Source organism: Amblyomma maculatum, chromosome 1 (genome assembly GCF_055883805.1).
Source record: "Amblyomma maculatum isolate TAMU_Amacu chromosome 1, ASM5588380v1, whole genome shotgun sequence".
NCBI lineage: Eukaryota > Metazoa > Arthropoda > Arachnida > Ixodida > Ixodidae > Amblyomma > Amblyomma maculatum.
In genome coordinates this window covers 218,457,114-218,601,292 of record NC_139344.1, presented here as the reverse complement: position 1 = coordinate 218,601,292, position 144,179 = coordinate 218,457,114, and the positions used below count along the sequence as shown (strand labels likewise).

At 46.9% G+C, this 144,179-nt stretch overlaps 1 protein-coding gene across 1 annotated transcript; it reads right to left on the bottom strand.

The window, feature by feature from the left end:
• Nucleotides 1–46,080: 46,080 nt before the first annotated feature.
• On the bottom strand, nucleotides 46,081–122,309 carry LOC146205632 (T-cell leukemia homeobox protein 3-like). The gene is made up of 4 exons (XM_084586938.1): nucleotides 121,943–122,309; nucleotides 85,045–85,297; nucleotides 58,097–58,141; nucleotides 46,081–48,751 (listed from the first exon to the last, which is right to left on the bottom strand). Exons 1-4 carry the CDS (start codon nucleotides 122,307–122,309, stop codon nucleotides 48,481–48,483), a joined length of 936 nt encoding a protein of 311 aa, XP_084443064.1. The 3' UTR covers nucleotides 46,081–48,480.
• Between the last annotated feature and the right edge of the window lie 21,870 nt (nucleotides 122,310–144,179).

The following is a 144,179-nucleotide window of genomic DNA, read 5'->3' as shown; positions in this document are numbered from 1 at the left end:
ACGCTGTTGCTTTTCGATGGAGACGAAAACCTGTAGGCGCCGTGCTGTGCGATGTCAGTGGGCGATAGCGCTCGTCTTCTGAGCGTTAAAGAACCCCAGGTGGTCGAGATTTCCAGATTTCCAGAGTCCTCCGCTACGGCGGTCTCTCATAGTCTGAGTCGCTTTGGGACGTTAAACCCCATAAACCAAAACAATACCTAGAACACTATATATACCACATCAATTTAATTAAGTGACAGTATCTTGTAGTTGCACCAGAAAAATCTACCCACTGCAGGACTTTTTTGACTCGATCCAGATAGCATAGTCCGTTATCACATATGTCAAGCACATGTCGCGAATAAAAAGGCAGCGTTAGCGTGCGCTAACCAAGACTATCTAGCTGGTACCTGCGATCTAGTTTCCTTGATTCTCTCTTTCTTTTTTTTTTCTCACAGCATTAAATATGCCAACATATCTCCTACATATATGCCAAGGGAGGCGATTTTTCAATTTTGCCTACACTTGTTTGCTGATGTGCTTCATATGGACCTTTTGCACATGAAACACTACTCTGAAAAAAAGCCTTCAGTTATTCTCAGTGAGCTTGGTCATATTTAGCAGGCCCATCCAGCAATTTACACCTAATAGGCATCCTTTCAATCATTAGTGATATGCATGATGAGTGATGACAAGATGGCTCTCTGTTGCATAATATCAGGCTGTGAGAAATGTTTCAAATGTGCATTCTTGTGAGAGAGTTTTGAGCCTTAGAGTAGGAACTGCGAATGTACTGTTTCTTAAATCATGAGTGTCATAGCTTGGTATAATTAGCAATTTATTTTGTATTAGTAGGTCATTTGGTAATTAGCGGCCCATTCTCTTTGAAACGATTTTGACAAATTCTTTTATGACTCTGACACAGTCTCTTATGATAGCTATTGCTAATACCATTTTGTGGTTCTTCATGAAGATTTAACATCTGTTTCATTTAATTGCCATGGAGTGGACAGTTGACCAGTTTTTATTGCGAAGCAATACTGCTTTAGCTACCACCTCAGCCCGTCAAAAGGCGCGGCGGTGGCAGCCACGCTTGACCTTTAGCATGACCTGGCTATGTGACGTCATACCATCTGTGTAAGAGTGGGGGGCTCAACTCGCGCCGTCGCCTTGCGCGATGGCAGTTACGGCCTGACTCCGTTCCTCTCACTAGTGGCGCTGCGCGCAGCGTGACGTCATACCATCTGTGTAACAGCGGGGCTCACCTCGCGCCGTCGCTTTGCGCGGTGGCAGTTACCGCCTGACTCCTGCTCCTCTCACCAGTGGCGCTGCGCGCTGCGTGACGTCATACCATCTGTGTAAGAGCGGGGGCTCACCGTCGCCTTGCGCGGTGGTAGTTACGGCCTGACTCCTCTCCTCTCGTCAAGCCATGAGATGCCGCCTACAGTCAAAGCGCTTAGGCAGGCTGCAAAGAGGAAGCAAAAGCGAGCCACAGAGACAGAAGAAGAGCGAGAAGAACGGCTTTCCAAGCGACGAGCGCAAGAAGCAGCTAGGCGGAAAAGGCGGTCAATGTCTTCGGTAGCATAATCGACGACAGAAGCAGGAGAGGAAGGTACGAATTTGTCCGATAGTTTGGAACGTGCATCTACTAGCAGCACTACCAGTTCGGAGCGATGGAACGCTAGCAGACGACAACGACGTGCCCAAGAAACACCGGAAGAGCGACAACAGCGACTAGAGAAGGAACGAGTGTATCAGGTGAAACGAGAAACATGTGTGCATTGTCATTCTGTCTGTGTGTGTTTAGCTATGTAAAACCATAGCTAAACATAGTACAGTCAAGCGTCACCATAGCCATAACAGCAAACATAACCGGAGCATCACCATGGTGAATATAGCACAGTCAAGCGTCACCATTAGCCATAACAGCAAACATAACCGCAGCATCACCATGGTGAATATATAGCACAGCCAAGCATCACCACAAGCGGTACAATAGTAGTACCACGTATTGCTTCGCAATCACCAGGCTTAACCAAGCTAAGCCACAGCCAATTTCTTTTAGCTATGACTCCGACAAGTATTTCATACTTATGTAGGATATTAATGGATAAAGAATGAGGAAAGAAAAGCTTCCTCATACCTGAGGCACCGCTATAGAGGTAGCCAAGACAGAAGGCTAGGCAGTGTATGAGCTGGTACTTCCATTTTTCTCTGCCAAAAACCTTCTTTTAGTTGTGATTTTCATTGCACATGTCTGGTTAAATTATTGCATGTAAAGCAACTTCCACACACATACGCTGATAGCTCTTGTATACTTCCTTTTATTAGTTGTCATCATTATTGCTACAAATGTTCAAATACATGCCTTCAATACCTAAACCTCCTGCAAAGGGCTGAAGTTAATCATACTCAACTCTGATGTACATACACTGTCTCATATGAATGTGTGATAACCAAACGGAACTAAAATACCTGCTCTTTTTTTTAGTATTTTTCTCGTCTTCAGTCAATTTCCTTTTCACCGCTTTTGATGCGGGCAATATTTTTTTATTTAGAAAGTTGAATGTGTCAATTGAAAAATGAGAAATAAAGTTGCATCTTCTTAGTCACACTTATGTTTAATTTGTTTCTTTGGAAGCCATGCAAGACCACCGCTTCACAGCGCTTCCATCTTGCGTAATCCAGCGTTCAAGTCATTGGTAATGCCGTACCAACAACAAAGAAGAGCAGTTTGCTGAATGTGTAGTATTTTTACTACAGGATGTTACTGTTACAGTCTTCTGGAGGTGGTGTGTGTTGCTAAAAGTAGTGGCTATACTACTCCCAGAGAGTAATTTTATATAGGTAGCTGTTATTACTACCTTCTGAGGTAGGGTATTTTGCTAAAGGTAGTTCCTCTAACTACCCGTGGTGGTAGAAATGTTAGTAGAGGTAGTTGTTCTTACTACCAACTATAGGTAGAAAATCTTGCTAAAGGTAGTATAGTTACTCTCGCTATCTGCAGTGGTAGTGAACATCAGTAAAGGTAGTTGCTCTTTCTACCTCCTATACATAGTAAATTTTGCTAAATGTAATTACTAGTGCTACATCTAGAGGTGGTTCTGGTTACTACCTTCTAGAGGTAATATACTGAAAGACTAGCAGCAAAAAAAAAAAAAAAAAAAGAGCTCTTATCGATCGAAGCGAAACGGTATAAGATGGACTCTAGCTGGTCCGCTGTATTATTAAAGGAATGACACAATCTATAATCAGTCTGCTTATTGCCGACGCACACGTGTCTGTGTTCCCTACTGTGTTAACTTCGATGTCACAGGAAAATTGTGAGGAAAAGTAAAAAAAAAATTATTTGTGATTTAACTCTGGTCACGCCTGTTGAATTTCGATACTGCGGCAACGGCGGAAGCTTCTTTTGCCCTCTACATTCTTTCCCTATCACGTCCTGTCAGCGTAAGGTGCCACATTATTGGGGACACTTAAGCTCATCTTTTAAGAGTATGACGCGAAAGCGTAAGCTACCAGCCCACATATAAATGATAGGAGTTCAAGGCTGCTGAACCGAATGTGGAGCAAAAGTATTAGCTTCTTCTTCTCCCTCGTTATAATAGCACATACCCACAGTGGGGAATGGGCCAGAATTCGTTGTAGGTGACATAATATAATTTTTAATGTCGATTTGACTGTATGATAGGTAACTTTATAATTAGGAGTTAGTGTTGCTGAAATAATTTTAAATTTTGAGGCGATAGTAATAGAAAACAAAAAAAGGATTAAAATTGTAAAATAATAAAAAGAAAAAAAAAGCGTACAATTCAGACAGATCAGCGCTAACATACAAATCTTCCAGTAGCAATATTATAATTATGAAGCAACTCACACATCGGTTGCACCAAAGGAGAGGAGAACAGGAACTGTGAATGGCAATTCTAGGCAGCAAGAGGCATTTCTAAATAATTTCTTCTTTGAGTAGCATATTTGCGGCAGGAGAGGATGTAATGTTCAATTGTTTCCACGTCCATCACATGACGCACAAAGATTCGACGGCGTGAATCGGGGGCGACATAAATAAAGATTGAGGGAAGGAATTCTACAACTCATGAGCGTCCTGCAGACCTCCCATTGCCTCGAGATACAACATCGGACATTCCAATGGAAATTTAAATGGTTAAAATCCGTAGTTGCAAGGCGTGACTCATGGCTTAAGGGGTTTAACGTTTGAAACTGTTCAAAATGGGATATATTTAGCAAAATAATATTGGGCACAACATCGGCAACAGGCCCATTGAGAGCTGAATTTGCTAAAAAATCCGTCATTCTATTAGAAGCGATGCCACAGTGTCCCGGAATCCACTGAAAACCTACTTCCTGTAAACGTAATGGAAGGAAAAACATCAGGGTTTGTTTCAAAAGACGCATTTTCGGGCTTTCTAATGCTGCTAAGACTGACCGGCAGTCAGAGAGTATGATTACGTGAGTAACCGGGAACGTTTTGAAGGGCCAAGCCAACTGCAAGCAATTCAGCAGTAAATATTGGTGTGTAATGAGGGATCCGTACAGAAAAACTAGAATCGAGTGCTTGGGAATAAATCCCTATTGTTGCTTTTTCATTCCGTTGCGAGGCATCTGTGAAGACCGCTACGTGTCGTGGATACTGCAATAGATGATTTTCAAGGTGCCCATTTATTACAGTGGTATTCAAGTGTTTTGCATTAGATGGCAACGACTGGTCAAAGCACAGTGCGGAAGTAGCTTGAACATTGCCAACACGTCTTACTGACATAAACGAAACTGCAATTTTGGACAGCAAGGACTGAGTAAATACAAATTGTGGTTGCTTACATTGCGGCCAATGATAATCTACAGAAACTGAGCTTGGTGTGTAATAAAAATGGAAGAAGCCACTTCAGACAGAGTATCCAATGCTCGTAAAAAGGTGACCGCATTAGCTGCAGGTGACCGAGTCTTCTTCTTCTTCTTCTTCTTCTTCTTCGTGCGGAGCATGACTGAAGCTGTTGCTAGGTAACAGCGCTCCACCTGCTCGGCTGATCGGTTCAACCGTGCCTACGGCCGGTGCTGCGAGACGAGGCAAAACTTGAAGTAGTATAGCTAACACAATAAACTTATCTGCAATGCCTTGATGCCGCTTGGCGAATGAATGGTTTTCATTCATGAAGACGACATTAAAGTCGCCAAGAAGAACGATTGGCGTAATGCGATTGAAACCGGCGACGTAGGAAGGCTAAGTTCAGAATGTTTTCCCGAGATTCCTTTGGTGGCGTCCTGAGACAAGCGCGCGCTATAACCGATGAAGCCGCGGTCATCAGGCGCGATGGCATGATCGCCACCAGCACGCCTAGGCGGTCGCGTAACTGGCGAGCCAGCCGAACCAGTGAACGTGCGCCGACTCTGACGACACTACATGAAACGTGGCAACTACGCTGTGGAACAACTCCGGGGCCCAGTAGTAAAAGCGTCGAGCGCAAGCTTCTAAAGAACTGTCGCAAGTTTTCCCCGAGAGATAGGCACACAAATTTAACGCTGTAAAACGAAAGAAACGAGTCATCCATAACGAAGACGGTGGATTGCAACGTGAAAGCTTTATTGATTTTTTTTTTTTTTTAAGGTACATAGCAAAGTATATGCAACATGCTTTAAGAGCTGTGAAGTCTTTCGTCCATGAACTTGGTGCTTACTTGCCACAAAAAAAGAACACCGCTGATGTCACCCCTCAGAAAGTGTTCCGCACACCACTCAAGGCGTCCAAGCTGTCTCACGAGACCGCTTTTACTCCGGCGCTTCGATCGAGCTTGCCTCTTGTGTCGTCTCCGATGCCACGGTTAGGTCCGCAGGACAGTCCGAGGCGACCGTCGGTGCAGCCCTTGATGGACCTTGTTCTGATGGAGGGGATACGTTTGTGTCCGTCAGAGGCGTTTCTTCGACATCCAAATCGGGATCCACGACCGGGAAAGGCTCGGTGCTCTCAAGTACGATATAACCTTCGATCACATGGCACAGGATGTCCTCCCGCCCTTGAAGGTGGGAACGAAGCAGGGGCGGAAGCACCATCGATGCAGGGTCTCTCTCTTCTTTAGACTTTGACACGCCATTGCGATTTCCTTGCCATGGTCCTCGCTGCTCATCTTTCGATCGAACACCGCACTACGAGAACACGACACGAATGCAACCACGCAAAGAAGCTGCTCAAGCGCGTGCCACCTTTTCTCTTGAGACAATGCGCACGCTTTCGAACAGCGCGTGAAGCTGACGCTAATGCTGATAAAGCTGCGCCATTTCGCGGGAGGTCGGCAAATGTAAGGAGGACAGGAATAACGCCCTACTGCACTCGCTTCATACTGTTTCAAAGCTCGGCATGCGAAATTTCCAACGAAAGCTCTAGAACTCGGGATGCGACTTAGGATTTCGCCTCGCTGGGACCAAACGACCTCAACAGGTGGTCGAAATCCCCGGGTGGTCAAAATTACTCCGCAGCCCTCCACTAAGGCACCTCTCTTTCTCTTTCCACTATCACTTCCACCTTCTTCCTTTCCTTTACGGAGCGCTTCAGGTATCCATGAAAAAGTGTGCCAGATACTTCGGCTTTGCGTTGCTGTAAACCTGTAAACCTGTAAACCCGCACATTTTTTTTTTTTTTTTTCAGAACACTCTTCCTAAGCTGCTGCTTCTATTTGGCATCGCGCAACTTCCGGCGCTGTTTCGCATTGCGCTTTGTCTTAAGCGAAGCATTTCGTTCACTCTAAAGCCTGTCACCTTAACCAAAATTGCATGTAGATGGGGTTTAACGTCCCAAAAACGACTCAGCCATAAGAGAGGGCTTAGTAGAGGGCTCCGAAAATTTCGACCAGTTGGGATTCTTCAGTGTTCGTAACCGAAACTGAGAAAGACGGTGTCCAAAGAAATGCGTGCGTAAATGCGTATCATGACTCGACGCAATCGTATTTTGTGCAGCGTTCAGGTGTGTGTCATACCATTTCGCTTCCTCTTTTGCACCAATTTTCCAGTGAAGTTGGAGGCTAGTTTGAGATAGGGATTCAAACCGACGACTTATGATAGATAGATGGATTTATTGAAAGGAAAAGGCAGAGAGGTTGGCCGGAATAATTCAAATCTGGCCAGCTACTCTGCACTGGGGAAGGGGAAGGAGAGAAGAAAGAAGATCGTGATGGGTAACGATGTGGGAGAAGGCATATGAAATACATATCTACAGGCACAATGGCTTACTTTACAAGCGCGAATCAAGTCCGCTGGCGCATAAAAAACGGCAAAGAGCACGCACTGCCTGGACACCCTTCCCCTTGTCCTGCCAAGCGCCCAACAGCAGTTCTTCCGACAGAGGCCTTTTGTCCAAACGCTTCAAGGAAGCGGCTAGCACACTTCTTTCGCACGCATATGCTGGGCACACCAATAATATATGGTCCACAGTCTCTGGGATGCCACAAGTTGAGCATTCCGGCGAGTTCACCTGTCCAATTAAATCTAAGTACTTGCGCGTGAAAGCCACATTTAAACGAAGTCTATGTAGCAAGCATGCCTGATGGCGCGGAGTATCACGCGGAACATAAAATTTCAATGTTCAATCTAGCCTTCTTAGACGAATGTGTCGGGCATCTGGCTGGGCCCAGTAAGCTGTTGTAGCATTCTTCATACAACTCGTGAGAAGGCAAGTTGTATCCGCTCTTGAAAAAGGCACGTCTGTTTGGAGGCCATTGATGAGTGCGGTTTTCGCTTCATCCTCGGCTTGTTCATTCCCATGGAGCACATGGGGTATGCAGAAAGGCGGAAAGTAGCCGGAATGTTGGGCTCACAGATCACTATCACAGGAAAGCGGTACTTCTGTACCCGCTGTCTGAAGTCACTCAGCCGACCACGCAGGCCTCGGGCATTCCATTGCATCACTACACTGCGGCGCAAGTGCATCGTCACAGAGCTGGCGGTACTTTGTTGCGCCATTGTGAATTATTGCAATGCCGCCAAGAGCGGCTCAAATGCGTCCAGAAACTGAACAGCAAACTTTGCTGTTTGCGTGTTGATGCTAGAGAGCAGCACCCGCATTGAACGAACAAGCTGTTTCAGCATTTCTTTCACCTGTTGGCTGTCGGGGGTTGTCGGAATTTTCAGCACGCGTGGCAACCAAACTGGGATGAGGCCTGGCGATGGCCTTTGATGGTAGAGCAGGCCACTTAGCATCAGAGGCGGCAGGTAATACAACAGCTTCTGTCTGATCCTTGGCCTGTGACATTGCCGGTGAAATTACAGCCAGAGTATTCTTGACGGGATTGGGCTCAGTCTGTTGTGGCACCTGAGCTGACGTTAACTGTAAATTTGTCTTATCCAGGCTAGGCTTGCCTTCCGATTCCTTGTGTCGGCGTCGGGAAGAGTGCTTGCGACGACGAATAGACGCAGCTGCTTCTTGATGAGTCGAATTGTCTCACACCATCTTCTTTAGTATACGTCTTTCGTTCCGAATTTTAGGACAGTCCTTGCCGTCGCTTCATGGGCACCCGAGCAGTTCGCACACTTGACAGTCTCGTCTGTCGTGTGTCATTAGAGAGATTTAGCTTACCGGAGACGTATGACGTCTCCCGGAGACGTACAGACGTAGACGTATGCGTGAAAACTGCCGATACTTGCAGGCGCTGGAGACGTACTCCGGAGACGTATGCCGCGTGACGTCCAGCTTGCCGTAATCTCGCGAGATATCACGAGATTTCAGCAGCCATGGAGCCAAGCCGCCAAGCTAAGCCAAGCGCCGATGGGATGGTGCTACGAGGGCTTGTAGAGTGCTGCTGTGCGCAACGGGCCACATAGTTCTCCCGTTTTCACATTGGCGTCATCAAATTCTGTGATACCCTTGCCCCGGCCGTGCCAAGAAAACATCATGCGCAAGCGTTTCAGTGCAGCGGACGACCAACAAGTAGCTCGAGATCGCCACCATCCTGTACATACACTGTACAGCGCAGGGAGAAGGCGCCGTCGAAAGAAGTTGCAACGATTTCTAGGGATCCGCCGACGGCGAGCGAGTGCTCGCTCCGCTGAGCAATGAAGGCGTTCGCAAAGGCCTTTGCAAGCCATCCAGCGTCAGAAAAAAAAATGATTCTGGTAAGTCACTACCCACTACCTTCTCTGTTCAGACGATCGGACTGGACAGCGGACTGTCCGAGCGGAACAATTAGTTATCATATGTGACGAAAACGGCACTTTCGAGTAGCTCGGAATGGCAGTGACTCGGTGCCTGCCGATCGCGTGCGCTCCGAGTAGGAGTGGGGGTAGATGATGCTTTCCCACGATACATACGGCCCGCCCGTCTGAACATCGCCTAGTCGATTGCTGGGGAATAGCAGCGCAAAGTAAAAGGCCACTTGCGTTGTGCGAATTAGATACATGATATTTTAGCATTTTTGCTAAGCATGGCTCAAGTTGCATAATATAATACACATCGTGTAGCTGCTTTTGTTTACATGTGCATGTAAATGTGCACAGCCACCAGGAGCCACAATAAATGAAAATTGTTTGCAAGATGATTTACTCTATCTTTTCAGACAATTGTCTGGCAACATTAGCTAACAGCACATGCTGAATGCAGTGCCAAAGCCATATATTGCAAGAGGTCATTTAATTTTTTTTTTGCTCCAAGCTTATGAACTTGTGTCCCTGTGTCAGTACGTGAAAGGAAGTGGGCCAATATTTTATGCTGTTGGACAAAACATTCAGGCACTGGAAGTCCTATTGGCATTTACAAGTCGCAGAGGTTGAACTGGTTTGCTCATTGTGTTATAAAAACACCTGAAAATTAAAAAAAAGATCCTTGTTAAGGACCATTGCATTGAATGAAGGCAACAGTGTCTGCGTCATGGCACTTTTCTAGTGTCCTGGCGAAACTTTCAGCTGCACAATTAGATCCTGCATTATGTTGGCAAGTTAATTACCAATCATCTGTGTCTCATATGGTTATTCCCTTTCAGATGAAAATGAGCCTGCAAGTGTCTGAATGACATGGTGCCCAGAGAGACTCACGATGAGGAAAGCAATCATGACAACTCCCGGAATAGTAAGCGACAACACTTCTTATATTACTTTCTTCAATGTTCTTGTTGAACATGTTACAGCTATTTACAAAGCACTGCAATGTTCAGTCTTGCTTCTCTTACTGCAGTGTACAAGGTGTAGCCAGAGTGCTAAAGTAAGCTCGTGCATGTTGTTATGCACCGGAAAACAGCCCAAGATCTCATGGCTGCAGAAATAATTATTTCTTTCATTTGTTTGCTTACTTCCATGGCACAGCCACAACTCTGCACAGTGTGGAGCCGCTGCCGTCAACACTAAGCCTGCAGTCAGTGCCCCTGAGGGGTGAGGACATATTTACGTTATTTTGAGCAGCACCAATTTGTGAAAAGTTTTATTTATCTCAATGTCTTAACAACTTACTATAGTTTAAAACTCAAGATTGCTTAGTACAACTGCACTAGAACCTAGTTGTTAGCTTTTGAATTCATGCCAAAACTATGCACGGACCAGCAGCAGCAACAGTGCATTATAGAAAATGCAATGGTCTATGAAAGCAGCGATAAATGAAATAAATAAGTAGGAAAACAAATTATTCACAAATTTTCATGTTCATGGTGCACACTCACGAGACCATCGCAATGCTTTGTGCATTGTTATGCTTGTCTCGGACTGTTTTGAACCTACACTCCATTTGGTGGCATGATTGAGTCTTCGGTTTGAGGGAAGAATGACGTTTCGAAGATGAGAGAACAAAAACAATGAAATTTGATTGCACTTCTGCACACTTATGTACATACTTCAAAGGTCTTAACAGCAAAAGGTCAAAAGCAAGTTCATAGCAATGATAGACTATTGAGCCTCTTGCCCAGGGCCAGTATTGTTTTTCTTACTCCACAAGAAACCTTTAAACAATCAATCCAGCCCTCTCACAGAACTTTGGCCTATAAAACACGGCACATCTCTCCGGGTCAATCAGCCAGTCAATCAAACAGTATTGGTAAGCAATGTTCCTGCAGTCATACCTTGGGAACAGGCGAGGAGATATAGAAACTTCCTTTTTCACTTCGATAGCGTTGCAATAGTCGAACAAGGAGTCTGTCTGCCAGAAAAACACAGGGCATGTCTGATGTCACATACAGCGGATCAAAACAGCATCTGTAGAGCTCAACTCCTAATGGATCACTGTAATGGTTTTATGGCCATGTCCCTTCTCCCAAACAGCCACCGTATCTTCCTGTGCGGTGTGCCCTCAGGCACCCCTCTCCAGAATGTATTCATCATCGGGCAAAGCGTGGGAAGTTCCCACGTGCATTTTCTTTTTGCGGCTTCACACTTTTGTGTGATGTTTGCCTGGACGCGTGATGCATTTCCAGCTCTTAGGTCATTGCAGCATGCTGCTGTGCATGTGCATAATCAACGCAAAAGCTCACAAGTAATATTTTATAGAGACATTTCTACCGCAATTACCCATTTGGTGAATTTTATTTATCCTCAAGAAAAGGATGGCAAAATTATATTATTGTTTACTCCACCCTCCACTGTGGTCTTAATGCATTGGTTGATGTGAAAAAATGATTCAATTTGTTTTCAATGTGCATCAGAAGGAGCGTTCACTGACATAAAATAACATCAAATACCATGGAAAATATTTTGCATATGCCAGCAACAGGCAAGTCCCAGTATAGATTGCTGTTGAACGTGACACTTAGTATTCTCTGCGAGCCTACAATTGTAATGTTCCTGCTCTCATTGCTGACAGCACGATTAAATTTTTTTTCTGGGAAAATAATTAGCGTCGTCTTTGAACAATTTATATTAAGTTTGTTTGATTGAAACCGCAACAATAATGTAAACAGGAAGGCTTTGCTTTGCTTTGTCAACGTGTCTGCATCTGTGCCGGTCATAATAGAACAGTCATCTGCATGTGGTGGTGGCAAAACTAATAAATAACCAACAGGCGCAAGATAGGTGTCAACTTATCTGCAAAGATGACGGCCTGGAGTCCTTGGACATGGGCGACGTCAGCTAGTCGGATTAGACCTAGCAGAGTTTCAGGGCGTGAGCTCGACAGTAGTTTCCCAAAATTATTTTTTGTCTCTCGATTTATATTTTAGATTTCTGGACACGCCCATATCATATGTACCAGATCCACCCTATATATGTACGACAAATTTAATGGATATGTCGATGTGGGCAATGTCTTTGCTGAACACTTTCAACAACAGTGGCCAAAGCAGGCTTCCTTGTGAAACACTGTTAGTGACTGTTAGATCGTTCAAATGGTGATTACTCAGGCATGCTATTTGTGTTTATTCTCCTCTCCTTCGGGGCAAGTGGCAAGGGATATACCCTACAACCTGTGTGCAATTCTGTTCACAACTATATAATCACACCAGGTAGATTGCTACAATGAGAATTCCCTGCCTTTTCTTTTCCTTTCTTTTTTTTTCATGAAATTCTAGTTTAAGATTCGTAATTATCAAAATACCCAATTGCTTGTCCATGAACCTTTTGTACTTGCTATATACCATGGCCTATTCCCCGCCGTGGGTATGTGCCATTACCACTAAAGACAGTCATCAATGGGTCTGATACATAGGTCAGGGGTGGAAGCAGGCTCAAGCATTTTGGAGCAGCTTTGGGAGCAGCGAGACAAGAGTTTTGGAGCAGCTTTGGAGCAATGAGACAAGAGTTTTGGAGCATTTGAATTATGTTTTGGAGCAGGTTCCTAAGGTCAAATGTCTCTGATAATTGTAGTAATTGTTTTTCTCTTTCTGACAGAAAAAGATGAGCTCTTCCTTTTTATGCAAGTTCAATGCCTCTCCAACTTCGCACTCATTTCTGACAAGACAACGGCCAACAACTTGGAACAGGCTAGCAGCAAACAAAATTCTTGCTGGTGTGCTTTATAACTGAACACCTAGTGTGACCTTGTGACCAAACGCATTTGTCTATTCTGACTTGACAGATTCAAATGTCGAGTTTACCACTTCAATGCACTCAAGCAATGTCACTAATTTGGAGCTCAGATTAATGGACATCACATTTCTGCTCTCTATCTTGTGCATATCCCTTTTTGATCCTATGCCTGTGCTGATAAATTCCTGAGCAGTGGTCAGTAGTGCCTTCAGGAAATGTAGATGGCACTGAAGGGTAGCCTTTTCATCCTTCAGCATTTTTACTTCACTACCTCCTTCCAATAGTTCTATCATTCTTTGCTTGAGCAATGCTGGGGCTCATTTTTAAATCTTGGCAATAGGCCCTGTATGGCTTTCCAACTCTTGAGACACTTCCTAATGAGTGACATCTTTGGAGTACCAACCCATAACAATTCAAGTATGATTTTGTCTGCCGTAGGCCTGGCAAGCTTGTTACTGAAAAAGAGGCTCGATAAGTGCCTGCTTGTTCTTAGACCACAACCATTAGAATAACTCATGTGGTCTTTCCAGTCGGACAAGTTTCCTTCCGAACGACTCACGGTAGTTTGCACCTATCTGCTTCGCTTGCTGCTCTTGCTTCTCTCTCCAACGGCGATTCAAAAGGCTGAGAGGAGGTGCTACGTCACATGCACAGTGCATTTTTTTGCAATTATCTCCAATCGCCAGTGACTCATTAAATTTACTTGCAAACAAATATTTATTATGCCACATGCTTTCTTCCCTTACAAAAATTTCGTTTGTATTAAGCCCAGTGCTAGATGCGTTATATCTTTGCCACTGGTGCAAAGACATTGCTTGCGTGTTGCACTAAATTTGATGGTAGAACATTAAAACAGCCAGTTTGGAGCAGTTTTGGAGCAATATTGCATTTTGGAGCAGGATAGAGCAGGAAAAGCAGTTTGGGAGAAGAATGGAGCAAATGGAGCGGCAATTCCACCCCCGATAGGTGCATTCACAAGAGGAGACTGCTGCACTTCTGTGCCATGTATAGGGGTATGCCATATGCCCAGACATTTCATGAATAATCATGTGCGTAGTTATTTGCTGCAATACCAGCTGGAGAGCAATATTAAAAAACCTCCAGCTTTCTCATAACAGCTTTTTTTACAGTAATTTCTGTGAACACTGCACCTTTTCATTCCAGGAAGGTAGAAAAATACAACACGGATGTTTTATGCAGCACATGGTGACGAACACTGCCCCGTGTGAAGATGGACATGTGAAGATCAGCTGGTGAAATCTTGGCAATCAGTTGACAAGATGCTGATTGCGCTGATGAAAAAATGAAAGTTATTTATGTTGGCACTATATCACATTGCAGAAAGCACCAGTTTATTTTCTCCAAAACTCTCTCGACCATGTTCACTTTGCCAAATAAATCCCAAATACATTTTTGCAACACAAATGCTGTCGGTGCGTTTCTGTTCTTGCATTTTATGGTGCATAAGTAGCTAAGGCTACAGTTTCGCAAATACAAGTCCAAAATTATCTGCAAAGGGCATTACACTAATTTTAAATTGCATATTTTAGGAAATATTTGCATTGTTAGAATTGTAAACATATGCAATGACTCGAAAAAAAAATATGTGCACAACCTCTCTCGAGTGAGCCTCAGCTACAATGTTAAAAACACTGTTAGTGGTCTGTGGTCACCACTTCACCAAAAGAAATTCAAAATGTCCCGTCACATAGTGGTAATTGCTAAAAGCATATCATAGGTCAGTGTTTCTCAAATAAGGGCTCACGAAGTGATTTTCAGGGTCCACGAAACCCACAGCTGCAAAAAAAAAAAAAAAAAAAAGAAAAGAAAGATGCGTGATAGCTTTGGCCTGACTGGACACAGTTTTGCAGGGTTAAAATCTAGGAGATTCGAAGGCGACTTTAGTTTATGAAAAAAAAAAAGAAAAAACAAGTGCGGAAACAGAGGGAGAGGGCATCTGCGGCATTCGTTGATGCCAGCGTTGGTAAAACTCGAGCTCTGGCTGCACTACTGGATGGGGCTACAATGCAAAGCGTCTCGGGCATGATGACAACATGGCAGCTCAATGAGAGTACAATTAATTCAGTAGTGTACAGAAAACTCTGAATAATGACTCTAGCAGCACATGCGATCAATGAATATATGAGCTGTGAATTAGCGTCATGAAGTGAAAAACCATAAAATGGCATCATTACTTTTTGCATCTGGTAGCACAGGTTCTCACTGAAACCGTCAGACGGCCTGACGAAGACAAGCTCTGTTGGTTCGCCGCCTCGTTCGCCAAAGCAGATGGCACTTCACACATACAGACACTTTTATAACTCAGATGCCACCTTTCCTTAATCTAGACAATACACAAATGCACACACAACCGTTCGAGTGAAACACTATAGAGACGGCCCACGCGGCATAACTCAAGTACAGCGTTCAGACTGGTGGTCTAGTGCATATTTGCTGTCACAAGCATCTCGTGCCACTAACAGTTCGAAGTCAGCGTTGGGAACAAGTGAAGCCGTTGGTCCGGAGCACAGCTGTCAGGTGTCCACCGGTAGACGGTCACGCAGTCAAAGGAGCATGGGAGACACCGCCGAACCAAAGTCATCGCGTCCTTTCAGTTCGCCAAGTAGCGAGATGGCGAACCGAAGCTGTCATATCGCAGCACACAACACTCAGGGAAAAAACCCTGCATTTGAACACGAACACTATCACACGCCACCCTAAACGCCACCACGCACACACCATGCCATGTTGAACACTGTGAGACGAGAACAACGAGAAAGTAGTCATGCACTGCTGCAATCAATCGAGATAAATATTGCTGCATCTCGCATAAAAAAAAATTCATAAAGCTGCATCTCGGTATAACAGCGTCAACAAATGAACAGCATAAATCTTTGGGTAGCATTGCTGCATGCAGTGATGCTCATCTTGGAAATGGAGTAACTGTTCTAGAAAGCACGGACAACAGAAACAGAAGTGGGAATGGACGTACACAGGCACACAACTGTATTTTACTAACCGAAAGAGGACATATATACAGCAAGCAAAAGTATAGCGTTGAGCATGCGGTTTTGTGCACTTTATATGTGTCATCTTTACTTAGTAAAATCCAATTGTGAGTCCGCAAGCCTCCTGTCCACTTGTTTCTGATGTCCAAGTTTCCTAGTGCACTTACCCTATTTACAAGATATGCACCACTGCATGCTGCAATTATTGCTGTCAGGAATACAGAGATGAATTCTGCGACTGTTGACAAATGCCTCAACTATGAAGGTCACTGCTTGCCATGCTTGTCCATATTTTACTGAGAAAGGCAGCCTAAAAAAAAATGTTCAAAATTTTTTGACCGCAGGACGTATAGGCCGACACTTATGTCTGAAAAGTCACAAGGTACTGACCAACTGATGCGGACACAAGACAAAGTAGATAGACACATGAAAGCTGTACAAAGATGTTCGGCAGTTCATTGCGCAACTTTATACATGCGTCCTACCTGTTACCATCTCAAAGTTTGGTTCTTGAAATAGTCAATAAAAGCAAAATCCTGTGCTACGCTGCCAAACCCCCCCTCTACAGCTTTCCTAACACTGCTCATTGCCTTGATGAAGGCAACATGATGAGGCTGCAGTACGGCACCTCCAAACAGCTTGTAGAGTAGAGGCCATCGGGGGTAGGCTGCATCACTATAGATCACATATTTATGACCCATGGTGATCTTCTGCAGGTTCTCAAAGTGCACCGTCTCCTTGAGGATCCCTAAAAGATAGCAAGAATTAAAAATATAACCAATGCGGGTCTACACAGGTGCCTCTATTCTTTTTGTATAATGAGATGTAATTACAGTTGCAAGTTTTTAGATACAATTTTTTCCTACAAATTTATAAAATGCCACATGCTAACACAATCTTGCATCACATACTTAAGTGCCACGTTTCTTTACAGATGAAATGCTGTTTTTCATGAGGTGGGTCATTGAGTACCCTTTCCCAAAACCCAACTAAAAAAATATAAAAGTACTTGTGGAATTTTCGCAGCAGAGATGTTAGGCTTTAATTTGGAAATGCACTCCCCTGAACATAAAAAAACATATTACAGCTAGTTACTGCAATGAAGCCATGACTGAACAGGCTTACCTGCATCGTGACGCCTACCTTTAAATGGCCCACTGGTAGACTATGGCATTGGTACACATTAATGCTTGATATTTCTGCACAGGCTCCACTAGTGCCCAGAGAAGTTCTCCTTCTGAGCCACAGACGGTCGACAAATTTGCCTTGCTGTGCCATGATGAAGTCCGAGCAGTTGAGCACGGGGGCCTTCCTTTGCATGCACCGCCTGAGGAGGAAAAATTAGCGGCTGCAAGCAACGATCTCTTATAGAGTCCCTATAAAGTGGTCAGGAGAAAATAATCTTTCAGTGTGCACCTTCTTTACTGTGCCGCAGCATAATACTGATTGCATTGCTTTTGGAAGAGTTCACTAGCGTTACCTCGTACAGGCCCATCAATTTTAAGGTGACAATCTTTAATGGCTCATACTGTCTGCATTCGTTTGTTTGGTCACACTATAGCTGTCAATCAAATGACGTCATGATGATGCCATCAGAAAAAATTAAAATCCTGTTTCCGCTGGGAGCCGAACCTCTATCCCTCGCATCCCCATCCGAGCGCTTTAGCCAACTGTGCGACGCCCGGGATTGTGAAACACACATCAAAATTCTCCTTGTCTACTGTAAGGATGATAATAGCGATGACAATGAAGTTGGAATTAGCAGTGATGACATTAGCAATGATAATGACGGTGCATTTAATTCATAATGATGTGAGCAAACGTGATGCGCCGTGTGCACCAGCGACGCTTAGATTTTCACATTTCTGCAGTGTAGATTCCGCAGTACTCCCGGGTTTTTTCAACACTATCATCGACACTTGACTTTTTTTTTCAAAGCAAGCAAAATTCAGAAACCTACACTAGGTTATTTTCTTTTTTTTTTGTAATTGAAAGATCATATATACATCTCACTTTTGCAAACGGTTTGAGGCAGTAAGGATGTGAATAAAGACCAGGAATTGCACAGAAATCATGTGCCAAATCAAAAATGAGCCAGATTCTGCTGATGTGCAGATGGAAATGAGCCAAATCAATTTTATTCTTGACAGCTTTCTTTCAGAGTTAGGGTGGACTACTGCGAGTGTAAATTCAATTATTGCTTCTCCATAGCTACTTCCTTATCACTGTCTAGGATACGAAAAGATCACAGGAAAATCTGAAGCCAGAAGATAAAAACACTGGGAACATAGGCCTGCAGCAGACGAAGCAGTTTGTGCATAAAGCTAGCAAAATAACTTATAAACGACTACATTCAGTTTAGCCTGTTGGCAGCGGCTTTCTGCATTTAGCAACATAAGCAAATAGCCGAAACTGGCAAGAAACGACAATATTTGCCGCTGTCTTGTCGCTTTGCAGCCTATGTGCATCTACCACTACCCTGCAATACAATGGTGCACTGAATTAAAATAGCTCTTCATTAAACACATTCCAACTAATTTCTACCAATAGAAACTAGCCTCACATCTTTGGGTGAAGCAGAAGCCCACTAAGCATTTATTTGCTCACTTTAGAGCAAATCAGTGCTGCTGATTGTGTGACAATGAATATTACAACTCTTCATCAGCTGTATTCACAGTATGATCATTTACAGTAATTATTTTCACAAAGAGACTAGAAACGACTCTGAAAAAAAATTTCATTCAGTCAAAGTAGGGTGAAATATAGATTTTCATATCGATAAGGGCCAAATCCAAAATTGCTTACATTGTTTAAATTATTGCATAAAATTTTATGAAATTTCTGTGTTGAGTATTTCTAATACATGAAGCAAATTAAAAAATAACTTGTGCTGATAACAACCTTTTGCGTATTTCTCAGTTTGTGTTTCGTGGACTTCCCTAATTTAATAAAAAAAAATATTGACTTGTAGGTGTGCTAGTGTTTATGTTGATGACCTCATGCTGTGCTAGTAGGCAAGATCGAAAAGCAGCATAGCACTGGTTGCATTCAGGACGTTAAACAGTTTCACTAAATTCGATGTCGACAAAAGAGCACCTTCCAAAAGCTCTACAACCGAGTTGGAGAACAGGGGTATATATATATATATATATATATATATATATATATATATATATATATATATATATATATATATATATATATATATAAGCAGATAAATGAAGGGGAAATGAGGGTGCTCGTTATAATACATGAAGGAAAAAAGCCAACAGTCGGCGATGCCAAGGAAAGCATTGGGGATTAAGTTTTATGTCTTTTTTTTTTAATTTTTACTTGGATACTCACAGAAATGAGTAATGTAATCTGCTTAGGGGAAAGATAATTAAACACAAAGTAGAAGAAAGAACAACGTGCCGATGGTGGGGACCGAACCCACGACCTCCGAATATCGCGTCCGGTGCTCTTCCAACTGAGCTACATCAGCCGCTGTCCCCCCTGCTACTTTCTCGGGTATTAATGTTGTCTGCATACAAACCTTGAGAGTTTTCACCAGCGCCACCCTCAACCATAGCGGCGGACTTGGAACGTCCTGTGTTACCGCCAGCGTCACGTAGAACGTGATCAAGAGCGAGGGCGAAAGCTGTGCTAGAACCCTCTTATGCTACCTATGGCTTCAAGACTGCCAGAACCGAGACCCCGTAAGCTACAAGCAGATAAATAAAGGGGAAATGAGGGTGCTCGTTATAATACATGAAGGAAAGAAGCCAACAGTCGACGATGCCAAGGAAAGCATTGGGGATTATGTTTTATGCCTTTTTTTTTAATTTTTGCTTGGATACTCACAGAAATGAGTAATGTAATCTGCTTAGGGGAAAGATGATTAAACACAAAGTAGAAGAAAAAACAACGTGCCGATGGTGGGGACCGAGCCCACGACCTCCGAATATCGCGTCCGGTGCTCTTCCAACTGAGCTACATCGGCCGCTGTCCCCCCTGCTACTTTCTCAGGTATTAATGTTGTCTGTATACAAACCTTGAGAGTTTTCACCAGCGCCACCCTCAACCATAGCGGCGGATTTGGAACGTCCTGTGTTACCGCCAGCGTCACGTAAAACGTGATCAAGAGCGAGGGCGAAAGCTGTGCTAGAACCCTCTTATGCTACCTATGGCTTCAAGACTGCCAGAACCGAGACCCCCGTAAGCTACAAGCAGATAAATAAAGGGGAAATGAGGGTGCTCGTTATAATACATGAAGGAAAGAAGCCAACAGTCGACGATGCCAAGGAAAGCATTGGGGATTATGTTTTATGCCTTTTTTTTAATTTTTGCTTGGATACTCACAGAAATGAGTAATGTAATCTGCTTAGGGGAAAGATGATTAAACACAAAGTAGAAGAAAAAACAACGTGCCGATGGTGGGGACCGAGCCCACGACCTCCGAATATCGCGTCCGGTGCTCTTCCAACTGAGCTACATCGGCCGCTGTCCCCCCTGCTATTTTCTCAGGTATTATTGTTGTCTATATATATATATATATATATATATATATATATATATATATATATATATATATATATATATATATATATATATATATATATATATATATATGCCTTTGCACAAGTGTGCCTAAGTTAATTGGCGCAAAAAAAAAAAAACAATGATTACAGCAACCGTTCGGTGACTGGCCACGAGTCAACTGCAATCGTTAATGTATATTATGTTTTACAGTAGCCAAAACTGCTCGCCTGCTAGAAACGACACAACGCCGTTACGCGCCAGAGAGCATTTTCCCCATGCCATCATCCCTAGGAGCATGAGTGCTGGTGCCTTTCGACTACAAAATGGTAGGGTTTTGACGTAGTTATATCGAGTAGAAGGCTCGGTAGCGTTTATGCACACATGGAAGCTGATGGGGATGATGTGCAATGAGTAGCGCGAGAATGCGTAGCAGTGTGCACGCGGGATGATAAGACATCCCGCCCCGCTTCTCACAAGGAATTTATCGCTTTAAATCCGCTCCGCCCTTTTTTTTTTTAAATTTGAAAGCGCTATAAGCGGTCGCACAAGTGTTAGACTGTTTTGATAAGCTCTGAACCTCAGGATTAGCGCTAATTAGCATTCAAAGATGACTACTGAAACGCCACAGCCAGTCAGCTTTGCTTTACATGTTTCGGCGGGCATATTTATTTGACACAGAAAGCACTGCTATCAATAATTTGGCTTGTAACCGTCAAGCCACCACAGCCACCATACCGTGCGCTACTTACCTCGGAGAATCGCTGAAGAGCTTGCAGATCAAGCCACTTGTCATATCGTAGAGTAGATGACCGAAGTAAAAATCGAGCTGTGCCAAGGTGCCTCGGAGCCGGAGACCCTGACACGCTGCGCACTGATGACCTCATTTGGAAATAGGAGGGCTAACTGCAGCTCTCCGAAATCCTCTTTCTGGAATCTGAAAATCCTGTTGAACACTGTGTTGTTGTTGGCGCCGATGTTGAAGGGTACCACGCTCACGTAAGTTCCTTCGAGGCTTTGGAATATCGCGCTCCCGTTGAAATCTATGCATGTCTTCAATTTCATCCCATGATATGGTGCTTAAAAGCTGCCTGTCGTGAGGGGTGAAAGATGCTGTCGGCAATGCTTAAAAGCTGCCTGTCGTGAGGGGTGAAAGATGCTGTCGGCATGATGTAACGTAACGTGGGCAGGTTGCACCGATAGCAAGAGCAAATTCTAGCACACGACCGAACACCAGCAAACACGAGAAGTTGTTTCCTTCCTCCATGCGAGCACCAAAACAAATGGATTTCAGGCAACTAGGCTTGGATTGTTCAGGCTTGCTGCAGGTGGCAAAGTGGATAAAAGTGAGCTCAAATTAATAATTATTCGAAACACAGCTAACACGTCAACATGATGACTTCAGGGGATCTGCATGTGATATTTTTGTGACATTATTTGAAGTATTTATTACAAATAGCTTGTATCTTTTTTTATTGGATAGCCATCATCATCTTCTGCATGTACGTCTAGCGATACGTCTTACGTATTGGCGATACGTACAGCTAAAACGTGTTTTGCCCGGTGTCAGCCGAATACGTCTACATCAATTTTCACGCATGCGCAGTAGACGTTCGATACGTCTACGTCTGTACGTCTCCGGGAGACGTCATACGTCTCGGGTAAGCTAAATCTCTCTATTAGGGTGCGTACCGCCGCATCGACGGCAGGGTACCTCGTTTCGACATACGGCACTCACATGTCCGATCCTGTTGCATTTGTGGCATTGAACAGGTCTTGCAACATACATTCGAACTGAATGTCTCACATAGCCAACTTTAACGTGGGATGGGAAGGATTCAGTTTCAAGTTTAACGCACTTTGAGCGGCCGAAACAATGAATATCCAAAATGCGCGCCGTAGATTTGATCAGCGTGCAGAGATCGCTTTCACTTGTCTCGGGGTCAACGTCACTGATTACACCTGCAGTAGTCTTTTTTCCATGTGCAAGAAAGGAAAGTACCGGCATGTTGCCAAGCACACCAATTCATTTCAGCTTGTCCACTGTAGCCTGGGACTTGACATCCACGGTGAGGACATTCTTCCAGGGATTAATTCTGACCTCGTCAACTTCACCGGGAACCAGCTGGTCGAAAAAGTGGGTCAAGCGCTGTCTGTTTATAACATTCAGATTTGCCGTCGCCGTTGTTGGTACGAACGCCACGGAAAAGATCCCTTGTTTTGCAGCATTCTTCATCGGTGTTTCACTCGTTATTGGTGTTCGGTGCAGCTTCCTTTTCAAGCGACGCGACTGTACAGGCGTGTAGCTGCTGTTAGAATCCATCTCAGTCACTGTGGAGTCATCTGCCGAGTCCGGAAGCTCCACGTCCGCAATGTTGAGATGACCCGTCGAGTACGCCGCAGCCTGTTCGACGGTGGCGGGTGGGCGCAGGGGTCGTGCGCCCGCCATCCCGAAGGATGACGAGATCACAAATAGCTCACAGCAATAAAAAATCCAGAAATGTGGAAGAGCGCTAGCTTCAGGCGTTCGGAAACCTCCACTTCTTCTTCCTTCTCCCGACGACTTATGAAACTATTGCAGGTGTCCACTGAGAAGTAAGATACCGCGCCTAGCTTTCCCCAAAAATCAAATTAAGCAAAAAGTATAGCCCAGCTGCGATGATGCAGTGGTTAAGATTCCCAACTACTGTGCCGTCGGAGTACCCGGATTTGATCTCGGCCGCCGGTGGCTATACTGTGCCGGAGTACCCGGGTTCGATCCCGACCGCCGGCGCGGCTAATATGCCGGAGTACCCGGGTTCGATCGCCAACGGCTGCGTTTCCATGGAGGCGAAACAGAGAGGCGTCCGTGTCTGTGCGATGTCAGAGCACGTTAAAGATCCCCAGGTGGTCGAAATTACTCCCTAGCCCTCCACCATGACACCTCTTCCTCTCTGTCCACTTTCACTCCCATCTTCCTCCCTGCCCTTACGGCGCAGGTCAGGTGTCCACATCAAGTTTGACAGATCTTACTGCGCCTTTCCCTTCCTGTGAAACAAATATTATTATTATAAAAAAAAAAAAAAGAAGTACTCGCGAAAAGAAATGGTAGTGTTAAATGCGCGATAACATATATATGTATATATAGGGGAGAGCGGGGCAAAACGCGACACAAATTGCAATTTTTTTTTTTTTGTCACAGGGGCAGAGAAACAAATATTACAGCAATATTTGGCACCCAGAAAATTTGAAAAGCTGAGTCTTGGCGGATGATTGCAAAATTCTGAGAAAATGTCGCATTATGTCCTATAGCTCTATGACAAAATGCGGCAGGGGGATGAGACGCCCTTAAAAAATTAGAAACTGACCCCTTATTTGCAATAAGTACACATTTGCTCCGTGGGCACCAACACAATCTTCGTGAGCCCATTGCCCGCATAAAAAACATTGGATCCAGACAGACCCCGAAGTTGCTTCCTTCCAGAGATCACCACACACTAAGCAACTCCAATCTTTCGCTTTGTATACGCAGCTTGTGTACGCGAGCCTTTAAATTCCCACCCTTCTTTGCTCCATAATTTGTTTTTGTGCCCCCCTATTGCTATTCTTACTCTTCACTGTTGCCTTTGCAGGAGTTGAAGTCTTTCTTCTCTTCGCTTCATTCGAGAATTGCAGTCTTTCTTTATGGGAGACAAAGTGAGAACTGTGCTTTCTTCGCCATTCCTTATTCGCTCTTTAGCAGCCGTATAAGCGTAGGCTTAGGTACAGGAGACAGACCTCGAAGCTCCAGTTTTGCCCCAGCGGCCTTCCCTTCACTGGTAGAGTTGAAATAAGAGTCGCCTGTAGAAAGATCTTCACTTTCTCTGACTTGTTGATCTTCAACATTAGTTGCTGCCTCTTTATCGTCAAATTGTGGATCGCCAGCTATCTCGCGGTTGAACGGCCAATTGCCGCATTTCCGGAATCCGGCAGTGATGTTCACAGGTCGTGCCGCCCTTTCGAAAGCTTTGTTCGCCCACTCCCCGATGTTTTCCATTGTAATCCGCACTCCTAGGTGACTAATAATACACTCGCGGCAATATTTTTTTTAAGTCGATATATACTGCCTCAGGGCATCAGTAGGGTATGAGATGAAGGATAAATAAATGATTAAATGATTGGAAAACGGTTGGCTGATTTTATGAAGTCCAGAAGTGAGCGATGATGAGGTCCCTGCATCCAAGTGACGTATGAGCCAGGATTGGTTGCTGAAAGGCCAGCTATGCTCAGGTGCCGGATTCGTGTTGGCTTGAGTGCTGGGCAGTCCCACAGCAAGTGGTGGATGTCGGCCTCGACATCTTCGTTGTTACAGATCGGGCATCCTGGGCGAGGATATAAGTGTTGGAAGTATGACCACGTCCTAGTTACAGCTGGTGTAAGGGCAACACCGACCCGGATCCTCCTAAGCGCAACCTCCTCTGCACGGGTGAGACCGCGGGGAAGGGATATCGCACACGGAGGGATAAGTGCACGTGTGCGGCGCCGGAGGTGCTCCTTTCTTGACAAAAGGAGGGTAGCGTCGTCGACTTCGAGAAGCCGTGGGATTGATGCGTCTTGGTTCACGAGGCGGGCTGCAAAATCAGCTTGACTTTGGGAAGGCAGCAGATCCTGTGGGAACCACTCAATGCGTATTGATTGTGGGATGCGCGCCGCAAGCTGGTGGATGTCCTGGCAAATTTTAGGGCAGCGGCTGACACGTCGGAGCAGACATACTGCCTGAAGTGCGTCAGTGCGGATGACAACGTGGGCTGTAGGGAGCATGGTTATAGAAGTCACGGAGCAGTGTGCCTCCTGAACTGCCACAAGCTCAGCGCAGAAAAATGTAAGTGGTTCCGAAGGCTGAAACGTAGTTGTCTGATTCATCCTAGGTTTTCGTGGACAGTAGATTGCCGTTTTGGCTTCACAGCCTTGCAGGCTTCCATCTACGTACACTAGTATGGAATCTTGAGGCAGGTGAGTATCTTGCTCTTCAAATTTCTGGTGTAGCAACGATGCCGAGTTTGCAGACGTCGGTCTGCGGATGTCAGTTGGCTTGTTGTCTCCTAACTGTATAAATTTCCAGGGAGGGAGAACTGGCGCAGGTGGCTCAAGAATAATGTGTGACGTTGCATACGCCCTCAGTGCTCGCGTGGAATGTGACAAAGTGGCTGTTACGACCAAGCATCCGCATTTGCGCGCTCTATTGTTCGCCTGTGGGCATGGAAAAGTTTTGTGAATATGTGGTGATGGTCCATTGGCTCTAAGTGAGCCTGTTTCCAGGAATCCTGTTTTGTAAGCATGTTTTGCTTTGTGGACAACCTGCAAATGCCAAATTGGCCCTGTCAAGAGAACGTCTGGAAAAACACAAAGAAACGTCCCCCTGCGGGAAATAGCAGGAAGTGCTTTCTTTTGTTCACCCTTCCAGTCGAGAAGTGCTATCCTCCAGTGATGAATGCCTCCTATCCAAAGGAGACGACAGAGTGACATGTCCGCTGACGTGCAGGACAAGAGAAGAGCATGACTCATACGGCCATTAAGTGATTTCCCGGGAATGCAGGAAAGATTTGCAATTGTCGAAAAGGGACCATGTTGGGAGCCCTATGCGGCGCCACGTGCACTCGGGTTTCTGAGAAGTAAAACCCCCAGAACCAGCCTGTGGTTTCTTTGCTGAAGAATAGAAATGTACCTCCTCTCCTCGCCGTTCCCAAGCTTTTCCCGCCAACAAGTGATCACGCCCAACGAATGAATGCCGGACCAGTCAGTGCTTCAGACCATCAGTGCAGTGATGTGTTCGATTGGATGCCGATACCTGAGGGGCGTGCCCTGGATTTGGTTGGTCAGCATCTTCAGAGAGGGGCTGGACATAGGGGGTTTTTAAGGACGCTGCAGAGCACGAAATGTCGCTCTGGGCCCTGGGTAAACGGCTCATCCAGTCGCTTCTCAATATGAACTCTTAACGCTTGTCATTTTGCCAATGTACCCTTCTTTTTCATGTAAATATTGTAAATACGTTTTCTCAAAGTGCCAGTAAACCTGCTTGTACATATTTTACCAACTTCGAAGATTCAGTCCTTCTTCAACCCGGAGTCTCTGCACGCTACCAAGTGAAGGCCGGGTCGCCATAGCCCCAGCGTCACGACAACTGGTGATCAGCGGTGGGATCTGAATCTGCAAGCACAACGACTGGTGCCCAGCGTTGGGATCTGAATCTACAAGCCACAACATCTGGTGATTGGAGGTGGATCTGAAGCTACAAGCCACAACACCTTGTGATCGGAGGTGGCATCTCAAGCAACAAGCAGGAGCAACAATCGGCCAACAAGAGGGCAGCTCGGAACATCGATCGCATGTGTGGGTGAGTGCTTGGCTTTTCTTCTGATGTGGACCAGGTTCTAGAACAGGGTTAGATTTTAGAACTGGTAAAGAGAGTGTGGAAACGCCTTTAGGTTTGGTAGTTTGCACTGTTGTTTTGGAAGTAGCCGACACTCGGAGCGATCATGGACCTACAAAAGCTGCAGAAACCGGAACTGTTGCAATTGTGTGAGGAATTGGGAATTGATACAAGTGGTTTGGCACGAAAACCTTTGATTATAAAGGCAATCACAGATTTGGGAGCCGATGATGAGGAGCTCAGTGAAGCATGGAACCTCATCGGTCAAAAAAAGGAACAGCTCAGACAGCAGAAGGAGCGGGAAAAAGAGCAGAAAGAGCGGGAAAAAGAGGAAAAGAGGCGTGAGCGTGAACTTGAGAGGGAAAAAGAGGAAAGGGAGCGCGAACGTGAGTGGGAAAAAGAGGAAAAGAAGCGTGAAAGAGAAGCAAAAAAGCTGGACCAAGAAATTGAGCTCCGGAAATTAGAACTAGAGTTGAGCAAGAGGTCGGGCAATTGTCCCCAGCTAGCGGTACCTCTTCTCAACAAGGAGGCAGATTTCAAGATGTCAAAGTACATGCAGCCATATGTGATATCAGGGGATATCGGTCTGTATCTGGCTAACTTTGAGCGAACCTGCGAAAAACTGTCCTTCCAGCGAGACACTTGGTCTCAGAGATTATTGACGGTTCTGCCCTGCGAGGCAGCGGAGGTTGTCGCGCGGCTAAGCAAGGAGGACGCGGACAACTACGAGAAGGTCAAAGCTTGCCTTCTGAGAAAGTATAGGCTTAGCGCCGAGGCGTTCAGACAACGTTTTCGGAAAGCTACTAAGTCCAGGGACGAGAGTTACCCTGAATTCCTGTACAATTTAAGAGTTAATTTGGGCGAGTGGCTAAAGAGCACAGATTCCTACAGTGATAGGGACGCTGTAGTCGAGCAAATTCTTTTGGAGCAGTTTTATAACTGCCTCCCAGAAAAAGAAAGAAATTGGTTACAGGACCGAGGCGAAATTAAGTCGGCAACTGAAGCTGCCGAACTTATTGAGGAGTATGCTTCGCGCCGACAATTCAGCAACCCAGCAGTGGATAGGCCCCGCAATCCCAAGTTCAGTATGAAAAACCGTCAGGAAAGGCACTTTGCTAGAGTTGGAAACGAAGAAATGAAGGTTTCTTCAGGCAAATTCCCTAGAAAGGACGGCAGTGAGAAAAGTGGGGAAGTGACCAACGTGCAGAACACAAAGAATAAGCTTGAGGCTAGGAAGCCGCTCACATGCTTTAGGTGTAATGAGCAGGGTCACATTGCCGTCAACTGCCGGAAAGAAAAGATTGCTTTCTCGTATGTCAGGGACTGCGATGAAAATATGCAGCTTTTAGAACCCTACCTGCATGACCTAGTAGTCAACGGGAAGCCTTGCAAGGTACTGCGCGATTCGGCCGCAACGATGGATGTTGTCCATCCGGCGTATGTATCGCCTTCCGACTATACAGGACAGTGTGCATGGATCCGACAGGTAGTTGAGGAACAGAGTGTGTGCTTGCCGATCGCGAACGTGGTCATCGAGGGCCCTTTCGGCGAATTAACAACCGAGGCTGCCGTTTCAGGAAAGCTTCCTAAGTGCTATCCGTATTTGTTCTCCAACAAATCGGACATGCTGCTGCGAAAGAGGGGCATCCTTTTCGGAGACAGAGTTGTGCAAGCCTTAACACGTTCAAAGGCGCGAGAACTAGCTACACTGCTCATTCCAGAAAAATCCACAGCGGAGGAAACGGCAGTTAAAACAGTGGTAAATGCGGAAGATAGCAGGTCAGAAAACTTTGAGAGCGAGGCATCTCAGATATGTCAACTTGAAAGTGAGCTTGATGAGACGCGGAATGAGGACGTTCTTGAGAGTAACCTCTTGCCGCCAGTGTCTAGTAATCTCACGAGACTTTTAAGTGGAACCCGAGAGGACTTAGCTATAGAGCAAGCCAATGATCCCAAGATACAGGAGATAAGGGAGCGCCACCGCGCCACTAAGACAGCAAACAATATTTCTTTCGAGATGAGAAAGGGAGTGCTGTATCGCTTATTCAAGGATAAGCGCGGAGTAGAGCGGGACCAATTAGTCGTTCCCCAAAAGTACCGCGGAGACTTACTGCGACTTTCCCATGGCAGCTCGTGGTCATGTCACCTTGGAATAAGGAAAACAAAGCAGAGGCTGTTGCAAGAATACTATTGGCCTGGATGTTTTAAGGACACGGAAAATTTTGTACGATCATGCGACACGTGCCAGCGGGTTGGAAAGGCACAAGATAAGTGGAAAGCTCCGATGGTGTTAGTACCAATCATTACCGAGCCGTTTCACCGGTTAGTAATAGATGTAGTGGGGCCACTTCCTGTGACAGAGTCAGGGTACCGTTATATCCTCACTATGTTATGCCCAGCCACGAAATTTCCAGAGGCTGTTCCGCTGCGCGAGGTGACGTCCGAGAGTGTAGTGGATTCGCTGCTGTCAGTGTTTGCACGAGTTGGATTCCCTTCCGAGGTCCAAAGTGATCAGGGTAGCGTTTTCACGAGTGTCCTCACCACCTCATTTCTCGAGCGATGCGGCATTAAGGTAGTGCATAGCTCGATCCATCATCCGCAGAGCAACAGCGTAGAAAGATGGCACTCTGTTCTCAAACGAGTCCTGAGGGGACTGTGCTATGAAAACAAGCGCGAATGGGATACCTGCCTGCCTGCAGCGCTTTTCGCTTTGCGGTCAGTGCCGCACGAATCCACTGGATTTAGCCCAGCCGAGTTGGTGTACGGAAGGTCACTGCGCTCACCTTTGCGAATGGTGCGCGAAGCCTGGGAGGGGCGCGGAGAAGACCCAACAGTAGTAGAATTCATTCTGAACCTCTTGAATCGCTTACATAACACTAAGGAACTCGTTGAGGCCAGCATGAAGTCAGCCCAGGCTCGTTCCAAGGTGTACTATGATAAGTCAGCCCGTCAAAGGACGTTTTGTATCGGGGACCAGGTGATGTTGCTGAGAAGTTCAAGGCAGAATAAGCTCGAAGTACAGTGGGAAGGACCGGCTGAAGTCGTTGCAAAGCTTTCTAACACTAACTACGCAGTGAAAATTCCCGGTAGGCGTAAAGAAGTGCGCATTTATCATTGCAATCTTATGAAGCCTTATGTGCAGAGGGAAGCCGTGGTAAATCTAACGTTAAACCTTCCCGAGGAGATGGGGGACAACTTGATTTGCCTCAGCGGAAAAGGAAGCAACGCTCAGGAGCTTCTCAAAAAGACGGAGCAGAGAGGAGAACTAAAGAAATCCCAGCTGTCCGATCTGGGCGAGATAATAACAGAGTTTGAGGCCTGCTTCGTGGACAGGCCAGGCAGAACTGATTTGACTGAGCACGATATTGAGCTGACTTCAGACGTGCCAGTGCGATCAAGGTGCTACCGATTTTCTCCAAGGCAAAGAGAAATTCTGGATAGGGAAGTAACTCGCATGCTGGAATTGGGAGTAATAAAACCCTCGGAAAGCGATTATGCTTCGCCTATGATCTTAGTAGAAGCTCCAGGTAAAGACCCTAGGCCTGTGGTAGACTACCGAAAGCTAAATTCTCTCACCAGGGATCAAGTGTATCCTATTCCGAATATTGAGGAGAGAGTAGAACAGGTCAGTAGAGCGGCATATGTGACTACGCTGGACCTTACTCGAGGATACTGGCAAGTACCGCTCACTGAACGCGCCAGCAGATACGCGGCTTTCGTCACTCCGACGGGCAGCTACCAGCCAACAATGATGAGTTTCGGGCTCAAAAATGCTCCATTTTGTTTTTCCCGACTCATGGATAGGGTTTTAAGGGGGTGTGAAACATTCGCGGTGCCTTATTTAGACGACATTGCGGTTTTTTCCGACTCATGGGCGGACCATATGGTACATCTAAGAGCTGTACTGAGCCTTTTGCGTCAAGCTGGACTAACCGTAAAGGCCGAGAAATGTTGCCTGGCAAGGGCGACCGTGGACTACTTGGGTCACAATGTAGGTCAAGGTTTCAGGAAACCCAGCGAGATTAAGATTTCTGCGGTAGCAGACTACCCGCGGCCGAGCACGAAGACGGAAATTCGAGCATTCCTGGGTCTGACTGAGTACTACAATCACTACATCCCTAACTATTCAGCTTTGGCTAGCCCTCTGACCGACGCTCTCCGCAAGACAGAACCGACAAATGTAGTCTGGGACGAACAAAAGGAAGCCTCCTTCGTAAACCTGAAGGCTGTGCTGATTAGCCGTCCGGTATTGCGAGCTCCAGACTATGGCCGAGAATTCACGGTCCAGTGTGATGCCAGTGATCGAGGGTTAGGTGCTGTTCTCTGCCAGAGAGATGACGACGGTAATGAGCACCCGGTGCTCTACCTGAGCAGAAAACTGAGTTCTAGAGAGAGGGCTTATTGCGCGTCAGAGAAAGAGTGCGCTTGCATTGTATGGGCCATACAAAAATTGCAGTGCTATCTTGGAGGGGCCAAATTCACCGTAGAGACGGACCATTGTCCCCTGGCTTGGCTGCAAACTGCGACATCGAAGAACAGTCGCCTTCTTAGGTGGAGCTTGATTTTACAGCAGTACAATTTTGAAATAAGATACAAAAAGGGGAAGTTAAATGGGAATGCGGACGCGCTTAGCCGCTGTTTCTAAGCAGTCCGAGGTGTTCCTCACCATGTATCCAAATTGATAATCAGGTTTTTATTTTTTTTTCTCGTGCGCTTGTATATGTGTGACTATGTAAAGCAGCACGTTTGGTTTTCGAGGCATACGTGGGTCCTGAACGTCTTGAGAGTGGGCTTTTCTCGAACAACAATGGCAGTTTTCTTTTAACCTGGTCTCTTCAGACGGGAGCCGAGTGCTTGTTTAGACATGTGGTTGAGTTTCAGACAGCTCGAGCAATTTGGCCTACAACAATCAAGACAACGCGACAAGCAACAGCGAGCTTCAAGCGTTCACGTGCAGGCCATTAAGTCGTCTCTTCATGCAGCAGCTGGGACTGCTGCCCTCCGAGTCTCTTCTGGCGGGGGAGGAGGCTGTTACGACCAAGCATCCGCATTTGCGCGCTCTATTGTTCGCCTGTGGGCATGGAAAAGTTTTGTGAATATGTGGTGATGGTCCATTGGCTCTAAGTGAGCCTGTTTCCAGGAATCCTGTTTTGTAAGCATGTTTTGCTTTGTGGACAACCTGCAAATGCCAAATTGGCCCTGTCAAGAGAACGTCTGGAAAAACACAAAGAAACGTCCCCCTGCGGGAAATAGCAGGAAGTGCTTTCTTTTGTTCACCCTTCCAGTCGAGAAGTGCTATCCTCCAGTGATGAATGCCTCCTATCCAAAGGAGACGACAGAGTGACATGTCCGCTGACGTGCAGGACAAGAGAAGAGCATGACTCATACGGCCATTAAGTGATTTCCCGGGAATGCAGGAAAGATTTGCAATTGTCGAAAAGGGACCATGTTGGGAGCCCTATGCGGCGCCACGTGCACTCGGGTTTCTGAGAAGTAAAACCCCCAGAACCAGCCTGTGGTTTCTTTGCTGAAGAATAGAAATGTACCTCCTCTCCTCGCCGTTCCCAAGCTTTTCCCGCCAACAAGTGATCACGCCCAACGAATGAATGCCGGACCAGTCAGTGCTTCAGACCATCAGTGCAGTGATGTGTTCGATTGGATGCCGATACCTGAGGGGCGTGCCCTGGATTTGGTTGGTCAGCATCTTCAGAGAGGGGCTGGACATAGGGGGTTTTTAAGGACGCTGCAGAGCACGAAATGTCGCTCTGGGCCCTGGGTAAACGGCTCATCCAGTCGCTTCTCAATATGAACTCTTAACGCTTGTCATTTTGCCAATGTACCCTTCTTTTTCATGTAAATATTGTAAATACGTTTTCTCAAAGTGCCAGTAAACCTGCTTGTACATATTTTACCAACTTCGAAGATTCAGTCCTTCTTCAACCCGGAGTCTCTGCACGCTACCAAGTGAAGGCCGGGTCGCCATAGCCCCAGCGTCACGACAGTGGCCTTGAGCCTGCGAGCATCACGGCACTGCTGCACCAGTTCATCAATGGTGTTGAGCTGCGCATTCTCTTGTAACGATACGACCGGTGTGAGTCATGGAAGGCATGTTGTGGTCCTCATAGCTTCTCGGTTTACGGCTTCAAGGCGATCCCATTGTGCCCTTGTAAGATCTGGAACTGGGCCTGATAAACAATATGTGGCTGCAGAACCGCCCTCACTAACTGGCTTGCAACAGACGAGCCAGCGCCACCCGTTTTAGGTGCAATTCTTCTTATTAAACTCACAGTTTGAAGTGCTTGCTTTTTTGCCTGAGAAAGCCAAGCAGTCGCTGATCCTGATTGGTGAATTGTTAAGCCCAGAATTTTCAGGCTCGAACTTTCTTGTATTGGGGTGCCTGATAGAGAGAGACGAATTGGATTTGAGATAAATTTACGGCGTCCCCAGCGATTGGCGACTGACGTGTATGAAGTTTTACACACTGAAAGTTGAAGGCCAATGAAGGATTAATGCTGACTGAAGGGCGGCCTCTTGAGTGAGAAGATCATGGTGAGTGCTCCATACCGTGATATCATCTGCGTATTGCAAAAACTTGATTTCAGGGATATCATGTAAGCGCCACGCCAATGGGATGAAAGAAATATTGAACAACGTCGGAGACAATACTGATCCCTGGGGCACGCCACGTAGTGAAACGAATGAACCAACAGTGTCACCGCTGAGGCGCTTTGCAAATTGTCTTCCGTCCAAAAATGATGCGACAAAAGTGCGTACTCTCGGAGGGAGATGAAGCATGTCAATGGCTGTAAGGGATCGTCAAGGTGCGCGCGGGGGCGTACATTGCCCTGTAGACTGAAAGTCGACAAGAAGGGGCTGGGGAGTAAACCGGCGCCTAGAGCGCAGGTGGCAGCGCATTGCTTAGTTAATCCCCTTCGAGTTCCTGAATGGGAAGCGGGAGCCGCTCCCTATATCGTTCGAAGGAATGCGCCACAAATTGCGTCGGCAGCGTCTCTTAATCACTCCTGTGTAGAAGCGAAGGAGACAGGTGTCGTCCGCGGATGGTCAGACAGGTGCGTGCCAGATGCGTGGGAACGAACATCTTCGCGAGTGCTCACAGGGTCAACTCCCCCTAAACTAAAAAAAAAAAGAAAAAAGAAAAGAAGCTCCATGGGTCACCTGCCTGTACCGTTTCAGAGTCGGAAGAGCGCTGGAGACAGCGGTGACCGGGCACGGGGGGGGGGGTGAATTTTCTTGGCCCAATCACGCCGCTTATGGCCAGTGATTGGATAGCTCGGGCCAAGGGGTGTGAACCCGAGGTGTAAACTGAAGTTGCCGAAGGTTCGTTGGGTGTTCTTGGTTGGATCGGGTCTTAGGTAGGTGCTCTGCACCATCGGCTCTGCCGAATTTGGGAGTCTTTCCCGGGAAGACCGACCAACAGGTTCCAGTTGTTGCCATGTCTTTGCAATCTTGTAAAAGTGTACATATGTAAATAGAGGTACTACATAAAGCTCATAATCAAGTCCATCTGTCAAGACCCTTCAGTCTTGTGTTAAGATACCCGTCCCTGACGGAGCAGCACCGCTGGTGGTGCAACGGGTCCCTGCCTGGAGAACGAACCAGTTCGCGCCAACCCCTGGTTGGGCGGAACGACGGTTGTTAAATTTACTATGGCATTAAGGATTGCAACATGATTGATGTTGTCATATGCCTTTTCAACGTCCATTGCTAATATGGTACATACATTGCGGCTGCAGGGTAGATGATAGAACTGCTGATGCCAAGACAGCCAACCCGCCTTCTGTACCTATGTATGGACGAAATCCAATTTGAGCAGGGTGATAAAAACCGTGCTGTTCAAGCCACCAAGAAAGTCGCGTGGCTAGCATTTTCTCTGCGAGCTTGCAAAGCGTTGATGTTAAGGAGATTGGTCGTAAGTTGGCGAGGTCCGTTGGAGGCTTCCCAGGTTTGGGAATAGGGATCACGACAGCGGTTTTCCAGCTCTCGGGTACGACACCATCAAGCCACACTTTGTTTATGGTGTCTAGTAGTTGAGGAAGTGCAGCAGTACTGAGGTTCTTGTAAACCTCATACTGAAATTTGTCCAGGCCGGGCGCTGTTTTTTGTTTCGCATCGTCAATGGCAGCCAGCAGCTCGCACATCGAAAAGGGGCTCGCAATTCCATCTGCGTCGGCAGCAGATGGTAGTTTCCATGCGTCTGCAGGGATACCTGCCAAATTAAGATTTACAGCTGAAGGAGGCAGTATATCGTGTTTTGGGAAAAATTTTCGAGCAGCTTCTTTGGCGAAATCGCCCGGCGACAGATTAGCCGCGAACCATGCTGTTGCTGCTGCGTCATTAGAACGACGACCGTGTTCCATTGCACGAAACGTTCGCCAGAGTGAGGCATTCGATAATTTATCAGAAAATTGTTCACACCATGCATGCCAATGGCGTCGCGAGAGATCGCGTTCATATCTCCGAGCCTTCGCAGTAAGATAATCCAGTCGTGTACGTGCCTGCCCAGAAGTAGGGTCTCGCGTAGCAGCCAGCTCAGCTTGACGGCGGGCTGCCCACAAGTTAAGTAGGCCGAGACCTGGTGCCGGTCGACCTACATCAATCCAGGTAGTAGCGTAGCTCTCTGTATACGGTCAGCAAGGAGTGACGGCGAATCTGGAGACATACTGTCGAGACATGAGCGGAAGCTCTCCCAGTTTATCACAGAACATTTGCGGCGCAAAGGGCAGAGACGGGAGGGATGGAGACCGATGAGGATAGGGTGGTGATCACTTCCCCAGCAGTCCGGCTCCATGTGCCATGAGGGAGTTCCTGCGCCCAACCCCCACGTCAAGTCTGGAGGATAGGCAGCCCTACGTATGTTACGCACAGGCCGTGTTGCCGTCCCAGAGTGATTAAGCAGAACAAACAGGGCATCAGTGAAGGCGTCCCGCACACGCCTACCACGAGGGCTTGCAGTCGGATACCCCCAATCCGGGTGAGGGGCGTTAAAGTCGCCTCCGACTAAAATTGGACACCCGGGGTATTGCCGACGAACACTTAATAACCAGCCAAGATTAATACGGGAAGAGGCGCCTCCAGCTGGTCGAACGTAATATGAAGCAAGAACAACGGTTCCTTTCAGAAATTTCGCAGCAACTGCTACTACCTCTTGGTATGATGTGCACCAGTTTTCGAGAGAAAGGCGTACATAAGGAATACGCGTTTCAACATATACCGCCGCCTTTCTCGGGGGAGAAGCAGTCTGCACGCGACGGTCGGTCATTGAAGGAGACACGTAGCCGATGAAGCCCGGAATAGATGGCAAGGCGTTCGTTTCCTGAAGTAACATAGCCCACACCCGAAGCTTGTTAAATCGCAGTCGGGTCTTTAGCTCGGCCACCTCCGTGGAAATGTCTCTACAGTTCCACTGTAGTACACCAGGACGACCGGATTTCGCCATTTTTGTGTGCTAGTCCAAGCGCTGCAGTATCACAGATATCAGGTTGGACAACTGGTTGACCATATAGCGGAGCAGCGATGTTGCAGAGTTATCATTGAGCGTTGTGGTACTCTGGGAGGAGGCAGCAAATGGCCCTGTCGCGCGGGATGAAGGCGGCAGTGTTGGGCAATTACTAGATTTGGCGGTTACTTCTGCAGCTCGCCGACGTCAAGCAAGCATTTCGCGGTGTTGTCGGAGCTTAGAGACCTCTGCTAAGAGACGATTGATTTGCTCATCCACTAAAGCCATATCGTCGTCTGGTAGATCAGTACGCTGCTGTATTGGCTGTTGTCGACGGCGTTTCTTGAGCACCGTATCATTAGACTTTGTCTTAGCTGGAGGTGCATTCGAAGCGGGCTCAGGAAGCTCTGGCCACTCGTCGTCATCCCACTAGAGAGCTGCAAAGCGATTGGATGTCTGCACCGGTGTCATGTCCTCTATTGGCCAACGCTTAGTGTTCCGAGGACGAGCCTTCTGCGTTGCCTTTTGCTTTGTCGGACAACTTGAAGATGTTATCTCGTGGTCGTCCGATTTGCAGAGGCCGCATCTGTACGTAACTTTTCCTTCAGACGCACCTTCATCGGCAGTAGCAAAGGGGCAAGATTTGTGCATGTGCCCTGCCCGAAAACAGTTGTAACAGTAAACCACACTCGTTTTATACGGCCGCGGCCTTAATATGCAGCCGTAGTAGTACAGACAGGCTGGGAGTGTCGGAGGGCCTTGCAAGGAGATGATGCAGGAACGCCCCTTTCCTATGTGTCGGGCCTGTATGACTCGGTGCGTTGGGCAGTACAGCTCACGTTGAAGGGTGGTTTGATCTTCGTTTATGTCGACGTTGTAAACGACGCAACGCTGCAAGTCGGAGCCTTCAACTAGATACCTTTGCACAGGCACTGAGATCTCACTTGTGAGTGAAACATAACTAAGCGCTTGGATACGTTCCACCGCAGTACGTGTCGGGAGCCACACAGCTATAGTGTTTGACTTCTTCCTTTTTACAGCGAAGTTTTTACAGCGAATTTCTCCCCGTGGTTGCCGCGCCTACGATTCTTCTGTCCATTATACTGGAGAAAGTTTTCATTCCAGTGTATCTGGGGGCTATTTACGCTGACAAGCGTATTCCTTTATTTACCCTTACAAATACTCAGCACGAAATAAAACAATCAAAGAGCAGTGTTCGTAGTGCACTTAGAAGCTTTTTCACCGCGGGCCAACTGACCACGAAACGCGTCGGAGCTTTGGGGCCCATCTCCTCAGAAAGACTCGTTCCGCATCACTGCAGTGCGTCGTCGGATGGGCGGGAAAGTTAAAAAAATAATAATAATAAAGAAGGTTGGGCGCTAGGGGAAGGGGACAGCGGTAAGGGCAAAAAGGGCGTAGCGATTAAAAGGCACGCCATGACTAACTGTGTCGCACACCGCTTGAAAGCGTGCTCGCCAGTTTAATCACAATGAATCGAGCCGCCAGAGTGGAGACGCCACGCGCCGCAAAGCTGACATGCGTCGTGCACCGTCGCGTCAGCGCCCTCCTGCTGGCGACAATTAAACGCGCCAGTGGCGCGTGCAAAAGTCCTTGTAATTCGGGAGCCGCGCACGCTCTCTCAATGCTCGCGACGCGCAACCAGCGGTCACTGCGCCTCCGCGGGGGCTCGATGGCTGACTCGATCGGCAGGTGCCAGGTGACTCGGGCGCAGTGCAGGGGGAGAAGGCGTCTCTGCCGCGCGGATTGTGCCACCGGTGAGGTCGGGGCGTGGACCCACAGTCCAGGCACGTGGCGCGCCAGATGGCGCGGCGCGGAGTGGCCGGGAGCTCTCGCGCGCGCTTTACGCTTGTGGGATGGGTCACCGCTGTCCGCCACTTTGTCACGTACTGGCGTCGGAGGCGAGCGCCACGTGGCCGGCTGATGCCGTCCTCTTCTATAGAGTCAATTGCGACCTCCGGGCTGAACGCAGCGAACCGTGCGGAACACTTTATTTCGGTTTGGTTTTGGATCAAGAGCGATCGAGTGAAAGACCCGCGACGAACGATGAACTCCTGATGCCGCGCTCGGCGCGCATTCGGATGTTCGCGCTGGCGTTTCGTATAAACCGACACCAATCTGTGACGTAAGCAGAATGCGGTGGCGCTGTTATCACCAAGCTGGCCTGACTGAGGGGGAAAAGAAAGGTCATCATTAATAGAAATACATATATACGTTAAGACAAAAGTTTTCGAAGTTGTCTTATATATATATATATATATATATATATATATCAGTATTTCCCAGCGGACCTCTGATGTCGGTCCTCTGCCTAATAGCCATGACTGTCACAGAACAAACTGTGCAAGTATGGCGCCAAATGCTTACGCTTTTGCAAGAGCTGCATCAGGAGGGCTATCCTATGGAAACAATTACTCAATGATGACGTTGAACGCCTTGCTAGAACATATCCAAGTTTGCGTGCGAACGAGGCCAATGTCACCGGTAAAGACGCCTGTAAACTGCATGGCCTTTGACGCAGTAGGACTGGTCACGCGTCCATCTTGATTATGCAGGTGGGGTGTCACCAGGATTTTTATTCCTACGGATCATTCCAAGCGGATATAGCAGTCGCTATGCAACATGCGACTGCGGAATCGACTATAACAGCTTTGCGCTGGATGTTCAGCAGAGTGGGCATCCCCAGAACCATAGTTAGCGACAACGGAAGTCAGTTTACATCAGATGCGTTTGCGAAATTCCTTGCGTCAACCAGCTTAAAACGTCTCCTTACACTGCACCTTGCCATCCGCAATCGAACGGACTTGCAAAGAGGGCAGTTTGGTTCAAGGAGGTTCAGGGATGAAATTTGGGCGCAATACTTGCAAACCCGCTCTTCAGCTACCGAAAAACGCCTCTGAATGACGAAAGATCTCATTCTCAGCGACTTTGGGTTGCCAGATTCGATATCGTCTGAACACGTGCCTGCCGCCGCCTGTTCTCGTTTGCCGCCAGGTTCGCGGGAAGAGGCAGACAGCAAGCTCTGCTGTGGTGATTTCGTTTGGGCAACAAGCTTCTGTGAACGCGAAAAGTGCTTCCATGGACCATGAAAGATGCAAAACGCTTCCATATGCTCACAGCTGAGACGTCAGCGGGAGAATTGCAACGACACTGGGATGAGCTTCGCACACGTGAAACTCCAGTGATGCCAACTACTACACCGCAGGAGAAAAAAAAAATAGACAGCAGCTAACTCGTTACCTGGTGACAACACCCTTGCGCAAAGTGATCGCGAGCAACGCCGCACCGTGACTTCGGCAATCAGCCCGTGTCAAAAAACTCTGTGCAGCGTTATCCACCCGAGGGGACAAGGATGCTGCAGCATAAGTTGCGAGTGTCGGCTACTACGCAGGAAGTAGGTGATGTGTCGAGCGTGCCGAGGCGTCATGCGATACTTATGACGATATACACGAGTATATTGGAGCTGGGCGCCCGGATCGGAGCAAAGCGACACCAAAACCCCTTCGGGGCGAATCAGCCTTATCAACCAACGGAACATGCAGAGCGCACGGCGCAAGTATAGGGCTGAGCCGGTTCCAGAAGTTAAACTCGCGTCGTAGCCCCAAAATGTGTTGCGATTGAAAAATAGGAGGGAAGGGGCACTCTCCTACTTGCTTTCGCACGCTTTTGACGCTGCAGACGATTTTCGATAATGCACTTCGTCATACACACTCAAAAAAAAAAAAAAAAAACGAAAACGGCAATGCTCAGTGCCGTCTGTCCATGTCTCTGAAACTGCTAAAAACTGCCCAAAAAATTCCTGCGACCTCCGGGAGTGACGGCATCGCCGACTAGAACTTCCGGTGAGATTCGACTCTGCTTGGAGCGCCCCGAATTGCTCCAAACGACCAGCGCAATACACACAACTATATATCTTGGTCGACCAGTGGAATCCAAAAGTGTCATCCCGGGGTAAGCGACTAGTAGAAATCGCCTTAGGGAGTGAGTGCGCCGCGCGTCGTGTTGTTTGTACAAAGCGTCCGTTGTGACATGTGACGCCGGCGGTCATGTGTCAGTGCCTCGCGCTTAGGCATGTGATCATCCTGTATACGTACTCTTGTAAACTTCTGTCACTCTTAAGGCCCATCTCTGCTACCTTCTGCTTCTTACCTAGTCATATCCTCGCTATAGTTCGCGGTATATCAATTACACTGTTACCCGTACATGGAAACATATGCAAACAAAACCTGCTGAAAAATATTTCCGGTTTCAGAAAGCACTATAGTAAAAACGGCCAGTCGTTGAATGTTGGCGAGTGCTTTAAAGAAAAGTGCGAACAAGTATGCGACGTCATTTCGAAGTAGATATATGTTTAAATACAATGCGCCGCGATTGTGAAGCCGGACGTAACCCCGAAAGGCTCATTATCTGCTGGATGCCTTTCGCAATCGTGCAAGCTTCTCGTGCAGTCCTGCATGCTTCCAGGCTAGCTACATTCCTTCGCATATGCTGCCGCTTAGACGACGATACAGAAGTTTACGCTAAGACAATCCTCACACAGCATCATAAAAAACCTGCGCACGACCAAGACTGTGTTTGCATGCAGAGCTCATGCATGCTCGCGAAAGCCGCGAAGCAGTCTGTTCTCGAGTCAGGGTCGTGTGTTCTCTTTCGTTCCGTTGCCATGACATTTGAGAAATACTTTTAGAGCGCTAGCTCTATTCATCTCGTGCGCAAACCTCAACGTCAATGGATGGTGCAATTGTGACCCTGAACTCTCGCGCAGTGCAGCAAACGGAGTGGCGTCCGTGTGCTGTGCGATGTCAGTGCACGTTAAAGAACCCCAGGTGGTCGAAATTTCCGGAGTCCTCCACTACGGCGTCTCTCATAGCCTGAGTCGCTTTGGAACGTTAAACCCCACAAACTAACCAACCAACCAAACATCGTCTTCTTGATCATCGGCCCAAACAAAAAAGCAGTGCTATTGCCGCAACTGTTAACGCCTCGTGTAAAACTGCAACACACTCCAGCGCTGTGCCGTAAACATCGTCGTCTTCATCAAGTTCCAACTGCAACACACTCTGTCACTTTGCAGTGAGCATCGTCGTATTCATAAAGTTCCATCTGCGGCGCTTCTTCATTTACCCTATAGAAATATACGCCATACGCATATACCACCTCGCTAAACACAGGCTGCAGCCGCACCAGACAGGCTGCAGATACCATCGAACAACGAAAAGCCACTCTATAGCCAGTTGCCGAGAACCTTGCCAAGCGCGGAGCGTGCCAAGATCAAGGCAGCATCGACTGCGGCTGCGGCCGATGTTTAACATTCGTGAAACTTGGTTCAAGGGTAGTTGAACCTCTACAAGGTATTTTAATGCAGTTCTGTTCAGGCTGTATAGCTTGAGTGATAGTATTAGTTATGAAATTCAGCGCACGCGGGAGTATTTCAGGCTACACGAGAAGCTTGTGTGATTCGGAGAAACACACTGAGGATAATGGGCCTTTAATTAGGCGGTATGTCTGGCTTGACACTTTTAATGACTGACCGCTTCCATTGGTGCTCTGCGAAACGAAAAAAAAAATGTTAAACGGTAAGATTCGCTTGCATATATTTCTTGGGTCATCGCACCCCCGACTCGCAGCCTCATGTAAAATATTCCGGCTATGTTATGTGCGTCATAACCTTTCACAGTTTGTTATAGGATATTTGTGGTTGCTCTGCACCAAAGAACAGGATTGTTGGCACCCTTCCATTTAAAAAAAAACTGCTTTGAAATTATTCGCTTTTATTGCTACAGGTGCTAGGCCTCGTTTTCAACCTCTATCTACTACTGCATTCTTGAGGGCTTCTTTGATTTGTTGTTCTTTAAGGCGAAAGCCTTAAAGCGCTCATACTCGCGGTGACCTCTCATCCGTTGCATCCAAATGGTGGCGGTGGAAGAAGTAGTAGTAGAAGTCGTGGGAGGCTGTAGCTGGCAGCTGACATGGCCGAGCACTAACTGGACGTGGGGCTTCCTGACATTACGTTTGGCAGGAGCTGCCAACTTAAGCCTCTCCTTTCTTATGGAAGGTTGTTGTTAGAATCAGCCTACCAAGATCCTTGCATTTGCATGATCCCTAGGCCACGCAGGCACGTTCATACAGCTCGGTTATAGCGGGGCTTTATATATCGGCTGATAGCTTACGCTATCGCGTCATCGCGAAGGTGGGAGTGAAAACAGACAGAAAGAGATGCCGTAGTGGAGGGCTTCGGACCATCACGCGATGAAGGCTTTCGCCTCATTCCAGTTTAGTGATCCAAAGTGCCCCCTAGAATTTTGTGTTTGTTGTTTGTGGGGTTTAACGTTCCAATGCGACTCAGGCTATGAGAGTCGCCGTAGTGGAGGGCTCCGGGAATTTCGACCACCTGGGGTTCTTTAATGTGCGCTGACATCCCACAGCACACGGGCGCCTTGTTTTTCGTCTCCATCTTAAAGCGGACGTCGCGGCCGGGATTTGATCCCGCATCCTTGGGCACAGATGTTGTGCGCCTTAACCACTGCACCACCAGGCGGGGCTTCTTTGTTTATAAATACAGATAGCGGACGAAGGATCTAGCACAGCGTAGAGGAGTAAAACTGTGTGTGCATCCTGCCGCTTCTTTTATTGGGGTCCATCGTTCGCTGACATGTCGAGGGCTCGAAAAGCCAAGAAGGAAGTATATCACCTCAATGTGGCTTCGCTCTCTGATTCTTTGCCTGACTTTACGAACACCTGATTTTATGTCGAGTGCACCATCACGACATAGGTCCAGGAGCAAATTATTGTAGCAAACACTAAATGCTTGTGCTCTCCAATTCTAGCAGAACTATGCCTTTTTCTGGTAACAGGATTGGCTTTGGCGGAAACAACTGAACAACGCTACGGACGGGACGGGCGGCGTTGATATAAAGAAGGATAAGGAGAGCAGCAAATGTCTTGGTGTCATTCTAGCAGTCTATAATGCCCAAGTCCGTGTCTGCACGATTTTCGGCGGGTTGTCTTCTTTCCTGAAATATATACATTATAGCCCCCATATATTTTTGTAAAGGTTAGAAGCAAGCATGAAACACTTTTCAGGAATGGTATATTCTAAAATGACTCCTTCTGAAGGTGCTTGCTTCCAGAGTAGCATACGTTCATCTGCAGGAGAGGAGAAAGATGAGGTGGAGAGACGGGTGCTCTGCGCGCTGAGCGGTATAGTGCTGTTAGTAAGGGGCGTTCTTGGCGTTCTTGCTAGAGCACTGCCCCGGCCTCGACCTGAGGCACGAGCTCGGCTCGAGCTCGAGACCCAAGGCCCCAGCCCAGCCCTGCAGGACCGCGGCTTTAAGCGCAGACCTAGCGCTGGAGGCTAAATTATCGCTCTGTTGAGACCGGCCCAGCCCGCTAATCTCAGAGTGAAGCCCATGCCCGGGCTCGTTCTAAAAAAAACCCATGGGTAACTTGCTTACTGTGGGCAAGTAGACTGATATGCTACACAAATAAAGAACTGGCCAGTAAAGTAGCTCAAACCACAGTAACTCTTAAATGTATATATATATATATATATATATATATATATTTCTAATCTCAAAAGGAGGTGATAATGAGGCAGTGTTGACCCGGGAGGCTTTTTGAACAGTGATCTCGTAGATGGGCACAGAGATAACGCAGAGGAACTAGGAAGTTTCAAAAGTCATATGCAAAGGTTGCATACACGCGTAATAAATTGCTTTGTTTACCTTCAAGATTTTTAACTGGTCATATTTTGCGACTCGCAGTAATAAAACTTCCTCGCAGCCAGACGATTGACACCTTTTTAATGAACACGATTTCACGGGCTGAATTCACGGCCTAACTGCCCACCTTTCAATAGATAGGAAAACCAAAAGGGCTCAGGTAAGCCCCAATAAAACTCAGCTGCGAGGAATGCCGTACTGGGATTCTTTAACGTGCACTTACACCTCACAGTACAAACTATAGGATGTTGTGTTTTCTGCCTTAATCGAAAGGCGGCTGTCACGGCCAGGCTAGACCAAACACGGGGTAACCCGGCTCGTAGCCGAGCGCGTTAACCACAGAGGCACAGGTGGGTAACAGGTAAATAAATACGTAAATAAACCTTTTTTTTTTTTTTCGCGTGTCATCCCCAGCGACACATGCCACTAACTTCATATCGGCACTGTATTGGCATTGCAATGGTCCTATATTGGACCGGGCAATGTCATAACAGTAACGATGCTTGGCCAATGGTGTTTACTTCTTGGGATAGCTTTATTTTATCCGTGTCGCTGCTGCAACGTCCTATTGTACTGACTAGTGAATGAAAAGCCGAACATCGGTCGTGTGTACAGGTCCAAGCCCGAACCGTGCTCTCAACAATATTGTAACGCGCTGCAAAGACGATGAGGTGATATGCGCTATGGAAGAAGACAAAGTGTGTGTTGTACGTCCAGAGCCAGAGGCTACTGACTGCTGACACTGTGCCTCTGACATCCCGTTTTTCACGAAAGTCTTGAGCGTAACAATGTATTTGAGCCCGGCCCGAGGAAGGGAAAAGAGCTCACGCCCTGGTCAGGCCTGACCCGCTATGCTCTATACAAGCTGTTTGCTTCACTGAGAAAAAAAAAAAAAAAAAATCTTTCTGAACCAAGCAGTTCCTTGTAAAGCACATCTAACTCACGGCTGGTTTTATTCCTCACCTTTGCAGGACATCTGTTGAAGGTTTTCGACAAAGTGCAAGGCAAGTGTTAAGCTGGCACACACGTTCTGGTGCTTTCTTCATGTTACCCTCACTCAAAAAGCCCTGATCTATTTTCTTTTGTGTGTGCGGACTATTAGAGAAAAGAACACAAAATGACAACAATTCGGGAGGGCGCTGGAAGAGCAAAAATTTATAGTTGCTTCATCTAAGCGACTGCATGACTTCCGCTTTTTGCCCCTTGCCTATTAATTAATCAATTTTCTCGTCATTAGTATTGCAATTTATGACGCTACAATTCTGTACACACTTAACTAATAATACAGTTACCAATTAAACGCCTGCCGTGTCGCGGTAGCTTGCAGCTGCTTTCCTAAATGCTTTCCTGCATGACGCAGACAAAAAAAAAAAAAAAAAGAAAAAAAAAAGAAAACCGGAGAACAGAGCTGTGAAATTCGAATTATGCAGCTGTTTGGTGTTTGTTTTTTCGTCGGTGAATGGCTGTTTCACCAAAGTAGTGCATTGGCGAGACAGCCAGTCACTGAGAATCATTGCGGAATTTTTTCCGGCAATGCGCTTGGCAGGAAATCAGCGCATTTCGGCTGGCGTAAAGCAAACACGAAACGGCACCTCTCCGTTGTTTAAAAAAAAACTTATCAATCTGTCAGAGTTTGCGCAAGATGATGCTAGGCGAGACCTGCCTCATTTTGCCCCCTGTTTTATTTTACCTCGGCCTACCCTAATGACGAGCTTACCTGAAGCTTCTGCTAAATTGCATTGGTAATGAAAATCCGATTTAGCTCTGAACTTCTGACACAGCTTTCGAGTAACACATTGTTTGTACGGAGTAGGCAATCGATGATGACCCAGCAGACTAGATCGGGCGCAAGTTGCACGCCTCACCAACACAGGAACCACGTACGCCAGTCAGCTGGCCGGGGTTCTTCTTTCTGAATTTTTTTTTTTCTGTAGCCACGCACTTCTTGCACTAAGTCATAAGACGCAGGAGGCAAATTATCTTTTTAATGTGTACGGAATGAGTTTATTATGATGCAAATATTACAAATATAATACATGACAACCTCCTAAACCGTCTGAGAGCCGTGCATTATAGCTTCCTTTGAGTGTCACACTTTTATCGAGTTAGGGCAAATAAATGCCCTATAGGAAGAATGCGCTGTTTGAAGCCACCTCATACTTTGTACCCGTCAACATTTTGCTCTATGAGACATAGTTCTTCGTTATCGGCATTCTTGTTCGCTCCGAGACTTGTCCTGCACGGGTAAAGTAGTTACGTAACTTATGAAAAAGTTTCGAAGTATTTTATGACTCACTCTCTGCCTATGTTTCTGATCCTTAGGTGATCCATGTAATAAAAAAAAAAAAGCAAAATTGGCTCACTAATTTACAGGCGTGTTCATCCCAGTTTTACTGCTAAAGCACGGTCCCCTACAGAGGCTCTTAATGTACATAACAAGCTACGACCGCTTGCAGCGAATCTCTCAACAGTGCATTCTACAAGACTCATTGGCTTCGTAGCGACGACCTTTCCCGCCTACAAAAAATCGCCTGGGAGAGCGGCACTCGTGGCAGGCCCAAGCGAGCAAAGTAGTGTGTACCAACGAGGGATGACGCACATACGCCCGCATCGGCGGAGCCATTGGGCGAGCGCTCGCTGGGACGCTTGAAATTTCCTTCGACGCGACCAGCGTTCACCGCCGAAGTCAATATGGCTTTCTCTTTAGACAGCAGCGGGAGCTGATAACAAAAACACGGCTTTTAGGAGGACGCACTCCAGGATCTGTATCGACTTGCGCTGCTCCAACGTCATCTATGGCATTTCTTTGGCTCCGACGCGCACGGCAGCGGTGGCGGCCTGCGGCTGGCTGCCGGTCAAAAAACAAAAACAAAAAAAATTATCAGGGAGGAGGAGGAACCAACACGGCTCAGCAGAAAACGATGGAGAAGGGAGGCGGTGTGTTCTTTTGAAGGGACGAGCCACGAGGGTCACGTCCGCAGTCCACGAAAGAAAACTGAAAGCTGCGTGGAGGTACAGGAACAATGATAATGCAGATAAAAGGAACAAGAAAACGCTTTACAGGTGTTGAGTGCGTGGCAACACGGTCGTCGTCACCACAGAAAGTCCCATGACGCGGAAGACACTGGTTTCAGTTGCAAGGGGTTCGCGACGTCGGATGCCTGTATGATTTCGGGCCCGGAGAGAGTGTTCGTGGAGGACTAGTACACAGTTCTTGCACACCTCGAGTCGCTGTCATGGCACTTTTCATAGAGTACAGCGCTCACGCTGTCGCTCTGCACGGCTGCTATGGCGGCAGGCACGCCGGACGCTTCTGGGGAGGTCGCGCTGTGTGCCGCCGAGGGGGAGACACCGCGAGCTTTTGAAAACACGCTCGCGCACATTGTGCTCAACAATTCATGGGTATCGCCAACTTTTATTGCACCTTGCTATCCTTACCCGCGCAGTTTCGCTAGGCTGTCATGCGTATGACGCAGGTAGGACATCTCAGTTCCCAATTATCGACGCCGTGCGACTCTCGCCGCCCCATTAATACACAGTGTTCACGTTTGAAGAAAATTCCTCACTTGACAATCATGTTTTTCAGGACCCGAACCTCATGGGGATACAAATAATCAAAAGCAAGAAATTTAGGTGCAACTGGATTGTTTGGTAAAGCATTAGTTGTATCTACGTGCTGGTGCCTTGGTATGCCCAAATTTCAAAAGTAAAGGCACCGCATCAAGGCGCCGGATGTTACAGAAAACTAATTAAAAGCTGTTCGGGAGTTTTCGCTAATGGCAGTCATTTCAAGACGTATTAAGACCTAGTAGGTTTTGGATTGTACTGTTTATATGAGCTAGCAGCTGATCGGAATAGCGCATCAGCCCTGTCCCTCCCGCGTGGACAGCCGGTAGCTAGTGAAGTTGTTAGGAAATGCATCTTCGGCAGACCAGCCGACTCTGCTGAATAATTTAGAGCGCTACGACTAAGAATTCAAGAGTTCAAAACGAAAAACCAGCGCAGTGCTGTTCGCCTTGTACAGTGTAGTTCCTATAGCGCATTGAATCCATCAGAATGCTCCTCCAACTAGCCACGCAGTGGCCGCCCTGCTACCTCTGCTCCCCCTTTTGTCGAAGGCACGCGCATGCTCACGGTCACTGGCCTGCTCTAGTGAAGCGGCAGTAATGCAAACACTACGGACGCACTGAAGCACCTGCAGAACACTAGCGTGGCTCCATCTGGCGGCCGACACAGCAACGACCTCCCCTAGCCTACGCACACGCGCAGTCACAGTCACGTTGAAGCCTCAGGGCAGTTCACTTCAGAGTCCACTGCAAATGCGTACGCCGAGCCACCGGCGGCGGAGCTTGTTGCGGGCCCCACGCTCGTCTCAGAGGCGCGTGGCCGGGGTGGCGTCGGCGCGTAATGCCCGTAGTCCGAGATCAGAGCCTGTCCGCCGGCGGCCCATCAGCAGAGCGGCGAGGTGAGCGACGGCGGCGGCCCCAGGTAGGCCGCGGCAGAAGGGCCCCGGTCGCCAGCGGCGCTCGCGTGCAGCGCGTTGGCCGCCTCTGAGGCCCAAGGTTGCAACGACTGGAGGGCGTGCAACGACGCGTTGCTCATGCACAATGAGTCCCGGGCGCCCTCGTAGATGGACTTGCTCACCACCTCAGCCTGCAGCGACATCATGAGCCGGTTGGCCGCGTGTCGCTCCGCCTCGCGCTCCTCGGCTGTCTGGCGCCTGCGAATAAGAAGGGACACCACTTTTGTGAGACTCGAAGGTTCGATGATACGTACAGATCAAGCACAGTAAAGAGAGACCAAGCACTGCCTCACCAAAACAAGAATCACATCGGTGTACTCTATTTCAGCCTAAGCGTCAAGAAAGCACAGAAGCAGGTTATAGTTAATCCCATATCTTATGAGCATACACAGATCTGAAACACGCGTCCCGCCGGCCCAAAGCATGCTCGAAAGCAGTGCCGCGCCAGTGACACTGACACTTCGGTTACTTTTCTACCTTAATCGCATTTGTTTATCCCTGTTCACGATGTGATACCGGCTGATTGGTCGCTGTGTCGTATAATTGTAACCAGCGGCTAAGCATACTGTGCGCAGAGGAAGCAATCTCCTGCCGTGGCATTATACCCGTCTGCGAGTCACCGTTGACTTTTGCCATGCGTCCGGCGCGGCAGGTGGATTCAAGTATTCATATGCGCCACGATGGGGGAGGGATTGTAGGGTCATCACGCCTTTCCGCTTTCGCTCTGCCCTCTTATAACGTTTCCCGACTACTGGAACATGGGAGGCAAATGTTTGTCAATGTGGAAAACGCGGCGAAATAAGTCAAATGCCCCTGGAGAAGAGTACGAATCCTGCTGGCTTTCAGAGCCGATAAACAGGCATGCGTTGCTGCAATGAAGACGAGAATGCTTCTCCGTGTGTGTTATCCTAACCATGCCTCTGTACTCTCTGTTCTTTGTATCGTATTCCTTAGAGGTCGAGGCGGGAAATTTTCCAAAACGGTTCCGATAAAGTTGCAGAACACTGTATATTGTCACCAACACACGTAGCAAGCAGCACAACAACCGAGCTGGCCCTTTTTAATCAAGCGAAAACTCGAGAGAGACGAGGATGACGCTTAGCCACGTGCCAAGACATTCGGCCACTTGGTGAAGCCAGAAGATGGTCAGCGGTGTGGCAATATATTCACGTGGCTTTCTTAAACCCTTAAAGAGCTCATTTCATTTGCTGAGTGAACATAAAAAATAATGATTCAAATATCGTGATATTTCTTGTCTGCTTCTGTAATGTCGGGTGTCCAAGCGCGTAAATATGGCCTCGGGCGTTAAAAATCAATTCATAGCTCGGCACAAATCTCTATTTGGGGTATTAAATATCCTATTTATATACTGGTTAGTACCAGCAGAAAGCATTATGTATGCTAATGTCATGATCAACTGGGGCAAACTTCATGAACGCGTATTATATTCAATTTTTTTTTTTTTCGATACCCCTTTTCCTTGGAATTTGTGGTTAAGAAGAGGTCCACCCTGACTGACCTATTACGCATATTTGCGCGCATTGAGATCCCCCTTTAAAACGAGCTAGATAAAATTTCATGAAGCCCTTTCATAGAATGCGTGCGCGCCATCTGATTGACATAATATGTCGAGCGATTCTTTATGGTAGCACTGAGATAGCTATACGGAGTAATTTCGTAGAGTGTCGTCTATGGAGCTGGCATTAGTGTGTTGTCCTGCGCAGAAATTTCGATGCTTGGCAGGTGAGTTTAACAGTATCTTCATTGGGCCCTGCCCGTCTTAATTGAATATTATTGGGTACACCTCTTAAAAGTGTCTCACTAATTTATCACTTAGATATGAATATAACGTTTCATCACATTCCAACAGATGGAACGCGAAAGTCGTGCTTGAAAGGCATGGAAGCCAAGTTCTCAAGAAGCACTTGTGTGTCAATACAACAGCGCTTGCACAACGTATAGAGCCCTTTCTCTAAACATAAGTGTTTGAGTGCTATATATCTTAATCACCTGCAACGAGTTACATAGAACGCTATTAAAAGAGGAACAAATCGTTGAAATCCTTTGTGGACCACTTAGCCCATACCGTACCACATGTCTTGGTTAGACCAAAGTATTTATTGTCTGCTTGTGAGTCGTACAGTGAAGCCCCCAGGGCACCCTTATATATAAGACTAAACAGTCTATAGGACGCGGAGTATTTTTGCTTCACAAACTTTTACAGCCTGATGATTGCCTTGAATGCTCCACTACGAGACTGAATAGCAAAATGCGATGGCACAAAAACTTCTGATGGTGAGCGCACCTCCCCTCTTTTATTTCTGTAGTCAATCGAACGAAAATTAAATAAAGCATTCAGTTCACAAGTTTAAAGAGTATTACCTGCCATCGTTTCAAACCCCTTCCCAGCGGTAGATGCATGCTGGGATCAAACCCAGAAGTAGATCTGTGAGAATTTGTTCCTTAATACGGTTAAGTGCAAGCTTTCATTTTTTTTTCTTTTTTGCTTTCCAGCCATTCATAAATAGTGAAAAACATGCTGTTTAGACGTCTTATTTGCTTCCTTAATGCGAAACGCTTTTCACGCCAACTTTATAGACGACTTTTAGGCTCATAAATGGAGTTGGCGCTTATTGTCAAAGGGAAGCTGCAGTGGTTTTTTGACATTTGGACAATATGCAATGGTTCGAATGTACCTGTTTGTAGATAAAGCGTGTGAACCGCTTTCGCGTTAGCCTAAAAAATGATGATGTTATCACAGAGTAAAAGTTGTCTTCTCCTCAATGCGCAGCAGCAGCGCAGAAAAACTCGTAATGGCGTCATTGTTGTCATATTTTTTTTAGAATACTGCTCGCTTCGTCCACATGCTGTCGTGCGTGCTCTGATCTTGCAAAACAACTCCTTATGAGCTATATACTCTGCAGCACTGGGATGTTTTTTTTTTGTTTTTGTTTTTGTTTTTTTTTTCGTTCAAGCAACCACTTTTTCGCTTGAAACGTAGAGCAGCTACACATGACGCAATCGTAGCGATCTTATACCGGCGTGTTGCACTGCGGAAAAGTCTGGACTTCTCCGCCACTTTATTCGGTGATTACATCTCTAATGCGAACACTAGCACAAAAACCCTTCGCATTATTTACCTGCAGGCTTCAGACATTTCGCCGATTTAATCTGCCAAATTCTAAAGCATCTTCAGCTGTCCTTTAAGTACCAGTACTCTTTTCCTCCTCACGCATTTCTGTGGCGTTGACGGGACAACGAGCACGGCCCCCTGGAAAGTGGCGGAAAGGCCGCGGGTGATGGTCAGACGTGTATGAGCCTTCAATCTCTCTTAGCCGGTGCTGTTATTACTGGAGGCGCCCGTCGGTGCCTCTGCATGGGAGGCCGGGCCCGGTCACGTGCCGGTCGTCGCACGGCGGTCATCTCGCGGGTGCATTCTTCGACTGCTATATTGTAACGCCACTGTCTCGGCGGCGGCTGGCGCCTCAGTTGCAGCTCACCGTCGCGGCTACGGGTGCACCAGCAGGGGCCGCGTGCGTCTAACGGCCGCCGGAGGTGCAGCCCTGCGCCCGCGCATCGTGGTGGTTCCCTGACGGCGCAGGCGTCGGACCGGTTTTCTTTTTCGCCTCGGTAGCGGCACCAGCTCGCCTGTCAGGCTGCATGGGAGCAGCGCGGGCGCTCCTCCGCGTGTGCATTAGCCCGTCGCGAGCACCGAAAATAAACAAAGAGGGGGCAGAATGCGCATCAGAGTGCTCATTACGAGGCCAGATGGAAGAGAGACCTTCTCGGGGCGTTCTTCAGGTCTCAGATATGTAACGTGTCTTTGTGAGTGCCTAGCAAAGGGAAAGAGCGCGAGAAACGAAATAATAAGATATGAAACATACGCGACCGGCTCCGAGCTCCCTTCGACAAGCGAGGCTCATAAAAATATGAAAGAAATGAGCCGAAGGGAGGGAAGCGCATTTGGACTCAAAAGCAAGCGTCGTTCGTGTCTCGTTATCGCTAAGTGCCGCCATCAGAGTGGAAGGTGGGCGCGCCGAGGAAGTGTGAAGGTCGAGCGAGTTTAGTAAACGCCCGCGGTGCTGTCCGATTCCGAGGAGAACGTGTGCATGGGTGAACTCTCGCATTGATGGCGCACCTGTCTTCTCAGTGGAAAACAATGCTGGGAAAAGGACACTGTTCGTTTATTGCCTTTCTTTTTCGTTGAATTACAGGGTGCATTCAGATCAATCACAAATCGACCCAGACGTACAGCGATTCGCTTTTTCCACGTGTTTGTTCACAATCCTTTCCCCACACGTACAACTGCCAAGAAACTACCGGCCGCCGCGTGCTTGCGATTGTTTGCCTCAGCAAAACATACGCTCCATCCACTTTTATCATCACTTATGCCATTGAATAAATAGACTTAAAGAACTCTCAAAATTAGCGCATCATTTTGCTGCGGAGGCTCTGTTTCAACAGTCTGCCAGCTTTGATTCTGAGACAACAGAAGCCAGAGAGGTCCTCGTCTGTCAGGGAGCGGTTTAGGGTTAACTTTCGTAACACTGGCCCACATTGCACTTATGGCTCGTATCTTCAAGAAAGCAAGGAGAATAACGAAAACATTCAATGTGTTCTTTCCAACGTGTAGGTGTTGAGAAACGCTACTCTTTCGTGGGACGGAAAGCAATGTCCTAGTTTTCAAAGATGAAAATGAGTCAACTGCATACGCTGAAGAAATGGCCTCGTGCTGTAAGTCTTAATCCATTAGAAAATGTCTTCCACCTCCAATCCCTAACCTGCCTTTCTTTTCGCGATTGCGCAGACAAAACGCGGCGACGCGATGGTGCATGCTTGCATCATTTCCTTGCAGGTCCTGTATACGTTGACCAGTCATCTTGTTACTTAACAGCGACGAATTTACAACGTTTAGGAGGCAAGCCCAGGCACTCCCTTGAGCAGTTGGTTCCCGGACGCGTTGCGGTGGGGCAAACTTGTGTGTCATAAGGCCGGGCATGCGGCAACAGACGACGCTGGCTTAGTTCCCCTCGCACAGCGAAGAGAAAGGTCTCAGCTTTGGCAATCCAGAGCCTTGACAGACATACTGCCCTTTCAAAAGCCACCGGTGTATACTAAACAACGCCGACGAGAAAAATGCAAGAGCGCGGTGTCGCCCACATAAAGTACCCATTCCCCGGAGGCGGCAGCGCGCGCGCCGCACACACCCGACGATAACGCCCACAGAGAGAAGAAACGAGCACGGCACAGTGTAAGCCCGAAAAGCAGCAAAGAAACGCGACCACACAAAAGGGACCCAGATGGTGGCCGTAGCGTTCGCATATAGAAATGAGTCGGCGTCCAGAGTCAAGCGGTCGACTCTTAAATCGCGAGATTCCATCAAGTCGGCCACTCGCTCCCAGGGGCCGCTACAGCGGCGGCGTGGGCATCGCCGCGGAGTCGAAATCCGGGTACTTTTTCCTCGGTTCTTTACGAGGGTGTCAGCGCGCAGCATTGGCGGCAGGGAGTTGGCGCCGCGGTCCGTGGCCGTCGATAAGGCACCACGCGCGCCCGTTTATCGGCGGCGATCGCCGCGATTCGCTTTCAGCGCAGCCTTGCCGCCGATGGACGCGTATGGCTCCCGGTGTAAGAGCGTTCCGAGAACGCTTCATTGAAGACGAGCGGAAACGCTGCCGCGTCCGGCGCTGATCACGGCGCGCGATGTCGGCGCGGGGACGTCGTGCTTCCATCGTCGGCAGAGTGCGCCGCTGTCGGAAGTGGTGCCCGACGAAACCTGGCCCCCGAGAATCGCGCAAAGTATCCTGATCCCCACCACCCGCTGTGCGAGTCGCTTTTCGGACTGAGAGAAATGCGGCAAAACGGTATACCTTCCTTATATGTGCACATCGGTGGAAAGACCACCACTGCCAAGTTTCGTCGCCTTCTTTTCTTTCAATCTCTTCACCATTTCCTGTTTCTTGACTTTACTGAGCCCCAAGGTTTCATTGTCTACGGTTTCATTAGCGTGCATATATCCTCACTAAATGGGCAAACGAGGTGCTGTTTTTTTTTTATTTGCTTCTACAAAGGAGCCTTTCTTTTTCATAGACGTCGTTTAACGCCGTTAAGCCGATACGTAAAGTGGAACCAAATACACTGCGCAGCATGACTGTGTATTTTGCTGCACTCTCTCTTCGAGCTTACGATCGTTATCTCATCGACAATCGCCTGAGAAAACAATGCCTTTATCGTTTTTTCGCGTTTTAGAAGAGAAAGAACAATGCGGCAGACACCGAATGCTTTATATGGGCTTCTTTGCTCTGCATAAATTCCGGCGAAAAGTTTTTTCCCTTGCGTGTTTCTGGTATGCTCATGAACATTTTTTTTTTCTTTAATCTTCGAATAATGCGTATTTATGCTCAGTGACCGGTCGCGGTGGCTCAGTGGTTTGGACGCTCGGCTACTGAGCTGGTGGACCAGTGGTCAAACCCGCAGGCAGCCGCGGCGGCCTTGTCTCGTGGTGGCGAAGCACAAAAGGCACCCGTATGCTGTGATGGATGAAAGCACACGTTAATTAAAAAACCTCATGTGGAATAAATTAAATCGAAGTCCATCACTACGGCATCTCACATGCCGAATATGTCGCGTCGGGCAGTTAAATGCCACATTTTACGTGTTTTTTTTTTTTTTTTTTTTTTACACACTACGCATTTATTAGAATAAGATTTGAAGGCAGTCCTTTAGCAAGCTCTGGTGTTTATTGCAGCCATCTCTAACCTCGGTGCATTGGCACCTGCTAAAAAAAAACGCGACTTCTAAAGTACACGATTGATACGAGGACAGTGTTCGCACAATGCTTTACTCTCACCAGACTTCCTTCAAATGAGCAGAACTCGCCGCTATTGTGCATGTAATATTGTCACGTGGAATGTTAAATGGAACTCATTCAACCGAGAACAAGACCTTGGTCAGCCCTCAGTAAAAATGTGTGTGCCAACAACCTTGGGTGTAAAAATAAAGCAGCTCGATTAAAATTCTGCTGCTGTCTGATGTTTTTCACCTTTTTTGCTCTTCTGTGTAGCCTCCGCGCGCCCGCTGTCGCCACGCGCCTACAAATCAGTGGTGCGGATAGAAGTGAAAAAGAACCCGATGGGGAAGAAAATGTATTTTTCTACCTGCCTGTATTTTTGATGATTACAAATATTTTGAGCATGAGTATGTGTAGAGGAAACGTGCCGCAAGGGTAGCCCTCAAGAATAGCTTCGAAGTTTTCAGTTTGGGGACAATTAGACTTTCTCGTCTGTCCTTTTCGTTGCAGCACGCGAAAACTGAACAATGACCCATGGAGCAAATGAATTTTATCGGAATAATTTTGTGCGCCCTATATTTATTAACGCCCAGAGCAATGACCCTTCAGTGCATTTTTTCTTACTGTGCCGACAGAAACTATATGTTCTCTAATATCGTTTTTTTTTTTATGTTTGTGTACACTTTGTTCACTTACACCGCAAAAGCCACGGACCTACTCAAACGCCAGGCACAACCACTGCACTCTGTTACCTTTCACGACGCGACAGTTCGATCTCAGGCACAGCACGCGGTCCCTCGATCGCGTCTCGGAAGAGCAGAGACCGACGCGAGGCAGACGTCGCGGCGCCAGCACATGCGGACGCCGTCGCGGCGTGGAGCTGACCGGGCCGTGCGAACCGCGGCCGTCCAAGGTGCGGAACCACCGGCGTCGGGTCCGGACCGCGGGAACAAGGGGCGCTTTGTGAAGAGCGCGAGGCGCCACGCGGCGAGATGGCGGCGCGCATCGGTGCGTGCCGTCCATGGGAGCTTCTCCTTTTGAGGCAGATGAGCCGCGCAGGGGGGCGCGAGAAACCTCCAAGGCCGCCGGTTGGCTGCTGCCGGCGGAAGGGGGGCGCCATCGCCACGGCGATCTGAAGCCGCCGTGGCGCCATGTTTCGCCCCGAGCGGCATGCACGGCCATGAATTTATGCAACAGTTGCCCAGCTTGCATACAAGCTCGATTGCGGCCAGCGGCGAGGGGGAGCCAAGGAGGAGGAGCGCCCCGAGGAGTACGTACAGACGAAGACAGAGCCGTAATTTGGCTCCTAGGTTTTACACGCCATATACTCTTTGATTGCGTATCCTGACGAGGGGCTGTTTACGAGAAGGCGCGGGGTGGCAGGGGGAAAGAGATAATGATCGCATGTCAGTCCTCAGTCGGGGAAACTCGTGTGATTGTCTGCCGCCGCCGCCGCCGCTGCCCTAAGCGACCCGCAGACAAAAAACAAGGGGCCCGGTCGCATTGTCGAAATAATTTCGGGTAAACGACAGCTGTAATGGTCACTTAACGTGGCAGTCTTTTAGAGCGCCCGACTGCGGCCGGCGAGACGGCGAGCGCGGCTGCACGGCGCCATGTGTTCCCCGGAATTGGTCGCCTCGGTGGCCGACTGATTGATAGATTGACTGCGTTTTTTTAAAAGGGCGGCCGAGAGCTACGGACGTGACGTGTCGCCCGCGAAGGTGCAGCGGCACCTCCGGCCGACCCGTCAGGCACGCCGCTCGATAGCGCGCCAACGCCCCGGCGCCGCAGCTAAACGTGGCTGCACGGCGGCACCGCCTGCGCAGGGCTCTGTGCAGCAGTCAGCGCCTAAAACAGTGTCGAAGTGCTGCGTCGTTGAGTTTCAGTCTGCTAGTTGCGGCGCGAAAGCGCATGGAAAGTGCGGTGAACTGACGCGAGCGCGCTCGTAAAGTAGCACCGGTGTCGTTCAACTGCGACGATGTATACGCTACAACCGTACGAAACACAGACAAATCTTTCACAGAAAAGACAGGGTTCTTTCCTTGTCAAATCGCTCACATGGAGAAATTAAACTAGAAATTCAAGGAATCGCATTGATTGATTGATTGATTGATTGATTGATTGATTGATTGATTGATTGATTGATTGATTGATTGATTGATTGATTGATCGATCGATCGATCGATCGCCTAACTCCTGAGCTCACTGAGCTTCTTCGAAAAGTCATTTTTTACAAAGAAAGCAAAAATAGCTGCCAACGGAGCGTGCGCGATCAGTAAAATGATGCCTTTCCACCATGCACATATGCGGAAGTTGTTGCGGAACAAGCTACTTCGCACGCCTACATTCACTGAACTGGCAAGTAATGTTTTTGATACATTTCAAACTGTTCTGGGGCGAAAGCGGCACAACGAGAAATATGTGTCCCATTATAAGGTATCTTTATTTTCGCTTGCTTCGTGCGCGGAAAACGGATTAATTTTAATCATTACTCGCTTAAAAACAAGAACAGGACCTTTCGATATAAAAATGTCTTTTTGATACACCTCTGGCTAAGACAAAAAAAAAAAAAGAAATTCAGGATTGTATATATCTGCCTGCAGCTGTGATAAAGGTGCGTATATACATATGCGGAGACAGGTGCCTAATGCCACAAATAAAAAAAATAAGGAAAACTTATATCTGCTCACAGCCATTAAGGCAAAATTTGCTCTAAGAGAGTCCCGCTACGCCGGGTTGTATAACTGTCCACTTACATATCATCAGGAAATGCCGCGTAGGTTGAAAGAGGGCTGATCTTTCTGAAATAAAAGGTACACGTCTCAGAACGCTTGCTGTGTTCGAGTAATTGCGAGATCAATGTTAGCTCACATTGCAAGCGCGACAAAAATGCTACTGTCCGAAAGGGTTACTTTCTGGCTTTCGATACCAACAGAAATATACATTAGTCATTGAAGTTACAAAGCATAACGATAAGTCGATTTCGATAATAATGATATATCGATGGGCTCATATAGAAGAAGCTACAAAGTGCCAAAGATGGGCCTCTGTGTGCATAAATGAGAAAGCAGAGGCTTATTCAGTGTTTGCATTGGGTTGTCCGAGATCTCATTGTGCCTCACCATTAAGACGGTGCACTTATAGTATTTACCTAGTATGTGGAGCAAAACAAATGAACAGCCCGAGTCTTGCCGAAATTCTCAACCTAATTCCGTACAAAAGAAAGTGCATGCTCCAGCCACTTGGAAGCTCGCGATTTCACCATACTTATAATTATGTTTTTTTTTTTACTCTGAAAAAGGAAAGTGTGATATATATGCGTTTAAATAACAGTAACATTAATAACTGTGATATGAAAGAAACGCGCAGTAACCGTCTGACTCACAATGGACCCTTCAACTATGCTGTAATAGATGAGATGAAAGAGGAAGTTAGAAAAGGAAGAGAGAAAGAGGCGCCGGAAGTGAAAGGCTCCGAATTATTCAACCCGGGTTCTTCAACCCGGGCCCTTGGAGCTGTTCGACGCTCACACATCATGCAGCACATGGGCCTCTAGTACAAAGAACAAAATTACGAAACTGCAGAAGCGCATAATTCTGCATTAAGCCAGAAAGCTCGACTAGTTGGTGCCCCGTAATATAAAGACAGGCGCACAGGTCAGGGACAAAAAATTACCGCTCGTCCTGCCTTTTTCTATTTTTTTTTTTAGCACGCAGCTCTTTGGCGCCCGGTCCTGCGTTTCGCGTCGTCGTCGCCGTCGGCGTTGTCCCTCGTAACCAGCTCCGCAGCCGGAGCAGCGCGCTCTCCTCGCCCACCGTCCCTTTTCCTCCGCGGCGGCGATCGCGCGTGTTCTCCGATTGCTGGTTGCGCTCCTGCCGCCACCTTTCGCCCCTGCTTTGTAATCATTGGAATATATAAAGCCTCCACTACACAGTTCTATTTGTTCGATTTAGTTTTATTCTCATCCGCCCGCCTGATTCATGGTTTCCGGCCACAGCAATGCTAGCAGCGAAGAGGAAAAGGAATTCAAATGAAATACGACTTGAATGAAATCATCATAGCCACCAACCTTTCTTTCCATATGTAACAAAACGCCTTATTACCATACACTAATGACGTGATACGGACTTTCATTATAGAGGCAGCCAGGCAAAGCTCTTAGCACTTGGAAGGTGTCTATTAATCATCTGTATAGTCAGCAATGTTTGTTAACGATTAGGACATAACGGAGATGATTGCATGCTTCCGTGCTCTCTCTGCAGTGTTGTCACCAGAAAAAACTACTCGTTGACACTTAGTGTCTCGTCTGTCTTGTCAGCAATTGCAAATATCAATACACTACCACTCCTGAGGTACATGTTTGTAGTAAAACTGTGACAACGTCGTCTGAACGCGCCGAAGCGATCGCAATGGAGCTAAGATGTGGTTTCCGCGTGCGCTGATCCTCTTTAGACAAGTTCGCGACATCGCCGCAACGCCGTATCGACTCGTGAGAATTGCCAATATGTCCAATAGTCCGCAAACCTGGTTTCCTTGTGTGTCGTGCATCTGGGCAGTTACGGCAAAGCTTAACACCGTGTGTACTGATCTCTAAAAGGGAATCATGTTTGCCGACCTCACGCCTCCAGATTTCCGAACTTGGCTGCAGCAAAACAATCGGCGACTCAAACATAGATCCATGTGACCCGAAGACTTTTCACCGAGGCTTACATACATCGTTTTCAAGGTCGAGCACAACAGAGACCTCGAAGAAACGAACCAAAGGAAGTTGTCGTGACAGCCAGTCAGGAATAAAATCATTGCTTCTTTTGCATAGGTTTTTACCCTATAAAAGCGTTTCTGCATACATGGTTTGCTATTAGTTGCTCCTTGTTCTATGCAAGCTTTCTGTGTTATCTCTTACATGTCTCACTCACTCAAACGGCAGAGGTCAGACAGCATATCTATATTATGTGTTAGAGCGCAGTGCAAGCAAACTGAGAACACGCTGCCGAGCGTGCTTTGCCGGCAGCATGGATGAGCGTGCTGCGGAGCGCGGGCACGTAGCGCAGCTCTTTATACCCGAACGCGGCGCTCTCTATATACTTCCCGCTAGCGAAATGAAGAGGCCCCGCTCGCAGGAAAACGCAGATGACAGGTGCGTCGTGGTCGCAGAGCGCCGAAACGGGATCGTGATTAATGGCGGGTTCCCGCGGGAGCGCTCGCAGCGCGTCGCTCGGCGGCGTAACCTGCTGCAAAGCAGCCGAGGAAGAAACAGAGGCGGCCTCGTGCTTGGGCGCCGCGCGGGGCCTTTCTTTCCCCGCGCACCTCGGCTCCGCCTGTGTGCGTGCGTGTGCACGGATGCTTGCATAAAAGCGAACGCGCACCGCACACCGGGCGCAGCTTCGAGCATCCTCGCTTATTGCGCGGGCTTCGCCAACTCCTGATTACGTTTCAACGCACGCTCGATTCGCGTAATTAATTTGCATTCTGAGAACCTCCGAAAACGATAATTAATGCGCTCCATCGCAAGCGAGAGAGGGAGAGAGCAAGCACTAGGAAGAAAAGCCGAAAGTGCGCGCAACCAGGACGACGAGGAAGACGACGAAGAGGAGGAAATGAGGCAGCCCGACGAAGCTGCGGCCCACCGCAGACACCGGCGCGCGGATGCCTCGGGTCGATGGCGCCAATCGATGGCACGCATGCGCCTCTCGCGCGCCCCGCCAGCCTTAATTAACGCCGTAAGTGTCCGCTTAACTTGCTTCTCTGATCTGGGCCGCGCTGGATGCGTTTACAGCTGCGAGCGTTACGCTGTTCGCAGCCGCACCTGCAGCCTCTAACTCAATGAAGCCGTCTGTGGCGCGATGCGGGGCTGGTCTTTCGCAGAGGAAGCCTTCGCCTCCCACGGACTCCCCGCACCGTCGAGCGCAACCCGGCGAGACGACCGGTGCGCTCCTCGGCCTGATTAGATGCTGCGTGTCTGCAGGCTCGGCTCGATGACCGACGAGCGCAGGCGTCGGCGAGCGCGTGTGCGTGCGTCGAGGCTGCGATCCGCCCGGTGCGAATGCCACCGCTTGCGTGCTTCGGTCGTCGCGCTCGCTGCAGTCGTCATCAGCAAACGTCATCGTCAATTTTCCCACCGCAAGGTGTGCGCCTTTTGGCGCTAATTTTGACGACTGCAGTTTTCCTGCACAGGAAAGAAGCTGATTGCATCTTTCCAGGCAGCATCTCAAGACTAGGCATGTGTGCGTGGCTGCGCCGTACTGCTGAGGTATTTTGGCGCGATGTAAGAAAACCACGGTTAATTTTCCCATCTTGTAGTCGCAATGAGCTAGCGACACTAATATATGTGGTCACGTGAAGCTCTTCTCTCTTTATCTACACTGTCGTGTGAATTACCGCAATGGAAAAACTGTCACGCGCAGATGGGCGGCAATCTTTCCTTTAACGTTCGTGCCTATCCCGCAGAGTCTGTGATTTAAATACTGTATAAAAATATCTGCCATTTGTTTCAAAACAACCAATAAGAACAAATTACAACGGGCAAAATCCCGCCAGACAGGTGAAATACTAAGCAATGAGAGAACGACCGCTAGAAAATTTAGAACACCGCGGCTAATTGTCGTGTCTATACATGTATTTCTGAGTATTCCGAAGCGTATATAATCTCGACTATTCGGGGGGGGGGGGGGGGGGGGGGGGGGCTGAATGTACCGTTGCCAGGCGAGGCTATAGCGCGAAAAGAACGAACACACACAGGAGAAGCAACAGGACACACGCTAGCCTGCTCTTTCAGCATGTCTGTTCTCTTTGCGCTAGCCACAATCATTGGATCCAGTAACACAATTAAGCACCTCAGCACCTATAAATACCAGCAACCGGCACGTCACGACGTTTGGCGTTACCGTTTCCTGGGCACTCTGCGTGTGAATTAGCGGTCACCTATAGCCACCAGTTTTTGCTGGTTTGCTGGCTGGTTTGCTGAGTCAGTGTGGTAAAAAAGACTGCCATAGGCTGCAAATCCGCACAGAGTATAGGATTTTCGTCCTGGACTGAACTGCATCTGATTCTCGCAAGCGACCACAGCATGCTATAGATTCGTACGTCGATGTATGGGGCTCGGCAAGCAAGTCCTAACAAGGACGTAAATATCAATCTCTGCTGGGGAAAGAATATGTGATCAGATCTAAAACTCTGCGGAAATGGGACAACGTGAGGGAGTGATGCTGGACCCGTGCTTGTAAGTTGCATGATTAAGAGACCTTTGGAAGTTGTATACACTTGGGTACCGGTGTAGGGCAATCTGTGCAGATCACGTGCGTCGAGACGAGGAAATGCAAATATTTTCACAACATATTTGACTGGTATAATAACATCCTATTCGCAACCACCGTTTCCGCATTGTTACATTCCTTCCTCTTTGACATAAGGTTTCGCGGTAGCATATAGTGCACGCCGCGCATGCAATCTTTGTCATCGCTGCGAGCAGCCCGACTTACACGACCTGTCAACGTTTCGAAAGGACGGTAAATAGTGACTTCACTGACAGACCGCGCGTGTTCGGAAGCCTTGGTGTTTCGCGTCGTTCGTGCAACTCATCTTACGTATCCCATGGTTGTGGTATACGCGAACTTGCAAAAAGTGTTGTGGCCTATTTTGCACTGAGGCTGTCTGAATTGCTTTCTTTCTTCTTTGTCTCTTTTTTTTTTTTTTTTTTTTTTCGAAGTCCGAGTCACTAGAGCTCGGCAGTTCACTTAGCCAGCCAGACGTTCGTTCATAACTGTTCTCCGCATGCAAGATACATGTTCTTTTGAATCCGACATTTTTCATTTTTTGTCAGCTAATGTTCTTGGCGCGTTCCACAAGAACCGCAGAAAAATAATGCGTGCGTTTCCCCCCTTGATTATGGGTACTTCCTTGAAGAACGAAATCACGTATGAAACCGGGGAGAAAAAAAAAAAAAAACGGAAAAATGAACGATGTAAAAACCACAGGTGACAAAAGTTGGCGCTAACCCCCTATATATAATGCTTGTGTCATAGCAAGCCAAAATTGTCTTATACGTACAAAATGATGGCATCTTCACTCGTAAGGACTGCTGCAATCGCATGGGGGAAAAATTCGCAAGGAGGAAGCCCATAAATGATCATCTTTGTTTCGGTATTTGTACCTTAATGCACCGCTTCTAAGTGCGAAAAGTAAATAAACGTTGTTGTGTTGATTTGCCATTTAAACCGGCCATATCGCGGTTAAATGTGCCCGCAGTGTTCCGTTACCAAGATCTTGTAGTTGTTGCGGTTGCAAGCCACTCCGTATCTGCCCTTTCTCGAAGCAAAGGCGGCAAAGAAGCAAATGCGCGGTTCATGCAACCCCCTTTTTTTTTTTTTTTTTGTATTGCTGCTTTTAGCGGGATAAGAGAAGGGGGCTATCTTATGAAAATGCCATATTGGGGGACTTGACTCGAAAATACTGTGCAGTAAGGCAAGTGTGCATTTGCACGCCGTCCCTCCGCTTATACTTGGAGAGAGGCGGCAATCCGAGTAATGCAGCCGTGCGTTTCAGCCTGAAAAAAGCTGCAGACAAGGCGCCAATCCAGATAAAGAGAGGTTTGCATCTGGCGCACTGAAGGAGCAGCAGTCCTCGCTTGCTTTCATCTGCGGCATATTACAGGGTTCATCTTCGTCCATGTGAACACGAGTCCATATGAGGGCATGTTATGGAAAAGTCGCCACTTTCTCCGGACCAGGGCAGGCATTCAAAACCGGTCTTTACACTGACTGACGACCGATAAAAGGGACGTCCACTGAGATCACCGAGCAGGGGCCGGTGGGAGGGCAGTGACATGCATCCCGCATCCGAGTCTTTCTGTTAAACAAACCCCATCTGTCCGCGGTTTACCAGTCGGTAGCCTCGTCGAAACGGGCGCCGGCCTCTTCCTTGCTTCGCGGATCGCGAAAGCGACGGGGAAACGGTAAACTCTGTAATTCACCGGGTGAGTGTCGGCGAGGCTCCGAGAGAGATCCTGGCGCGCCGAAAGGCTCGACGACGCGCCCCCGCTGCCCCCCGGCCTCCTCAAAAGAAAACCGCAAAAATGGGGGGGGGGGGGGGGGGGGGGCTGCACACCGAACACGCCATCCCGCCCATTCATAGGCGCTACGCGCGCTTCTCAAGGTTGCCGTAATGAAACGCTTTCGACCTGGGTCGGGGAAAAGCCCCTTCAGCGGCGGCCTGAGCAGGTTGTATTCAAATCGGACAAGAAACGGAGCGCACCTTTTGCGGCCGAAATGGGTATCATCACCAGCGGCAATTCCGTGAACACGCTGCCGGCCGCTGGAGCGGCCGCATGGGCCCCCCGCGGCCATTAGCGCGCGGCTGGCCGACGGCGCACTGACAGTGCGGCCGCCGCAATGACACACGCCGGCTGAGGAGGGATATGGGCCCCGGCGCCGCGACGGGCGCCCCCGCGTCTGCGGTCCAGGCGCCGGGGGCTGCGCCAGATTAGAGAGGCCGCCGGCCACTGCAATCAGCGGGCCGCGAGCCAGAGGCCTTCGTGGGGCCGCTCCCTTTATGCAAATGGCCGCCGGTGACTCGGCTGCTCGGTGGTGGCTTGCGCGCTTCCGCTCTCGCTTTTGGGGCACCTCCGCCAAGACGCCGATGCCATCCACATACACACCCTCTGAAGCCGACCGCGCTGCGTGGGGCGCGCATGGGGATATGGAGAAGGGAGGGGGTATCTGCTGCCCGAGTGCGAACATTGAAACGCTGGTTTATAACAGGTGCATCGGGTCAGCGGGGATGCGGGGCGCAGCCTGACGCGCACGGGCCCGTATACTCGCGTCGTTGTTGTCTCTTTTCTACTTTACGGCCAGGCTATTTCTACAGTTTCGTGACTACAATGAAACCATAAGTACTGCCGTTGGCGGGCGACTACCACAACGGGTGTATTTCTTCCATCGAAGGCATACAGTGACGGGTATTAATTGGATATTGCCTCATCCAGCGTCATTATCTGGTGGTATTTGCTTTAGATGCCCTTGTGTCAATAAATGCAATCATTACTCGTAAATGTGATGCTGAAATGTGAAGTGAACAGGTGTATTATAGTGGCATACATACATACATACATACATACATGCATACATACATACATACATACATACATACATACATACATACATACATACATACATACATACATACATACATACATACATACATACATACATACATACATACATACATACATACATACATACATACATACGTACGTACATACATACGTACGTACATACATACATACATACATACATACATACATACATACATACATACATACATACATACATACATACATACATACATACATACATACATACATACATACATACATACATACATACATACATACATACATACATACATAGCGCCCCAGCCTAATGTAACATTGGTTCTAAAGAATACGGTGAGCCTTAGCCCCGGAAAACCAGCTAAATGCTGTTCAGATCTCGCCTGGCCTATAGTTTGCGGTATTTCTTTCGTTCGCGAAAATTAATTAGTAAAGCTAACCTTTAATTATTGGCTTGAAGAACCAAGTATCAATGTAAAAGTTGTGACCTCGAAAAACGGCTTGCTGCATTGTTTCCGCCAAGCTACCATCGACATAAGACATTTTTTTTAACGTCTGGAAACCATACGAGAGTATCACAATAATAATATAAAAAAGCTTCCTCGTGACAGTGCGGCGTCAATTTAGTCCCCCCCAAAAAAAGCCTTCCAGATAAAAAAAAAAAAAATCCCCCCCCCCCTTTTTTTTCTCGGCAGCAGTTTCTCTGACTAAGCTGGTGACGTGACAGCTTTCAATGAAGGTATGTAAATAAATCTATACGTAAATCGTAGCTTGATGGAAGTCGGCCATTTTTTAATTCGATCTTAAAGTATTGCTCTGACACTTTCTTCATCAAGCCAGTAATTTAAACGTTAGCTGAATAATCTTTAGCGGATTACTTAACTTTGGCGAACGAAAAATAAGGGAATGACGCGAAAGCGTAGCTACCACCTTACATATAAAGTCCGGCTTTAACCAAGCCGTATGGGTAACGTGAATGAAAGGGACCTGACATGCTAATTCTGATATCACCCCTCAATATATAAACGAAGTGGCCCGAATTGGCAGCTCTTTCAAAACGTAACATCAGGCAACCTATATACGTCCAGTGAGCGCGTGCCAGCGTCATGCATGTGATTTTTCCCTCACAACGCCGACGCTGACAATGGCAGATTTTTTTTTTTTTTTTTTTTGGTGAACGAGGTCTGAAACGCTATCGCGTTCATATTCTGCAGATTAGGATAGGTGGTTCTAAATAGCTCTCAGTTAGTTTCAGTGAGGGTAGGGCTCAACGTATTTTTGAAAAACTTGGCTATAGGTTAGGCGTTTCTTTTTTAAAAGGACCAAAATTTAAAAATAACGGTAACTGGTTTTTGATTAATTTTAGTCTTGGGGCTACATTGGGCGCTACGTTGAACGCCGGGCAAGCATATTATCTTAATTAGTTCGTTAAGTACCTAATTACGTTAACTACCTATTAAATTATTATTTTAAGGTGCATGTTTTATTTGCAGAATTAGAGCTCATCCACCTAGTAGTATAGCCGAGAAAAAAAAGAAATTATTTAAAACGTACCGCACGTTAGACGTCGCGCTGATGAGCAGCTTCACACCTAAAGCGGCAAGGCGCGCGTGTGACGTAGATCCTGCACCAAGAGATTTCGTCATTCTGCCGGCATCTCCTGAGACCCTGACAGGCTCGCGCCGGGTTCGTTGTCAATTTCGCTTCGATCGCGAGCTCGCTGATAGACGCCGCGCATCGGCGCACAATGCACGCAGTCACTTCGCTCACACCCGGTACCATCGCGTCGCCGGTGGCTTGCTTGCAACAATATACCCTGCAGTTGGTAATCCACAAAAGCACAGCAGCACATACTATTCCAATATACTTTCATTTCATATATGAAAGTCTCCAAGGTTTTGAAAACTTGTACACTTTTACTTCCTGAATCTTGTCAGCCTCATGCTAAATGTATACATGGGCCAACACCCATTTCGATGCTTGTCTCAAAGTATTTGCGTGGTTTCTTGCATTACGTGGGTCGACAATAAACGTGGCTCGCATTTTCTTTCCTCGGCAGCTTGGCAGAACACTCGGGGACTATGGTTTCCACAATTTTCCTCGACGAAATAATCAGATAAGGAGCTCTGAGAAAGCAGCACGCGGCTGACAGCCTTCTTCTTGCACGCACCCCGAACCATAGCTGCTTCTCAGTGAGGGACAGAGGTTGGCGCATACGTGTAAGCGCAATGGCTTCGTGACGAGAAACTATACGAGAAAAAGAGAAACGAACAGGGACGAACATTTTCCTCGCAGAAACCAACTTCTTTTGTCGTCGGCAGTTCAAAAAGTAAAATCAAGAGAGCCTGATGGGGAGAAGGAAGGATCGCCACCTGAATTCTTCTCTAAAAACGTTCGCGATGCATGTAAAAGAAAGGCCCACAGCCGTCGCTTCGAGGCCCATGTATATGCAAGTCGCTCGCGCACACCTGTTCAGCATTGCAGTCAAAAACGATCCGCGCACTGATAGGCACTCGTTTGTTGCGCGAAATCGTGTGGCGGGGTCCGGCGTTCGTCCTCGCCTCCCAAGAGCCGAGTGTAGAGCCCGGAACACGCGCGGCCATTGTTCGCGCCGCGCACCTGGCGCGCGCGAGCGCGCGTTGTTGTATTGCTCTCGGGCGGCACCAGTAGAAGCAGAGCCGCGCGCGGCCAAGCGTTTCGGGGGGCCCGCGAAATCTGGCGCCTTCGTGAGTGCGCGCACGGCGCGATAAGCGCGCCGATGGGGTGGAGTTCTGGGCGCACTCATTAGGCTCTCTGCAGCTCACAACAGGCACGACGGAAGCTCCGTGCCCCCCCTCCTCGACCACGCCGGCGGAGGCCCATCTTCAGCGCTCCTGGGACGGCCCCGAAGAACGACGAGCATCTCGCAAGGGGCAGGCCGCCAGCCCTCCTTTGGAGTTCCTTTTAATTGGCGCGCGAAAACGGCGCCGAGGGGAGGAGACGGCGCGACCGGGGAAAATAAACGCGGGCCCGATTATCCTGAATCGGCCGCGGCCATTGCAATGATTGGTGCCCCCTCCTCCGGCGCGGCGCTTAAAATTCCGCTCAGGTGTCTCTCGCCGTGTAAACGCAAGTTTTCTCGAATGTATCATTCATGGCGCCGGCATCTCCGCCCCGCCGCCCAAGGGAAGCAGAGTCCGTCCTTCCCAGGGATGACCACCAGCGTCCACTCGGCGCGCTCGACTCGTAAAGTTTCCGCCGGGGCCTGTTTTACGCTGCAGAGGGCGCGTCGTTATTGAGTGCGTGCGTTTCGTCACGACGCGAATTTAATCTCTTGCTTCCTGCGTCTCTACCGTGTCCGGGGGGAGCTTGAACATCTTGTCGTCACTCTTATGACTGATAATGGTGGTTATAAGACCGAGAAGACGACGGGGAACAAAGTCTGTAATCTTTATAGCGCTCAAGTGGCAGCTTTATCAGGTGCTCAGCCGCTTGGAAATGTGCGGCGAGATGTTGCGTGATTGCGCCTACTCGGTGTCTACTCTCGAGAGCTGTAAAATGAAACAGCGCGCGAAAGCTTAGCCCGAAGCATCCTCTCTTTCGAGTGGCATGTCAAACGGTCTCCACAGTCAAACCATACGCGTTTTAGCATTAGACGGTACAAGGATTTGTTTTGCCGCAAATGTCTGTTTGATTGATCGTTTTCCACTAAGAGCTTCTTCACGGTATCACACTACTGAAATGTTAACACCTCCGACGACGCTAACAGCAGCACGTACGTACTTACGTTAAGCCAAAATGCGTGCATAAAGCGACGAACCCTAAAGCCGCGGGGTCTAGCCTGAGATGGGAGCGGGCGTTAATTTCAGGAAGCGTGTTACGTGCCAACGCGTATGCAGCATCATCAGCGCCACATTCCCGCGCACACTAGTAGTACGAAACGCTTCGCGAGGCTGGTTGGTCATCTACTTCGATTTCCGGGACCGCGCGTATATATAGCTCCCGGCGGCGGCGCCGAGCGATGCGCCTTTAATCCAGATTTATTAGAGTCAAGCACGCTTTAATTTCTGCCGATGGTCACGTCCCGTGAGCGAGAACGAGGCCCACAAGTGGCCCCTCCCTCGGACGGCGCGCGCGGACACCCCCGGGAATGGCTAATCACTTTCGTACGCGGGGCCACTTCTCGTCGTTGGTCTGACTGGCGAAAACGTTCTCTGTCCGCGTGCTCTTTAATCGGGCATTAATATTAGCTTTGAATCGGCGCGCCGAGGCCCCCGCGCGGAACGAATTAATTATTGATTGCACCCGGAGTATGTATGCGGCAGACAGCAGCGCTGCCGCTGCGCTGGTTTCGGCACAGAGCAGCACACGCCCGATCGACCTGTGCGCCGGCTCGGCGCCGGCCGCGAACGTGAGTCAACTGCAGAGATATGTCGCGGGTCAGGACGTGCCCCCACCACCACCCCCGGGCCGCCGCCAGTCACTTGGGTCGCGGGCAGTTCATTCGCGCTCCACCAACGAGCGCACTGGCGAGACAGAACGCTATGTTCCAGCATGCGCGAGCTCAGGCTATAACCTATAACCTCGCATTGCGTCGTCGCTTACGATCAGTCACGGTCGCCAGATTAGTCAGGCCTATGAACCACGCATCAACCACGAGTGAACAGAAACTTAGTGTCAGAACTTTTGGAAAGGTTGCGTGGTGCCTCATTGATATATTAAGTGGAATACGCTAAACAGGCTTAGATGAATAAGTGCGTATAATACGTAATATTGAGACGCTCTCTTGAGATCATCTCAGTGCTGATCGTAATCATTTCTTTCGAGTCCTTGCGAATAACATGTATATGAGGCGTGAGTTAAAAATTTGTTCGGTGCTAATACAGTGTTTACAGTTAGGATCGGAGGGAGCAAATGCAGTGCGCGCGGCTGTGCAAGCGTGAGTGTCGCACCTTACCAAGTTGGTGCATCTCTCAGCTGCGCCCCCGTTCCTGTTTACGTGGAGCGGCGTCGCTGTCGATATAACCCCGCAACCTGACATGGCCATCCGGAACAGTCTATTGAATGGCAGCGTTGGAATCCTGAGAGACCTTAGCGCTATCACGGCATACACTTAAAGGCGAAGCTTCTTAAGTGTACCCTGGTAGTGTGGCCCGGGTTGAAACCATGTTGCAAGTGGCAATTAGGCCAACCCAAGGCCCAAGGTTCTGCTCTGCATGTCTCGAGAAACCTTCAGTGGCCATGCCAGACACCTTCATGCACGGCCGAGTGAAGCGCCACTGGCTGCCTGCAGCCACTTGCCCCGGCTAGCAAGTGGCTAAAGGAGCAGTTGATAATCCCCATATTTATGGGAGATGTAAAGGGTGGCTTGGTGGTACGGCGAGAACAGAGGCATGCGCCATCGGAAGGTGGCTGCCACGCGAGGTGAACCACACGACTGTGCGCTATTTTGGAAAGAGGAGGCTATGACAAGTGCCGAATAATGCGCAACCACAGGGTGGTAGTAAGAGAATTAAATAGGCAGGAATGTGACTATACCGTATAACCAGACGTTTATGGCTAGAGCGGAGGAATGTCCAACACGAGGGCAAGAATGAAATGGGAAGGATGGGAATGCGACTGGAGAGAGGCATTTGTGGAAGAGAGAAAAGCGGGAACGTAAGGAAGTCTAGTAGGAGAGTGCAGTTTGGCAAGTGTGAGTTGTCGCGCTAATTTTGCGCCGTCTGATGCGTAATGAGCCGTAGTGAAATATGAGCGTGCAGAAGAGATTTTCATGGATTCACAGAACATATTTTCATGAACGAAACAGGGGATGGTTATTGGCTGAAGGCTCCGCCTCGCCGTCCGCCTGCCTTCAACAACTGGTTTGGTTTGATTTCACTCACACTGTCCATATAGCCTGTCCAGTCACTCACACTGTCCGCACTTGTACCGCACTTGTATACGTATACAATCTCCCTTAACAGCGTCATTACTTTGTGACCAATAACCAAACCCAACACTCTTTATTACCTCCGTTAACGGACGTAAGCTCTTATGCAAGAAATTTTACCGCGGTTATAACTAATTTCACCTGATCACGCCTTTTTATACCTCTGTAGATTACCGTATTTGAAGCGCATGCTTGAAGGTGCACTCAGTAGGTGCCCCCAGAACGCTACCCTGCCCCAGTATTTAGCAAGCCAATTTGTTTGCGTAGCGGTCGCAGCAGAACAGTTTTTTGCATTATTTTTTTTCTCTCTCTCTCTTAATTTCATCGAACCTCTCTTCGCAGACTTTGAAAGGACTAAACAGATCGCATGTAGATTATATGAAATCGAAGTCATCTTTCTCATATGCATCTGCAATGCCTAGTGATAAGCGTTCGCATATATTGTCTCTTCCAACAAAGCAAGAGCGGCCAATAATCGGCTGACTGTTTTGCTGCAGACCATGAATATTAAACACTGAGATTATACGGTGAAAGCGGGTCCGACAAATAGTTAGAAAGAAAAGACAAAGAGTGAAGTACTTTATTGGAAAAGGGAAGAGCGAGAATGCATGCTGCAGCATGTATTCTCGGTAAACCAGATGCATGGTACCCTATAGGGTGTATTACCATGCATAGCTGGTTGGCTACCCCATGTTCTAGCCAAGGCTAGAACAAGAAATGTCAACCGTCTTGTTACGAACTCATTAGGGTACGAGTAGCCGTTATAGTGCGAGTAGTTGTGTTGCGATTTTACTCCTAAGCGAAATGCATTTACGTGATTTCTAAGTGCGCTAGGATATGCACGCACATCCGCTCGTTAAGACCGTTTACGGAGGCGGACAAGGAGCATTGGTCACGCGCGCCCTGATAACATTATTAACACTTGTAACCAGGGCTGTTAACTTTTCACACGCGGCACGTTGACAAAGGATGCTGTAGGAGCGCGTCCGAGGCGCAAACAAGCGCCGGCTATGCGCGCTGCCAAGCATGCTCCAATGGGATCATCGCATGCGAGCAAATTGGGCGCCATCAAGGCGGGCCTGTTCTTCGTCCCCGCTGCCGGGGAGCGCGCGCGCGGACGTTGTATAACGCTGCGAAGCGTGTCGTTGAACACCTCCTAGCATTTTTCTCAGGGGCGTTCACATTTCGCGTATAACAGGCATGAAGGAGCAGAAGCAGCGCTCGCTGGAACAAGCATTTTAAATGAGCGTTGATAAGCGGCCATTACTGAGCCCAACCTCCCGAATGAACTCGGTAGCCGGGCGCTTCGGTGCTCCAGAACAAAGAGGCGAGCGCATAAAGCGGCTCGCGTCACGTCCCCGGCGGAGAGGCCCCGGCGGGGCCTAAATGGGCCCCCGTCTACGCGCCCCGAGGCGCGCCACGACGACACTGGGCGGCGGATGCATGGCCGCGCGCAAAATGGTGCCTGCAGTTACACAGTGCCCATTTTATCAAGCCCCGTGGTGTGGTGGTAAGCAGTTGTCTCTGCGAACGCGCCCCGCACGTAACTGCTGCATGCGCGGAACCGGCGCACTTAATAACACCTGTGCCCGACGGCGGCTCGCTGGGCGCACCGGCCAAGAAGAGGAGCCCAGATCGGCGCCGCTAGCGAGTGCGTGCGTGCGTGCGTGCATGGCGGCGGTGCGTGATTTATGTGCTCCGCCGACTCCGTCGCTGGCCTGTCAACTTTTAACAAAGTGGGCGCCGGTCTACCGCGCATTCGCATATGCGCGCCGCCACGGCCCGGCCGATGCTCGGCATTGCCACCGACGGTCTCTGTACAGTGCCACTATATGCGTGCACCTTGCGTGCCATCCGAGTAATCAGCGCTTCGTCCGCATGTGGGTGCAGCTCGAGAAAGCCATGGCTGCTATCGAATCATATACGCTCTCGAGCGCTCGCACGCACTTGTGGTTCCGACAGGTATTTGTTATCTCTAACGACATTTTTAATAAGCGGTATAGAACGATTGCTGATAGCTGCTTTGCTGCTGCCAATGGAGAGCTATGCCGTCCATGCAAGCAAGCTCTACCGTGGTCAAGATTTCTCCTTCGCGCTTTATTGTGCTCTCTACGGGCAAAGGGTGAATCTCTGAGATGCGCGTCTCCAAGAGTCTGCCACTGGATCATTGAAAAGAGAAAGCATGCGCCCACGTGAAAGGCCATGATAAGTAAGTGAAGGTTTTTCCTCCTCATCCATCTATTTGTTTCATTTGTGTTAGGAAAGGCGCAGTAGACAAAACTAGGTACTCACACATTGCACCCATTCCTCACGGCGCTGCGTTTGTCGCTGTTCCTATCTTTTCGTTCCTGCGCTCACTGCATTTCTGTTTACACAAAATAACTTTACGATGCTTTCTTTCTCTTTTTTTTTTTTTCCTGATGAGAGAAGTGTTAACCTGTTCTTTGCGCATATGCCATAAAACAAACTAGCTTATTCTTGAATAATCACGAACAAATTTTTAGCTTACTCGTATAAATCAATTTATTGTGTGGGAGGAAGTAAAGTTTCTCCTGCAGTATACTGTCGCTTTGGAATCTGCAGCAAGCAAGGTGCATATCCCCGCAGCCTCAAATGCTGGCCGAATATGTTTCGTTATCGCGTTGCTAAGCTTTTTTCAGAGAATGATTGAAGCGTATCGATTCACTGGGAAATTTGTTTGTTAGCGCTTCCTCCTCAGAAGACTTATTCAATTAGTATATACACTTGAAGCAACTCAAGATTACTCCCTTGTTTCACACTTTCAAACCATGCATGCTGAAAGGTCAGTGCTTGCGATGGTCGTATGAAACCCCAAATATTGATTTATACATTTGAAGAGCCACTCAGTATACGTGATAGTAGATTCGAGAACTGCACTATGTATGTACATACGTTGTATTCACACACGTAATATTATGCTTTTGCAAATAATTTAACCTGTCGCATTCTTCTCTCTCCTGTTGGAACAACATTAATCTGAAGGTATAGTTGTACACCTGCGAAAAAGAAAAAGGCTCGATCGTTGTGTGTATATTACGAACCTTACTTTAGGCTTGTCTGCCTGGAGGGAGCGCACTGACTCAGAAGGATCTGAATATATGTTCAATAGAAGTGACATCCAATTTTCAAGCAATATCATCAAGCGTTACATTAAGAAGACGTATTTTCAGTGAGGATAGGATCACATGTTATGACAGCACACCTGTTGCGCTCCCGCAACGGTGGCTCAGTGGCCATATGAGATCCATCTAGCCGCGGGACGTCGAAGACTGGTACGGCAGAGGCTAAGTACAAAAATGCTGGACTTCGAACGCATAGGCCTGTGTTACAAAGTCCCCGCCGGGGTGGCGCAGTGGTTACGGCGCTCGACTACCGCTCCAAGGATGCGGGATCGAATCCCAGCCTCGACGGCCGCTTTTTGTTGGAGGCGAAAAGCAAGGCGTCCGTGTGCTGTGCAATGTCAGTGCACGTTAAAGAACCCTAGGTGGTCGAAATTTCCGGAGTCCTCCACTACGGCGTCTCTCATAGCCTGAGTCCGTTTGAGACTTTAATCCCACAAACCAAATCAAACCAATGTTACAAAGTTTCGGATAGTTTCCACATACATTAGCGGTGCGGGCGGAGTCTGACTTTGGACTCCATCTTATACCTCTGTCACACGAGCAGATTTAATGTCATTCGAATCGAATGTCATTCGGTTTCTTTCGGTGCTACACGGTAAAATATAATGTCATTCGCAAATGGTGGCAATTACGATCAGCTATAAAAAAATGCTGCACTTAAGGAACATCAGTGCGCATAAAAGGCGTTTGAAATCACTGTGTAACATTTTAAAGCTGATCAAAACATTTCTATACGATAATTCAAGCGAAAAACATTACTTTATGCGGTAGCACTTTAGCCATAAAAATCCAAGCCAAGTATCGAGTCACCCAAAAACCGATAAATGTAAACAAACAATATGGCTGAACACACTGGAGCGCGGATACACAGTGCGAAGACGCACGGAGACACGTAGAGCATGCGATTTGCGTCCAAACTGTGAGGCGCTCAGTCAAAACTTTAACTTAGTTCCGAGATAAACATACGGGGAGATGCGGCTACCAAGGAACACAGAGCCCAAAATGATCGTGAGTCGCTGCCATGACTGGACCGCTGCTGTGACCGAGAGTAATGCCGTTCCGCGAGAGCCTGCAGTGCTAATAATTTTACACCTAAATTAACAGGTTTTAAAACAAAACTTTAGAAATATAATTTTTAAATTTCAATGTGCGCAGAATATGTTGTTAGGTTACTTGTTTCTGCTGAGTATCTGGCGTCAAGAGTACACATTCGGTTCGAGATCGAATGCGAATGAGTTCCCCAAACTCATTCGATGAAGAATGTCATTCAAACCTAATGACATTAAATTTTCTCGTGTAGCACGGGAATAATGACATTAGATGCTAACGTCATTCGATACGAATGACATTAAATTTGCTCGTGTGACAGAGGTATTACCTTATGCACTATGCAATGTCTCATGTGGCATGTAAAAAATTAGGATATACTTAAGCTCCGCCTTTAAAGACTTTACAAAGTCAGTGGGTTCCGTCTGCAAATCCCCATGCGGAACATCTTTTTTTTTTTCTTTGGGGGTGGGGGGGGGAGGCGGCGCAGAGTCTGTTGCACTTGTCAGTATACGACACCTATTGCAGGTACATATATCATATATGTAGTCAGGTCGAATCCCTATCGCTAACTATATATGCTAAATATAGCCTCCTATATATAGCTAACTATATATGCTAAATATAACTATATAGCCTCCAACTTGCCAAGAAAATGGATGCTAAATGAAAAGCGAATCGTGCGACGCCAACCTGACCGCGGCGCAGGGAAAAGATGCATCAAAATTTCGATGCGCAATCACATGCGTTTTTTTCTGCGTTGTATCCCGAACCGCCAACGCCGGCTTTTCTGCGACACGGGCCCTTATACGCTATCGCGTTAAAAATGTGGGCGGCACTTATAAGCTCTGCCTTTCCCCTTTTAAGGGTTTACACTGGACAGTGCTAATAGCTTCCTTCTGCCGGCTCCGCTTCTGGATCTTCGTTCGCGTACATTCACTTTGATACTAATTAGTTCTTAATTAGTGCTTTTACTATGTTACACATACTTATTAGTATTATGTGACATACCACCCGACATAAAGCCCCGCTTGAACCAATCTGTACGAACGTGCCTGCATGACTTATGTCTAAACAGCTTCTCCGACACGGGATCCAAGTGTCCCGGTGGGTTCGACTGCCGTCTCAAAGAAGCAGCCATCGTAGGCAGCGTTGGTCATCTTGGCGTTACCACATATGATCTCGTGACGTCCTGGCGCACCTGCCAACTTGCACCTGTCAGAGGCATGCGCATGAGTTTTCACCCACAACGCGACGGCAAGGTAGCGACACTGGATTTTCTGGTGAACCAGGCCTTTTAACTCTATTGTGTTAATATCAGTTCCAACGCACTATGCAACGCAAAATTTGTCCTTAAGCTGTAGTGATTACTGGATGATTTTACCTGGGGTCACTTACATCCGTCGTTTTAACGTTTGAAGTGCGCGACTCTTTCACCCCGAGCATGTCCTATTGCGTGGCGTGCTTAAGAGGTCTAAATGAGCCTGTCTCCCTGGAAAGAGGACTTAGAACGGTGCACCGCGTTTGCGCTCAGTGACTCGTCTTCTACCTCGTACACGCCCCCCTCAACCTTCCTCATTCAAATTAAAGAGAATAAAATCATTCGAGGGAAAAACAATGGCTGTTGGCCTTGAACAAGGATAATTGTTTAAAGACCAGGGCGCGCACGCAGGGAAAAAGAAACCGGCGACGTTCGCGGGAAGCTACGTGATTCATTAAGGGCTGTAATTCACTTCAGCCGCCTCTTTCACCTCGTTACCATACAAGTGCTTAACAACTTCAAACAACAAAAAAGAAAGTAATGCGGTGGAGAGTATAACGCGCAACGCTCACGCATGCACACGAGCTCGCACGACGCCGGCCTGCAACAGCAACAGCACGGCCTTATAGCGTGCCCAGTCTCTGGTGGGGCTCGACGAGCTCGGTCCTGCGCAGGTCCTCCGCGGTGGACGGCGACGCAGGGGACGCTCATCGGCCATTTGTCATCAGGGCAAATTGCCGCAATTAGAGGCGTCCCGGACGGCGCTGCATTGGCCGTCGCGGCCTGCTGCCCGGCCGTGGCGCCGCGGGCGCGGCGGCCCCCTTTTCGGCTCCATTGGAGCCGGGCCACGGATGGGCCCGGGGCGTCTCTGCGCCAGCGCACGACAGCTCGCAATTCGGAAGCCGTGCCGATAATGGCCGGCCGACCACGTAATTCGCGGTCCTCCGGCTGGCGGCCATTGGCTGCAGCCAGTCGAAGGCGCTAATGCCCGGCCTTTCGTTGGGACGGGTCGCGCGCCGCACGGGCGCCTCATATACGGACGTGGAATCCGGTCGACCGCCGAGTTCAGAGCTCCGCAGAAAGCCTCTTTCGATGGCTGTAAAATGCTTCATACCGCCTTGGCTGTTAGCCTTCCTGCATTGCACGTCAGGCGAATCTAAGCTCGCGAAATGTATTCCCTTTCACGGTCTTGTTTTCGGCCGCGCTTTCAAGTGGAGCTAGGAGTTCTAAATGGCGTACTGTGAATGTCAGCAGAGCTATATGCTCAAATGTTATGCCAAAAGTTTTGGTATGGAGATGCGATGAGCACTGAAATGGAACCAAGTGCTGGATTCGTAACGATGGAGAAGAATGTCATTTTGTTACCGGGTATAAGGTTGTGATTCAGAACCTGGTCAGTCCATTCGAGGCTAAAGGCGAAAACATATGACGGTCTATATAAATCCAGGGCCCTCCATTTTACGTCGTGCCCGCAGCATCGGGATGCAAATAGAATGTGAACTCCTTTCGTGCTAAACTATGCAAAAGGTATGAATACACCGCGTTGATAAAAAGTTGCGCTGAAATATGATCACTTTTCCTATTGGTGTTACATTTGAACATGAAGAAAAAGCGTTGGCTGGGCTGACAGAATGATTTAAGGCATCGCTTTGAGCAAAATGAGGCGCCTTGCTTTGAATTTTCGATTCAGTGCCTATAGGCAAAACATATTGCGGATGAGGCCTCTCCGCAAGCTGCTTAGCCTGTTGTGTCTCGTGAAATTAACATATCCAGCTGCTAGTAAGGTTAAACAGCAGATTTAGTAAGGGGGATCATCAAGAAGACGAAGAAGTTTACCGCAGCGACATCCCCTACGTTAATCTTTTGCCCTGTTTCTTCTTTTTTCCAACTGCTAAAACCCTGGGTACTTTTGTACTCTGCCTGCGCTAGCGAAAGAAAGAATGACACAGACATTTTGAACGCACTCTCGAGAGTCCGGACGTGTACTGCTAAGCGTCATTTACTTCAGCTACAAGACGCATGGTATACAATGGCGGCCTCGAGTCACAGCTGTGTCTTCTTTCCCGCGGTCACCGGCGAGTAAAAAAAAAAAAAAAAAAAAAAAAAACGATTTTGTGACGATAAGTACGAACAGAGTGGCACCGAAATTTCTTCGATTAGCGGGCGAGATACGATCTTGTTGTGCGCCATATATATAATTGGCCACTATCGGCACATGTCTTTATCTGATGAACGCCACCGTCCTCGCAAAACGGTTTCGGGTAGGCGGTTGTTCTTGTATTGCCATCATATATATGGTGAGAGGAGCTTGGTAGTGTCCTCGATTTTATGAGAGCATTATAGGGAGCAAAAGTACTTGCATAATTATGCGTCCAGACTGCTAGAATAGCGATAACCGCAAACGTCCAAGCGACGCCTTTGCATTGCGTAGAGTCTCTTATGCGCTCGTACGATTGATAAATCCCTTTAAGCGATATTGTATAGGTGGCGCTGCCAGTTTGCCCAACTTCTCTTGCAAAAAGAATTGTTGTTTGTTTGTTTAGTTACACGTCACTTGACCTAAATAGTTATCAGCTATTAACACAAACGTTTAAGCCCATTTACGGTAGCTCGGAGCGTGTGGCTAAGGCGCTTGACTTCTGAACGTGGATGAAGACCCGCGTAGGTCACACGGCAGCTGAATTTCGATGAAGGCGAAACGGAAGGCGCCCGTGCGATGTTTGTGCTCGTCAAAGAGAGCCAGGCGGTAGAAATTATTCAGAGACATCCACTATACGGCGTCCATCATAGCCTGAGCATCTGGGACGTTAAAGGTATACTGAATAAAAAAATTGCCGCCGAGATTTCCAGCGCAGATGGTAGCTATCGCATTTGGAGTGACCAAAACAATCCACTTTATGAACAAAAATGAGTGGAAAGTAAGTATATTAATGAATATTTCTCAAATCGCCGCACCTAGGGGGCTCCTGTAAAAGCTCTGACAAAACCGGATATCACGTCACAACTACCCCCATCGCGGCCGGTCGCACCTGTTCACTTTTCCTTTCCCTCGTGGCACTCACAAAACGCAGGGACGGCCGTACTTTTTTTTTTTTTTTTTTTGCTGCTCGTGTTCCTGCAAACAATTCATCGTTCCCTCCCACCGCGCGAACAATTTTCCGCAATATGCCCCCTCCGTATGCGTCCCCCTCGACCTCCCTCGTGTGCAGCATTCCACACTTCGCAGCACTGTGCCCGGCTCGACGCGGGGGAACCGAAGATGCGTGTTATAGTGTTCTAGAATTGAGAAGTGTGCCGTCTGCCGCCGGCGAGCTGGTCGTTTCAGCGATGACAGGAGAGAGGGCGCTGTGTGCAGGAGGAGCGCAGTGAGCGCGGAGCAGACAGCTGGGTGAACCGTCACCGCTAGTTCAATCGGACTCCGAAGGCGCGTAGCAATAAATTTTGTCGCTTTAGCTCCCACACGCTTGTCTAAATGTATTAAAACGGTTATGTTCATGAACAAAACAACTAGTTCCCTGTAAAATAAGCGGCCGTCGTCAGGGAACGGCAATACAAATAGAGGCAATGTAAGATACAGATTGCCGACGAACTGACAAGCAACGGCAAGATATATTTCCTGAACGTATTGGGTGCTTTATTTCTCGAACACTAGCGGGAGGTTCAGTGACGAATGTCTAAAGTATTTCTATGATCATGTAATTTTTTAATATTGAATGCACCGGTTATGCGGGCTAGACTGAAGTCTTCCATCGACGCTCGCACGTACTGAAAACGCAGTGAATGGTGTTTTAGGCTAGGCTAGCATACTTTTTGCGCCACATGTAAATAGACGTATGCGAAGATTGCTTGAAGACAGAAATTATACCAGCGCTTACTGATGACTTTATTTAAATGTGGGCGAATACATATGAACTGGCAGTCAAAACGAAATGAATAAATGAGAGCACATAGCAATGAACGAAACCACATAATGGACGACGTGAAAAAAAAAATCGCGACTTAGTGCAAGAATATGGTACAAACGTATAAAACTGTACAGAACTATATGAGAATATTAATGAACTGTACTAGGCCGTGAATAAATTAGGCTGCTAAATTTGAAAACACACAAGAGAAAGGCAGAATGATTAAAATCCTCAAACACGATTACTTGCACCTCCTCATGCTTTAGGTGCTCTACCTGCTCTGCTTTAGAGGTCTGCTCTTGGTTTAGCGACTTGGCATAAAAACGCAATCGAACGAGGACGTAGAACTTCACTATGTTAAGTGTCATTTCTTTGTCATGAGTAGTGCAACCAAACTTGGAAACCTCTGCGCTTTGCAAAAACAAAGCAAATTCACGCATGCTATTTGCGTTAATCTTTCTTGAACTAAAAAAACAACCGTGAAAGACTCTTCCAGCGTGTGCACGAGCTTTGCAAGCTCCGAGACGAATAAAGAAGACCTCCGTGGTCGAAGTTTGAGATAAATTGATTTTCTTCTTTTTTTGCCGCGCGCGATTTGCTTGAAATGAGATAAGCGGAACAAGTACTGCATTTTGACTTCTTCATGAACTTTCTAGCGGCATATCCTGAAATATAAGCTATGAGACGGCTAGAACTGTGCCTAGTCGGCATATCTGTGGTCATCTGAAGGAAGGGAATTCAAATTACCTTCGACGTCCTCGAGCCTTCCCTCGTCAACCACACGCTCAAGCTCATCAATAGGATTTGAAAGAAGCTGGGTAGGTTTCTCGCTTGTACGGCTAATTCCAAGTAAGGTATTTACAATTTCAGCATTACAATTTCTTGTCTTTGGGGGCTTCGCTAAGTTGTAAAATGCCAGGGCATTAACTGTCACTAAAAATTGAGCCGGCGTGGGATGATCGTTGCAGCCATTAAATTGCCTCACGATGCCGAAGAGGTTTTCTAGTTTGTCTTGGCTTAGTCTCGATGTGATAACGTATGTAAAACCGCATTTTTCAGATAAGTAATCAACGAGCTCGACTGTGGACTGCAAAGTTACCCGAAGGCCTTCCGCGGTGCTGTTGCTTAGGAAACCATATTTTGAGTCAACCATGCTTTGAGTGTATTTCGAGAAGGGAAGGGTTCGAATAGGGAAGGCAGCAGAAAGAGCGCGCAATGAGCAAGAAGAAAGAACGAAAGGAAGGAAAAGAGCATTCAGTAAAAGAAGGGGGGGGGGGGGGGGGGGCGAAAGTCATACGAAACGGACGGAACTGTTACTGTGCTCTCTGCAAACATGTGTTTTCCTGCTTGACCGATCATCGCTCTTCGCTCAACAACGCGCCATAGTACAACAGCCAGAGAAGCAACGCGATGCAACAAAATTCACGCAGGAAACGAGCCGCAGAAGCAGACGCCCCAAGCGTTTCCTCTGCGGCGCGCGCCCTTGTGATGCGCTCCTACGGCTGACAGCGCCACCTACGCCTTTCATCGCTGCGGCGACCACGTCGCTCCCATTGCCGCGCGCCGAAGACGGCACACTTCCCAATTCTAGAACACTATATGCGTGTAGCCGGTCAACCGACTTCAGGTGCGGGGGCAGCGGCAGCGGCAGCGGGATCGCGGGGTCATGACGTTGCTGAGGGTAGTTGTGACGTCACATCCGCCGGCTCACAGTCGGGAGCGCGTTCCTCTGACCCGGCGGCCGCTCAGAAAACGTTAAAAATACAGCCATCCGCTCACAACTAATCCGAAATATGTGTATGTACTAGTGTAATCGTGTCTTAAGAATGCAATTGTGGTGCTTTCTCAATATTCTTGGATATTTGTTCAGTATACCTTTAAACCCCATAAACCAAGCCAAACTATACAACAAATATTTAAGCAGCGAAGAGATGCCGAAAATAGCGCGCAGGTGTAATAAAGCGCACTTCGCTGTTTGAAAACACGTGTTTCCTAATGTTTCTTATCGCCTCATATTGAAATGTAACTTCGAGCGAACGAATTATGAACAGCTGCAGTCCTACGTGCTGCCGCCAATATGCATTCGTGGGTGGCAAACTTTAAAATATGCGAAGCCGGAGCAAATGACGCATGCCTGTTTACGAGGCTGGCAACACGAAGACACGACGATCAGGTACTTTTTTTTTTTTTTTTTTTTTTTACGCAGTAACTGGACACACAAATCTAAATGAGTTGCATCGCTGTCCCTCGAGGATAATCAGTTTTCCCAACCAGCATACAGAAGCGGGGTACCGCGGTGGTTTAAAGGCAATTACTTCGTTATCGAATAGATTAACTCACTTGTAACCGGGGAGCGGAATCGGGGCTCAGCGACGAACATGTTTTCTGAACCACGTGCGTGCCATGCAAATTGCAAATTTTCAATACTCTTCTTGGTCCCCAAGTCGTCCGCACACCGTCTCTGGCGACCGGCCCCACACTTTCCCGGCCCGCCATGCAGTTTGGCCACGCACCCATTCCCACTATTCAGCGCAGGCTCCCTAGAGCATTATTGATGGCTCAGAAGATGCCGACACGGTAGCCCGTTCGTCCATTCGGCGAAGCCGCGCGCGGAAAGCGAAGGCATGAGAAATCAGACGGCGCATCGCATGCGAGCGGGTATAGTTTAGGGCTCTCTAATCGCTTAAGGACCTGCCGCGGCCCCTGAAATGCGGTCGTTTGTATGCTCAACGGTCCGGACAAAAGCGGCAGATAATTAAGATAACAAGCTGTTCCCTGACGCTGGCCCTCTCCTACAATCCCGTTTGCTTTTTTCTTCTTTTTTTTTTTCCCCAGCTTTTCGCCTGGCTCTCTGGTTTCCACGAAAGTCGTGTTACAGAACAGGTTTTCAGGACACTGCCGCGGAGAGACACTTTCGGAGCAAGGAGAAGCGTCAACGAATGAAAAGGGGGAAAAAAATAAATAAGTGAAAGAGAAAAGAGGTGATGGAGCCGGCTGAGTCAGAAGAAGGACCGCTAGCTTCGCTCGTTACTTTCGCCCTGTATCTTTGCGGAGCTCCTTTCAATACTCAATATTATTGCCGCTTGGGTCTCCGTACTTTCGTTTCATCTCGGGACGCGGTACCCGCGGGCGCCGCATGCGCGTGTGTCGCACACATGTTCAGACGGGAAGTCAGTGGGCACGCGCGATAAAGGCTTTGATGGGACCGACCCAGCTGTCTTGAACTAAAAAGTTTCAAACAGTATCCTCCCAGACTTGCGGGGCTGTACCCGGCGGTGTTCTTTGAGGGACCGTGATTTTTGTCATCGCTTCGAGGCATGCAGCCTGCCGCGCTCGCAATCGCCTACGGCATCGGCCGCTGCTTCGGGCATTCGGGGCCGCCTCCGGATAAACAAAGTACGTCGTTGGCCTGAACGAGTGTGTAATATATATACCATCGGTGCTGTCGAAGTTGCAGAATGCCACAAAGATAGTTGCCATCTGGTTCCGTTGCCAGAGCTAAACTTAGTCAATTTGTTTTTGTTCCCAGTATAGCTAACGCGAGAAAACCGACTATAGATGCGCACTATAGACAACCGCCATATATAAAATAGGCCTTAATCTAACCTTCGTCGATGTTTCTTGAATACTGTTTTTTTTTTTTTTTGTGAGGATTTGCCTCGTCTCTCTGCATTATTTGCTTACTTGCTAAAAGGTTCACAACCACAGGCCAAGTGCAGTTTGTCCAACGCTCCCGGTGGTCGTCCATGCGGCTGTGCACGATCGTGCCGTGTCACCTTCATTTTCGTGGACAACGAACTAGCGAAAGCGCTATGTAGTGTAAAATGGTATATCACTGAAACACGGCACTAATTTTGCACTGACGCAACGAAATTGTCCTTATGCCACAAACGGTATCGATGGATAAAAAAAAAACAATTCAAAAATGGCAAGCATCTGCCAAAAGGAACAGATACATAACCGAATCAAGCACCACTGTCGTCCAAAATTACATCATCTTTCTGGGTTTGTTTTCTTGTCTCCTTTTTTTCGTCTGATATCGCACCCTAGCTGCTATATCAGATCCGAAGATATATAATGAGAAGAGATATGCTGCGCTGCCTAACGCGGAATCTACAACGAGCACCATACACCGCGAATATTATTTAAAAAAAGTAGAAAGTAATGTGAGAACAAAGATGGCCGGTAAAGAGCAAACTCTCAAAAAGGCGCGGACTCGCGAATCACATTAAAAGCATAGTTCGTCACCTTTTGTTCTTCATTTCGGCTTAGGTTGTTTGGGTATACGTCGCATACAAAGGGTGGGCATATGGCACACAAAATGCTGCTCACCTCCACTTGGTCCTTCGGTTCTGGAACCACGTTTTGACTTGGGCGTCGGTCATCTTGAGCTGTTTGGCGAGAGCCGCCCTTTCGGCGCTGGCGAGGTACTTCTGCTTGTGGAAGCGCTTCTCGAGCTCGCATATTTGCATGCGCGTGAACGATGTGCGCGGCTTTTTCCGCTTGGGTGGCGTCCGGTTCTGGTACGGATGGCCGATCCTTCGGGGCGGCACGGGAGGCATGGCGCTCGGCAGCCCGAATGGCACTGCGGGCAGAAGGGAAGCAGAGATAACTTTGAAAGGCGAGGACGCTAAGTATATAACGCGTCATTTTATGCGCACAACGCGCGGCTCCTGGCATCTAAGAAAGTCGGACATCATCACCATCGAAGCTTTCGAGTAAAACGTTTCCTCATCCAACCTTCCTAAGTCAAGCGCCTGAAACCGCTGTTGTGGACTTACTTTGCGAATGGTACACAAAAGGATGAACGCGTTGGTGGTGATTTGAAACGGGACGGGACTGGGCTCCACCATCATCGGAAACTTTCCTTTTCTTTAAAGCATTTTTGCAGGCTTAAGTGTAACTATATAACTATAAGGAGAAAAAAATAAACCCCGAAAGCACACAGAGAAACAAAGCAGAAAAGGCAAAATGGAACAGTGCTTGTGATTTCAAACAGCCCTCCAACTTTTGCCATGAAATAACTCGCCCAGTCTAAAGTACTCGCGACGACCTTGCGGGTGTTATCGGTAGCTTTCTAAACTGCCGTTTTCAAGCAACACTTGCTGTTGGGGTAGTTGGTTCAAATCCATATTTGGGAACACAGTGCGGAACACGACACAACACAAGAGAACGAAGGTAGACAGGACGGAGCGCTGACGTCAGCGCTCCGTCCTGTCTACCTTCGTTCTCTTGTGTTGTGTCCTGTTCCGCGCTGTGTTCCCAAATATGGCCGTTTTCAAACTTTAACCGAATCATTGCTTCAGTCTGAGATGGCGCCGCTACCTTTCCCACGGAGAGAGTGAGCCGTTGAAAGCGTGCCGCGTGCGGTGTCTCGCATGAAGCATCTGTAAAGCACCGATGGGCTGCATGTCTACAAGGTCAGTGGACGAATACTGTTGCGTAATCTGAGTAAATGACCAATATCGTACGCGAAAAGTGTTACCCACGTTGAGGATAAATTTTGTCACTAAGAGAAAAGGCTTCATAACACATGCGAGTGTCAGTAGAGCGAGCAGCTGATTTTAGAAGCAGGAAAACAAAAATAAGATATATGAAATGAAAGTTGTAAAAATGCAATACAGAAAAGATACAGAAAAAGAAAATGGCACAGCTGAGGCTGCCAGTTCAAAGTATTATTCAGCGAAAGCCGGCACACCTCCCACACACATTCGTTTCTTCCAGAAACGCAACACGAGAGCTTTTTGTGATCGCTCAAATATGTGTCTAAATCATATCGCGCGCGACATCGCTCCACGCTGTCCTCCGCTTCTTCCTCGTCGTCACCGTGAAGTATGCCACCTTTCCAATGTGGCCGCCCTTCAGTAGCCCTACCCTCAGCCCTTGTCATAGCAAGCTTCTTTTCTTCCACGCTAACCACACTGAGCAGCCACCTTTCGGGCTCTGCCTCCTCTCCCCTGCAGCTGAAGAAGAAATTTCCCTCTCTCCATTTTGCCTCTTGCCAACAATAGTAAGTGTCAAATTGAAGCTTTTAGTTCAATTTAAGATAATTTCTTCACTAATTTGAAATTTATCAATTAAATTAATTAATTGCTTAATTATGGTCATTCGGCTGATACTGCTGATTCCGCAATAGAATTCCTATGTTGTCTGACTGTGTCAATCCCTTATGTCACAGTTTCAATCCTGTCATGACTGTGCCAATCCTGCCTGACTGTGCCAATCGCCGTCAAAGAGATCTTTTACTCTATCGTGAGCTCACTGATGAGGTTGTTTCCTCTGCCTGCGCAGCTTCGCGTCCACCTCAGTGACGGCGAGGGATGCACGTTGCACTCGGTGACAGGCGAAGTCCCAGCACAGTTCTGCTGCACAGCTACAAGCTGAGAAGCCCTTTTTATATGCGAGCAGGGACGCAAGATGAGGCGACGGGTATACCTGCACGGCTTAGTTATATCTGATGTCTCAGTGGCGTCGGAAAGCTATTAGCGCGAACTTAATGCTGCCGCCAGCGGCTGTAGGCCAGCCCAGACGTTTCTATTCTGAGTAACGTAACTGAGCACGCGGTGCGCGCCTTCGGGGCGTCTCGTTCCCTCGCTGGTTATCTTCAGAAAGTGACACTGCCGTCGGGATTGATCTAGAGAAAAACCGGTTGCTGGTTACGAGCACACGTGCACCGTTACTAGGCGGTTAATGATTGTCTCTTTCAAGTGCTCCGCAGCTTTTTGGAAGTTTAAGGCCATACACCGTTTCTCGAATGTGCCTGAGCAGCAGTGGGAGTTTCTTAACCATTTATCTTTTTTTTTCTCCTAATAATATGCATGCAGGTGTATCACAGGAACCATCCAAAATGGATGTTGTCCTACTCCTTGACTGAAGAGAATAAGGCAGTGCATACAAGAGAGACGCTTCTAAGAGTGCTCTGCGTGCTTCAGAGAGAATCGCTGCCCTCTTCTAAAGCACCTGGCCCATTATGCTTGGTCTCATGCAAGTTAGCGGCTACGTGTTTTAAAGTCATTGCTCCACGGTGCGGAAATCTTGCTGGTCACTGCTATAATGGCTCGGGATTTTAATGCACATTGCTAGATACTGATCTGCATTAATATTTTATGAAAGTGCCTTGCGCTGCGTGTTTCAGGCGTGATGGAGAACACCTCTATCAGAATTATGAGCTTATATTGGTACAGGAGCGCCAAAAACAACCTGGCGAGAGCACTTCAGCGCCTGAGCGTATATATATATATATATATATATATATATATATATATATATATATATATATATATATATATATATAAGGATCGAAGGAAACGAAGGGGGCGGGGGGGGGGGGGCATCTTCCATGCAACCACAGCAGCGGTATTTACTAACAAACGGGTTTAGTAATTTCTAATAGTTTGTTACCCAAGGAGTGAGAGGAGTTTAATCAGCCAAGCGTTCTCCAAGTTATTACGGCCACCCCTGTATACGTTTGCTCGGTATTCAGGGATCTATGAAGCAGATGCCGTGAAAGTGTTAGAAAGTCCGCCAACGTTCGGTTGAGAACATGAAGACGGGGTCCGAAATATATAGCATCACAATTTCTCTTAATTTGTCATCGCTCTCGCTGCCTTCAACAAGGAATAATTTTCACGTATTCTACTTTTATTATCACTAGTGATCGTAAGAGCATCGAGGAATGCGGCAGTAAATGAGTGAAGTGAAAAGACTGCTGGCATTAAATTCGGTCGCATTAGGTTTCTGCGAGTTGTATAAAAGGAAAAATCGCAGGGCGCCCGTAAACGCCAGCTGCGACTAGAAAACGTACGCACGCATTCACTCCTGCACACGCATGTACACAGACAGAGGAGCGGCGCTGGCACACCACTTAACGGAAAACATCACTGGCGCATGCTCGAAGTTAACGGAGCTATTCGCGTTTTGAAAAAGTCCTCGCGTGTCGCACGTGCGCGGCAAGGGAATCGGCGTGAGTAGCGGCCACTTGCGGCAAGGCGCAAAGGTAGAATAGGGCGCTCTCGGGCCTGACCGTGGGCCGCGCCCAAGCACCGTTCGCCGGGCCGCTTAGCATGCACGGCTCACCGATTCGAGCGGGGAGCGCGAGGAGACGCCGCCAACGCCGCCGCACACGTATGTGTATGGGCGCGTCACACTGAACACGGCACTCAGTGCGCGCACTTTGGACGTGCGCTCGCCGCTTGCCGCCGGAGTGCTCCGGCGAGTAAAAACTCTGATTACTTGGAGTGCTTACCGCTCTTTCGGCCCCAGGAGAAGAGCTCGCGAAGTGGGCATCCACATTCAGCCGAGGACGGCGGGAAAGGGTACAAAACAAAAAAGGAGGCGCGCGTAGAGGCAAACGAAATAAACGAGGGACGGTGCAGTAGGAAAGGAAGAAGAAGAAAAGGCCGGTGATGAGGGTAGAGGGAGACAAAGCGCACAGCTGGGGGAGGAGTGTCTGCGTTCGCGTCTGTTTCTTCGCCGCCACCTTTCCCCCTCCCTCCTCCAATTCGCATGGTGGCGCGGCTGCATTTACAAGGCGGCCCTAGACCGCATACAAACTACGCCTGGGCATGCAAATAGGGAAGCCTTGCTCCCTGCCTGGCGCGATTTCGCAACCCTCGCCGCGCACGCCTCCCCATTTTCTTCCTTTCTGTTGCCTCTTCTCTCTTGGCTCCGCTCGCTAGCGTCCGAATCCCCTCTCCTCCCCCCCCCCCCCCCTTTACCTCCTTCCTTCTTACCTCCTCCTCCTCGGTGCGCGCTGGGCCCCGCACACGAGCATGCAAGCACCGCGAGCAGCTCGCTCGCGCTGCCAGGCTCTCTCTCTGCCTGCGCAAAACAGGCGCCCTCCCTAAATGGATCCACAATGGTAATGGATACGGACAGCTCTTGAAATTAAATAGCGTTCCTCTCGATATTTTTCTCGACCTGGCGAGGCTCGCGCACGATTTCAGAAAGCGGCGGTAAATCGGCAAAGCGAGGCAGAAAGCCTTGCGCGCCACTACGAGTGCCAGCCACAGCTGCGCGCGCGCTAAGAGCGGCGGAAGATCTAAAAGGTAAGGGGGGAGGGGGCGCGTAAACAAAGAGACAAGAAAAGAGGGGGTACGCTACGCTCCGCGCAATTTGCATATCGCAGGGGCTGTCTCTTGCCTGTGCGCATATATTGTTCTTTTCACTCGGGCAACTGTTGTATAGCGGGCGGTTGTCCGCTTTGACCAATAAAAGAGCGCCATATACACTCTGCATACAATTCCGCTTCTGTTCTGCCCTGAGATAGACGAAAATGGCGGAGAAAAACACTTAGGCAGTGAACCGCAAAGCGCAGCAGAAAGGATCGCGCGGCCTGCCAGTGTAACAGTTCCAGACTCCGGCAGGCGCCAGAGCTTGCACGTGGCTCCATGATTGCGCTAAAGTGAAGAGGCCCTTTGCCGCGTGCGATTCCTCCTTTATTCTCGACGCTTAACGGAATGATCACCCGAAGGAGCGAGCTCTTTCTTGCCTACGTCTTCTACGCGGTTCCCTGAAACATTGGGTGCGCGGCAAGAAGAACCGAGCAGCCCTTGTAATATGCGAATGAGCGTTCTTTCGAGCGTAACCACCGGCCGGTTTCTTCTTCCATGCCTGCAGGACCGCGCGAGCATTTTCTGCTGGCCTGTAGTCTGTTCCGCTGATAGATCGCAAATTCTTAAAAAGTTAGACCAGCCCAAGAAAAGAATGATGCGGAAATGAGAGAGGCACGAAGGCCATTCTGCCGATGGACTTTTATTTGGGATAGGATATTAAAGGATGACGTCCATAGATTTTACTGTGTGTTACTGCTTCCTTTTGAAAACCTTGCGATTCTTGATGAGGAATATCTGATGATTTACGGCGTTTAGAACATTGTCTAAGCGCATCTTGTATGTACGATTACCATATGGCTTACATCTAAGATCTAGCTGCTTAAACATAGACCTTTGTATCATTGCAATGTCACCAGTTGTGCTCTAAATGCAACTTTTTTTTTTCTTTTTTTTTTCCTGTACCTCGAAGCACACGAATGTCCTTGCTGCCGAAGACAGACTTTCGATGTTTCGCACGCGCGAAGCAAATGTCAACTTAAACGATTTCGTGTAGTCAAGCATATTGTGGGGATTTCGCCCGATTGCTTAAAGAGATTATAATATCACGTTTGTCGATAGGATAACTACTTCGTTCTCTCTCGAAAAAAAAATAAAAAAGAAAAGAAACACAAGCAAATGAAGAGTGAGAATATGCAAACGTAGAGGCACAAAAACGGAATTTACATATCGCAGTCGGGGGCACCAGTTTTCGAAACGCGCTGGCAAACCAGTCTTTACCTGCCTCGCGTACATATTACATCCTTGCCGAACAACGTTAGCGCTCGCACACTGGCTGTTTATGCGTGCGGGAATTTTGCGTACCGTAGATATCTGAATCGAGACGATGCTGTTAGCGTTTTTCCGCGCTGAAGTATACTGGCGCAATATATATGAAACAGGCCTCGCAAGTTGCCGGCTATAGCGAGCTAGACGCAGTTCGAAATAATCGCTTTTACGTGGCACGCAGCATCACGTGCAGCGCATACACTTTCTGCTTCTTTGGTTGCGCGCTAATGGCGTGCAACACTTCAAGAGAAGGTGAAAAGAAGAAGAAAGCAATAATGACGTCATTTATATGCGGTGTGTTATTCGCGAAGTCATTCTGCGCTTATCGGTGAAGGTTAAAAAGAAACTGCTAACCTCATCTAAACTGGAAAGTGTTTTTCGCAATGAATGCCAAGTAAGTTCAGTTCCGAATACTGTGTCGAACGATCATGCGCCGAATACCTTCGTGCGAGAAAAAAAAAAAAAAATCGAAATATAGTTACACATTATAGCACCTCTTACACCATAGTTACACCTGGCTTCCTTGTGAGAAGTTATAGTTCTAAGGAGAATTGTAATAAAGGAAAGTCCCACGGGCAAGTTATGCAGAAAAAAAAAATCGAAAAAAAAAAGCCCTGTTGCGCATATTGGGGGTTAGCTTTATGACGGCCCCACTAACATATGGGTGAACTCCACATTGAAAAATAATATTCCAAGTGTCAACTACAATAGGCCTCACCGCATTCTTTACTCAGCCTAAGGGGAAGAAAACAATACTGCGTTAAAGTTGGCTTTCAAATCGCGCAAAACGCGAACGAAGATTCGTCCAATACAGAAAGGGACGAGCCTCAGACAGAGGACGGCGGGAAGAAAATCTCAAACAACACACTTCAGGACAGCCGCTTCAGATTAGAGCATTTCTTCGCTGCCGGGCATCAACTTTTCGTGTTCTAATGTCCGCGCTGAACCGACCTGGGTCGCGTAACGCAATAAAAGCCACGGCGAGCGGCCAGCTCCTTGTTCTTTGTTTCGGCATCCTTTCTTGCTTCTCTTCATTGTCCTAAACTCGTAGGCGCCCCTGCGGCGGCGCGCGTCTCGACAGCGACGTCGCGCAGTCATTGTTTTTATGCGAGGCGGTCTCGGTCGCTTACGCACGCACGCACAAAAGAAGAAGAAAAAGGTGCGCGCGGCCGTCCGAAGCCACCACCAGCGGGATGGCAAAGCGTGCGTGAGCCCGCCTTGTTAGAAAGTTTGCCCCGCAAACGTTTGCCTTGCCCGCTCCTCAATGGCTGGTTTCGGCGCGGAAATGAGACGGTTGCTGAACGGATGTGGCCGATTCTTTGTCGAAGGTTGCTTAAGTCGTTTTGAATTGGCGTCGTTCGTGTTCCCGAGCGCGGCGCGCTTGGAGAAAAGTACTCCTCTTCTTCTTCTCGCTTTCTTTCTTTCTGGTTTGATTTTTTTTTCCCTAGGAAGAAAATGTAGGGAACCGTATGTGATCATTAGTTGGGACGCGGTACATGTGTCGTGCCCCCGGAGGCGTATATCTGCATGCCCGGAGTACGTTGGCTTGCACTTGACATTCTTCTTTTGCGAACGCAGCTGTACATGGGGTCTATTATTAAAGCCTCCCGGAGTCTTTGCTAAGAGGTTATTCGCATGATATGCACTTGTTACCTGGAAGCGAAGCTTCAAACGACGCTTTTTTGCAAAACACTACGCCAGCCAAATATTTCCTTTTTCCCCAACCTAAATGTATCCGCATATATCGTTTTCTTTCTTTTTTTTTCGGGGGGGGGGGGGGGGGGGGCGAGTTATTTGAAATGCCCCGAGAGGGCTAGCTAGCCTATGTGGAGCGATCCTCGTCTTGGCAAGGGGCGGTCACATATCCCCGGCTCATTTCTCAATAGCTTCAAATGCGATGAAACCAGTTAGGTCGAGGTGTAAGTTGAAGTCCGGTAACAGGAAAAGCGGAGTTGCTTGGATACTGTTTGAACTATACACTATACACTTGGATCCAGTGTTCAGTATTGGATATTGGACGCCCACACCTTAATGCGTCCAATTGAAATAGCTCTGATGTGTGTGAACCTTCTGAACAATAGCACATATGATTTTTCGAACGCAATTTTCTTTGCGTTCCTCATCTTGTAAGGGCTGATCATTTTCTCAAAGTCGTTATGTTTGCTTTATGTCTGCTTCGTGCGTAAATTTAGCAATTTTCTCAGCAGGATTAGTTATGGCATGTGGCTACATGCGCAAATACAAAAGTTTAATTGATTCACTCCCCCCTCCTTATGCTCGCTTTTTTTTTTATTTAGCAAATTCCTATATAGTTTTAGTCGGTTCTTTCTCGTTTACATCGCCGTATTCAGCTATTTATAGCACGACCTGGCGAATTTCTTTAGTGTTTTTCACTTGCGCACTGATACGTATAGCGTACGCTATTTGTAACCGCTAATCATTGTGTTGTCGCTGTTTTGTCACCATTAAAGTAAAATGCATAACTTCAACGTTGAGAAGTGGCATTATTCTTAAAACGATATCGTTTTTTATTACATAAGACTCGTCTTTGCAATTTCGGTAGAAGGCTTGAAGGAATGTATACAGCTTTCTACGCATTGCAGAATTGGTTAAAACGGTATTCCACCACAGCAATTCCATTTGAAAGTTCCTGAAAAGCAACACAGCTTTGACCCCGCCCTTTAAAATCCCCAGTGGAGAGTAGTGCCCACCTACATGGGACACGTGTCCTCCGTGGATTACTTTCCTTTCCTTGACGTCGAAGGAGTTCTCACCCCACACGTTCGAATAACACAGATCGCAGTCGTCGCCACAGTCGTGTTCAACTTTCGTTGCGCCCTGCAATGTGCTGATATATTAGCCGTTTTATTTTGTCCCCGATCGACACATCACCTTCGAGCGCGAAATGAGCGACGCCCGCCACACCCTGTTACTCAGCTCTGGTGCGCGCGCACACACACATAGTGGCGGTGCATCTCGCGCCCATGAACGCACTCAGGCATCTCCTCGGTGGTGCGCATCATTGCTCATTTATGAGGGGTCGCACATGAGAGCGCCCTCTGGGCTGGTGACATTCGCGGCTTCTTCCCGCCGGCTCAAGTAAAAGAGAAAGAAAAGCAAACATAATCAAGAGCGCAGCAGTATAAAAAAAAAAAGAGTAAAAAGCAAGAACGAAGAACCGTGAAAAGGGGCGAGCAGCCCCTACCAAGAAGGCGCAATATGGCGAGCAGCACCGGCGTATATCTATGCAAATGGACATTCGGGGCTCATTAGTATACGCGTGAGGAATCAATCGGCGGAGATGTAATATCCGCCCCAAACTGCGCGACACACGTGCGCTGGCGCGCGCTCACCGCCGTCGGCGCCGCCGCTGGAAGTGTTGTCGCCGCCGGCGCATCCGAGGTATCTCCATCCCGGCGACGAGGAGCGCGGGCCGCGCGCTCCCCGGCGGCAGATGGATTCCAACGTCCGGGGCGGCGCTTCCCCGAACGGGCAAACGGCGCCGCGTGCGCGCCAAGCGTAATACGTGCGTAGACGAATGTGCGCGCCTGTTTATTTGGACAGAAGGAAACGCCGAGGCGAGAAAGAAGCGCCGGGGAAAGAGGCAAAAGGGCGTTCTCTCTAGAGGGGCGAGATCGGAAACTGAGGTCTTCGTTGCTTATTCATGCCACGCAGTGACGATTTATCTGCGAGACCCCGGCGGGGGCGCTCTCTTGTCGCCTCCGAGCTGCTCAAGTGACAGGCGCGTTTACTCCGCCTCGGCGAGCACGAATAGGCCAATTTGTGCGCGCGGCCTATCTCTTGCCGCCGCCGCCGCTGCCAGCGAGCTTCTGCGCGGCCGGTGACGCCGGGGCCTGACCCCCGCCCTTGGCGGCCCCGGTCGCAGCGCCGGTCACGGTCGGCCGCTCGCGAGGTGTCCCCCTCCCGCGCACAAAACGACCGCGCCGGACGACACCCCGAGCGGCTTCTGTCGGGCGCCGCCGACGTCTCATTGGTTGGAATCGGCGTCTTGGGCGGCTCTCGTTATCGAAATTGCACCGCTTGTCACGGTGTCGTTGGGAAATACCTTGATAGCCGAGCGTAACGCACCTCGTGAATTTCCATCGCGCGTCCTACAGGAAGGGCGACAAGGGCCTCCTTGAAGACGTCTGTGCCCATTGGCCCGAAAGCTTGACAAGACAACGACGAGAATCAAAAGAAGCGAGCTATATTCAAATTGACTGCACTGTTAGTTGCTTAATCCGTTGAGATCTGTACCCAATGGTATCCGCGGTTTTAGCATGTTAGAAAAGGAAATAAACGATGTGAGTAATGGTGGTCCTTACTTCATTGTTCAGTTGCAAAACGCTGGGAATACGCACATGTAGTCAGAAATCCATATGTAAGAGTGTAACGTTGAAGGTTTTACATAAACTGCATGCACTGTTTTCGACGCTGCGGAGATATTTATGCAGCGCACGATAAAAACTCGTGGCGAGTATGGTGAGTGACTTAGCCTCGAGCGAAACCAAAGCAATATGGAGAATGGAAGGCAGAAAACTAATCATATTATAATAATAATTGGTTTACAAGAAGGAAAGAAACCTGTTACAATTTTTTCGCTGACACCATTACCGCGCAGTAAGGGAAAGGAGGAAGATGGGAGTGAAAGAAAAGAGAGAGATAAAGAGGTGCCGTAGAGGAAGGCTAAGGAGTAATTTTGACCACTTGGGGATCTTTACCTTGCATTGACATCGCACAGTACACGGACGCCTTTCCGTTTCGCCTCCATCGAAACGCAGCCGCCGGCGGTCGGGTTTGAACCCGGCTGCTCCGACACTGTAGTCGGGCATCTTAATCACTGTGCCACCCCGGCGGGGCAAGGGAAACCAAAGAGACTTATTAAATTTATTAAATGTCTCCTTCTGGACCTGTACGTTACCATAAGAACATGAGATTAACAGCTATTTTGCGTGTTTAGGCACTTGCCCACATTTATACCATACCAACAGGAATCGCGCCATAACAAATTCAGAGATGTATTCAGTGCGGCATTCCTTTTTGGTTTGACGGTCGAATTGCATAACACATGCAGGTAAATATAGTTATCACGCGGACGCAAACGTATGTTCGCGTCTGATGTTTACGCCTGCTGCTTACCTGGCGACAATTTTTCGAGTGGGAGGTTTGAATAACGTGCGCAAGTGTGAGGACGAATGGTCAGCAGGGCTTTGAAAGCGCTCCATGCTTTCAGACCTATACACGCCAGCAATGAGCGCCTCGCCACTGAAGCAAGCTAGTCGCCCAAATGACTGACGGTTGTTTCCCTTGTGACTTCCTTCATCGTCCTTTCTTTGAGATCACATCAACACCTGTGTGTTGCGTGTGCCGAATGTGCGTGTTGCGCGGAACCCCCGATGGAGCCGTTGAGAAATACCATGCCGTCTTTCCTGCACGTATACGACTTCATCTATTTGTTGCATGCCTTGACTTTGGCAATGTCACCGTTTCCCTCCGCGCGGCGACCGGAGACATGTCATCAGACGCAGTTTTACCTGAACCATGCATCTGCATTAAGAACAACCGCACACGTGCCGCGCATCTGAGCCCGGTGATGGAAAGTTTATGGTGATGCGCTCTGATAGGTGTCGCTACGGGTACACATAGCTTTATACGAGCCGAAGCAACGTCCTGAGCGTGCCTCGACGCAGATGTCTCTCGCTACAGTGCACGGCTTTTAGCTTTTTTCAAATAAACTGTTCCAATACTGCAGACGATGTGAGCGCGACTCACGCGCGGAGCGATAATCAACCAATAAAATGCGGAATTTCGCGCGCATTTCGTATGCCGCGCTTGTACGTAAGGGAACGCAACAACCTGCAGAGTGCCCAATTCTGAACCGCTTCAGTTTGTCAAGGCAAGCGCTCGCTACTCCTTTCATTTTTCTTTCTTTTCCCGGCCTTCACATAACGTATATATACGCCATCGTCTGCGGTGCTTCTTGAAGCCGGCCAAGTGTCGCTCTTCAATCACTCGAGCTCCTCATCCAGCGAACGCGAAAGCAAACTGGAACCAGCGATGTAATAAAAACGTGTCAGGTGTTTGATCCCCAACTGTATACGGCGTTTGCCTTTGCTCCAGATAGACAGTATATAAGTGTTTAATCCTCACAGTTTAGAGAAATGGCGGAGCGTAACAAAGTTTGTTAGAACGTGCAGCGTGCGACGGATCATGCAGGTCCCACATTATTTCGAAGGCGTGAGAGCACGCAAGCGTATCGTAGCGGTCATGCGTAAAAAATATATATATAAACAAAAATAAAAACCGTTGACCACCAGGAAAGCGCGGTGTACAAATGTATCCGCTCTGTGTTTGCGTTCATTCCCGCTCACGCCTCCCGGGCATCGAGGTAGGCAGCCCGCGAAATTGCGTCCCGTGATGACTACACCGACCGCGAAGGCTTTCTCGCGCGCGCGTGTACGCGATCAGGACGCGAGCGTTGACGCTCAATGCCTGAAAGGGGCTGCGCGCTCGTTCATACGCCATCGCGGAGGCCCGCGCGCGGTTCGCGAAGTAGCCATCCGACAGCCTGCGCATGCGCGGAGGAACACTCGGCATCGATTATTGTCAGGTCGTAAAAAGGCATTCACGTCCTCGACGAAACATTAGTCGCCGCCACGCAAGCGCTGCCCGGCGATCTTTGTGTCTTGTTTGGTGCTCTCCACGTTTGAGTGCGGAGAGCAAACGAGGCTTTAACTCTCTTGCCGCAGATATCGATACGCCGCTCGCAGTGCGCTGGCGACGCCGTCCTTGGAGTTCTCCTCCTAAAGGCTTTCTCGTTTTCCCGACTAGCAACATTTGCGTGTTTATTTAATCTTCCTCCGCATGACCACTTTCCTTGACAAGGGCGCGCTCGCGGCAACAAGAGGGGGTTCAAATGGTCGTTAATTGTCTGCCAACACGAAACGTCGAGCGATCGCTACACGTCGCCCTTTTGCGCCGCCGAGTCATTTGCAGACAACGCCGCAACCCTCTTTCTTTTTTAGCCTCTTGTTCCCCAGACGGCAGCGTAACTGCCACTCGTTGCAGACTTGTTTTCCTTTCGACCTCACATTCTCGCTTATAACTGCACGAGGCCCATGTAATGGACGTTTTTAGCAGTCTCGATGCATCCTGGATAGATTCCGCGTGAGACGTCAGCGCTGTGGACATCAAAAGGCCGTCATATACGTTTGTGACACGGAACGCCTCTTATCGTTGACTGAAATGGCATTTCAGCAACTATATGCGCACGCGCCCATGTGGGAAATGACCTACCTATACTGAGCAACCTAAGTCTCAAAGTACGCGTTTAGTGTTCCACTGAGCACAATGACCATTCCCATCCTCTCCCCTATGTCGCTATGCGCTGCCTAAGATTCTCTCCCCCTCTCTCTCTTTCTTTCTCTCTCTCTCATAGTATACATGTTTTTTGTTTACGCACGTTCATAACGCAAATGCTCTAATCATATAGTGAAGGTAGTGTATACCGTTTGACGCTTGTCAGCTTCAGTATGTGCCTTTACTTTATGAGGATCTGAAGTTTTTGTGCGGCCCTGTATGACACGAATGTTCCTGACATTCACACGCTCTTTGTTTCCGCTGTCATGACATGTCAGCAGGGCAGTCATTGCCTTGCCTATTGAGCGGAAATAATCTTTCACCCAAGGTCTCGCGCTACTATTAACAAAGCCTAAAACAAAATTTTTGAGCAGAATGCAAGCGAGTCAGGCTCTCAGACAGCTGGTAATTCTATAAGACTAGAAATATTTTTTGGAGTATGTCATAACTTGGCTGGCGTATACCTTCGTTCGGATTGCGCGTTTTTTCCTCGTAGTGCTTTAATCATGCACAGCCGTCACTCAGCAAACCCAGCCTAAAACGTCTGTAGCATACGCCGCTGTGTCAATTTGTATGCTTCTAATTGTTCTTGCTCAGCGACCGAATTCAAAACAAACAGGAAGGACTTATTTCATGACAGAAAGAACAAAACATTTACGAGCCATCATTTTTTGCCGTGCCGGGGCATATACTATGATTACATGGTAACGCGAGCTTATATAGTAATATTCTTTTTTTTTTTTTTAATACAGACGCAAAGGGAGCGGAGGCTTTGGAAGCTCCTCGTTCAGTCATGTTCAGTCAAAAGCCCAACTGAATTTAAAGCACAATTGTGTACGACTTTCTTAACCTATTTTTCAAACTGCATGCATTTCGCCAAAATACTGAAGAAGGAAGCGAAAGATAAAAAAAAAAATGTACTGCGAGAGGTTCAACCGAGAACTTTGAGTGGCAACCGGACAAGCGCAATCAAAACCAGCCCCAAGAAAATAATTTTAGAGGAATCAAATGTAGGATTACATCTTCACTGCAGTAAGTGGAACCTATTCCACGTGTACATTTTTCGGGGACCTTGTTGCTTTTGCTGACTTGTTCTACAAAGTTCGGAAATGGAAGTTTACTCACTCAAGAAGTTGTACCCAAGGCTTCTTTTACGCATGTCAACGAGCTTGTGTGGTTGGCACCGGAGGGCACTTCATCGGCGTAGCGTTTTCAGAGAAAACTAAATTAAGGCCTCAGGACTTCACTTGAACGTGTACCGCTGCACTGCTGTTCTCATTGCTGAGTCGCTTATTCACAGGAAAGGGGTAGGCTTAAATCATGAATTTTCTCTAGGATTGGAAACAGCATCTGAGTTTCAGCGAAAGTATAGAACAATTTTATTTCCGTGTGCAGATGAATTGTCTCCTACTCATCAGACCAGAATCGAAAGAAAATGGCACAAATGAGCAAACATAATATTTAGCCTTCCTCGTTCAGCTATTCGCAAATTCGGAAAAATTGACGTGTTTGGCAACACAGAGGTGCAAAAACAATAATGGCTGTTGGATCCGAGTCCGCGGCGGCACTTTCACTTTCTGCCGTGCTCCGGTTTCTAAGCTGTGGTGAGGAATTCCGACGCCTTGTCGAAGGCGAGCAGATTACAAAGGTCAGCCACCTCTGCCTGAACGGACTGAACTATCAAAATTCCTAAATCTTCATCTAGCTGCTGTGCAGCTCTTCCCGTTGATACGTCCGTTGAGACAGCGCGAGCGGCGCACCAGTTCTCTCTCCAAACAAAATGCTTCTTCGAAGAGGGCAGCGTGTTGAAACAGCAGCGCATTTGAATTACGGACTTTTCTGAAAGGTTCTGAACCGTGTGTGTATACATATCCCTTTCGTCTTTTCTCGACCGCTTGAGCGGTCACATGCTGCATTGCTGTACAGCCGCTATATGGTTTCCCAGTTTGAGCAGCAAGAAATATAATGAAGTGAGAACGACGAACTGGCTGCGCTTAATATAAACCTGCATTTTGTTAAGCACGCTTTGACGCCTAGAATAACGAAACCGCGCTTTGCAACAAGCAACTGCCATAAAGGTCTTGAAAAAAAAAAAGAAAAAAAAAAAAAGCCAATGTGACGAGTGGTACAGCAAAAAGTAAACGGCTGTCATCGACTGGAACTTGCACAAAAGTCATATTGCTTTCGTGGTGATTTACGCGGACTAATCTGCCATCGCATCGATTCGCACTGTGTCCGATGACCGACAGTTGCACATTGTATTATCGCGGTGAGCATGAGAAGGGCAGACGGTATAGAAACATGAAGTGAGTCTATAGCTTTACAACTTCCTTTTGCGATTTTCAAACAAGCGAGGATTTAAATGGCATTAAGCGGCGGAGGGGTAAACGGTATTGAGAGGGAGGGGGGGGGGGGGGGGGGCGAGGCGAACAAGAATACAAATTAATAATAAATCCCAGAAATACGACCTAGTGATGCGCTACGTCTAGACCCCTCGAACTATCTCGTTGTCTACGTATATTCCATTACGTTGGCCCAGTGCTGCACGCACCTTCGTTTCGGTATACACGCTCATGATGACGGAAAGACAGTCAGCCGCTCCAGCGTACTGAAATATTATACTCACGCTTTAGTTGTCGAGGGCAACCACCAATTACAAAAACGGAGAAGCAGATGGACGCGCTAATTAAGCTTCAGGACAAATTCAGAATTCAAAATGAAACCGCGTGATCACAACACGATCATGATTACAAGGTAAGTTGATTTACGGGAAGGAAGAAGTTGTCCTGGGTGAAACGGTTCGAACAAACGATCTTCTTCATGGTCGCTTCTTTTTTCTTTTCTTTTATTTCAGGTGCCTTGTTTTTATTCATAACGTACTCCAAGGCGCGTCGTCTGCTTACCAGAGAAAACGACAAAATACGCTTTATGTCCGACATCACCTTTTTCGTCTTTTGCCATTCGCAAGATGGCATCACGACTAGCCTATAGGCCTGGCGAGCATCGAACTGGAGTTGTGAATACATGCAGGGTGTGTGACTATAATACATATAGACGTGATTTTTATTTCAACGTGAAGCGTCCAGGGAAGTATTGGGCGCGAGGACATACTGTGGCGCCACCTCTCGGAAGCGCCCGCATGACGAAGTAAGTGGGATAACGCACGTTGAACTGCTGCTGTAGGATGATGTCCTAGACAGTTCAGTTGCGCGTTAGCATTGCGTTCATTTGTTTCTTTAATATACACCTCGGTCTGGGCCTGTATAAGCTTATTTTGAGGTATGAGACAACTCATTCGGAAAAAAACACTTCACCGAAACCGAATCAGAGTTATCGAAGTTGTCGAGCTTTCCTGCGACGACGACGGGCATCGGCAGCAGCATTTCTGCTTTTATAAAAAAAAAAAAAAAAAAAAAAAAAAAAAAAAAAAAAAGAAACAACTGAAGCTGCCACACAACCAGTTAGATGTAAGCAGTCAGTGAACAGGTAATGGAATTCCTCTGCAAGAGCAGAGGACTGTCGGAGCTTGACAGATGCTGAGGGCCTTCGCGTAGCGCTGGCGGAAGCGGCACCGTTCGCCTGCTCCTTGAATGTAGTAGAGCAAACAAGTTTGACTGTGGGGATGACATGGATTGATTTCTAGCAAGTGTGAAGACGTGCGTTTCACGCAGAGAAGTTTTGCGCACTGACTACCGTCATTGGCACTCTTGGTTAGAGCGGATATTTGTTTTCTCCGCGCACAGTTGCTTTTTTTTTTTTTTAACGCATATATCGATCAGCACATCCCAACATGCATGCAATGCTCTATCTTTCGTTTATTCACGGACTCTGTCTTTTGAAATTACTACAGTTCTGCAGACGCTCTGCCTGGGACGGCAGAATCTTCTAGTTTACTTCAGTGAAGTTTGTCAATACGTTCCTTTAGGATAATTTGAGTATATTGGCCTTCGCACGATCCCTCCTTTTTTTTGTGAGGGTACTGCTCTATGAAGAAGCCAGCATCTTTTCCATCCTTCCAGCAACAGTATCGTTAGCTTCACAAGTGATAAGCGCAAATTAAAACGCGCGCCGTTTCTTCTGCAGCTAGCCGAACTTTTAACGCTAACTCTATGGACGAAATCTCGCTCGCTGAAATGTCTGCTGCGCACATCATGAGAATGATCACTCGCTGACTGGCCCACTCAAATTTTGATTAAGGAAGCTAGGTTCTGTGCGATATATGTTTCGGAGAGCAATGGGAGCACCGGGTTCCCTCGCTTACGTCCGGGTACAGAGCAGTAACGGACCGTAGCAACAGCTTAAATAAACTTCAGCAGCCTTAGTAACGATGCAAGACCAAAAAGTGCAAGGCTGGCTGGCACTCTATATGAACCCAAACTGCAAAAATAAATGCGACTATTAGTTTTTAAAACGCACAAATTCAATCGAGCATCTGCTTCAGCAGCAGTAAGGAGTCACGTGATACCACTTGCTCCCCTAGGTCGACGCTAGAGCCGTTCACTTGAAGTATATTCGCGCTTTTCATAAAAACGTATGCTGCCCAAGGATGCGGGATCGAATTCAGGCCGCGGCAGCCGCTTTTTGATGGAAGCGAAAAGCAAGGCGTCTGTGCGCTGTGCGATGTCAGTGCCCGTTAAAAAACCTCAGGTAGTCGAAATTTCCGGAGCCCTCCACTACGGCGTCTCTCATAGCCTTATGTTGCATTCCAGTGGCAGATCGTGAGTGCTTGGCCGGACCACAAACGAAGCGCTTCGCTCCGGCGTAGATCCCTTCCTCCACATTTGCCATTGGAATGCTTTCGCTCCCGCAGGAGCATGCTCCCTGGTGGACGTAAGCCAATCAGCGCGCACATGCTTCTCGTGGCTCCATCCTCTGCAATGAAAGCCGTCGCCTTCGCTCTGTTGCGAGCACATTTTTGCAGTTGTTGGCCAAACAAGCGTATCTAAAGGCATGGATCTTTACGTTTCTGATAAAGCATAATCAAATCTTGGAGCGAAGCTAACATATGTCTTTGTAGCGGCACAAGTGCCGTTTGAAAAAGCTGCCGACGCCGAGCGCAGCGCGACGGTATCTCAAGCGAAGGGAACAAAAGTTTTTCCTATACCTGCGGTTTTCAGGGGCTCGCACGTTATAATACAAATAACGTAAAGATTGCTTAGAAACATTGTTCTTGCATCGGTTTGGATGCGGAACTATTTACGAGATCCGAATGCGAAAAAAATGTGCTTCGAATATCGACGTTGTCATGGCTGGTTGTATACGGTTTCGACGTCTTGCTGCCGCCCAAATGTGCAGGGACAACGTTGACAATCATGCATACAGGTCATGTGACGTGTTGTGCAAGGTTAACATAAAAGAAAAGCTTACGACAGATAAGTTATTCCGTCTTATGCTATAGCAGCTTCTTTTGCGACCGGTATCCACTGCTCGTCTATACAGCGTCACGGTTGCCCACTGCTATAGACCTGATTCCGGTGCTTGCCGGTGGCTCGATTTCTTCTATGCTGCCCGCCGCGCAAGATTTGTCAGCGCGATGATTTCGTAGTGAAAGTTGACTCCTCGGAGATCGGCAAGCATGCGCAGCTTTCATGTCATTCACAGGACCATCGTGCAGCGACGAGGAAGCGAAAATGCGCCAGTCGTGGCAGGGAGCAGAAGCGGAAACGTCAGACGCGGCATAAGCGCTTCCGGTCAAATCCCCCGATTTCGGCGGAGCAAATATTGTTGCTCCACGGAGCGATTCGGGATACACACCTGATCCAAATCTGCCATTGGAACAGACAGCTCTCGCACCTATTCTGCCATTGGAATATAGCTGCCGCAAACGGAGCAGAGAAACGTGATCCGGATCTGCCATTGGAATTCAACATTAGTCTGTTTGGGACGTTTGACCCCATAAACCAAACCAAACAAAACCATAGCGCGAAAGGGATTCCTATTTTCCTTTTATCTGTTTATACATTGCTGCAGAGACGGGCGGCGGTTGCTTTCAGCGAACCGTTTTTGTCTTGTTATGTGTGGTGTTTTTTCCGTAAGAAGAGTTTTCGCTTGATTCAGCAATCTTTTTACTACCTGAGCTCCTCCAGTGACCACAGCCGTAATGCTGACGAAAAGGCTTGTATTTCGTACGAAAACAATATATTACGCGACGTACGTTATACGTAATCATTATGAAGCTAAAGGTCGTCGGTTGTGTTTGGCGTGGCGGTGTTTTGAAAGGGGTGAGCAATGTGTTGTGTTTGCAATGTGAGTTGTGTTTCGTAACCAACACACCGGCGTGCGTGTTGTTTGTATCTTATTTTTTTACATCAAATAATACCATTTCGCTGTTTAGCAAATATTTAACGAATAGAGTACAATTGTGACATATTATTCCAGCGCACGCAAAAACTCGGACAAAGTTGGAAGAGACATACACGAATAAAGTACGTATTTATATCGTGCAGCACATATTCTTCACTAAGGGATTAAAGCACGCCCTTGCCCATTTTGAAATCTGTGATGAAACATGAAAGGCAAACATATTTTAGAATTTTACGTATAGTGCCGGCGGCTGCGTTTCAATGTAGGCGAAACGGAGCGGCGTCCGAGTAGTGTGCGATGTAAATGCACGTTAAAGAACCCAGATGGTCGAAATTTCCGGAGCCCTCCACTACGGCGTCTCTCATAGCCTGTCGCTTTGGGACGTTAAACCCTACAAATCAAACCAAACGTACACTGCATCACATTGGCTCTAGCCTCTGTTCTGGTATAACTATTTCGATCTTATGATAATAATAATAATTCGTTCACAGGAAGGAAAAGGTGCAGTATCTTTCACACTTGTTTCTGTAGACACCTGGACCGCGCCGTAAGGGAAGGGAAGAAGGTGGGAGTGAAAGTGGATAGAGAGAAAGAGGAGCCGTAGTGGAGGGCTACGGAGTAATTTCGACCACCTGGGGATCTTTATTGTCACACTGACATCGCACATCAGCACGCGGGTACCTCTTCGTTTTACCTTCGAGGTCACACATATGCGTCAACTTCACCAAATGTATGCGTTCGTAAGCGTGATGAGCAGTTTGTTCCGCAGGCTGCGGCTGAGCTCCATAACTTCCCGCAGCACTCACGGAACATATATCTGTACCTTACATGCGCGCTACAACGAAACGCAGACGCACAATGCATGCGGAGACGAGCATCTGCATTGCATGCAGTTGGGGTGCGAGGCATGACAGCAGGCTCCATCGTTCATGGCACCATGGCTCCTCCGATTGGTCGGATTGCAAAGACGTCATGAAATGACGTCACCGCAGTTCACTTCTCGCTGGCTTTCTGGATACTCATTGGCAGTTTTCTCAGCAACGCACCCACCTTTCTGCGCAGCAAAAACGCTAGCAGTGTTCCAGGGCAATAAATAATCTATCTGCCTTGCTTAACTTTATATTTCATTTCAGTGTCCTTGTAAAAATTAACATGACGTCTTTCATGAATGCAGCGTCGATTTATAAACCTTCTAGCTACACGTGAAACTGAGAGGCAAATTATCTTATGTAATATACTACGGATTTCCTCGAATTATCTTTGACCGGAGTTTTAGCACTCTGCGACAACTGTGTTCACTTATGGCAATCGCATGTCTTAACTTAGGCCGAGCTCTCTACATGTACCAACGCTGTGGCTCGGCCGGGTGCGAGGACATTCCAGTGTATTGGGCTCCAAATTTCCGCTGACAGTGATTCTTTGAGACGCACTAACATCGCACTGTGTGCGTGTGTTCTTGCGTTGTACCCAGCGCATGTGCACTGTCGACGCGGCTGCAGGGAACACCGCATGCCCGCCATGTGACTGGTCTCAGCAGCACCACAACACCAATAGTTACAATGTTTACAGTGCTGGTAAATACAACCTACGTGGAAGGGCAACTGAAGAGGTTTTGAATTTAACGAACCTAAAACGATCGAGTGAGTGAACGAAATTTGCCGGTAAGTTTTAAGCATGCGAAGCCCTTTTTTTTTTTTTTTTTTCATTTGAAATGGGAACGTATAGTCGGTGAATAAAGCCGCGATGGCATATAGCCTTCTTCGCAGCGCGCATCGCCAGGTGGAGTGCGCATGATAACGTCACGTATACGCAAGGGGTACACTTCTAGCCTAGAAACTCTTGCTTTGGAAGAAGAAAATCAACTACATCAAACGCAAATCACACAGAACCTTGATTGACAGCATCCGACGGTGCACAAGTGTGGATGTCGGAGGATCCCACCGGAAATTTGAAATCTCGCTGTACATCTAGTCGTTATTAAGCTTTTGAGAACTACTTCGAGGGTGTGAAGAGAAGGTGGAAATTTAGTAATGGATTACGCCATCATTGTAAATGGTATCGTATGAAAAAAAAAAAAAAAGAAAAGAAAACGTGGGAAGTTTTTACCTACCTGCTTCATACATTCGAATCATTGAGTATACCGGAAGTCTAAAGAGAGATTTCAGTTTCCCGCTAAAAGTCACATCAAGAACAGCTACTTTGATTCTCTCAACTGTCGGCATCTAAATACTATTCCTTTAACTGTCAGCGTCGAAATACTGAATCAACCTACCGTGTTCTGGTGTACAGGATATCCAGCGATAAGTTTCGCGTTGACTTTCTGCAAACGCGAGGCTGGATTTAATTCCAGTGAGTATAATGCACGTCATAAAAAAAGGAAAGCACGCACCAGCAGTACAGACACAATAAAAAATGGTAAACGAATGCAATGAATTTGGGTCTCCACGATCACGCATTTTTTCGACATGTGCAGACCTAATGGCTTATCACAAGTGAGACCTGAGAATTATCATTTATGAAGAAGTAACGCGGTGCAGCCGAGGTATACATTGACGTGTTTTTATTGCGGTGATATTCAAAATCACGCACAGTTGTCGTCCACTTCAGCTTATTTCCTATTACGCATTACCACTCTCCCTCTCTCTCTCTCTCTCTCTCTCTCACACACACACACACACACACACACACACACACACACACACACACACACACACACACACACACACACACACACACACACACACACACACACACACACACACACACACACACACACACACACACACACACACACACACACACACACACACACGCGCGCGCGCGCGCGCGCAAATTCTCGGAATGAATAAAGGCAGTGTAATGCCGCTATCAGCTTCTTTTACCGCGAGGCTTATGCGCCTTTTTTTTTTTTTGTATTCAGATGTCTACATATGTGTTGCTGAGGTCATATACATAGCCGAGCACATCACACTCCTAACCTGACAAGTTCTGTCAGTGTAGCTTAGAAGACATTGAGCAAGTGTAGTTTCTCGTAGCTGATGTCGCGGTCACGTATTTTGTAATTTGTTCGCAACCACCTGAGGCCACATTTATATTCCCGGGCAATGGGATAATGAAACGGCGAACTGAGCCAAGTGATGCGGCCATAATAGAAAGTTCTATTTAACGACAGTTTTCAGAAAAAGTCACAAAGTGTATTTTCCTTTCATCCCTCCTAACTCCCCAAGAACCCAAACAGCGGCCGAGAGCCATCCCTTCCCTTCAATAAAGGCTTCATTCATTCATTCTTTACCGACCAAACTTATCCAGGAGTACATTACTTGGGATATGGAATAATAAAAGAACTTGACAATATCCAACTGGCAGTATATATATATACATATATATATATATATATATATATATATATATATATATATATATATATATATATATATATATATATATATATATATATATATATATATATATATATATATATGTGTGTGTATGTGTGTGTGTGTGTGTGTGTGTGTGTGTGTGTGTGTGTGTGTGTGTGTGTGTGTGTGTGTGTGTGTGTTTGCTGTGCATCGGAATGTTGGACCTTTCTCTTCAATACTTTCATAATAGTATCATAATATATTCCTCACTTGCCCTGCGCCCTATAGGAGGCGGGATCGAATGCCGGCCGCTGCGGCCGCTTTTCGACTGAGGCGAAAAGCATGGTCGCCCGTGTGCTGTGCGATGTCAGTGTACGTTAAAGAACCCCAGGAGGACGAAATTTTCGGAGCATTCCACTACGGCGTCTCTGATAGCCTCAGTTGCTTTGGGACGTTAAAACCATAAACCGAACCAAACCAATCAGTTGTCGCGCACTAATCAAACTGATGTCCAAGAAAGCTGAAGTTTTTTTGCGTTCAAATGTGTTTCATTTGAATGTTTTCTTCAAATATGGTCGATACTTTTTTATTTGGTTTTGATGTCCGATGATCAGACTAGCTTCCTATCACTGCATGAAAAAGAATGGAAGCTCTACAGACATTTCAGAACCGTTGCACACGGTTGGGATCGTGAAACAGCACGTAAACTGCATAATTAAAATGTATACGTTTGTGATTTTGTCTGCATTATCAAGTTTACTGGGACAAAAAAAAAAAAAAAAGTTTACTTTTGCATCACCGGTGCATCACGCCACTACCGAATGATATCGTCGCATAACATTGTCTGACTATCCATTAGCTCGTGATTTATTATTTGTACCTATTTGTGACCCGGGACATGGAGGATAACGGGAAGCAAAATATATATTGTTTGAATTTTATTTTATTTAAAATTTTATGGCTGTAGAAGGCAGCTTGAAAAGGCTCTCGACGGCCTGAAAATAAGTATGTTATTTCTTTTTATAACTATCGATATCCTTTTTGGGTATTAACAAACCAGAATAAGATTGGGATGGAGCCTATTTGGCAGGTGCTCTCAGATTATGGCTGGCAGCTTTCCGTTATCACTCAGGAGGAAAGTATATGTATACCGGTACTCACCTTATGTGGATGAAACGTGGAGGCGAATCAAAGGCGTTCTACTTAAGTTGAAGACAACGTAGAGAACTATGCAACTTGAAAAGGTCGGCGTGACGTTAAGAGATAATAAGCGTGCAGAATGGGTTTAAGAAATAACTCGAGTTAATCACAATCTATAGTCGATGTCAATAAGAAGAAATGAGCATGGGCTGGACACGTAATGCGAAGAGAGGATAACTGATATGGTCGTTAAGGGTAACAAACTAGATTCCAAGGAAAGAAAAGTGCAGCAGAAGGTAGCAGAAAATTACGTGGGAGGATGAGGTTAGGAAGTTTCCAGGAGCCAAGTGAAGCACAGGACCGGAATTAATTGGACGAATATGTGAGAGAACAATTAACGCCCTGCAGTGCGGCTGATGACGAATTAATTATTGATATCGGCCGTCAGGCATATACATACCTCAAACAGTGGGGTGGGTTAAAAGCAAAGATACTGATATGCGCATCCAGAAATGTAAGCCTGAAAATAACGAAGCAGGTAAATTAAAATCCATATTATGCTTATACAGTATATATTTTATTGCGTAACACATATGTGTGCACACGATATACGGCAAGATGAGGGGTTATAAATCACAATATGTAGGAGCTTACTGCGCAGTAACATTTAAGATATAGTGAAGGCAAAATATATGCTCATAGACATCCACCTGTTACTGCTCACACTCGTCGCATTATAGGCGCGTATGTTTGTGTCCAACCGCACCACTGAAACGCTAAAAGGTGCGCGCCGTCCTAAATCCCCCGAGGAGCAGTTACCGCGGCACGATCATCTTAGAATCGCAATTAGCCTAATTTTTTCGCCACTTGTTGATACGTGTCGAAGTTGCCGTACAGTTTACAACCGAACATTATCGCGAGTAGTATTGTTGACCAACTCGAAATTTTATATTTGTGAGAAAGAGGAAGGAGTATATACGCTAGGTATAGATACTACATCTCAGCACCTTACATGCACTGTGCAAAAGCTGCGATAAGAGCAAAGGCGGCGTTGTGATGCGGCGGAATGTTTAGTACCAGCATAAAACGGGCATATGTGATAACGGTTTATAAGCGCATTAAACAAAGGCTATTTCAAATCAAGCCTTGACGCGTATCTCGAGCTACCTATACGCTATATATTTCCCGAGTTCAGCGTGTGTGGATGTTACATAAGCTAAAATAGTGTTGCTAACATGGCGGCGCGCTTCGAACCTTGGTGAAGTCATCCTCGCTACTCGGTTTCCAGGAGCAGCTTCGCTCGCCATAAATAAAGTTCTTTTCGTCTCATAGCTATAGCAACGTCAATGAACGATTCATTTAATTATTTCTCATTTTGAGCGATGATTTTCCCTTTCCTAGACCATATTGATGTGTTGACCAATAGTGCCGCGGAGGCCTGTGCTATAGATCCTTTATTATATTTAATTTATATCAGTAGCATTGCCGACAACGTCGATGAGAGTGAAATCGTTTGCCGACGACGACTGGCTTGTTCAGTGTTATGGATCGTGCTTCGCAAACAAGCTGTGTTGAAAGAAAACTTCTGTAAACTTGCGGACATGGTGTAAGGAGAACGATATGAAGATTAACTCTGCAGAAACTGCTTCTACATCTCTAACAAGGACAAAGCCTCTTAACCATAATTACACCATACGGAACCAGTTCATTAACTCTGTTTCGGCTGTTAAATATCTAGAGAAAACTATTACTGACAACTTTACATTGGACCCGCATATTGGCAACTTTAGCACAGAGGCATATAATGCTTTGTTTTCTTACGTCCGCAAATTAAAAGGCTCAACTCCTGGTGTTTTTAACTCGAAGTATACCGCTCTTTAGTTCCCAAGTATGCCTCGATATTTAGAGGTCCGTGCTATACTAAGGACATATGCAGTTATAAACTGGAGAGCATATAGCGCCTCTCTGCCAGATTTATAGAGAAATGAGAAAGAATATATTCTTCCTGATTATTGTGCAACATCTTCGGTTACTAATGTGCTGAGACAGCTCATCTTGGGACCTCCGCAAGTACGTACATTCTGAAGTTCTTTTATGCACACAACAAATCTGGTTTGTCACGTGATTCGTATGTATATGTCTTGCTGCACACAGGAGATCGAGACTGAACCACTTCAAGGCAATGCGCGCATATTTACACACACACACACACACACACACACACACACACACACACACACACACACACACACACACACACACACACACACACACACACACACACACACACACACACACACACACACACACACACACACACACACACACACACACACACACACACACACACACACACACACACACACACACACACACACACACACACACACACACACACACACACACACACACACACACACACACACACACACACACACACACACACACACACACACATATGTACTATATATATATATATATTGATGTATTGCCGAGAGTAGCTTGCGGCTACTTATTGTTGAATCTTCGCATGAAAAAAACATGTTCACTGAATTGTTACTATAAACAGCACATGTAACTCCCTCCTGCTTGTAGAACGCTGCTGCATGTAGCCTTTGTGAACAGAAAAAAAAAGCAAATAAGGAAGGATGTCGGTGGGTTGATAAAACTGGCTGCGCCTCAGAAAACCATGTAGGTGACGCTATACGCTGTAGTTTTTTACCGTTTCTTCGCTTGCGTACGCTTAAATAAATGTGTGGATGTGTCGAACAATGTGATGTCACGCAAAATATAATTCTAAAACTTCGTAATGTAATGTTCAGCCGGTGTTCGGTACCTAACCATATCTACATACGCCGCAAGCCGATGGCGTGCACAAGTCGAGACGCGGAGGAACACGCTTAACGCGCTATCGTGGTTGCCTGAGGAGGTTTCCATAGTGCTACAAGGAACTCAAGATGTATAGGTTTATCCTCCTCAGGCACAGCTTCAACTGTGTGCACCTCGAACGGCTGGCAGGCCGTGGTGGCGATTTGATGTGGCAATTGCCCGATAACCCAGATAGAAAATAATATTTGAATAATATTTCATAACCGTTATAGTAAGTTGCAGTAACCATATACGTAACATTGGAACGTCGCGTTATAAATATGGACGAAAAACGTTATATGATATATAGTGACGGTTAGTTACTATATAACTAGCTCGACTTTAAACGGTATGTTAGTTTAACACTCCAACTAAACGCCATTCTATATAAGCTCTGCTCTAAATACGTTGAACTGAAGTGTAAAAGTGCCAATTACGAGCCAAGTGCAGGCATTGCGTCTCAGAACTTTTCTATATAGAAGTGTTCACGCAATAATAATGTAATTCAACTGGCGAAGCTTTTTTTCGCTTACGCGTGTCAGTTGGCGTCTGCCATGAATGCATGCACATGCCCAAGAAAAGTTTGCGCATTACCCGCTCGCTTCTTACTTGAGAGTCATCCTTCTTGGGTGGCTAACTAAGCTTCGAGACACGCATGGATACTAGAAGGTGATAAAGTGCAGGTATAAAAGCCTTATACTGCATGCATACACTCTAAACACGAATAAGCCTATAAGGGGGTAAAAAGGCAGTAGCATGTCGTCTAGTGCAATCCCTTGTATGGGCACGGTATTCTCTGTATTCTCTCTAAGCTCTCAGGTAGATTTTTACCACTGATTGTACGAACTGCTATATGATTTGGCAGCAGAAGCATATTTCCTTCTTTAATAATATTCATTTGATGTAATTGGTAATGATAGCAGGTTTTTAACGACTGCACCAGACGCTTTGACGTTACCAATTAGAGGACAAAATGTTTATTTAAAATCTTCGTAATTGCCCAACATTCGCATAATCTCAAATCAGAAATTGCTTCCATATGTCTAGTGATGAAAACCTGCCCCATGGCTCAGGCAGCTTGACTTGACTTTAATAGGGAGTGCGCTAGAGGACAAGCTACACCCTGTTTACTCCCTTATAAGCTTCTTCGTGTTTTGAGCGATAGTGTCCAGGTTTTACCATAGTTGCTGCTATAGCTAGCAGGGTGTTAATTAAAGCTGTCCGCGCTTCTTAATGGCGGATATTTTTTTTTTTTCCTTCCAAGGCTAAGTTACTGTTTTAGAGGAAGTTTCATGTAAGTTGGTTGAAGTAAGGTTATTTCAAAGTTTATTTGCGAGACATTTGAAAAGAAACGGTAAAAAAAAAAAACAGTGCATTAGCATTTCCCGAAAACAACAAAAAAGTAACATTGTCGTAATAATTCGGTGCTATACCTGTGTGGCTTTATGAGCGACCTTCGTGTTGCGTCAGAGATAAAGTTGGCTGCATTTCACTGCACCGATTAGTAGCTGCACGAAAGATAAAACGTAATATGACTTAAGCCATACCATTTAAACATGGACAATGTATTCTTATGTTTCGTTTCCTTTATAAGCAATTCCGATAGGCGACAATACTTTACCGCACGTGTAAACGCGCCTTAGAAAGCCACTGGTGTATATACTGTCTTGCTCTCCTCGTGCATATGTCTCAATGGTTCACGAGAATGCATATCTGAGCTGTATCTGAGCTGGTTGACACCAAGAGCCCGCGATGAAAACTGCACGCACTATGGGGCTTTTTCCTTGCGGCTGCTTGCGACACCTATTGCGACACGCAGTTTCCTCACAAAGGAGGTCGCGTTGTCATGCTCAAGGAGCGAGTGCAACGAGAATGTCATCTTTCGGCATGACCGCGACACAAGGCATCCGCGGGATACTGCATTAATCACTGCTTGAGTCAAGTCTTGCGGACGGCAAAGCCATGATTCACAGAAAAAATTATGGTTGTCACGAAGAGAAGGTGTGTGCAGGTATGCCATTCGCTTTCTCTGTAACTGCTGAAGTCGTTGACGGAAACAAATATAAACAATATATAATAAAGAGGCCTAAATTAACGGGTTAAAAGGTGCTTTCAGGCGCAATCACATATGAATCTTGCTTTTCCTTCATACGTCGGGAATCACAACTATCAACAGCGTGAATATTCGTTGATATTTGTTCATTTAAATATTCGAAGCAACATTTACTGCGCCAAGAAAATTGACGCAGACCAGCGCGTTACACGGGAATGTCTCTTTGCCTGGACAGGATAAGCGTGACTTGAGGAATGAAATGGAGAAAGCTTGTCATCGGCGAAAATTCGCTCTCACGGTTGACATGCTCCTCTATAACCACACAAATGCACGGCGCAGTCAAAGTCCGTGCTGTCCGCTTCACTATTTACCGCACGGCCACCTAAACGACAATAAAAAAAAAAAAAAAAGCTCACTGACCTGAAAAAATTTAAAGCATAAATGGCCCATCTGGAACGTTGTGTGCCCTGGCACAAGCAATGTGGAAGCTGTAGCGCGAGTTCTCTGCACCTGTTCGCATCACTCGAGAGAGCAGGTGTTTTGACATCTGCGGAGGCTTAATGAAATGAAGGGCCTATATAGTGGAAAGAGCAGGTGGTTTGACGTACTTGATATAAATGTCTACAGGCTTTTCAGTTAGGCACGCATGCGCTCGTGCTACCGCGGCCACATTGCCAGTGCAAGTGTACGTACAACAAGCAATGCAGCGCTGCCCAAGAGCTCTCATTGAAAGGTCCATCGCATCGGAGAATACTGCAGCGCCACCGCACGCGTCTCCTGTGCCGCTGCGTGCACAACTCTCCATGCCGTCACGCGTAGCTTGTCTGCTGTGCAGGAATGCAACCGGTCGTGTATATATACCTGCTTGTGCAGCCGCGACACGCAGGGCACGACGGGTGGTTTACGCATGCAACGCATTCAAGTCACTGGAGGAGTGGTGCGCGCACTCTGGGTCGCTGACAAGCACGCGCTCACCCAGGCAACAGCAGGTGAGCAGTAGAGCACGGTCGCGCTTCCACGCACCGCTGCCAGGGGGCGATGCGGGCAGTGGTGGAGGCAAGGTATATGTTGGGGTGCCAGCTAGGCATTTTGTTTTTCTTTTTTCTCTGAAAAGGACTTTGGTGTCAGGGTGCGTCTGACCTGCTTTGTGAATGAGATTTACTCCATGCGCAGAATAGTTGGTTGGTTTGTGGGGTTTAACGTCCCAAAGCGACTCAGGCTATGAGAGACGCAGTAGTGGAGGACTCCGGAAATTTCGACCACCTGGGGTTCTTTAACGTGCACTGACGTCGCACAGCACACGGGCGTCTTGCTTTTCGCCTCCATTGAAAAGCAGCCGCCGAGACCGGGATTTGATCCCGCACACTTGGGAACAGTAGACGAGCGCCGCAACCACTGCGCCAACCCGGCGCGATGCGCAGAATGGTTAAACCGCGGCAGTGTTTTCTTTTTATTTCGTTCCGATATGAAAGAAATATGCTTGATTCACACAGTGCATACACTTTGGCGATACTGCATAACTTTAGCTTCTCGCTGACATCAAAAAGTATAAAGCAGACGACGGTTCAAGCTGTTCAAGCGTCTTTTACTTTTCAAACTCTCGTTGAATAGTGCTTCTTGAAACTTTTCAAGGTCATCTATAAGCGCTACGTCAAAATGGCTGAAGGCCTGCGTTGCTTGCTTGCACATTAAATCTTTGAACTGCCGTTAGAGCTGTCTTTTTCAACAACCGTCTAATCAAATTAATTCAACGCAATGCTCGCAACGAGCTTATAAATTATAAGTGAAACAAATTTTTGTTGTTCTTCCTTTTTTTAGTATGTTTAATTTCATGCGATCCTTATAACAATTAGACGATCATAAAATGTGTTTTCCTTTCTTGCATAACTTTGCTCGTATTCTATAGCAACGGTTTCCTCGTTCGAGCGAAAAGAATGTCCAGACAAGGATATATAGACGGCGGCTCAGTCGGTAATAATTCTGCGAGAGTAGTGGCTTCCTTGGCCGCATGCGCTTAATTCATAATAGTTCTCAAGCAGCCGAAGGTAATGAAACAGCTAGCTTAGTTTGTTTTTCCAATAGGCTTTGACTGTAAGTATCGTACTTAAAAAGTTTTTGAACTTCAGAAGACACGCGATCAGCGGTGGTTACCGCACATATAGCTGATTTAGACACGTATATATAGTTCAGCAAAAGTTTAGCAACACGTTTGCTACAATTATTTTCCCGTGCATTTTCATGAAGCCCCACACGATTTACGGCATACTGATTTGATCTATATACAGGTAAGTCGGAAATATGCATGTAAATAACAAAGAAAAGGCGAAAATATGCGAGGCCAGCTCTCCGTGCCACACGCCACATATGTGCTGTTTTTAGTCGTGTGAGCACCTGAACTAATTTTGGCATTAAAATTATTACTCAAAGCACGCATGCTTTATTTTTTCGGCTTATATAGATTTAAGACACCTAGCGAAGCATTAAATTCTTGCACTACAGCGGTGTGCAAACTGAGATATCCAAGCTAATATATACTGTGCCCAACGTGATCCCCCAGTCAGTGGTTCTAGGACGCGAGATATCTGATTCGAGGCGATCATTATTAAGCTTGATGCTGCAGAACTGGGGTGAACAGGCGGTCAATGCAAGGTTCTGTCCGTACCCTTGTGCGAAGCGAAGTGTTACCCTTAATTCACAAGCACCAGAAACATATTTTGACATTTTGGAGACGATGTTCGTTCCTTACATGTTTGTGTATAATTGAGATATCATGACTGGTAAGGACTGATAAAGATATCAGGGGGATAAGGCTCTGTATTGGTGCGAGAACTTTGTATTGTTTGCCCGCCAGATTCGAAGAGTCGCTCACTCGAAGCTTCTGCCGGGGCATATAAAGCAACCCCTCCGCGGTTCACGTGACCTACCTAGGTAATCAGATCATTTATTCAAGGACTATGAACTCGTAAACTCAACAGCATGGTGTATATTGTTTACTTTGAAGCACTTCGACAGCAGGCAAAGTCGGCCGGGCAAAAAGTTATTTACTTTCAGGGAAGATAAAGATACCATATGCCTCCCGACAGCGGGGGACCCCATATATATATCTGGGTGTACGACTAAATTGAAAGTAATGCCGAGTAATTCATTTTGAAGCGTGAATTAATGAACCCGCATATGTACCTTAGTAATATCACGGGTTCTTTCCGCGCTCTGTGCGTACTTCTGTAATGTATCCAATTCTTTGTGTGCATGTGGACAATAAACAGGCCTGAGTCACGGCGTTCGTTGCGTCGACAAATTTTCCCGCTTGGCGTTCGCTTTCAGGAACATTTTAAGCGAGGTGCATGTTTGCATGAACGCTTTTCTTTTCCCTTTTGCCTCATAACTTGAGCGCGTTAAAAAAGAATCACCAAATAGCTTCTGTGTAACTATGCGGAGAACTTCAGATAATCACGAGGCAGATATTCACCACTTGTTGTGGGTTTGCCCGGCACTGAAGCCGACGAGAATTCGGCACCTGGCGGCAGTGGGCCTTTCGCCGAACAACCCATCATCGTACATTGCTTCGACGCAAGCGCCTTATCATCGCTCTCTCTTGAACTTTATTAGAACAGCCAACCTTTTTTATTTCATTTAATAACTGCCCTAATTGTTTTTATTTTTACATATTCCAAACGTTATTAACAAAAAAAAAAACTAATAAAACAGGAAACCCACGGCCACTGAAGGGATTCAAGCCACCGCGCATGTATGTTGGATTGAAGTGACGTCCAGGACCTATAAGCCGCGCCAACGCGTTTCGCGAATAAGTCCTTACTGTTCTCTTCTGATTTTTCAAGACAGTTCGCGTGTGGCTATCCAATTGTTGAGGAGGCCCGAACAGAAAGTGCATGCGTAAATAGCAGCTTTAGCAGATGTTTAAACGCAGCACTGCGAATGAAATGATGATGTAAACACACGAGAATTCGTTTCCATGAATTGCGGCGTTTTTAGCAATACCAGTTAATAATTACTAATATTTAAAATGAAATTTGTTCTGCCTTATTTCTTTATACGTATGTGTAAAGTAAACAGAATACAAGTCAATGAGGTTTATTGTATACATTGCCATGTGCATTTCCACCATGGTGACCACGCATGATTGAATGAAAACGAGCCAATGCTCCCTTCGCCCCATTTATTGCTGTTTGTGTGTGTGTGTGTGTGTGTGTGTGTGTGTGTGTGTGTGTGTGTGTGTGTGTGTGTGTGTGTGTGTGTGTGTGTGTGTGTGTGTGTGTGTGTGTGTGTGTGTGTGTGTGTGTGTGTGTGTGTGTGTGTGTGTTGTATTACGCCATTACAGCAGGCTCATGTGCACCTGACCATGTCTTTTTCTGTTTGTTTTTCTATGTTGTGCCACTGATTTCGACACGGTATCTGTTAGCTTTTCTTGCTTTTGTATAGCGCTGCTTCCAGAGCAGAGAAGGTCCACCTTTTCTGCCTATATGGTCATGCATGATCGTGTAGGTGCAGTATAGAGTGATGATGATAGTGTTAGCTTTAAAGAGGGACTGTATACAATCGCAGCCTGTGAATAAGCGGTGTTCCTTACTCCGTGTGCCTGCATATAGTTCTCTCAAACTTCTGCGCTAAGTTTTGGCGCTAATTACATATAATGTATAAGTATACGGGAAGATATACTGGCACGAACTGGGGTTAACATTGCGCAAAAATAGTTATTTTGTCTATATATTTTTCAGCTCTTCTTGCAGAGAGAACGTATAGACAAGTCGTTGCCCCGAGGTAAATAAAGTTTAGGTGATCTTCATGTCATTGTTACAACAGGAAACATTTGACATGCGAAACAAAAAGTCTGCGCAGCTCCCCCCGCGGCTACACATTATTCTTAGCTTTTTCTTCAGCCGGCTCATACAGCCTAACAGCCCAGCCACACACGCATGATGTGCCGTCTTCGCTGATAATGCCATAGCATCTCCTTTATGTGCGCGCAGTCAAAGCGGCGTCGTATCAAGGGCCATGCATTTTCACAACGAGTGACTGGCGCAAGCAGGCGACAGCCCCTTTAAGTGCATCTTGCACGGCGCCTGTGATCACATCTTTGGCCAGTAATGACAGTGTCAACGCAGAAGACGTGCACGAGACAGCGGGTCCCTATGCAGAGGGCGAAGAAGGAAAGGAGAGGTACAAGCTGCAGCTGCGTATACTTTTGTCTCGATTTGAGCCATTCCTCGCTTCTGTTCATTACAGATCTTACAAATTCTACCATAGGCCGGCCAGGAAAACAAGTTTACATTGCATTGCAGCCCGTCGTATTGTGCACCCATTATCATGCAGGTCGTCTTCTGGTCTCGCTTCAAAAGGCACGTTGCAGACACGTAAAACAAAATCCTGAACGCGTTTATTTGATTATTACAACGGATTTGTCATAGTACGAAATATATAAGAAAAAAAAAAGGCATATTGGGTGGGGAATTATGTGTTTTGCTGAGAAGGACGCAGCACACATGTTCTGCTGACTGCGATATTCTTTTTCTAGGAGTAGTATTAGTGTGATTTAATCTATACAAACGCCCGCTTAGCGATTGTTGGCAGCGTATGTGGGTACGAGCGTGTGAAGTGTGATTATAATATGGATGCGGAACATTGCGGATGTGTCCGTAAGTTGCATTGTACGACGCATATGACAAAGCAAGAAGATATAGTTTGTTACTTCGTGAACCCATGAGCCATAGCAGCTAAAATGATATTGAAGGGAGTAACATGAGGAAAATGAAACGCAGCCATTATAACCTTAGTAGTATTCACGTCATCACAGAGATACGAAAGGAAGGGATGAAATGGGAAGACAATATGCGAGAGAATGAGTGAGTATGCAGGATTGTATCAGAACCATGAATATTGGCACATGAACACAGCTAAGGAAGGACAAGGCAGGGATGTTAACCAGCTTAGAAATCCGGCTGGCCACCCTGTACTGGTTAAAGAAAAATTTGGAATGAAAGGGAGGATGACGTTGATAGAGCACGAGCCGGCGTGTCAGTGCAAGCGAGTGTGAGTACACCAGACACAATGGTATGGGCGTTTAATCTCACAGAAAGCACAAATAGGACGTTTAAAACGTTTGCTGCATGCTCGAAAGTACAAATAATAACGCTGTCATTTTTATTTTCTTTACAGTGACAACATAAATGCCACTCCGTGAAACTTTGTCTCCTGTCCTCTGTCTGCATAACCTTTCGTGTTTACAAAGAATACGTTGAGGAACTCTTTCCCTTTAAGTTCCTGCTTTCTGACTTCCTTTAAATGTGGCCTATTATGTCCGCGGCGAACGCAGTCACCATCACTGCTAATATATGAGCATGTCCGCGCGCACATTCAAACAAGAATTTGAAATTTGCTGCTACAACAACCTCAGTTGTTCTCGGCGAAATTTTCTTCCTAACAATCGCGTTGCACTTGAAACACGAGGACGTTGCTAGGACCTAAGCACAGAGTATAGTCACAAGAGCACGTGTCTTTCATACAGCTTGCACGCGGAAACTTCTGCCTGATTGGCGAGGGAGGTTTAGCCATGCGCAAATATACACTACACTGAAAGGCATTGCGACTCCGCAAATAAATAAAATAAAACGTCCTCTTTTGAAAATATCAATAACCTCCAACTCAACATAAATTTCGTGCACGAAGTGAGCTGAGGAAGTTCAGGACTGCGGCTCATTATTCTGCAAGAAACAATACGAAACCAATACCTAAAATCAAATTTTGATGAGATACATGACATAGCGTTATCAGTTCAGCATACTAACCTATATGTCTGCAGAATATGGAAATAGTTTGTTGTCTCATTTTTGTCAGGTTACTGCATGCCTTTTGTGCAAACGTAAGGTTATGCACTCGCTGTGCAAGAAGGATATAATGCACACAACATATATTGCCCCTAAAGAGATTACTTCACCAAATGGTCGTAATGTCTACTCTTCCTTACTTTTAACTGGTAGACTCATAATTTCGAAAAAACAAAAATTGTTTGTAGTAATTTGGGCTATCACCTCCCTCCAATGTATGCATTCAGCAAGTAAACGTTGGAAGCAAATGGCTGATATCAAGTGTTGCGTGCATCATTTCCCCTCGTATCTTTACATGAGTTGCTGTATATCTGGGGTTGCTTATCTACAGTCGCCGTATTACTATGGGTGTTCTATACACTCGGGAATTCGCCATTTCTTGGAGGAAAACGAGCCGAGGAGTGCTAAAGTCACACTGATTATTCGTGCTATTTTTAACCGACCGCACAATAAAACCCTTCAATGAACTGTTAAACAGAACTTCGTAATATATCGACATTTTATCAAGTTATTCAGTTTTCCCAATTTGATTTTGTCACACTCTGTTCTCAGATTGTGCGTTAGCCTTTTTCGACACGCATCATCCTCCAGAGAGAGCGCGAACTGTACTGGATTGAATTATAGACACTTCAGAGAGAGATGGCGTCATAGAGACGGCGCTTCCACTCCGTGGCCGAAATTCAGCTCTCTCGGAACGGTGCTCACACGAGCGGGAGTTGGTTGCACTCGATGTCACTGTCAATTCGCAGGCACCTGTCTAACATGTGACATGCGGGATGCACAAGTGCGACTTCGAGCGCGACTTTCATGGCAGCGCACGAGTGTGCCGCGGGGAAGTGAGGCGCGCGCGCGAGCACGTGCCGAGCAGGGCCGTGAATGGCAGCCGTCCGGCAGCTGGCATTCACGTCCGGGCCGGCGGCGGCGTACCTTGGAGGCGGTCTTTGACGCCGGGGTGCGCGGGCCCAATCCACGGGAAGGACGGGAAAGCTGCTCCCAGGGGCGCCGGCCGGTGCGCAGGCACGCGGATAACGGTGCCGTTGGCGCCCAGGTGCAGCGGGCTGAGATGTGCCGCGGCGACCAGCGCCGGCATCTCGGCCGCGGACACGAGCGGCGGCGAGGGACCTCCGGCGAGCAGCGTGTCGGGCCGCCGATCACAGTCGTCGCCCAGCAGCCGGCTGATGCTAAACGAAAGGCGAGGCTTGTGGTCGGCACCCTCGGCCGATGGCACGGGCGAAGCGGGCGAGCCCGAGCGGCTGCCGTCCGTCGGCTCGGGGCTCGTCATCCTGGCGCTCATCGGGCACGGCTCATGATATCCGCCGGCGACCGAAGCACAGCGCCAAATGGCGAGCCGCCTGCCCGGGCGCCATTAGCATGCCGGGGTGGGATCGCGGGGGCCGCGCCGCCCCGCCGGCCGCCCCGCCTCTCTGTCGCTCCGCCCGCGCCCGTCGGCGGCCTCCAATGGAGCCGCGCTTTCTTCGCCGCTCGCCCGGCGGAGATTTAATAACGAGGTCAGACTTCTTGAGCTATTCCTTGGGGCGTCTATCATTTTGGACGCAATATCTGCGGTCGGCGCGGACGGCTCCTCATGGGCACACGAAGCGTCGTCTCTCAGCTGCCCCAATGCTCTGCCCTGGCTCACGCATGGCCGCTTGTGACAGTCCTTGGGAGCGGCCAATTCATTACTCGGCCAGGCGTCGCCCCTTCGCCCTCGCGTCGAAATTCTACCCGCGAACACCTGGGCGAGAGCAACGAGCGGCAGGCCCACTCTTGACACCTTCGCGGCACCGATCGGCGTGGTTATTACTGTTTTGTCAAAGCCGCTCTTTAAGAACGGGCGTAAGGGTTCCCGGGAATTCACGCATGAGTTCCACACCGGGTTGTCTGCTGCACCGAAGCTTGATTAGCTGGTATTTTCTATTTTTTCAACAACTATCGCAATTCCTGATCACGCAACGTTTGTTTACACTTGTTTCTCTTTCCTAGTTCGAGGTTTGAAGCACAACCCCGTGGTTCAACGACGTTGGACAGCATGGCGTACATTTTGTAGCTTCTACAAAGCCAAAATTCAATAAGGGCTAAAAAAAAAAAAAAAATGTGGCGAGCCTGTCCAACATGGGGAATTTTTTGTATGCGTTTTAAGCAAATGTTTCGAAAATTTAAGTTCTAATTCAGGGATATGCACCACTCCCTTGGCTGCGGCACGCTATGATGGTACTCTTCCTTCTCTATCTGTTTTTCCCCTTTTCACGCCATTTTCTCCCCCTCTACCTTATTATTATTATTTTATTTATTATATAAAAGGTCTTTTGGTACTAGACCGTTTTATGTAAATTTTGGTTTGACTTTCTTCACCCGCGATACATTAGTGGTGCGGGAGAGATGCAACTTAAGATCTCAGTCTACTCTGTCCTTAAGCATACAAAAACATAGTGAAGTTGAAGTCTTACCTAATCAGTTTATAATCGAATGATGTTAACCCCAACTTGTAAATCAGAAGATAAAAAAAAAAACATGTTCGTTGCAAGCTGACAGGGACACTATTATATTCGCGATCTAAAGCGCCACAAGTAGAGCTTTTACTTCTTGTGAGTACAGGTAAAAAAGCAGAGACCTGAGATATTTATTTATTCACGAGAAGTTTCAGACCAAATAAAATACAGACAAACCATGCTACGTCAAAGAAACAGAATGAACAGAACAAAAAATCAACCAAATTACGCTGTATACTTGACAGGCTTGTGTGGAACACCAGAGGAGACAGAGGACAATAAAGATTTTGATAATACAAGATTGATGATGTCTCGTGGCAGTCGATTCCAGTCTGAAAATATCTACGTGGAAAGGAGGAAGATGAATAGCCTTTTGTGGCATCAAAATCGTCATTTCGTGTTTGTTACAGGTGTGGCGCGTTGTGTTGTAAAGCATGTATACTATGATTTCAGTTTTATTTTAGCATTCATATACCTATATTGAACAACTGTTTTAGCTGGTGCACTCTCCGACACGATGAGACATTAAGATCTGTTGAGCACATCAGATACAGAGACCTATCGCCCGTAAGCGTGTATATTAGCGCATCTACTTTCTATACGAATGTACATATATGCATGCCTATAGCCCCTTAGATTTGCAATTATTGGTCAAGATAACCAGCCGTTGAAAACGTGACACCGTAAGGAATAAAATTCAGTATCTCGCTCACTGCATGCAGCTCCCCGGATCAGCGCAATTATGGCTCCTCGGAATGAACAATGATGTAGGTGCACAAGAACAAGCACAAAGAGGAACTGATCTCACGGTTTGACAACGTTGATATCCACGGCCGTCAGACACGCCCGGAACGCTTTTTGACTTTTGTTTATTAGGTTCCGTTATGTACCCAAACTCTGCGTTTTGATCTCTGAAAAAATAAAAAGAGGAATGCATTCCAATATGCAAAAGTGAAATATCCTTTTCAGTGTAACAAAACAAAAATCTCCGGTGAACCCCGCCTCACAGAGCCTATAATCCGACAGAGTTTAAGTTTTTAAATAAAACTGGAACGGACAACCGTAAAACTTGTCTATCGCATATAGCATTACTTTTAATGGCAGCGTATATGGTATCATTTAGTTGACGCACCTAATGAGGCAGAAAAGAGAGTTTGCTTAAGACGTCAAAAGAGGTCAACTCTCTATCGGTGCACGCACATGTAGGCATTTTGGCTAAAATATTTTGATTGCTTTTTGTTTGGCTGGCTCCGGTGCGAGTCAGATGCTGTATCCACAAGTCTGATAACTTCAATACTTCTTATATGCCTTAAAGCATTCTCTACCTGGCTGTGCATTGAAACCATAAAACTGCGGCCATACAATAATTTTAGCCATGACATGTTACGTCAGGCAAATACGGCTGGCGATTCTTGTATACCGAATATTTTGAGTACAATAAAAAAAAAAAAAAAAAAAGCAGGTGGCGCAGTAATTGAAATCAGTGGTCAGCGATCTTCACGGCCACCTCGTCGTAATCCACGAATGCAGGCAGTAATGCTCCTGCATTAATAAATAGCAAAGAAAATTGAAAGCTACATAGCCGGCCTATATGTGCACAGTCTGTCAAAAATATTCTGGCCAAAGGGTTTGCTTTTATTAACGGGGCTTCTGGAAGTACTCCAGGGATACCCAAGCTCGAGATTAATAAGCAAGAGATTTCTAATCGCCTGCTATAGCGATCGTCGCGGGCCCCGTTATATAGAGAGCTCATAAAAGCGAACCCCCTTGGGCTATACATTTTTGGCAAATAACAGCGAGATCACCAGATTGAACTAAAGATAACTGATCGTGGTTCATCTTCCAGCGCTGAAGCCTACTTTATTGAATGGAGTTTTAATTTTGTCGAGCTTACAGTTTTTCTAGTTCGACGGAATATTGCCGCACTATTGCAGAGAGCGGATACAGCTCCCTAAAATAAATGTGTAGTAAATCCCCTCCTCTGAAAATTTTGAACCCTCTAAAATATACTCTGTAATAAAAAAGCGCATTAATTCGTAATACACAGTCATAATCTAGAACCGCTTTATTATTTTTTTTTTTTTTTTATGAACGGCTTTTGTCTTTTCTTCGTTGAAACGTCGCCAGGCTGGAGCGTGAACGGTATGTTATTCGACAGGAAAATAAATTCTTGTAGGCGTGTCTGAAAAAGCTGATACTCCCGACTGTTTCTGAAGCAAGAACTTATAATTACCGTGCATATATTCGATATGTACTGAGCCAAGCTAGCTAATTATCCTACCATCAAATTCAATTAATTTTAAAACGTCGCAGTTAACGAGGAACTAATGCTGCTGTTCTTAGTCACGTACTCACGCGGGACATAAGCACAATTTTCATCGTTATTGGCAGGATTTGAAGACCACCTTTGAAGATGAACTTTCCTATAATTTCTCCAAAGTAACAAGAATCCTACGCATACAGTCAGAGAATATTGGGAAAAATACGAATTAACTGATGACGCGAATTAATAGACGTCTTAATTATAATGTTTACAGGAGAAACATAATTTTCACTCCACTTAAGAATTGAGGCCGTAATGAAGGAAATGAAAGTTCGTTGACCCGAATGTAAATTATATGCTCGTAAGTTGATAATGAGGCTTGAAAGTAGTTGTATTTTTTAAATGCGAATTAGGATGCTGAACTTTCTTGTGGAGACAAAGGTGCAAGGGTGAAAGACGGCCGCTTATCCCTCTCAGTAATAATGGCTATCTCCGTGTAGCTCCTAATATTATCGAGATATAAAATGTTGCGGCGTATACCTTAACTCGGAGTAAAATGTACATGTTCATGCTTACACCAAGGTTTCATTTGTTCCAGATTCACATACTTTATGCTGGCGGCCGCCTGCAGCATTAAATGTGGGAAAACCTCCTTTTTCTTTTTTCCTGCCCGGTTTAAGATAAAATTCTCAGTGCATATACAGTGTGCTTCAAGGAAGCCTAAGTAATTAAAAAATATAGTGAGTTAAAAATTGAAAAAAAAAATTTTTAGATGCAAACTCTCTGCTGAAGCGGACACAATAGGCTTTAAAGCTACTCTAGTTATCCAGACAGTTAACTAAAAACCATTAATCAACTTTTTTAATTATCGTAGTTGGTTGATTGTTCCGAATGGGGAGTTTGATTTCGCAAGCAAGGTAATGCCCTATCAGTTTTTGAAACGAAGAGAAGCCCATTTTATAAAATCCTGCAATATATTTGTGGCCCTTAATTATTCGTCGCATCAGTAGAATACACCTGTCCTCTTGTGCATTTCTGTGCTGAAAGAGAACTGGAACGCATCTCATGCACTGAAGGACACTTGGGCAACGTACATAGGGGCGATAATAAAAATGGGAACATACAGCGCGGCGAGAACGCACTGCTCGAATTTCTTATCCTTCCACTGTGTCTGTGTAGTAAAAAAAAAAAAAAACAGTTTGCAGTGCTCTCGACGACGTTGCGGCGTGCACTTGTTATTATAAAGCAAGCGCGACGACAAGAAATTCGAATAGAACGTTTTTATTGTCGCGATAGTTCCGACCTGCTCCGAGCCTAGCTGTCCACAGCTGAATGGGAAGTACACTGCGCTTCGATTGAGCGGTTCGACCGATAGGCACGCATTCGCAGGGGTCTTTGATACCTGGATTTGCTCCCCATTTTCCTCCGTTTTGTGTCTTACGTTTTCTTTTTCCTTGCACAGTGTGCGCGGTTAGGAAAAATCTGAAGTGACCACTCGCTTTGTTATCACCCGACTTTCTTCAAATGCTTCAATTTATTTGATTTCGGAGTTTATTTCAAGAATAATGCCCGCTTAGCTCGGTTAGTCGGTTTTCGGCAAGTGGGCCCAAGTGCCATCTGCCTAAACTGCTGCCGTGACCGCAGAAAAGCGGGTGGCGGCTTAGCGGCAGCCCTGCGGTGGCAGCCCCCATCGGCGGCAGGGACCACCAGCATGGCATCGTCTTTGTCTTCAAGAAAATATTAAGCCTCCTGAGAAAACACGGAGTGTCAGAGACTCTCAGTTACTCTAGTCTAGCTAGGCGAGCACGGTACACAACTTTAACGACAAAACATGAAACAGATTGTCCAGGGAAGTATACATGCATCTCAGTATCGGCCCACTGACCGTATGGCCTGGATGAACTCATTCGTCAAGAACAGCTTTCAAATACGAGCTGATCGTAGGGCATCAGTCAGCCACTCATGAAGTGATCTCGGCGTGTCCTAAGGTTCACTTCTTGAGCCGCTGCTTTTCCATCTTTTCACCAGTGTCTCCTCTGGCGTATCATCGTCAGCCCGTTCGTCCCTTCAATATGACTCAGACCTATATGCCGTCGCATTTCTTCGCACGATGGTTCCCTCGGAACGACTTTAAAATTGGTGTTGTTGCATGATCAGAACATGAAGTTGAACAACAAAAATATACCTTTGCAAATATGTAGGTGCGGACATAAGTAAACGGAACACTTTTTTCCGCTTAAATTAAAACCACGCCATCTGCACTGGAGATAAGAAAACAATATTTGTCCACGTGTAAGGGCACTGGCGTCTACTACCGGTTCCCGTGCACTGTACTACGGCTGCCAGTTTCAATTATGCAACGCGTGAAAAATGATAGAAGGAAACAGCGAGCTCCGTTTAATTTTGTCCGCACCGGTACGTATATATAATATATCCTTTCAAGACTACATATGCATCATCACGTGCGGTATATAGATAACAATCCACCGTGCTAATGAACGCCTAAACTTTTTATTATTTATTTATCTATTTACAATATACTGCAGGCCCTTTGGGGGGAACAAGCAGGAGTGGCAACAATAATATTACTACATCATATATAAAGAAAAAATTAAGCACATCTAGAACACAATAATCATGGCAGCCAGGGGTAGAAAAATCGAACATTTGGTACAATAATCAAATGAAAAACGTCAGTGAAATCGGCAGTACAAGGAAAACATTTTTTTTTGTTATTTAAAACACACACAAATATTTAAAGCAGCAACACAACAACAGGTTCGTTAGTCAACTCAATACTCAATTAGGTCAATCGAGTCGATGCTATTTGTTAGGTGAGGTGGCAGTCGGTTCCAGTATATAGTACGAGGAAAAAAGGAATATTTAAAAGCGTTTACTCTAGAATTGTATGGAGTTAATTGATGTTCGTGACGATTTCTTGTCAGACGGGTGTTTAACGGTTTCAGGTAAGGCCAGGAGTTCATTAACAATTTATTGTGTTTCAGCAAGAACAGAAGTTTAAGTCTTTGAATCTTTCTTCGTAATTTGAGTGTTGGGATGTTATGTTGCTTCAATAGTTCTGTTACATTGCACGATACTTGGAAAAAATAAAACGAACAGCTTTGCGTTGGATCATTTCGAGTGCGTGAATGTTGCGTTTTGTGTACGGGTCCCAAACAGTGGAGGCATATTCAAGCTTAGGTCTTACAACTGACGAGTATGCTAACAGCTTTACATTAGGCGGAGCTTGCTTTAGTTTGTGTCGTAAAAGGGATAGCTTTTTAAATGAAGATGCGCATATATTAGAAACATGTCGGTTATAATTAAGTTTATTAGTTATAGTGACTCCAAGGTATTTGTATTCGCTGACTTCAGTTAAAGGATGAGACGGAAGATTGTACTGGAATGAATGTGTGATTCGCTTATTTGTTATTTTCATGAAGACCGTTTTATCTGTGTTAAGTTTCATATCCCACTCACTGCACCATTCTTGAATTTTATTAAGGCTAGAGTTAAGGAGTAATTGGTCACTAAGATCGTTAATCTCATGAAAAAGAACGCAATCGTCTGCAAAAAGCCGAATTTGAATCGGGTCAGCTATTGCATTGATAATATCATTAATATAAATGAGAAACAACAGCGGCCCGAGTACGCTACCTTGTGGCACTCCTAATGTTACTGGAAGTGGTTTAGAGAATTGATCACCTATGCAAACAACTTGAGTTCGGTTAGTCAGATATGAAGACACCCAGCTAATTATGAAGTTTGGAAGACCGATCAGATGAAGTTTGTGAATTAGCTTACGGTGTGAAACTAGATCAAATGCTTTACAGAAATCCAAAAATATAACATCAACCTGGCCTGATTTATTCAAAACACTTGCAAAGTTATGGATAACAGAGGTAAGCTGTGTTACAGTAGAAAAACCCTCCTAAATCCATGCTGATAAGAAGACAAGACATTATTTTCAGTTGGAAATTTAGTAATTTCATTGGCGATAATATGTTCAACTAATTTACAGCAACTTGAAGTAATGGAAATTGGTCGATAATTAGATACAATTTGTGCGTCTCCCTTCTTAAACACCGGCACAACGCGTGCTGTTTTCCAGTCAGAAGGAAGGCTAGCAGATGATATTGAGGCATTAAAAATTATAACCAAAAATTTGGAAATGGCTTCAGCATAGCTACGAAGAAAACTGTTAGGTATGCCGTCAGGTCCTGGTGATGTCTTTGTTTTGAGATTTAACAACATAGCAACCACACCAGAAGGTGATACAAAATCTGGGACAACCAAGCATTGTTCTGATTGCTTAGCTCGAATAATGCTACAACAGGTGCTCCCTCGTCTTAACCGCTCAATTTTTCTAGTTAAATGCAAGATTTCTCGAGTAATCCAGGGTGATTTTTTGCCAGTTTTCTTTATTTTATCTGGAATGAATGTATCAAGGCAGTACCTGCACACGTCCTTGAATTGATTCCACAAATCAGGAACGTTAGTTCCATGAAAGCTGTCAATTTCGAAGTTTAGGTGATCTAGCACACTTTCATCCTGGGCGCGAGAGAAATCTTTAATAGAAATGAGTTTTGGGGGAGGCAAGCAGGAAGGTAATTGTAAGGGACAGGAGGGCAGAGGGCACCTCTTCATATTTACCGGAAATCAACTATCGCATTACAGATTACATCGCATATGGACGTTCTAATCAGCCGCTAACTATTGTGTGGGATAACAGTATCGCTTAAGTCGCCTCTTGCACATCAAGAGCATTAAAAGCTGCGTTAGAAGGTGGCTTTTGTTGTCGCCTCCTTCCATCCGTAAACTTGTGTATAGACGAAACTCATTCGCACGAGGCTCGAATACGCATCAGGAGGGGTGTACCTCAGCAGACTTACTAAATTAATGCCACTGAATCTATCGAAAATCGTGCGACGTGTTCGATAACTTTAAATTACGACTTTCTCCACAAATTAGCCGTATTATATAGGCCATCTCTCCGAGTCACCCTCATACGCAAACTTCGCCACATATATGTCTATTTCACAGTTATTTCGGAAGTCCCTCGTAGCTGTGCCCACGTCGTCCCGTTCGTTCAAATACTCGAGCATTGAGCAATGGATCAACTAACCCTGTAGGCGATTTTGATTATTTGGTGCTGCTCGAATTAAATTCCGAATGCTTTTTATTATTTTTTTTTTGCTGCTTTTTCGAACTGTTTATCAACAATTAAACTTACAGATCATGCTACATCGTACTGTTCTGAGTCCGTCTTTCTTCTGACCCAGGTCGTGTTTTCAGCCAGGGTTGCTCCTTCCTTCTTCCAGGGTGGCTAGGCAACTCTTCTTTTTTTCCGCTGAGCTCGCTCGTATGCGCATCGCCCGCTGGCGGCTCGCTAACACACCGTTAAGAAATCTTTAGTGTCAGCCTCCGTGCAAGAATCGAATAAACTTCTCGACTGTACTCTCATCGAACGATGATGGAAGTAAAAAAAGAGAAAAAGCGAGGAAGTCTAACGCCCCATCTTAGCGTATAAATTGTGGCTGCCCCGTCTATTTAATGATGGCGTCTTGTTTATCCACACTCTGATTTTCTGGTCGTCTGTAGCATTCAGCAGTATAAACTGCTGAATGCTTTTGTTCGGCCACTTGTCCCTATGTTGTCTTTGTGTGTTATTGGCCTTCCTTTTATGATAATGGTGATGACGTACTTCCTTGTCCAGCTTGCCTGTTAGCTCCGAAATATCGTGTCGTGTCGTTACGCGCGGCTGATACTTAGGCGAGTCAGTATACACGCCCATTTAGTTTTATTCAGCGGCATACCACTTGCGTAAGAAATTTCGTCGACAGCACAAAAATAAATACTCGTTCGTTTGATGCGGTCTATACACACAACCAATCACCTTGTTGCCGCGATTGTGCGTGCTGAATATCTGCAGTTTGTGAAATCCTGGGCGGCGACCGCTGGAGCATTTCACAACAAGATGTTACACATTGTTAAAACATGATAGTAGACCGAAGCGTAGCGGGGTGAGGGTGGCGGAATCGTTTATAAGCAAGCAGCAGCTCCAACTCATGCGAAATCTATCTGCGTATACAGAAGTGCGCATACATTCTTCTTCTGCACACATAATGCCGGAAAAGAACGGCAAAAATATATGAAGTCAACGCAGTCTTTTACGCGAGTCCGACAGAGAGAAGCAAAGCTATAGGACAGCGAGCGGAAAGTTCTCCGGGAGCTGTAACGTGGCCCGGTAGCTTTTAGGGACATGCACACTAATATATATGCGGAACCCACAAAATAAATATCGCTAACAAACGCTGTATCCAAGCAAAGATACCGTAGAAAAAAAAAAAAAAAAAACATCCGGGACACTTCTATTACGGAAATGATTAATGGCCTCTGTTTGGTCTGTGTTAACAACTGCACTCGTCTTATTTTTCATGCGGGCCAAAGCTCTTTCAGCTTCTCGCGCGAATAATGAGTTAATTAGGGAGCCTCTGCTTGTTTTTCACCGCCGTGCACAGCGCGCTTCGCCTCACGGCTCGCAGCGGAGCGGGCTCTCCGCGCCGTGTCGCGTTCGGCGGCGCGCTGGCCCGAGTCGCTTATTTAATAAAGAATTCCGGAGGCGTAACGTATTTCCCGGCTAACTCGATAAGGCGGCTGAAACAGCCTGAAACGGCGAAAAACCGATCGGCACACTGTTATCTTATTTTCCGTTTCGAGCGGCCGGCGGCGCGCTGCTTTGGCGCCTCGCCGCGCGGCATCACCTCGCCTGAGACGCACGCTATTAATTAATTGCGCGAGTAATAAACAGGAACTGAAAATTATACTAATTGAACCCTGCACACTTCCATGATTTTTCGGAGCGAAGATTGTGGACCCGGATAGGATTCATGTTTTTTTTTTCTTCAATCGTTATCGTCGTTTTTTATTTCTTCTGTTCCACTCTTCCTTTTTATGTCTAAAACATAGACTACTGCGGCCCCAACGCTGCGAACAGTTGGACTCTGTTGATCAGCACGAGGTTCTTTATAGCCTACATGCCATGGCGGCCATATTTTAATGGACACCCCCATCCCCAATGTTTCAGTCCACACTACCGAAACTATATTTTGTGTGGCGCGTGATTTACTTGATGATAAAAGTTTTCATATATAGTGACTCTTTCCAGACTCCCTATAGAGCGTTGATCTCGCGTTGCCATTGAGAACATACGCTCTATTGGTCGAAAACGACCTCATTCAACCCGGAAGACACTATCATATCGACAGTAAGTGTGAGCGGCAAATTCGCTTTACGAAAAGCGGTCACATTCTAAACGACTCATGGTCATATGGTACATACAAAGGGAGCCAAAATGGACTGACACTAAGAAAAGCATAGGGCATTTAGTCTTTTTCTCTTTTTTTTTTTTGTGTGTGATGATCTATGTGAAATAATATTGTAATCGTGGAGAAAAACAATTACAACGTAAAAGTAAAAACGAACTTTTTTCTTTTTCTTTTTTTCAGTGTCCGTTGCATACCATCGCAGAGCAGTATCGCATTTTTGGGATCAATAAATCAATGCTCAGTTTTTTCTGAAGAGTTACGAAGGCGGCAATGTATACCGTCGATACAAAAAATCCGTTCTTTTTTTTTTTGACCACGGTTTAACGTTCAGGGTCTTAGTGTGCAGCTTATAAAATAAATCTTTGGTATAGATTGCGAGAGAGGCATTTGGCGGGACACTTAAGCTCTGCCTTCAAGTGTATGACGCGATAGCGTCGTCGGCTCTCATCTGCTGGTTCCTCTTGCGAATCGTCGTTCGCGTACTTGTATTAATTCCTTAATTCTTCGCTCTAAATTAAGGGGAACCGAAGGCTACTCACATGCTATGAATGCAAAAGCAATTCGCCCTTAATCCAATGCCATCCACCCAAATTCAAATGGATCACCATTAACCTAACTTAATACGCCCCAACCTAAAGTAGTCACCCTTAACCTAACGTAATCCGTCCTAATGCAACTTAGCCCACCCTTAATCCAATCTAAAATCCCCTTAATCTAATGTATTCCATTCTAATCTAAATGAATCCGCTCTAATCTAACGTAATCGCCCTTAATCAAGCGTAATTCGCCTTAATCCGGCGTAACCATCCTGAATTCTATGTAATCCGCCATATTCCAACTCAAACTGTCACAATCCAACTTAATCCACCCTAATACAACTTCATCGTGCTTATCAAGCGTAATCCACCCCCCCCCCCCCCCTCTCCCCCAATAGCCCCTTATAAAAACCACCCTGATGCACCTTTAATTAAAGTTTAACGCAACTTTATTCACCATATAATCGTTCTTAATCAACCCATGATCCGTCTTCATCTACACTTAATCCAAGTCAACACGTCATTGATCCGCTCATATGACGCCACTGCCTCATAGGCACCAATACAGCAAGCACTCCATAATTTTACCGGCACGTTTTTCTCAGTTCTGGGATATACGATGACGGCTTTTCGACAGAGTAAGTTGTATATATATTTTTCGCGTAAAAAGTCGTGGCACAGATGGCGAGGAGGCATTTTTTATACTATTTCGAGTGCATCATATCCCTGTAAAACAAAGTACAAAGAGCAGTACTTGGGCGGAAGCGACAGTAAAGAAACAATATCCTCGTGCGGACCCTTCCCCGTGACTGAAAACAGGAACTCTGGGGAGAACCGAGCTTGCATAGGAGTCGAACAGCCAAATACCCCTCATGCATTCGACCCCATAAACATGGACGATCAGAAACGTTAGAAGACGCAGTGAGATTCAGTAAAACCTGAACTAAATGTACCTGAAAAAAAAAAAAAATGCACGTATTATTTGGTGGGAAGGGTCACGGAAAAGCATCAGACGTGAAGTTTTCTGTCGGGCAAATAGCTGGACTAAACCAAAAGCTCCAGCGCTTACAGGCCGGAACGGTAATCGCACCTAATTGATTCAAGAGACGAATACCACAGAAAACTAGCGAACACTGTGCAAACTGCGGGATATAAAAAGTTTTACTCGGCGAATTATTTGGACTACATCGTAGATTTTAATGGCGAGAAAGAGATGACTATGCATGGACACAAAAGCCTGAACTTGGCGCTAAAAAGTTGACACACATACAGTCTTTCCAGTAATGCGCCCCATGCTTACACACAAGAAAGGAGCCAACAAACAGCCTCTGACACAAAATAAATCATATGGGATTGTGTGTGTGTGTGTGTGTGTGTGTGTGTGTGTGTGTGTGTGTGTGTGTGTGTGTGTGTGTGTGTGTGTGTGTGTGTGTGTGTGTGTGTGTGTGTGTGTGTGTGTGTGTGTGTGTGTGTGTGTGTGTGTGTGTGTGTGTGTGTGTGTGTGTGTGTGTGTGTGTGTGTGTGTGTGTGTGTGTGTGTGTGTGTGTGTGTGTGTGTGTGTGTGTGTGTGTGTGTGTGTGTGCGTGCGTGCGTGCGTGCGTGCGTGCGTGCGTGCGTGCGTGTGCGTGTAGAATAAGCTGAAGTGAAATTTTATCGTAGAGGACAGTGACCACACGGTTGAAGAAAGAAGCAACCGTCACCGCGGTATAGGATCTGAGCCCATGGTACGTGTACGAAATCTCACGTCCGGCGATCTACCACGGAGATACGACGGCTGCTTAATATTCTTCCTTCTTAGGTATTTATTATGTGCATAACCTATAGCTTTGAGAGTGTTCGCCAGCGCCACCCTCCACCGTAGCGGCGGACGTATAAACCAATGATACCGCGAGTGTCACTGCTCAGTTTGCGCCGGCGTGTATGTTCGAATCGTGCTCGAACCGCTGTCATCGGGAAGTCTGTATATATTTCTGTATACATGGCGAACTATTTGGACTAAAAGTTTCAGAAAATTTTCCTCTTCAATTTTGTTACCAGCTTCGCCACGATTCGGAAGAGTGTTCGCCTCAGCTTGAATAGACATGCTTAGGAGAAAATATATGGTACCGTATAGCTGCCTGTTTTTAAAACAAAGATGCATTAAGGGGATTCCATGAAAGATTTTTGCAGGAAAATCGTTTTGCGCACTGCTCACCTGGAAAACTGCTCATTTGTTGTAAGCAACTTGAACATCACCACGCTCAAATTGCAAACACTTAATGCATGACTGCGCATATAGGTGGACATGGTTATGTTCTCTATACTACAAATGAGCCAGTTAAGAGAATTAGATATAACCTCGATAGCTGCACATTATGGACTTCCATGACGAGTGTTTTAGCAAGAAAGTAGCTCACTAATCGATCCCCACTCCCTCTGGTAAGCGGCAGGTGTTTCGAAGGTGTGTTTTCACAATTTTCGGTCTTCCTATTCTCCACGTTGTCGACTGCACCCTAAAGCAGTTTTTTTTTTTCCTTGCGCTCCAAGAAACTGTATGTTCCGATCGACTCTTATCTCTTCAAGCGAATTCTATACAAAGCGTACTGATTCCTCAGAAGACCCTTTTATTGCGCCTTCTTGGGATCACCGGTATGAGTGCAATTGTTTCTTGCACTCATGAAAGCTATATGAAACTCGAGGCTCGCATCTCGAGAGCAAAGAAACGTACCACTGAAATAATTGCTTCTAAGATATCCTATAAGAGCACAGGAAACGATGACGCACGAGTAAAATGGCGCTTAGCGCAGCGCCGCCGTTAAATGCTCGCCGCTCATCAGATCACGCCATCCCTATCGCTCATGCAAGCGTGCATGGTCTCATGACATGACATCCTTCCGCTTCCCTCCTTGTAACAATGCGAAGAAGGCATTCCAGAATCGTGGCCTATCACTGTTCACATGGAAGAAGGGTACTACATGCCGAATGGTTAGCTATGGGATGTTTTCCCACAATGTGAGAAAAATATGGCCGCGAAAGAGCTTGATATATGACAGCGAAAAGGATGAAAATTGATCACTCGTGTTCGCTGCTGGTCAGGTAAAAGATGACAGTAATTATATTACCTTAGTGTAATTGCAGTGATTCAATCTTTGTCTCAGTAATTTGCAAAGTAATTAATTTATTTTTCTCGTCCAGTAATTCAGTAACTGAAGGAATTTTTTTGTTAGTAATTTGGGAGCGAAAGCAATTGTTCACTACCGTAAATAATTTTACTACAAATGCAACACTGACTTTTGTTTGGGCAAATATCTGATGGGTAGATTTCCATGTCGAGCCGACAAAAAGCTGAAGGAACAAGCGAAAAAATGGCTGCATATTTAAACCGGCTCAGCCTAATTAGGAGAAGCGAAAGCGATCTTTTGCTTTGGTTAGACTTGGGTTTAGACATGGGCTGCAGACATAATTTTGCGGCGATTAAATTGCCGTGAGTTGCTGACCTTTCACCTTGAAGTTTGACCTTTGAAGGCAGATACATAAGTTATTCCCTCTTGCATTTGACGGCGACCTCGACTTCATATACAGTCGAGGTCGCCGTCAAATGCTAGAGGGAATAACTTATCTGCCTTCAAAGGTCAAACGTCGAGGTGAAAGGTAAACTGGTGAGACACCATAGGCAAGCTATAATATGGCCACAAACCTGATATATGATATGGCTGATATGCTGATATATGATATGGTTGATATGGCGCATGCTGACAAATTCTGGCTCAAAAAGGCAACGAGGTTGCGCGCACGGACAAGGGGTGATGTTCGCGCGCCCTCTTAGGAACTATATATCAACTAAGAGCGCTACATAGGTAATGACACTTCATGTCAATGCAGGCGTGTACCGGCACGCGATTTTATGGTTCTTTATTTGTGCCCAAGGCTGAAAAAGTTTATCATGCACAAGACAGGGTTGTCATTAAATGCATCGATAAGAGAGGTTCTTCAGCACGGCGAAATGCTCTTCAAGGATCTTCTAATAAGAGGAGAAATTTCGACGTCCGCTTTAAAGCGCAGGTGTTCCTTGTATCTATGGTTCGAGAAATCAGAAATGATTTCAGGAGCTTTCCTAAATTCTGCTTTTTGTATACATCTATGATCTCTCTGTGTTTATTTTTACCTACCCTGTCTTTTCTCCCTGTCGCTCACCTCTATGATTTCCTCTACCGGCTCCCCCTTACTATCTGTTTATTTCCGCCGCCCCAGTTCAGTTGCTTCACGTATCAGATAGCAGATACCGGGGCTGGCAAACATCTTTTCCATCCCTTTGAATATAATAATAAAATAACCACATACATACATGAAAAGAAAAAGTAGTATAAAACTAAATGTGATTACTTTCGGAAAATAATTATGTTCTACTGTGTTGGGTTTTATGGCGCATAGGCAACTGAGGCCATCGTGCGCCCAAAACAGGGTGGAGGGAAAGTAACTGCAATGCCATTACTTTTTGGAAGTAGTAAATAGCAACGTAATTTATATTTTCACAAATTTCAGTAAAGCATTACTATTGAGAAGTAATCATCCCTGATATGAATTCAGCGCAAAGACCAGTATACAAGAATCCGAATATGCTTCAGAAATGGCTCTCATTGAACCGCTTTGTGTAACGCTATTTAATTTGTTTTGCGGAATCACGTGACGAGGTCGGAATAGTGATTGTTAACTTCTGCAGACCACGTATTCGCAACGATTCAGTGTGCGGTTTATACTGCACGGAGCAAGCGCAGGCACTTAATTAAACAGCAAAACTTTAACAAGACACCAAAATGGCGCTGCGAGATTTGTCCAACCATGGATAAAACGCACGAAGATTGCGATTAAACGTGAGATGGAAAAGTACAGCACAATTTTATGAAGACATCAACAGGAACGTCATAACTGGCAAGCGATCGACACAAATGAAAACCTGTTTTTAGAGAATGAGCCAAGTCAGGGACCTTTAAATTTGCATTGAATGAAGGAAGTGTTGTTTTCACGCTTCGGTTTTTTAACCTTACCATATTTTCCCCGAAAACAACGAAGGGAAGAACCAGTGAGCCGACAGCTTTAATAAAAGGAGCAGCAAGGATGAACCGGCCTAATAACCTTCCAGAAGTAACTTAGGCCGATACAGCTATCCATACAGTTGCCGCTTCACCGTCGAGCTACCATTCGTTCAGATGAGAAAATTGCTTTTACAGGGCAAGCGATAAAAAAGAGCCATGCGGCAACCGCGGGCCATAAATACGCGCGCTCGGATACAGTGAGCGCACGGGAGCTTAGGAAAGCTGCCGACATGAGGCCGAAAGGGTTAGGGTGGGTAAGGGCAGTGCCTTCTCCCCGGACGATTTCGGACTGGCCGATGCCGTCGGTATTGGCCCTCTCAAAGACGGGCATCCTACCGCTCGCGACATGTCGCCGAGTGTTACGTCCGCCACTTACAGAAGGCTCAGCGGGCACGAGATTCAAGCGGGATAGGCAAGCGCGCGGTGTCCATTACATGGCGGCGCCTTATCGGGCTCCGATTGTAAGACAAGCCGCAGAGGAGGGAGGGCGGCACCAAAACTGTCTCCTGCCGCCGCCGCGCAACGGCGGGACCCCCCGCGCGATGCGCAAGGCGCGTTTGTACGAGCTCGACAACAGTGCCGAGCAGCGACTTGTCTCCGCCAGACTCCAAGCCGAGGAAATGGAGCCATTACGAACGACTGCACGCTTGAGCGGCCGTTGTCCCGGCGCCGAGGCCTCTTTCAAGGTTGACCGGTCGCCCGTGACCCCCCCCCCCCCCCCCCCTCCCGCTGTTGCAGTAGAGAGAGAGCCCGCAGAATTCGCGCGGCTCAAAAACTCCCGCGCGCTATCAATACGCGAGCAGTTACGTCTAGCTCGCGCGCGCGCACGCGTGGAGTGATTGTTGGCTCGTTTTGGCTTCGGCTATCGCCCATCAGCACGCGTCCAAGCTGCTTCCACTCCCGCCCTTTTCCCCCGGACAAGACCGAACACTCTCCGCCTGATCGCCCAGGTCGTTTGCGATGCACACAACTTTATGCTTGGCGGAACTCACCTGTGCTCAGCATGAATGTTAACGAGTGTGACCCCCGGTGGAACGTGGGACTTCAATGGCCTGGTAAAAGATGGAAAAGAAAAAAGGCAAATTCGTGTTACACGCGCCCAGGCAGTTAGACTTCCTGTGCACACTCAGCATTACGTGAGGTGAAGGAGGGGAGAGAGAGATGGGGGAAGGGATCGTGCAGTAGGCAAAGAAAACTCGTTATATTAAGCCAGTTTGAGGCAAGTACGAATCATAATAGGCCACTTTCTTTCGTGGCGCATGGCTTTCACCAAGGCACCCCTTCGAGAAAACATGACGCGGCTGCTTTGCATGCTGGACCGCTTGCATATACACAGGGACCTAACACATTTCATTTTTTGTTGTTCTCTTCCCCCACTTCGTTAATTAATGCCAGCGTCGAATAGAGCACGCTTCTCCTCACAACTGCAGCGTAGTCAGGTAAATTGAGTATTTCGCATATTGAGCATTTCGACATCTTATTTCCCTTGCTTTGTTTGCGCACAACATTTTCCACTGCCACTCTAGGAAAAAGTGCACATTTTTTCTCCACATCTCTTAAAATATTCGCATTCACTTGCTCAAGTCGCTTACATGAGGGCGTATACTGAACAGAAAAAAAAAAAAAAATGCAAACTTTCAGTGATGAGATGACAGCTCAAAAAGGTGCCCTGGCATCGTCACCCTCTGCAAAACTTTGTAAGTCAGTTTTCCTCCATAGCTAAACTCCTTTGCCATGGCGGCGCGATCCGTCGCAGGGGAAGAAGTTGGATGCAGCGTTGAACACAATTTCAAGACTTAGGACTTGCATGATCCTCGCGAGCAGCGTTCCTTCGCGACTGCAACGCAGGGATGATGCATGTTAAACCTCTGAAGCAATGGCTTAGTATTTATCCCTTCATCGAAACAGCAACACCTGCCAGATGGTTGCAGGAAATTGGTGCGGCATATACTGCGACGACAGACGCCTCCAAAGCTGCGTTTGATTTGATCCCCGAAAACACATTTGGCCGCCACGGTCAAGGTGTTCTCGCTGCGCAGTGAAGTTGACTTCCAGAGTTTCGCAAATCGTTCTTATGTGCACTCCTTAATGTTGACCATTTCTCCTAAGCGCTACAAATTGCAATACCGGACAAGGTTTAATCGCAAATGGTTTGGACGTTTTCTCCAATAAGTCAATCATTCAGTTTAGAGCAACCGATCTATATTAAAAATATATGTTCTGTAAGTAGATCTTCCTTACTCTGCTAATATGGTTTTCGGGCTTTTTGGTTTACAGCGCATGTACGGCATGGCAGAGCAAACGTTGGTCTCACCTTGAAGAAACCACCAGCAGGATAACTTGTTCGCTCACTTGGAAACTGAAGAGTGATTGATTAGCATCAGGTAATAACCGCCAGCTGTTGTACTAAGGAAACCGGGACGAGTCAAGCAGTGCGTGCATGATGGTATAAGCGATCGTGGGAATATATATGTTTATGAAGTCATTTAACCAGAATTTGTTTTCGGGAGGCGATTAACCTAATATTGATGGTGTTTATCGGCGCCACCCTCGTCGCTGTGTATTCGAATCCCACCAGCGGCATGTAGTTGTCTTTTCTTCTACTTTCCAATCAATTATCCTAATAATAACACAATTAATTTCTTGCAAATTACGAGCGCTGCGACGGAGAACAACAACGAGAGAGTAAAGACAAGGACTCTCTCGTTGTTGTTCTCCGTCGCAGCGTCGTAATTTGCAATCATGTACCAACTAGCTCAACTTTCCGTATTACTGCAATTAATTTCTTATTAACACTACAGTTAAATGATAACATTCCCCTGCGCTATACCTTGATTTCGCTGACTGTTGTCTTCCTTCATTTGTATGTTGTAACGACCCCCTAATTCTCTGACAACTTAGTGCTCAACAGCTTAGTCGAGGGCCTCTGTTCTGGCAGTATTGCTGCCATAGGCAGCGTAAAAGGATTTTCGCACATGTCCCGCCCGTTCAATCTCGTTCCAGGACGTACTGCGTCCGCCGCTGCAGACGAGGGTGGCACTGATCAACATTCGCAAGTTCATGTTAGAAGCAACATAAATAAATACATACGACCGGGTTAAGTGGAGAAAACCGGGTTAAGTGGAGAAATATGGGAGAAGCTTTCGCCCTGCAGTGGGTATAGTCAGGCTGATGACAATGATGATGATGATGATGATGATGAAATACATACGAAAGTAAGCAGTATAGATATAGAATACCTTCCGCTTTGACTCAGTTCGTATATAGAGCACACTATAAGCGAAGTTCGAAGGTCGTGGGTTGTTTGGCCAAGCAGTTCATTTTTTTCTTCTTTGTAATCGATTATCTTTCATCCGTTGAATAATCACAGTATACATTTCCCATGAACATCATAAATTAAAAATAAATGATGGGCTCTTTAGTGTGCTTAGGCCAAAAGGTAAATTAGGAGCGCTAGCACTTGTAATTTAATTTCGGTTTTGGGTCGCACATATTTGCTTACGAATACAGTCGTGATCTACCCCATCATGGGAAAGATCATCGGAGATAGGCATATAACGCCCCTCTTTAACCAAGCAAGATCACAATTGCATGACCCAGGAATACTGCATAGCCTGCTTGACTCGCGGGATACAGGGCGGGTTCGGCTCCTATATGTGTGTCCTAAAAAGGGTTACGTAATTTAGAGCTGCTGTCAATTCAGCCGTGACGTGCAGTCTCGTGACATCCCACAGATCACCGACACAAACATGATCATATAGCATGAGTGTCGCTGTTGCACGAGCCTGGTCTGCCAATACCGCAAGAAGCTCACTGTGATTGATTTATACGCTCCTCTTCCGTATACACTACTGCTGACAACCTCTGGTTTATTGTCACCGTATCTCACCAGGTGAGGTATGCTGAAACCGCCTCACTTCCGATTGCGAAAGCTAAAGACGTGGCTTACTTCATTTTGCAACGATTCGTCATTCTGCACGGTGCACTCCTCGTGAAGGGCTTAATGAGCACGTCTTCTTGGCTGGCATAAAAGTTTAGCGCCTCCTCATTGAGTGGAATATTAATAATCAGACTTGCACTGCCTACCACTCACAGACGGAGAAATCGAACGATTATTATTCGAAACATAGGTGACAGGGTGATCAAGTCCGTCGGTTCTATAACCACACGAATGGAGACCTTGTTCTCCCATATTGCGTATATATATACATGCCTTACTTCTTCACCGTTAACCTCGCCTCCTTCCCGCTCTCTTTCTGTCACTCGTAATGTCAGGGTAAATTAATAGCAGGAGTAGAGCGCTGTTTTCCTCTTTCTTTTTTCCTTTTCTTTTATGGAGCAGTGAAAATGGTACGCGGCTTATTTGCACAATTATTGTCCGATAGAGATCAACAACGCCGCGAAATACCTCTAATATGAGTCTCTCCATTCAAAGGCGTCGACAAGTTGTCATAGCGTTGCGGTCAATGACAGTGCTCTTGTAAAGTCTTAAGTAGCTAGCAGACACAATGGTATTTATTAAACGAGACGCCAAAACATTCGGTCGATGGCTCTGGCTAGAGGGCCTGCTTTCAAGGGCATTTGCCGCTCGCGGTTATAAATACCTTATAATGTAGCATGCTTTTAAAGAAGACGGTGTATCCTAACGCAGTAAAACCACGTGAGGACTACTGGGAGTTGCATACCAAATAGTATGCATGCATCTTGTTCGTTTTTCAAGGTTAATATATTAGTACAAACTCATTACGTATAATATTCGCATCAAGAACAAACTACAATGTAGAAGTTGTAGATTCCCTTGAAACATCTGAGTGATATGTTTGCATGCGAAGAGCACACGGGCGCGATTTGCAGCCCCGACTAGGACAAACGCTTATCAGCAAGTTCCGCTAATCAGCACTACGGCGAAGCACCGAACGACAAATTTCGCACTGGAGCGCCACTTTTATGCGTCCTTACAATCTCACAGTATGGCCTGTCTCATTATGATATAATTCCAAGCACAGTTCCTGAGAACTAGACCATATATCATCGTCTCGACAACATATCGTCCCCAGCGGGACTATACACACACTGCAGAGCAAAGACCCATCCCATATCCTTCCTATTAACCCGGTCGTATATGCCAGATGAATCAATTCGGTCCCGGTAAACTTCTTGACCTCATCCGCCCACATAACTTTCTGCCAACACCTGCTATGTTTGCCTCCCCTTGGAACCCACTTTCTAACCCTTAAAGACCACCGGTTATCTTGCCTCCGCATTACAGGACCTGTTCACGCCCCTTTCTTCTTATTGATTTCTAATACAATGTCATTAACTCGCTTACCAAGATACTTTGTAGGGCGAGTTGGTCCCTTGTCTTCGTGTTCGCGCTGTTTATATTAATAATGAATAAGCCATTAACTCGCGTTTGTTTCCTAACACATTGGACGCGCTTCCTGCCTCATGACGTTATCTACGCCCACCATTTTTC

Excerpts from the sequence above, each read along its gene's own strand:
- LOC146205632 (XM_084586938.1), bottom strand. The coding sequence starts at position 122,309 with ATGAGCGCCAGGATGACGAGCCCCGAGCCGACGGACGGCAGCCGCTCG. Across the intron at positions 85,298-121,942 it reads CGTCAAAGACCGCCTCCAAG|TGCCATTCGGGCTGCCGAGC; the intron begins GTACGCCGCCGC and ends TTCTGCCCGCAG. Across the intron at positions 58,142-85,044 it reads AACCGAAGGACCAAGTGGAG|AAAGATCAGCCCTCTTTCAA; the intron begins GTGAGCAGCATT and ends CTTTTATTTCAG.